The sequence below is a fragment of the Rhinolophus sinicus genome, chromosome 17 (assembly GCF_057876585.1).
Source record: "Rhinolophus sinicus isolate RSI-liver-muscle chromosome 17, RSI-T2T, whole genome shotgun sequence".
NCBI classification, from domain to species: domain Eukaryota; kingdom Metazoa; phylum Chordata; class Mammalia; order Chiroptera; family Rhinolophidae; genus Rhinolophus; species Rhinolophus sinicus.
The window spans coordinates 210,619,879-210,764,057 of NC_142517.1; the positions used below are offsets into that span (position 1 = coordinate 210,619,879).

Sequence of the window (144,179 nt, forward strand, 5' to 3'; positions counted from 1 at the left end):
ATGTTCTTCTCTTTGCCAGAATCACATTAAAAGTCAATCTTGTTTTCAGCATGTAGGAAACTGGACTCTTTCAGAGGTTTAATTGGAAGAGAAGAGGTATTCCATTGAAATATATTTTGAAATACATCGTGTATATTTACACATGCTCACACATGTATGGTCTCAGTATTCCAAGTCAATAAAAAACGTCTGAACTTTTTCAGCTCGTTTCCATGGGAATAAATGTTAAAACAAAACGTATATTCTCAACACGCACCAGGTTTTCTGGCTGATGAAACGTTTTATGAGTTGACTTTGGAGGGTGTTTTATTTCCATCAGTGCCTGCCTGGCTGACTCTCCTTGCTGTCCTCTCCTCTCTCTCCCCCATCGTCCTTGCTCGCTCTGTGCATTCCCTGAGCCACATGTGCTCCTCGCTTGTCTCCCTGTCTGCTGATTTCCCTTCCCTTCCCTTCTCTCCCTCATCTCTTTGTGCCTCTCACTCTGCGGGCCTCTGAGATGGACGTCAAACATCTGGTTTCCATCTCCCCACACTGTTTAACTGAAGCCCAGCCGACCCAGATTTCCTGTTCATAAATCATTACTCATCTGGAACACACTCAGGACCACTTTGGGGAGTGTTTACTCAGCCTATCTCCTTTTTTAGAAGAACTGTTTTCCTTCCATATCACTTCAAGTTGGCTGCCATCTTCTAAGTTGATAATTTTCTCAATTTTTAGTTTTGAAAAGTGGACAAAAAGGAATTTACTTTAATCAGGCATTTAAACAAATTGCATAAAAATTAGAATAGGGTAAAATGTAAGAGTTTAGAATTATAAAAGTAGTGAAAAAATGAGAAGCACATATATTGTACTAAGATATTTTACATTTGATGTAACATTTGATATTTTAAATAAACCTTTCAGAAGTGGAGGTAATAACACAATTATAGCTATGTGCCAGGTCATGCTTGAAATATTTATTCATTTAATTCTCACAATAGCCCTACCAAATAGATACTATTAACCTTATTTTGCAGAAGAGGAAATTGAGGCACCAAAAAGATAAGTAACTTGCCCTTATGGCTACTAAGTGGCAGTCCTGTGAAAAGAAATAGACAGTCTGGCACAAGAGTCCATGAACTTAAGCACCTGATTCAACTGCTTCTTAGTTTCTTCAACTGTAAAACTATCCCCACTTCACAGATGGGGAAATTGAGGCACAGAAAAATGAGTAAATAAAACTGTTATAACCGTATTCAAGTTTTTCCAAACATTGTCTTTTTATTACTACTTCTGATATGTTTCAGCTGTACTGTATTAGTTTGCAGTAAGCTCCCAAGAAGTGTTTCAATTCTGCTCTACAACAGCATTAACGTTTAAAAAACGACTTCCATTTTTACATTTTTCATAGAAACATGTGATATGCCTAGGTTTCGCTTAACTGATTTATCTCATAAGATAAATAAAATAAATACGTCAAAATATTTTCACCTAAAAATTGATCAAAGCAATTCAATGGTTTTCCTATGGTCATAATGTCTGACTTCAGAGGAATTTATTTTTTATTTTTTTGAAATTTATAATTTTGTTTTTATTTCTAACATAAATTTTATCATATTATATACATTTTCCTGCAATTGGCCTTTGTCCCTTATTATGATATTCTTTTTTTTAATTAAAGTTTATTAGGGTGAACATACAATGTGACTTCAGAGGAATTTAAGAAACTGAGAAAATAAATTAACATAAAGGGCACTACACTTTGTCCTTGAGTCATTCATTATTGGGCAATAACCAACATAAGGAACTTTCAATGACCATTCCTGGTGTTTATTAAGTGCTAAACACTGTGCCAGGTACTGGGTGGAAAAGATACATTAGATAATTTCTCTCCCTGCAAAGAGTGACACTGCAGAGGCAGACATAAAGATTGTTGTGAGATTCTTGGGAATTATAGCATTTTGTAGAAATGTAGATTCTTTTAATGTGAGAGGTCATCTAATCTCTATCATTTTTCAAGTGGTGTGTTAGTGGGATAGTGAGGGTGGGAGATGGGGAGGGTTAGTTTAAGTTTCAGTAACTAACAACTCCAAAATCTCAGGCGCTTAGAACAGCAAACATTTATTTTTTACTCACATTGTCTATCCTATATGGTACAGCAGGGGCCCCTGCTCCACATGGTCACTCAAGGACCCAGGCTAATGGAGCCTCCACAATTTTGCAGCTGTCCCTTCAAGAATATGTGGCCTTCATGTTCAACATGGGGACAACGAAGTAAAGGGCATGGCTTTTTACTATCTCAACACTCACCCCTTTTCCTTGGCCAAAACTCATTGTCTGGACCCACTTCCTGCAAGATGGATGGAATAGACTTGGGAGCTGATGAATCCCACCATGTGCTAACAGAAAGGAAATGAAGGCGCAGAAAGAAGAAAATATCAAGCCTGTTCCCTAGCCTCATGATCTCTGCACTCCCTAGAGTTGGGGTAAGAGATAACAGTCTTTAGGAACAGGGACAGGTCAGAGCAGATACCTGTGAGGGATAATTCGATGGAGATATTGATTCAGAGATACATTGCAACGAAATATATTACTTATAAATTTCAAACACGTCCACATGTATTTTATAAGCCTTGTATTTTTTAATCATTATAACAACTCTTTGAAGTTAAATATTTTGCCTAAGGATGCACAGATCGTAAGCGATAAATCTGATGTTGGAACACCCGTCAATCAGACGCCGGAGCCTGTCCTGTTTTCTTACATGCAATGCTGCCAAGAGTCCTCTTGTGCAGAGCAAAGGAAGTGGTGCCCAAGGTGTTGTAAAGTTTTATGTTAATGGCATCAATATTGCCCCCATTTTTCTCTTCTAGGTATGGCTCAAAATTCGATTGTCACCTCTACTCTGACCTTTCTTTCTTTAGTCTCTCTCTTGTTGTGCAAATATCTTTTTCATTGGTTTGGTTTCTTCACTATAATTTGTGCCACTTTTACTGTATCAGGAAGGGTACATGCATCGTGATGAAGGAAGTACATGCAGAATAAGGCAGAAAACTATCATTCACTTATCTGTTTATTATTTATTTATTTATTTATTTATTTATTTATTTATTTATACAGAAAGACAGTATTCAGATGGCATTTAGTCTATGAATCTAGTCTTTTGATTCCAAATAAACCAACTCAACAATCATCCAAAAAAAAAAAAAAAAAATCCCTCTGTTGCCCAGCGGTTTCTGTTATTCATAAGCAAAATATTTATAACTAAGAAAAATAAAAAATTAACTATCAGCAACTGATCCTGACATATGGAATTGTCTGAGCTCGGACGGGGGTGATGTACAACCGTCCTCAAGCTCTCTCCATCCTGCAATGGGAAGCTGCCAATTCTTGTTCTCTCCTGGGGCTCAGCTCACTTGCCTACTGAGGCTGGTGCTTTGCAACACCTGAGCGATAGCAGCAACTATGATTCTAAGATGCTTCAACTCCTTCTTAGTGCCTTTGGTATAATAGCTAAAGGAGAACGCCTGTCTGGCCAAGCAGAAAAACAACAGCAGCGCACGTTTATTTGTGAAGGGAACTTCTTTCTCTGTTCCCAGCACTATAATGATGCCAAGTGACAGATAAACATGGCATTTGCAAAACGGCACTGTTTTTAAAGCTGAAGGTGAAGCACCAGTAAGGAAAACAAGAGACCCTCGTTATTAGGACCAGGATATCTGGGAAGAGGCAGAGGAATTCAAGATGCTAGCTGCTCTGGGTCCCAGACATACACGTACCTAATTCAGAGCCTTTATATTTGTGGTTGCTTCGGCCTGAGATGCCCCTCATCACTACCTATCTTCTCCCCCACCATCAGGTATTTTCAAGGCTGGTTCACATCTTCACTTTTTTCAGGTATATGATCAAATTCCTTCTTTGCAGAAAGACCTTCCCTCAGCACCATTTATAACACACACACACACACACACACACACACACACCACTCACTCTCAATGTCCCTACTCCACCATATTTTTCTGCTTCGCCTTTATCACCACTGAACATGTTAGCGAGTCATTTTCCTATCTCTGCACGTTATTTAGGCAGAAGATCAGAGTCAGACAGCGAGGCATGATAGTGGAAGCAAGGTCAGACAGTGCAATGATGCTGGCTTTGAAGGTGGGGGAGGAGGCTGTGATCCAAGGAAGGCCAGACAGATTCTCTGCTAGAAACTTAGGAAGGAACTCGGCTCTGCCCACATCTTGATTTTTCCCCATGAGACCTGTTTTGAACTTCTGACACCCCAAATTGTGAAATGATAAATTGTGGTGTTTTAAAGCCACTCGCTTGTGGTATTTGTTGTAGCAGCAATAGAAAACTAATACATTTGGGTTCGTTTGACTCCTCTGAGCCAGTTTTTTCATGAGTAAAATGGAGACAGTAATAATACCCACTTCTTAGAATTCTTGCAAGAAAAGTACCTAGGACTCTACTTGACATATTGTATGTGCTCAGCAAAAAGACAGCCACCATCACTATTGTGAAAGACAGGTTTTCCATGCGAGCTTTTCCAGCATCATTTGGCTGTCACAAAACCTATCCTAGTAATCAGTGTACTCCTGCACCTCACGGAATGTGAACTGATGTAATAACAAATAGACTCAAACATATAATGTCTCGACATAACGTAAGTTTCCTTTCTTGCTCCCAGAACAGACCTGAGTTCAGTCTCTTCCATGCATCATGCAGGCGCCCAGTGCCTGCCGTGTGTGGCTCCATAGTCGCCCGAATCCAGAACACAGATTATACAACATGGGACATGTGCATGTGAGGTGTTCATTGTCCAGGCCTGAGATCAGGACATGTCACTTCTGCTCGTTTGACTGGAAAGGACTTGGCCATAGCCATATGGAACTTAAAGGGACATTGGGAAATAGAGTTTTGTGTGTGTCCGGGAAGAGACAACTGGCGTTTTCTGGAGAGCTCTCAGTCTCTGTCTTGTGTTCTTCCATTAAAAGGTGAGCTGCTTGAAAACAGCAGCTTTGTCTGTTTTGTCCGTAGTTGTAGTCACAATGCCTGCAGCATAGTAACTATTCAATAAATTCATACTTAATGACAAAAAAGTGAACATAAGCAAATTTGATTTGAATGCAGCCCGTGAAGGCTGGGAGTGCAGAACAAATTCACCAAGACTCACACCCCTGCTTATTTTCCCCATGCATACCTCCTGCAGATCACTAAATTCAGATCCGAGGAGATTAAAAAGTCCTAAAAGTGTCCAAGTACGGACAGTTTCCTTTAGTGAGCCTAGTAAATAAAAATCATGATTACCCAACATTTCTGACATTGAAAATTCACAATTGCACACCTCATAAATAAACAAGAAAGGAATCTTAGCAGTATTTTAGGTACTGCTTGAGATTTTTCCATTAATCTCCAGAATGCACCCCCATCTTTCTCTGTCTTCCATGAACCCCGGGAACAAATTAGACTAATGTACTCACCCTCCTCACAGGAAATCTCTTTTTGCATCTCTTATTCCTGGCGCAGGAGGACACTAGGGCAGGAAATGGTTCAAAAAAGTGGCCACTAGACGGACTTCAGCCAAGGGCTTCAGCCCATGCCCAGGGCACTGTGTCAACAAAGGGACATGCACGGCTTTTTCTGTCTGGAAGAAAACAATGTGTGCTCTGGACTTTGACCAGTGGATGGTGCTTCTGGGCTTCCATCTTGTTTTGGCTCTACCAGCTCACAGCAGCTGTGACAGCCATTTAGTGCCCATCTTGCAGGCGGTGAGGCCCTACATGGGCATTCTATCAAGACTGCGTGGGGAGGAATGGTTTAGACCAGAGAACCTATTCTTAGAGAGCTCCAGGAGCTCTGGGATACCTCCAGATGCAATGAGTCGTGTGCGCATGTGTGTGCTAGGCAGTCACGCAGTGGACTCTAGACCTGACTAGACAACTTGCTTAGCATCTCTTCTCTAGAAATTGCCTTTTCCTGTTATCCATGTATGTGCTCATATTGGGCGTGAGTAAGTAAGTAGTGACCCAAACTGGGCAGCTGGACCAATTAGTCAGGGAGTCAGGTAGCTATGGGTCTATATCCTAGTGGTGATATTTTCTCATGCAGGTGAAACAAGTGGTGATTAACAGGTTCCATAAAGTGCAGGAGTACACTGATTACTAGGATAGGTTTTGTGACAGCCAAATGGTGCTGGGGAAAAGCTCGCATGGGAAAAGCTCTGAGCTTTGCAGAGCGAGGGGGCTTTGGATGTTGGTATACTGGGAGGGTCTCAAGAAGTCATTCAAGGGGCAGAGAGAGCCGTGTGGTGGTAACCAGCTAAGAGGTTGGAGAATGTGATGGTTTTGAATCTGAGTTTTGTAGTCAGACTTGTATTGGAATTCAAAGCCCTGTCTTTCACAACAGTGATGGTCACTGTCTTTTTGCTGAGCACATACAATATGTCAAGTAGAGTCCTAGGTACTTTACTTGCAAGAATTCTAAGTAGTTATTATTAATATCTCTACTTTACACAATGCAGATGCAATGAGTGAAAAAAACTGGCTCAGAGAAGTCAAACGAACCCAAATGTATTAGTTTTCTATTGCTGCTATAACAAATACCACAAGCGAGTGGCTATAAAACATCACAATTTATCATTTCACAGTTTGGGGAGTCAGAAGTTCAAACCAGATCTCACGGGTAAAAATTAAGGTGTGGGCAGAGCTGAGTTCCTTTCTAAGTCTCCAGCAGAGAACCTGTCTCCTTTCCTGGCCTTCCTTGGATCACAGCCTCCTCCCCCACCCTCCAAGCCAGCGTCATTGCACGGTCTGACCTTGCTTCCACTATCATGCCTCGCTGTCCGACTCTGATCTTCTGCCTCCTTTTCCCACTTTGAAGGACCCTTGTTATTAAATTGGGCCCACTGGGACAATTCCAGGTGTCTCCCTATCTGCTATTTGGCAAACTTCATTCCCATTTGTTATCTGATGTAACATATTCACAGGTCTTCAGGATTAGGACGTGGGCATCTTTGGGAGACCATCATTCTATCTACGACATCAAGGTTGCATAGCTAGCAAGTGGCAGAGTTTGAATTCCAATACAAGTCTGACTACAAAACTCAGATTCAAAACCATCACATTCTCCAACCTCTTAGCTGGTTACCACCACACGGCTCTCTCTGCCCCTTGAGTGACTTCTTGAGACCCTCCCAGTATCCCAACATCCAAAACCCCTTCACTCTGCAAAGCTCAGAGTGACTGTCGTGTGCTGTGAACCATTTCCTGAGTAACCTCCCCAGGGAGCATCACAGCTACGCTGTCAGACCCCATCTGCAGTCCTCCTTTCCCAGTGCTTGTAGACTCTGGAATGAAGAACCGTCCCAGCCATGTGTACCCCACCTCATCTTCTACCATCCACCCATCTGGTTTTAAACCTTAGGGGTAAAGAGAACAAGAAGAATCGTTCTTCTGTAGGAATGCATTCACGTATATGAAGGAAATGGCCAGCGACCTCTTACCCCCACATCTTCTCTTTGCCACATGGAAGAGCTTTGGTTCCTTCAACCATCTTCACAGGCCGGGCTGGCACCAGCTCCTTACTCTGGGCACACTCTCTGGCACACACTAGTTTACCAGTGGGCCCTTTACACGGTGTCAGTTCCTTAGGTGTGGTCTAATCACACCTCCATCTAGAAACCATTTTTCTATAAACTCTTATGAGCTCAAACTAGCTTTTCAGTGGGTATGCCACAGTATTTACTCAGATTTAATTGACACTGACATGGATTAGAATCATTAAGATATTTGCAAAGTGCTACTGTTAAACTACTATATTTGTATCCTATGAGGGCGTTATTTGTGGGATTTTGATAAGTGGACCCAAATCAAAGAGTTTACATTTATGCCTAGTAAAATGTATTCTTACAGATTCAGGCCCTTTCAACCAAGGACTTTTCACTCTCCCTCCCAGTTTCACGCCATCTGTAAATATGGAAATCATGACTTATGTGTTTCCGTCCATGGTACTCATGCAAATGCTCAACAATCTGGATCGGGCGGCAGAGCTCTGCAACACAGAGACCGAAACCCTCTGGGTTACTGAGTCGGCAGTTCCTTCGGACACCACAGTTGGTAATGCACCTCATTATACCAGCCTCCACCCATATTTCTCCAGCGTGTCTGCAAGTACATCATGAAAAGCTTGTCAAACGCCTTGATGGAGAACAGATGACGTCCTGTGTGAACCACATTTCCCAGCTAAATGCCTGTGAAAGAAGGAAATGAGATCTGGGGGTAGTGGCGGCTGTAATTAGAGTAGTTCTTTTCCTCAGACCTTCCACTGAGTGAAATGGTTTCACACTAGTCACCTTACACAAAATGACACTTATGGTCTTTCATACTATGGAAATGCATAGACTGAAAGAGCAGAGTCATGTAACCAGGTCTGCTCTCTATGCCTTCGGACGTGCCCCAGAGAGCTTCCCGTGTCCTCTCAGTGACGAACACAGTGTCTGCTCTGCCTGTGTCTCGGGGTTGTGGTGAATATCGATGTAGCTGAGACGATGAGGGTGTGCTACGAACGCCAAGGCACGCCCTCCAGCACTGTGTATCTGAGGACATCGTGGCATCGTCCAAGCACCCCTTTCGTGGCCTCACCTCGATATCCTCAACCAGCTCAGGAATGCCATACAAACTTCAGGGAAGTTCTAGTTGCAATAACTTCCTTAAAAATGCACTTACTACATGTGGAGAGTTTGGAGGTAAAGAACAATTCATACAGCTGATAACACTAAAAACAGTACTAATTCCATGAGCAAGTTAATCCTGCTTTCTTTTAATAGAAGTTTCCCACTTCCCAACCCACTTTGTATTTATGAAAGTGCGTAAGGCACAGCTCTGGCATCTTTGGGATGGCTTGTCCAAAGAAAGAAGTTCTCCAGTCACATTGAAAAGACACCTCTCAGGCATGTGCAGTCACACCTGCCAGTTAGTGCCACCCAGTAACCAAAGAGATGACCAACATGAAGGATTGAACACACAGAGCAGCTAATTGGAGGTGTGTAAAATGTCGTGAAATGACAATCATAGGCAAAAGACCAGCACTCCTCACTCATCAAATGTGTGACCTTGACCTGGCCACTCTAAGTCTCGGAGCTTAATTTCCTCATCTGTAAAGTGGGTTCTTTGTACCTTCTTTACCGCGGCAACTTCTTCATCGTACCTTCCCCACCATTCTGCCATTTCATCATTGCAGCTTTTCCACAATTGTACCTCTCCACCATTGCACCTTCTTCACGATTGCACCTTCTTTATAGAACTATTGTGAGGATAAAATGAAATAATGTATATGAAATCACCAACTCTAGAGGCAGGCTAGGCCACAGGACTTTCCATGACTAACACAGCAACAAATGTTTTCCTTAAGATGAATCATAGCTAATTCATACAAAACCAGCTTCCGTGGTCGCCTTTGATCTCAAGCTTACCATTTGTCATGGTGTCAGAGTTTTCAGTCATTATGTCACAATCCCCAGCAGACTTACTTTTAGTTAAAAATAGAATCTTATATTATGTATAAGCACTTCAGAATAAACTGAATGTGTCTATATTTACAACATCGAAATTCCCAAATTTAAGAATTTGACCACAACATGAATGGTCCTAAGGGTTATTATGCTAAGTGAAATAAGTCAGACAGAGAAAGACAAATACCATATGATTTCACTTATATGTGGAATCTAAAAAAACAAAATAAATGAACAAAACAGAAACAAACTCATAGATACAGAGAACAAATTGATGGTCTCCAGATGTGTGGGGGATAGGTGACAAAGGGGAAGGGATTAAGAAGTGCAAATTGCCAGTTTTAAAAACAGTCATGGAGATGTAAAGCACAGCATAGGGAATATCGTCAGTAACATAACAACATATGGTGCCAGGTGATTACTCGACTTATTGGGTGATCACTTTGTAAGTTATATAACTTTCTAATCACTATGTTGTACATCTAAAACTAATATAATATTGTATGTTTACTATAGTTAAAATTTCTTTTGCATTTTAAGCAAAAAAAGTCAAGTACAGTGAGATCATTCACTCTTAACCAAGACATGAATTAACAAAAATGCAAAGCAGCTTGCAGCTTTACTGGTAATATTTATAATACCTTTTGATAACGAGGAAAAATAGCATTCTATAATAGCAAAAGCAAATATTCACTAAAAATGTAAAGTAAGAAATTATATTGAACTGTACATTACAAAGAACATTCCACAAACATTAGCTCAACAAATGGCTTTTGCGGATGGGAACACTGAAGCTAGAAAGCTTAGGAAGCTTCCTCGGAGCTCCACACGGCTTCAGTGCCAAGGCTGAAATTCACACCAGCATGTCCTCTGTACCCCGTGCCTTTCCCCTCTAAGCCCAGATTCCTCCCAGTACAACAAGCTGCCTCCAGCCTCTAAACTCACTGCTTGCCACCTTCTTCTCTGTTGCTGAGAATGTCTACCTGAACCCCCACCACTCTTTCCCTTTCTGGTTACTCTCCAGAGGATTCAGACACCAGGCATGCTGGAGATTAGGATATTAGCCACACAGGCTATAGGGTTGAGAGGAACGAGATGTGGCTGGAGGGAGCCAGGGAGACCCAGGCCCTGTGTCCTTATGGGAAAGCGCATTCAGATGTGTCCAATAGATGAGGCCACGCAAGGAAGAGCCACCGGGCTGGTTCCCAAGTGATCGGCCTTCTTCCCGAATGAGAGGAGCTGTGCCCTCATCCCCCTGGCTCAGGCCATCTGCAGGCAGGGACTGGCGCAGTGAACCTGGAGGGAGCGAGAGTCAGGCAAAAATCAGGACCAGGCCTGAGACTGGGGTGGAGGCGGAGCTGCAGACTCAAGGCAAAACCAGGAAGTGAGAGGAAGGTCTTGCCCTCTGGCCACTGTGCAGGGAGGTGGGCGCCGGATTTGCTGTTCCAACAGCAAAGGGAGAGGTGCGCTGCTTGGCAGAGAGAGTGCTGGGCAGGCCCCAGTGACAACTGTCCACTGCAGCCAACCCTTCAGCTACCCAAGGTGCCTCTTTGTGAACCCTTTCTCCAGGTGTTCTCCAAAGAACACACGCCAGTCAATATCTTCCCATTAGAATGTCATGAGGGTTTTCGGTTTGGGTGTCTTTAATTAGTGAGTAGGCTTCATTTTTTTATAGCAGCTTTAGTTTTACGGGAAAATTGAGCAGGAAGTGCAGCTCCCATGTCTCCCCACCCCCACCCCCGACACACAGCTTCCTCTATCACTAACACCTGGCATGAGTGTGGCGCGTTTGTTACGACTGATGGGCTTGGTTGGTTGAGGTTCTTCTTCTCCAAGGAGGAGCCTTCACCTCCGTGACTGAGGGGTCTGAGCACTTGCTGGTCCTGCCTCCGTGGAATTGCAGTCGTTTTCAGTTCAGCTTCATCACTGTGCTTGGTGGTCCAGGGAGGCCCCGCAGGGAGCACCGAGGCCTCCTCTCCACCCAGTTTGTAGCAAAGAGCTCGTTTCCCCTTCAGGGTCAAGGTCAATCATGCAGGCACTACACCCCATTTCTTTTCTGGTTAACCCAGTAGCAGGAGCAACCCCGAATGGCCAAGTAGCTGCACATTTCCCACTCAGTGGACGGAACCACAGTTGTAAGGTTAGAAGAAGCAGCCCTGCTGAGGATACTGAAAGCTCTAGCCCAGAAAATCCCAGCATCGTGGCTACACACAGGACAAAATGCAATCAGGTTATCAGGGATACTTGGAGAAAATAATCACATGTCCCCTCCCACTTCATTGTTCTTAGATGCCTACGGAACGGTTATGGAAGGCACAGCACCACACGTTGGTCTCTGGCTAAGAGCACAGAGAAAGCCTGCAGGACAGCAACGCAAAATCACAAGGTGCTATTCCCCAGCTGGCGCAGAACTGAGGTTGCAGGAAGCCATTATACTAGTCGTTAGGGTGATACATGGAGTCTGGTTCTCTCCTTCCAGCAACCTAGTGGGAAGGTCCTTCTTACGCCCTGGAAGTTACGTTTGGCCTTGTGCCTGGATGTGACCAGTGACATATAAGTGGGAAGTGGTAACTCACAGGATGTAGGTTACCTTATACTTTTTTTTTCCTTACATTGGTAACTGTGGAAGCATTTTTCAAGATGAAGCCTCTGTCAGCCTGAGGCTGACATGGTAACCAGTAAAGGCAAACCCAAATTCAGAATAAGTGTCTGTTCCAAGAAGGACAAATCGCTGTTCCCTCAGGATAGAATGGGTCCAGTGTGATCAACCTGCCATGGGGTTGTTGGTTGGTCCCTCAAGACACCGCACCAGGAGACCAGGATTGGTCACAGCTGTTGGCAAGTTGACTACACACCAGTGGCAATTGCCGGGCCAACCTTGATGGAGTGGAGTCCAGATCACAGATCCCATAGAGAGGCTTTGCCCTAAGCTCCTGGTGATTTCAGCTGTGGGCCATTGGAGGAAAGAAGCTAACAAGATCCCCAGTGAGAGTCACCGTCCCACCTGTAATGGGGACCTTTGGTGGGCTTTCTGACAGAATGTGAATAATCTCAGCTTCTGAGTTCATTGCAAAAGGAGCCTTCTTTTACCCCAAACTGATTTGTCTCTAACCCCCAGTGCTGCTGTTTCGGAGTCCCTGACTCTGATGTCATGGTCCATTAGTCAGCATGACCCTCGTCTCTCGCCGTGTTACCCTGGTTGCCACAAAAGCTGTAAACGTTAGAAGGATGCGGTCCCGTTAGCCATTACTCTCCTCCCAGGTGAGGTTACTTCATGCTAAGTGGACAAGGTGATCGCTTAAAGTTCTACCTTTAGGAGGTTTTCCCTCCCCTGCTGTCCCTCAGGATGTCCCGAGTAAGGACGCAATGCGGCACAGTCCACCTCATGTGGCACTGACACATCTCACAGACAGACTATAAATCATGTTCCGTTTTCCTTCTGAGGAAACCACGTAGATGTGGGCTGCAGAAGGCTGCATTGTGGCAGAAGGAGGGACAGCTACTTGCTCGTGCCACATTCCCATGTCTGCAGACTCTGCTTGCACTAACCCAGGTCTTCCTCTGAATGAAGGAGGGCTGCTGGGCTCCCCTGACTCCGGGCTGGGTGGGCTGGGTAACGTGCGGTTCGTGACTGCCAACCTAGGAGGCATGGCCATGTCTCACTCACTAGAATGACAGGAGCTGTTCCCAAAGGAGAGCCCTTCCACGCTCAAGAACATGTGGATGGGCTCCCAAATCTGCAGGAACGCTGCTGTGACTCCATCCAGGGCAGGCTTGTCACTGGCCGCTCACAGCTCCCTCGCATCCACAGAGAGTTTGTGACAGGCTGTGCAGGATCAAAGAGCCACCCCAGGGCCTCACAGCTGGTCCCCAGATGCGACTTGCATGTGTCTGTCTTATGATAAACTAAAAAGTCTTTAAAGAAAATAAGCTAATGGCAGTACAAATAAATCGAGAAGATACAAGCCCTGAAGTTTACAAAGTTCATTTTCAAAGAAATGAGAAGAATAAGGAAACAACCTGAAATGTTTTTTGTTGTTTTTTTTAATTTAGAAAGGCAAAATGAAGTAGCACAAACTGAGGTTATGAACAACCAAGATGCCATTCAAAAGGTCTAAAAAGTTACCAAAATAAAGCTTTAAAAGTATTCAAGAGAAAGAAAATGAAAATAGTGTAAACACTAATGATTATGGGATAGAGCCGAAAAGAACGGAGAGACAGTAATGAAGTAAGATGGCGACTCTGCTGCCACGTTTTACTTGACAAAGACGAAAAGGAGCTTCCAAATGGAACATGTGACCCTTCCGACCTCCAACTTAGTGGGGAGACCAGGAAATAGCCTCACGTTGGCATCACATCAAATGCTCAGCTCCCTGCCTTCCTCAAAGGGGTTTGGAGGCGGGCAGCCTTGTAGTTGAGACAAGCTTGCCCTCAGCTGGATGTTGGCACCTGGCCCCACATGGCCCTGGGGATGTCCTAATCCTCTTCACCACCTCGCAGCCAACGTACTCATTCACTCGCCATCCTGTGCATGTGCATTGAGCAAAGCATTCTGCGGGTCTGTGAGGGACATACACACACACTTATCCAAATCCTTGCTCCCAAAGACTCAAGGAATAATAAGGAATAAACGTCATATATGAAAATTACTGAAACCCAAATGTCTGTTTTCCCCCCACTGGCCTCCAGCCTTGATCTTCTCCCATTGCCACAGTGTGACTTTGCTTTGGTTCTGCACCAATTTGAACTAATCAGTTTCATAGGGTTTTGTGGGGGGTTTTGTTTTGTTTTTACAGTTTTACTCAAAGTTTATGGGTTCATACGAGGCAGCGCATTACACATAGAGCATTTCCCTGGAGAAGTCCCCGCCTGACACCAGTTACCAGCTCTCTCTCCTGCCACCCAGCCACCGGGGGCTTCCTTACTGCCACAAGGCAGGTTCACAGAACCAGTATCTGAGATGGAGAGTCTCATGCAGAAAGGTTATTGAGCTGTGCTTTGCGGATCAACACTGCCATCCTCAAGGTCACAGTTATTGGGGTGGAGGAATGCAGGGAGTGACAGCGAGAGGAGTGATGAGGGAAGTGATCAAGGTGGGCAGATGACAGCCATCAAATGGAAGGGATCGGTTTTCATGAGGTTGGGGGGCACGAGAACAGCTCTGGGAGGCGGTGAGGGGGAGCCAAGATGGCAAACCCATCCTCGGGGGCCGGTATAGCTGGGGTCCAAAGAAAACCCTTGCTAGGACTGAGGCAGAGGATATTCCCAACAGCAGAAAGCCAGTTTTCCAGGAAGATAAATGGGAGAACAAACATTCTGAAAACCAGCGAAGATACCAAAGGAGTTTGCTGATGAGAGAGGTGACTCAGAAGGCACAGTGGAAAGATTCGGAAGAGGAGTCTCATTAGGAGATGTGGACAGCACAGGAAGAGACGCTAGGCGATGATGAACTAGAAGACCGCCCATTAAGCCAACTATCAGATGCGCCTCACACTACCCAGCCCAGGACCTCGGCAGCACGGCTTCTGGGAGTCTTGTAGGATTTACAAGCTGCCTCATTCTATACTCCTAGCCGCTGTGTGTTTCAACCAAATTAGGCACTCTTCCAGGCCCTAACAAAACGGAAAGAAACCTAGGCCCTGGGGTGTGGGGATCCAGCAACAAAAGATAGGAGAGGCACTAAGGCTACTTCTCCCACACCCACACCAAAGACAGAGAGGGACGTGCTCCTGGTCTGGGCTCCTTCCAGGAGAGGGACGAGGCTGGGGAGAGATGCAATGTTGTGCCATGGCACTGCTGCCCCCATTTCCCATTCCCAGACCCCTATTTTTCTCCACTAGCCAGCCACTTAGAGCTGAGATCAGCCAATTGCCTTTTGGGCCCAAGGATGACCCGAGATGCTGAGAACCCTGAAGCCTCGTTCACAGCACCTGGCGATTCCCTGGCAACGGGACCTTGGTGAGATGCCTCTCAGCTTCAGTTGTGGTAGCCACGGTGTCTGAGTCAGCCGTGCTACGCCCTGACTGCCTAATGTGATCGTCAACACTCACTTTGCCACCGGAATTAACAGCTGACACTTTGGCCATTATGGCCCTTTGCCCAGGACTTCGCCATTTGCTGTGGCTCCTTGAGTAAGACATGGCTTCTGACACTGGTTGGTGGGGCACAGGGCAGCTGTCAGAGGGCCCCAGGGCCTGGGGAGCTCCCAAACAGCATCCACTGCACAATTTTTTAACCTGGAAATAGAGATACATTTGTAAGCATGGCTGCAGAGATGAGGTGTCTAAGGAAAGATAGACATTAGCTCATAAAATTTAAAGCCACATAAAAAAAGGAAAATGGTAAGCGCTTTTATTATTATTTTTTTATTTATTGGGGGTGACAATGGTTAGTAAAATTACATAGGTTTCAAGTGTACAATTCTATAATACATCATCTATATATCACATTGTGTGTTCACCACCCAGAGTCAGTTCTCCTTCCATCACCATGTATTTGACCCCCTTTACCCTCATCTACCACCTCCCTTCCCCCTTACCCTCTGGTAACCACTAAACTATTGTCTGTATCTATGAGTTTTTGGTTTCTTTATTTACTTGTCGTGTTCCTTTGTTGCTTTCAGTTTTATATCCCACATATCAGTGAAATCATATGGTTCTCGACTTTTTCTGTCTGACTTATTTCGCTTAGCATAATAATCTCAAGGTCCATCCATGTTGTCACAAATGGCAGTATTTCATCTTATGGCAGAGTAGTATTCCATTGTGTATCTGTACCACATCTTCTTTATCCAATCATCTATCAAAGGACACTGGTTGTTTCTATGGGTAAGTGCTTTCAAAATGTACAATATTTGTGAAACTCATTCAATAAGTAAAGACATTCTTAACATAGAGCAATAAATATGCCAAAAAAGAAAAAAATAGCACCACTGGCAAGGCAGACTTTCAGACTGTTGCATTCAAAAGCCAGTTTGTCTACTCAGTGCTGTGTGACTCGGGGCAGTTACAAACCTCTCTGGGCCTCGGCTGGCCTGGCTACAGCATGAAGAGCTCACATCAGTGCTGGTGGACGAAGAGATGTGTGCCAGGCTTGGAGCAGTCTCTGGCCTGGAGAAGCCATCGCAGTAGATGCTGCTGTTAGACTTCTCACGACTGTTTAGAATGAATTCAGCGTGTTTAAAATTTTAACTTAACTGGTCATTTAAATAATTAAAGTAATGCAACATAAAGTCTCGCATATCGAATTAGCAAAGAGTTAGTAAAATGAACGTATACTTATCAGGCAAAGGAGACCTTTCCAAGCCCATTTGTAGGAACCTAAGTTGGTGTCACTTCTCTGCGGGGGCCTTTGGCGACACGTGCCAACAGACAGGAATGTGTGTCATCCTCCATCACATGCTCCATTGCTTCTCATTGGTTCGCCAGTGACAAAAGATACTGGTGTTAACATCTATCGCAAGGTTATGTGTCACTGAACTCTTTGCAATCGTGGGAAGGTGGGAACCGTGCAGGTGTGTCCACCAGCCACCAAGTCTTCTCGTTCTGCCCCGACGCCCCTTGGATGCCGCACTCCTTCCCACCCATGGCACAGCCCTGATTGTGCCTGTATCACTTTCAGCTGGACTGTTAAGAGCCTCTGTCATGCAGGGCGGCCTGCAGGGTCTCAGCTCCCGCTCCCCACACAAGAACGCAGGACATGGTGAGGCCAAAAAGGAACACCCACGGAGCCATAGGTAGGGGAGTCATACCACTATATTCTCACTGGCAGCTGGGTTGGAGACACACGAAGCAGGAGCCACAGAATCCACAACCTGCCGTCCACTTCTCTCTGCCAACCCACCTCACTGGCTAGCTGCTATCTGCCTCTCTGCAATCTGCCCACTTTGGGCATCTAGAGTGAGAAAGCTGGGGTCCGGGGCCCAGGGGCCTAAGAAGGCGTGAGCCTCACTGTCAGGGTCATTATAAGACCAGGGGACTGAAGGACACCGTGCTGGTGGAACTCCTGTCTAAAAACCAAACATTAATTTAGGGTAGGGTTTGAGTGACAACTTCGGCCAAACAAGCGAATAAGAGTCCCAGTGAGACCCGGCAGACAGTTAGTATACTTTCGCAGTAGGTGAAAAGGGGCTGCCACAGCAGAGGCTAATGAACTACGCCCAACTATTTTTAGCCCTCCTCCCTGCCACGCTGGCAGCAGCTCTCCAGCTAAATGGCAGGCAATGGGTTCCATGTGTGTGAACTGGAATGCAGCAGCTGAAACGCCTCCAGAGGCCCAGTGTGTTTCCTTAAAAGGCATGAGAAAGTCAGATCGGATGGTTACAGGGACAAGAGCCTGGACCCCAGGTGGACCCCAGGATTTCCACCCGACAGAGGTCTTGGGGGACAGGTGAACCACAGAGAACCTGCCTGTGAGCATCCTTGAAGTGAAAATGGGTTATTTTGAAACTCAGATGAGGACTAGGGAGATTTGAGCCACAGATACGTTGCAGTCCGGTCCTCTGAGGAAAAGCTATCCCTGTGTGATTCATAAAGCCACTGGTAGAAATTCCCTTCAGACATTTACTTTACTGTCAGCCACTTGGTTAGAACCTGAGGCTAAACAGATCCAGTCCTCGGCTTGCGTCTCTCCCAAGGAAAGCTCAGAGAAGGCCGCAGTTTTCTGAATATATTCTAAGATGAGATGAGAGTAGAATAGAATGGAGCAGAATTAGAATGTATTCTAATTGGGGAACTTTATGCCAAACCGTATAAAATGTGCATAAGTATTTTTTGTTTCTGGAGATGGCTCATATTTATTTTTGTTCTCCTGAAATTGTGTCTTATCATGAGTAGCATTAGTTCCCTTGATGAGGTGGGAAATTCGGAAACTGTTGGGTGTAACTAAGGGTCAAGCATTCTTTTCCCACTAGAGTCCAGAAAGACAAAGATAAGAGACGTGTTTGAAGTCTCTTTGCACAGCCCTGAACGCATTCTCAATCATGACGCTGTTTTCCACAGCGTTGTCAGAGGTCACACGCATTGGATCTGGCGCAGGAATCAGGGCAGACCGCCAGGAAGTCACGAAGGTGGGGAGTTAGGTGTTGGCTGGAGTGTGGGGCACAGACCACGCACGTCCAAACTGAGAGGCAGCAAAGCACGTACCTCATTGAAGCGGCTGAGTTGACAGTCACGTCAGGGCCCAGTATTCCTGTCCCAAAGATGGACAACAGACTGGGAGTGTCGGTAACCCCATTAGCTCAAGTGCTTCCCTTTAACAAAAACTATACCACTTTGTTTCTGTTGCTCTGAGTTTTGTTTTTTGTTTTTTTTCCCTTTGGAAATTATCAGGAGAGTGAATTGGGACAGATAAAGCTTATACCATTGGATGAACCACACACAGTTTGTTAAATGGCACAGATTGCTGTGTGTTGTGCAGACACACACACACACACACACACACACACACACACACCTGTGCTCGCGGCCAAGACACAGTCAGCCCACATCCTCCAAACCAGAGCCCCACCGACCTTAGGTTCCCAGCCTCATGGGAGGCGGGTTTGTTTGTTCTTGATTACACCATCCACCTCTGAAAAAAAAAGCACACCAAACATGCCGTTCCTCCCCCATTTTTCCTCCTCTCAGTAAAAGGCATCCTCAACCATGTAACTTCCTTTCCTCACCCACCTGTCCAATCCATAAGCAAGTCCGACTGACTCTACTTCCAAAATGAGCTCAACGCCATCCTCCCTTCTCCATCTCCATGGCCAGCACCTGGCTCCAGCCGGCACCTTCTGGAGGCCAGGGCTGCAGGTCCTACAACTGCCCCTTCACTGGTCCGCCAGCCACACGAGCCATCTTGCTCTCCCTCCAACGCGCCCCACTCCACGTGGCAGACTCAGAAAAGCCTTCGACCCAGCTGTTCTCTCAGCCTGGAATCCTCTTCCCTCAGGTTACCCCACGCCGACTCCCTCTTGCCGGTTGGGTCTTAGCTGTAAATCAACTCCTCTGAAGGGCTTGCCTTAACCTCCAGGCAGCCCGTCAGATCCTCTCAGCCCCCCGATGGGTCCTTGTTCACTGCCCGGTCTGTAAGTTTGCCTCCCCTCCCCGTGCCATGGAAGGCCCAGCAGGGCAGGAACATGCACTAACCTGTGCAGACCAAGGCCTCATCCCACGCCTGGCATGTGTCCGCGCTGAACCTATGTTTGTTGGATAAGTGAGTGCGTGGCTGAATGTGTACCAGTCCAGGTTCAAGGTTGCAAGTGACAAAAACTTACTCTGGTTAACATACACAGAAAATTGTTTTATTGGAAGGATGTTGAGTATCTTATGACAATAACAGGAAGACCAGAAAAGCAGGTTTGATTTCAAAATGGACAGGAACCCGGGAGCTAAGCAGCCAGAGCCATGGTGGAAATTCACTCCACAGACAGGTCACAGCAGAATGACTCTCTCTGGGGCTCCTGGACCACTGGACGTCAGGTGGTCTTTTTCCAAAACACTGACCCCCATCTTGTGGAGCGCTGGGCATGCAGTGGGCTTATGGTAAGAGCTCAGAATATCTGCTCAGTCATTGAATTCCCTCGTTTCTCCCCACTAAAGTAACGAGGAGCGTAGTGTTTGCTATAGATAGATCTCTCTTGAAAACCCACTTTCATTAATTTGATCTTACGTCTCCACTTCAATTGCTATGTGTTCATGTCCACTCGGGCCAGAAGTCAGTGCTGCATATGCTGTACTCCTCAGCCCACTTCTGAGTTCCCCTGCGGCCACAGGGGATAGCTCCAGGTGTGCTGGCAGCTCTCTCCCTCAGGGCCCATGTCTTCCTGCATCTTGACCTAAGGACCTTCTGTAGCAACAATGAGGGCAGGCAACCTGGAAGTACAGGGGACTTAACCTCCCCAGGAAAATCCTAACCAAAGGGATGAAAGGGGACAGATGGGCACACAGTGTCCCCTTCCTCATCACACCACCCCCAGCTTCTCAGCGGGTCCCCAGCAGGTGGGTGGTTCACCAGCATTGCAACCACAGCGCTAACTGGTTGTGATCAATGCACCTTCTGTTGACCTTTCTCTGTCCTGCTTCTCACTTCCCTCATTGATGCACCCCACATACCATCCTAAACAAATGACCTGCAACCAAACCTTGGCCAGAGTCTGCTTTTAGGGGAAACCCAACAAAGACTGGGTCACATATGACCAGGCAACTCCTTGAACCAGAACTCCTATCAAACACAACTGTTCTCATTTGAGTCTTCTAATCTGATATTCATGAGTATTCAGGCTCCACCAATTTTTTTTGTGTTGTGCTGTTTCCGTTTCTAACATCTCCTGGGAAATGTGTGCAAAGACTGGCACTCCAGCATCCCTCTTGAATGCATACACGCTTGGTTCTTCCCTGTACATATGCCCAAGTCCCTTCTACAAGAGGGTTTTCTGCAACAGCGTCGGGAAGGTTTTCACAGACATCTTTGACTTAAGGCAGGAAAACCATATCTATTTTCCAGGTTTCATATTACTTGGAAGGCATTTCCCTTATGCATATGCTCAGGGGCCCTTTCTTCTTTGGTTGTCTCCCATCACCCACTGTCAAATATCTTTGGGCTGTAGCAACTGGATTTTCAAATACTCCTTCTCTGGTGTTTCAATCTGACAAGTTCACACCCACCATGTGGGTCACAGAATGAGGACTAATGTGGAAAGGGATCCTTGAACTGGTTCCACACTGAGCCTCAGGATCTCTGAAGTACAGTCCAGCTCTGGAGCCATGATTCCAAACAAACAGGAAGACCCCCTGGGAAGCCGACAGTGCTAGGAACAGCTCACACCAGCCGTATGGCTCGGAGGGCAGGCGGGAGGCAGAGGCAGCATCAAAGCGGAGACCAGGGAACTAAAGCCGAGGAAGGAGCAGAGCCTTGGGAAGCCCCTGGACTTGGCCCAGTGTCCCAGCACCGACAGCAGCCCCCAGCTTTGCTGGAAGCCGCGCCCAGATGGGTGAACCCGGAGAAGCTGGCTCGTGAAGACTAACAAGATCCAGCTGGACATTTGACAGCAGGGAAATTTGGCAGGGAAATCTGAACTATTCCCCCAAATGAATCACCATCAGGGAAGAAGGTTAAAATTGACCCTGAGGGTTCATGATATTGGCTTCCTACAGAAGTTCTGGCGCCCATTCCCACTCACTGTGACTTTTTTTTAAAATTATGTAGAAAGTTGTAAAGGGCGAGGCGAGTGGTGGGGGGAGGTAAAGGCACTTATAGTCACAAATCCAGCAAAAATGATGATGAAAGCACTGAAATGTGCTGAGGTTGAGTCCAGACAGATGTGCCTGTGACTCAGCCCCAAGCACGTCACCCTCTGCACAGCCCTAAACTTCAGCTGGGGTGTCCAGCTTCTCTGAGTCCTTCAGAGAATAAGCAGAGCAGCCCCAGATAATCAGAGGTGGGAAAACTGGAACAAAAGGAAGGGGAAGAATAAGGACTCTGTCCGCTGAGAGTAACAGAAGCCTTGGGTAGGGTGATGGGACAAGGTGGAGCCCTAGCTCACATCCAGCTTCCGGGGAGAGCATCCAAAGCCCCTGGGGAATGGCAGTGAAGGTCCAGCAGGCACTAATGTGGCCTTGGGAGCTCAGGGAGAGCTTCTGGGTCATGGTGACTTGCTCAAGTACAGCTGGATAAACTGGACCACTCTGACCCTCTGTTTCATCATCTGTAAAACTAGTATAATGGCCGCTACCAGACAGCACTGCCTGAGATGATGAATGTGAAACCCCCCGTACAGTGCCTGGCACACAGCTGCTGCTGGATAGAGGTGACTTGTGTTAACTAAGGTCACGCTAGCTGCTAGGACAGCCCCAGTGCCTCACTCAGCAGAAGCTTAGCTCTTGTTAACAAAATCCAAGACACGTGTTCTTTACTGGCACGCCCCCTTCTACACCAGCCAGGCTGGAAGTTCTCTGAGGGCTGCCCCGGAAAGAGCTGGCTGGGCATCAGGGTCAGGGCATGCCAGGGTTCAAGGAAGGATGCGGAGTCCCTGGCGTGGTCTGGCAAAGCACGGGTCTTGGAGAGACGTCCATGAGTTTCGGGGCAGGAGTCCTGCACCTCAGACCACACTTCGCTGAACACAAAGTCAAGACAGATGACCTAACGGGGTTTTGTTTTTGTGTCTTTGTGGGAATATATGTGGAAAGCTGAACAGAGCACAAAAAATGGAATCAGCTCTTGCCTATTTGGAAACAAAATGTCTCCAGAGCCCACACTTCATTTCTCCTGCGATTGCTCTGGTTGCGGCCACCATCACCTCTCACCTAAATTTCTGCCACAGCCTCATCACGGGTGTCATCACCTCGCTGCTCTGGCATCTCATCCACACACAGCAGCCAGGGGTCCTTTAAAACTCACAAACAATCACGTCAGTCATCTTAAGCAGCCGCTGAACGATGGCTTGCTTACCGCCGAGTCACCAAAGGCCCCTCTGGCCTCTCCCCTCACTCACGCAGCCCAGCCTGGCTTTCCTCGGCGCTGCTCCTGTGCGTGACACACAGTCCTTGCTCTCGGGGCCCCGGCTGCCCAGGACGCTCCCTCAGCTACCTTCTTGGCGGCTTCCCTCACCACCTTCACGTGCTCTTCCAAAGGTGCCTTCGCAATGAGACGCGTGGTTACCTACTGAAATGTGGTGGCCCCCGACCACAGCACGGTCCATCCCCCAGGCTCACCTTCTCTGTCCCACGGCCATTGTCATCTCCCGTAGCTGCCCGTCATTGCCTTCTTCACACAACAAAATTACATGGAAACGGGATCTGCATGTAAAATTGAAAATCTGGGGCAGCTGAATCCATTCATTCTTCTTCCACTCCATTTTATAGTTAACATTGGGGTAAAAAGCAACTTTTTTAGGGTCTGGACGTGTGGGGAGTGACAGCGTCATCGATGGCTAGGGAAAGCCCCCTTAGGAGTGTCCTTGTGGCCCAGTGGGGTTCTCAGACCACGGCTCTCCCTCCCACAGTTGTTGACTCTGCACATCTGAGCATCCTGGCATGGGTGTGAGGGCCAGTGCCGGTGGTAATGTACCCTGGAGCGCTCCTAAGATCCAGGTTTTCTCTCCCCGGGACCACCACATGCTAACAGTGCCAGGTCAGGATAGGAAACCAAGGGAATAGGAAAGACGGCCATTTTACTTTTCTCCTCAGCATCTCCCACCTCCTAAGATTTTCTGGATGTATTTATGCTGTCTGGTCAACCTAGGTCATGTCCAGGAGAACTGCGTGTCCAGTGCCTAGATCTGGATCTAGCACGTGATAAACATTCAATAAACACATGTGAAACAAAGGAATGAATGAGTGAGTGAATGGTTAAGTACATCCATACAACACAGATCATGAAACAAGTTAAATTTACAAATAGTACAACCCATGTATGGAAATACCGTCAAGTTTAAAATAACTATTTGATAAAGGTAGCATGTTTATTTTCATAAAAAAATTAAGTGTAGACGAACATTTCAATTACCACGCTGGAAAGCGCCACTACTTAAATTTTGTTGTATTTACTTTCAGTATTTTTTCTTTGCAAAAGAGACACATATATTTGTGTGTATGCGTGTATACACATACATGCATGGATATGAAACTAAATACACAGATTAAATATACAGATGTGTATCCTTTTTAAACATTCTATCATAAACATTGACTGATTACAGTTGTCCCCCATTAGCTGTGGTTTCACTTTCCACATTTTCAGTTACCCGCAGTCAACTGTGGTCCAAAAATATAAAATGGAAAATTCCAGAAATAAACAATTCATGAAGTTTGGAAATGCATGCCATTCTGAGTACTTCATCTCATCACATAGGCTTTGCATCATCTCACATCATCACAAGAAGAGTGAATACAGTACAAGATGTTTTGAGAGAGAGACCACATTCACATAACTTCTGTTACAGCATATTTTTATAATTGTTCTATGTTGTTATTAAGTATTATTGTAAATCTCTTACTGTACACAATTTATAATTTAAGCTTTATTGTAGGTACATATGTATGTAGAGGAAAACACATTGTAGACGTAGGGTTTGGTACGCCCATGGTGTCAGGCATCCACTGGGGGTCTTGGAATGTAACCCCATGGATAAGGGGCGACAATTGCATGGACCATTCATCAACATTATGACGTATTCAATAGCTACTTATCTTTTTCTTTTGTTGGTGAAGCATGATGGATTTAAGCACCCCCTTCTCGTTGGTCATTTTGATAACCTCTAATTCATTTTTGCCATTGCAAATAACGCCATATGGAATATCCTTGAACATAAATCTCTGTGCATCTCCAGTTGTTTCCTTAGGATAAATTTATTGGGAGAAGAGTTATGAAAACTTTCAAGGCTCTTTACACACCCTGCTGGATGGGATTACAGAGGTGTTCCACGTGGTGAGTGTGGTGAGGATTACATGGGTATATTCATTAGTCAAAACTCATTAAACAGTACACATATATGGATGTACCTCATTGTATGCAAAATTAATTTTTTTAATGTGATGGGGTGAATAGGCCTCATGTAAACAGGGCCGGAAGCAAGACGCCCACCGTTCTACCATCTCTAGGGCTTTTGTTTTCCTACTAGTTGAAGCGCCCACGTCCAGAGGAAGGCCTGACTGCTGGGAGGTGGGAGGGGATTTTAAGCAGCTGGGCGAGGGAAGAGGAGGAGAGATTTGAGGCAGCTGTGGAGGAGAGGCACTCTGGGGCTGAGACGGCTTATTCAAGGGCTTTTGTGTGAAATCAAACCATGGGATATGTGATGAACTTTCCCTCTTGTCCCCTCAAGGAGTCTTCAGTCACTGGTCACTAATGTATGGTGAAGACAGAGTCACACACACTACTGGGGTGCCTTGGGCTTCCAATTTTCTTCTAGGAGAGTTAGGGGCATGGAGGGGGGTGCAATGTTCAGCCCGTCGCTGAGGAGACTGGGGCCCAAAGCCCTCTGCTCATGAGTTTCCTACAAGATGTTGGTGTTGGGTGGATGCTATCTTCCCAGAAGTGGTCACCCAGGGCAGTGAGTACACCAGTCACTGCTGAGGTAGAAGAGAACCAGGGGAGAACGTCACGGTGGCCTTTCAAGGTCAATGCAGCACTTGTGGAGAAGCTACACTCTTTCCTCACGTCCCGTGGGGAAGGGAGGAAACTCACTTCCTGTGGAAGCAGGAAGGGGCATTCAACTGACCCCTTCCTTGAAGACAAAATCCTAAGAGAAATACACAGAGGGGGTAGTTGGCCTGAATTATCCTCACTGCCACTGAGTTAGGGGCTGAAAACCAGCTTTCAAGTGGCCATGAGCCTGACCACTGGACCTGCAGGAGGAGGTTGGGTGGAAATAGGGAGGCCAGTTGATTTGACAAGGTCATGTGAGTTTCCTGTTGATTAAGTGACCCAAGAAGGCAGCTGGACTTGAGCTGACCAGCTTACACTGTACCCCAAGAGGGTGTTGTACTGGATAAAGGCATTTCCAGCACCAAGAGCCTGTGGGGAGGGCTTCCCCCAACAGGGGCTGCGAGACGGGAGGAAGAGGTTCACAGAAGCCCCGTTGCCCAAGCTAGTCTCCACAGATTCTGCCAGAGAACCAATATATGCCCTGAGAGAGCAGCATGGGGGCCTTGCTGCAGAAGGGACCCACGGGCAGGGGAAGAGAGAGCAGCCCCAGCCAACAGAAAGTCAACTCAACCTCTGCCTCAGGGATCCAACGAGGAACTCCAACACAGAACTCCACAGGCCAGGAAGGTAAAGAGGAAGCCCTGGACATCTCCACTCAAACCCCATCCTGTGCCGCAAGTCCAGCCTGCGTGGGGTTCAAGGCATTGGATAGTACCTGCAGTTTAAGTTTTAAAACAAACAGGATTCAGCCTCAAGATCCAGTAGTGATGGTTTTAATACCCAAAAGTGACTAGGAAGTGATTGAATTCAGCTGAAAGGTCTTCGCTAGAGCTGCTACCACGCTGTCAGCAATGGATCAACATAACTGAGTTGGAAGCAGGTATTGGAAATGCTAAAACTGTGTTGTGGTTGAATTGGCTGAATTGCATGCACCCCTAACATCCCCCACAAAAAAATAAAAAACAAAAATAAAAAAGATATGCTGAAGTTCTAATACCCAGGATTTCAGGATATGACCTAATGTGGAAATATGGTCAATACAGATTAACTAGTTAAGATGAGGTCACACTGGGGTAGGGTTAGCGCTCATCCAATATGACCAGTGTCGTTAAAAGGAGATGGCCATATGAAGGCAGAGACATGGGGAGAAGCCACGTGAAGTCAGAGGCAGAGATTGGAGTCATGTGGCTGCACGCCAAGGAATCACCAAAAGGTAGGAAGAGGTAAGGAAAGATTCCGCTAGAGATTTCAGGGTAGCACGGCCCTGCCAACACCTTGATTTTGGACTTCTGGCCCCCAGAACTGGGAGACAATAAACCTCTGTTGTTTTAAGCCACCCAGTTTGTGATATTTGGTTACGGCAGACTGAGTAAACAAATATTTTCCTGGCTTATAAACCATCCACTACGCCACTGACACAACCTTCCTTAGCCCCTCTACAAACATCTCCTGCTCCAATGGGATGAACTTGGCCTGAACACACACAGTCTGAGGGAGGTGCACAGGCCATAGGGAGGTTCCTGTGGGGCTGGGGGACTTTGGGGTGGCTGTCACTGAGAAAGTCACAGACCACATTTCCCACCCAGGCTTCATATCCATTTGAAGGGCATCCATGACCATCACTGAGCCCTTTAGAGATCTACTAGGTTGGTCTTATGCTACAAAGGGGGGGGGGGTCCTCAAAGATGAGGGGGTTGGCGGAGGAAAAGGTAAAAGCCAGCAGGGTCCTCAAGACCAGAAAGACTCCAGGGTCCTGAGCAAGGAACCCCATCCAGCTGACCAGGGAGTGCTGGGTGTGAGTGGGTCAAATCCCTCCACTGGAAACAAGAAGGTGGTAACCAGGGCCATGGGCCTGGATGGGGCCCAATTTCCCTGGCCTAAGGGTCATTCTGACAACAGGTGCTATGAAAACAAGCCAGCCAACAATAACACCAAACCCAAGACACTTTCAATATACTTTATTAAAAAGTTTCTTTGTATAAATTTCCTAAAAATTTTAAAATTAAAATTAAACCCCCCACCCCTGCAAAAAATAAAAACACACACAACATTAGAGGAATGCCAAAAATATTCTCTATTATGATTTTCTTTTCATTCTTTAATGACGGCATTGGTCCCATAACAGTGCACAGAGATTAAGAGATTTTGCTGCCTTCTAATGTGATCGTTTGTTAGAGGCTTTAGAAAAAGAAAATGCTCTCAAACTTTAATCTAGGGTATTGGGAGAAAAACGGAAAAGTTGGGCACTTGTTTATTCACCATACACAGGCTTTCCATCTAAAGTCATGCTTAATTAAGAGGGGAAAAAAACGAACCAAGCGGAAGTATATAGACTAGCTGTGAAGTTGGGATTATTCTCTAGAACTTACATTTGCCCGGAACAGGCATAGCATGAGACTCCAGACGGAATTTGAGTTTATAGGAATGTTCACATACACACCAGCAGTGGATAACTATTACACAACGTTCAAAGTATATGATATTACTGCCTGGAGACAAAGAGCATTGGGTCCAGACACACTTAGCACCACATCGATAGGTCAGGTGATGGAACGGTTCGTCCCGAGTTCGAATGTGAGTCGAAACATGAAATGGTACAGTGCCAGGGGGTCTACACCCAGAGCTTCTAGGAAGACGGCTTGCAAAGGGCTGACTCCTTCTTCTTCAAGAGGTATGTGTCACGGGTCGGCCACCTTTAGGTCCCAATTGCATTGATGACTCCGGGGTTGACAAGCACTGAGCAGTGATGGAGAGGGGCAGGCAGGGAGAGAAGAGGAGGGGGAAAAGCCACGTTACTGACCGAAAAGGGCACTGGATTGCTCATGAAAACGATCCCACAGCCACTGGTTTTCATCGCCCATCTCACTTTTCTGCTGCAAACCTTCATTGGTTTCCCGGGAGCTTTTTGGCTTGGGGTGGGACTCTGTGCCACCTGGGCCCATCCGCTCACCTTGCATCACCTGCCAGACCTTCATGCTGGACTATCCCGTCCTGGCACTGGGCCCAGGCTCTTGGTGCAGCTGTTCTTATTTTATTACGAATCGAACTGCCCAACATAATGGAGATATTGGGTGGCCCCAGTACCAACATTATTATTTAGAGGAAGCAAAATTATTTAAACATGAATAGATGGGGCTATTTATCTTTGGTGGTATCTATAATCATTCATTATATTATTTCCCTTATAATCGTGTTTATTATAATATTTTATGAATAACAGAGACTTTAGTAACATTTCCAAATACTGAGGAGTAGTTGGTCACGTGTTTCTTCACTGGCAAAAAATAAAAAGATACTTGCATGTCTTTAGGAAATTACAATAATTCAGAAAATTAATTTCATTCATGTGCTTTATTTGAATACCTTCCTTATCAGAAGATACAATGTATCTTCTTTTTCACAGCCATCATAATCATTCAAATGTCTTGAACAGCCTCAGTACTGACCTGGGTCTCTTACTTTATTTGAGAACGCCACACACACAAAAGCATAATCACTTACCAGGAGCGCAAACCTTTTCACATTCTTTCTGTGAATTAAATCTATTTTCGTTTCCACCGCAGCCTCCATACCAGAATCTCGCACAGCTATTGGTCTGAGAATCATAGTACCACTTCAAAATAAATTTCCGGCAAGTGCCTTCTTCTTTTGGCAGCTTACATATATCTTTAAAAACAAGATGAGGAAAGAGCAGAAATCAGAATGTGCAAGTTACTGAGCACCCAGCACGAGAGGCTGAGGGTCTAATCACAATAGTGTCGGAGACAGACCAGAGAAGAGAGGGAGGAAAGCTCCCTAAACCTTCCAGAGCCTCAGTTTCCTCACTGTCAAATGGACATAATACTCACCCATAGCAGTAGATACAACTATATTGATGAAAGGATTTGATAACCTGCACTCAGAATTCCGAATGTCAGCTATCGGTGTTGGATAATTTAAGGTGAAATGATTTGTGTTTCCCCTTTCCAACCACTGGGCTATTTACTCTCTGATCCTTTCACGGCTAAATCCCAGAGAAGAAACCGAATTTTAAAACCTTGGCATTTTCTACTCATTGGCAAAATAGCAATTAATTCTGTCAGAATATAGTTCAAAAATAAAGCAGTACATTTCACTGCCAGCCAACGAGATTGAAAATCAAAGTTAAAGTGGAAAAGAAAAATCCTTTGTGTGTGTGTGTAGCCCAGTGCCTTCGTGACCGGCCAAATTAAACAAGGACAAAGAACTAACACTGATGTAGAATTCACCACAGCAAAAACTGTCACATCGCGAAGCTATTTTGAAGGCTGAGAAGCATTCTTTTTCCAGTTAAGGAAGTTTATGTTTGAAATGCATACTTCTGAGGCAGCCCAGCTGCAAAGTAAAAGCTACGCTGGCCCCAGTGCTGGGAAGGAGAAGTTTACAGCTCGCACACAGGAAAACTCCCGTTGACAGAGTTTTCTGGCAAACTCCAGACTGCCGCGAAGGAGGAGCATTCGTGTCAACCATTATCTGAAAGTTTGAAAAACGTAACCCTTCTCGCGAAAACCCCCCTGGAGTGTCCGATGCTGTGTTTACGTGAGTAGCTAAGGCTTGAATCACCCGGCCCTCCCCACACAGGCTGACATCTCCATGGGCCTCTGTCCCCAGCTACATGGTTGCTCACGGCCGCCGCAGAGTTACTGAGCACATGTGGTTCTGATGGGAACCAAGATGGGAAAGGAAAACCTGAGTCTTCTGGGAGAGAACCAAATCATGGGTCTACACGATGGACTGGACTCCAGCACACAGGACTGAGGCTCAGAATTGCTCTAAAACACTCCCCGGCAACGTTTGGGGGAGCTGTCACCCAGGCAAGAAGACTGGAGGCTACACAGCTCGGTGTCCCAGCTACAGAGCCTCTCAGAGACCCCGGAAGCCAGCGGTGCCACCAAGAGCTTTTGAAGACACAACAAAGCCGGAATAAAGTGATGACAAGTCACGTCAACCACTTTCTTCTTCTCAAATGTGCCAACAACTGAAGGGAAATGACTGGTGTTCAAGGAATGTTGTGGAGAGGACTGAGCACGGCAAGCTCACCCAACCACCAAAACTTACCCCTCGTTTACTGGGTCCCCTGCGAGCGTGAGGCCCAGACCAAATGGTTGTCTCATCCCCTCTCCTTTCTTCCTCAGAGCATCGCCCAAATGGCCCATGTTTGTTCCACTTTATTTGTGCCAACTGCGCTCAGCCTGGCCACCTGTGTTTAGCGATTCCCTTCCCACTGCCCTGTTCCCTTCTGAAGCAGACACGCACTGTCCTCCTGGACCCAAGGACACTGGCCCGCAGGCTGTCCTGCAGCTGGACACTCTGCTCCCTGACTGACTGGCTTTTCCAGCTTCCTGACATTTTCTCCTCCGCTCTCCAGCACCAAAGCATCGCCCTTGCATTCTGCACCCTTTGCTCCAGCGAGAGTCTCTGCTGAGACCCTGTGTGGTTTGCTAACAAAGTGTTAGGGCACTGCTACAGTGGACATGCAGATATTTGTGAAACCAAGAGAAATATCTTAATGAGGGCCCCACACTCTTCCAAGACAAAAACCTGCAATTCTCCATTTTTCAGGCATGAAAACGGAGATTCTATGTCCTTCAGAAGCTTTGGAGTTTTAAACTCCCATCACCACGATTTCTGAGACACATGTCTTGGACCTGAGTCACCTGTGCTATGTCTACATATACTAACACAACCATTTTAAAGACAAAAAAAAGTGTCTTGGTGTCCAAAGAGGGATGGATGGTTGGACCTCGTTGAAGCTCTTCCCTAGAACAAGTCTTTGGACTCAGCAGTTGTTCATGCTCCCCCTCCAAACTGAGTTGCCCCTTTGAGCACAGCCCTGGAGGGAGCCTGGAGCCCTCGCTTTGACCTAAGAGAGCGTCTGGCTGCACCCCCACTCATCTTCCCCACCGTATGTTGGGAGCCAAGAAGACAACAGCGTGAAGGTTATCAATAACGTTTCCTGGTTCACTTTTGCCTAGAACAACAACATAAAAAAGCTTCCTTTTAAAGGAAAGACTTGGAGGACCACCTGAGGAAAGCTCCTGGTGAAGTAGCGATGGGTCACTGGGCTTCAGTGAGCATCCAAACACGAAAGGAAATGGACGCAAAAGCAGCGTTTGGATACACCCTGCTCAGGGAGGCCCAGCTATTCACAGAAGACACGGATGCCAGCCTGGGACGTCCTAGAACAACAACCATGCGGTGGAATCACCCCCTAGAAACATGGTCCATTTTGGTAATAACGTGCGTGTGTGTGTGTGCGCGTACCCACATATAGTATTCATGGGGAACAAACAGGAACACTATGCATTGGGTCATTAAAGGTGGTCACCAATGCTGTGACTGTGGAAGTCACAGTTTCTTCTATTTTTCTGCATGTTCTGAATTCTTCACATTGAATATCTACTATTTTATAACTAGAAAAAGATAATACTCTTTGAAACAAAACATGTGTTGAACTGGAAAACATGCCTTTTTATCATTTGAGATTTCTATGGCATCTCAAAGCAGCATTTTTAAAGGCATCAGCTTTGACATTTTCCAAAGCAGCAAGGTGTCAGGATTTCAGTGCTTCTTTGAGCAAAATGGGGAGGGGGGTTGGGTATTTATACTGTAATTGTGACTACATCCATCATAGGTTTAATGGTTTCACAAACAAGGCTTCATCGCCCTCAGCGCCAACATCGCTGCTGTGGTGTAAACGCTTCCAAACCTCAGAAGCAGGTACAACTTGCCTGGATGAAAAAAACGTCCCTGTGTCTACATTTTGAGCATTGATGGGCTCAAAAGGTACCAAAGAAATTGTGGTGTTTCTAACTCAATTTTAAAGGGAGCTGTGGTTAAGTCTTGGCCCCTTTGCTCTTTCAGATCTTGACCAAGAGACTTTCTGGTTTTTAATTCTTATACTTGACAATAAACATGCCAAATGCCCTTTGAGACCCATCATAACCTAAATATTGCCCCGATAGACACACACTCTCACACAGCGAGAAACACACAGCCTTGAAAACGGCGACTTCTCTTTAACTACACAGAGAAAGTGTCTGTAGCTATTTAATTTACCTGAACTTGTGGGGTTAAGTTAGTTATTTATATTATTATTCACAGAAAGTCATGGGTTATCGTTACAGCATCATTTTGTGCTGGCCAACGCCATATATTGCTAGTGCAACATGGCCAACCAAATACTGCATTTCATCAAAATAAGAAATCTTAATTTTTCTACGCACTATTATTTTATATTCCACAAAGTAGACAAAACACTGTCAAGAAACCATGACGTGTCACCCATTATAAGTCACATTTTAATTTCAGAAGTGTTACAATGGGAAAATCATGCATCTCAGAATCAATAAAATAAGTAAAATGTTGGTGAACTTAATTTCCTTCAGAGCTTTGTAATCAACCCAGCTATGCCTGCTCAGACACCATGTGGTCATCTCTACCGATGGCTAATTTCTAGAACAAGTAGAAAAGCATGTTACATATTTTGTTACTTACTTTGGCTCTCTTTTGCATTAAAACTTTCCCTCAGTATGTATGGGTAAGCCAATAATTTAGAATTCATTTTGTAATATTGCAAAAAGTACATTTTCTAAGTAAAATTTTTTTTGGTTGTTTAGATACTTCAGAGAATCTTATCTTTGGTCATAATATGCATAGAAAACATCTACCCAAGGCTTCTTTAGCCAAAAATGAGATGGAGGAGAAGAGAAATGGTGACAACAAAAAAAACAAAACCTAAAACCAAAATTAGCAACTACAGAGCACGTGAAAACCAGCAGTAACCAAGCTGGCTGCAGGTGTCTGGCAGCCAAGGCTTTCCAAGGCTGTGATCATCACTGAAAGATACACTTACTTGTTGTAACTGCCATTTACAGGCAGCAAACAGATCACAGAAAAGTGTCGGTGATTCTTTTCAGTGCTGAGGAACACGAAAAGAGAGATGGGATTTTTTTGGAGGAAAGGGAATTTGTTTTGTTTTGTTTCGTTGAGGAAAATGCAAGTATTATTTAAAACGGAATCGTGTGAAATTGCAAAGCCTGGACTCTGAGTGGTTAGTAATGATGCCATGGGTCTGCTGAGGCAACCAGCCTCCATCTCAAAGCCGAGGCCGCAGCACCACACTTGCTCTCCACACCAGACAGGGCCAGGCCCTACCGGGGGACAAAGACTGTCCCCTCACCAGACCGTCCTGTCATTATGTACCTGTGTCACATAAGAAGGGCCTAATAGAGAAGTATTATTAAATGTGAATTTCAAAATGGGCGAACATGAACATATGTCCGGGAAAACAAAAGTGTGAAAACTGCTCACTCCTCTTCCCCTTCATGTCATAGGGTTTTGCCCACAGGTTCCTGCATAGACTCGGACACTGGTCACCACGTTTCCTAAAGCAAAGTGCCAAACTATGACAAAATATAGTTCCTTAAAATAGAATCAAAATCCAGTGAACTTTTCACTCATGGAAATAAAACAGCAAGGAAAAGTAGCTAACATTTAATACTAAGAAAGCGACACACTCTAAACACACACCGTGTATTTATTTAACTGACTGGTGTTGCAGAAAATAAAAGGAATTAAACTGTATTCATGCTCACATAGAAAAGCTTTTTTTAAACTTGATTTTGCCGGAATTGTCTGAAAACTACATCTTTGGAGAAATAATGCATACTGTAATAATTGATATTTGGATGTAAAACATACATGCAACTAGCGACTAAGCATCCAGTTACCATATTTTTAAAAATACGGTACTTGATAAATACTTAATAAAGTGATAAATTACCATTTCTCTTTCTATCCACAAAAAAATATGATTATCATTAAAATATGTCTGCCCTCAGGGAAAATTTCCAAAGTGACTTAATTATACGGGGGCAGGGGAGAGGCGGAGGTTGGGAGGGAAGCGGGCAAGACAAGCTTTCATCTCCTTATTCTGTTTGCCGGTTTTGAATTTTAAACATTGTCAGGTCAACATCCAATTAATTTAATTCCATTGAGTAACCGTGTATTAAGCACCTTCAGGCAAAACGCACCATTTTGTTACTGTGTAGCTCAATTACGCAGTGGCCTGTTCTTACGAAAATCACGTGAGTCCTATGTTCACGCTGACTTACATCACTAGTGGGAAATACACACGTGTGAAATGGTGAAAGAAGATCCAAGTCCTGGGTCCGAGAGCTACATGCTCATCAGGACGAAGGAGAAAGGTTTAGACAAACTACTTGCAACGTTGAAAGACACACAAGCCCCAATTTCAAAACCTCTTCTCTCTCTATCACACAGAGAAAAGAGACCTAAATGTTAAAGGTCTGAACTGAAAACATCTTTCTATTTCTGAATCTGTGACTCAGTCTTAAAAAAAATAAAAAGGACCAGCCCAGCCAGCTTCTTGTTTAAAGATTGTGTTGTTTATATTAACTAAACGTTGTTTATATATTCTTGTCCCTTCTGGACCACACATAAGAGAACCAAAAACATCCCCAAGGCTCGCTGTGTAGCTCACGCTCAGTCATTTTCTCTCAATGAAGCACTGAATTGGCTAGAAATTTTACATTCCCTACACTCTATGAGAGGTAAAGTCACCAGTGAGTGGGAAACAATACACACAGATCTCAGTGACTTGGAAGTTAGAATTTCATCTGCCCTGACCCATATCTTTGGGAAATCCTACGAGTCTTTTGTGGCTGCTCTCTGAGTTAAAGTACCATGTTGGAGGTGACTCAGAAAGGAGCTGGAGTGGGTTAGGAGCTGCAAGGACCCAGTGCAGGGGACGGGCTTAAGGCTTGTGCACGGCCCCCGCTGCTGCACTCAGAAAACTGCTGATTAGCTGAAATGAACGGGGTCGAGACTGAAGTTTTCTTCTCCATCCAAAACCCTCACCCCACATTCCTACGTCCATTGTCTTTTTCATTTGAGTTGAAAATCTTATTGGAAGTTTTTATAAAATATTTTTATACAATCCTCATGAAGTTAAAGCTTAACTACCCAATCTACCATGAATTCCTGAATAGTTCCCACAAGTTTCTATCAAGAGGAGAGAATTTCTTGGTTTTTTTGTCAACCTTTCCATTAGAAAGGCAGAGGGGTTTGAAGACCACATGACTGCCTTTAATATAGACTAATTCCTAAGCTTGTTTCCAAAAGCAAAGTACTTTGCACATTTTCTAGTCCTATAAGTAGCTCGTTTATGTGCCCTTCTTGTACCTCTATTGCCTAGTAGTTTCACAATTCCTGCACTGACTCAGTTACCTTCTTTCTCGTCAGTATGGGTTGTGGCTGTACTAAGAAATGGTAGATAAATAGATGATAGACAGATAGATGATTGATAGATAGATAGATAGATAGATAGATAGATAGATAGATAGATAGATAAATATAGTGATTGATTGATAGGTGGTGATAGTAGATAGGTAGATAGATATAGATAGATGATAGACAGATAGATAGATAGACAGACAGACAGACAGACAGACAGACAGACAGACAGATAGATAGAGAGACAGATACACACATACCTGGACACAGGGAAACTCCATTGCTGCAATAGTATATTCTAACAACAGAGAAGATTCCCTCTAAAAACAACTAGAATCAGGAGGCTGTACTCCCAAGTGGCCCCAAAGAGACGGGGGTGTGGAGTCAGAAACCATCCAACTTTATTTAAACACAGAGGAGACAGGGTGCAGAGTCTACAGAGAGGATAAGATGGAGAAACAAATCGTTTTAAAAACCTACAGTGGAAAGAGTAAGATGAGAAATCCTGGTCAGCAGCTCAAAAAATAACGTGCTGCTCCTTCTGACTGCACAGTTATGGAAGCAGCACAGATGCTTTTAAATCGAGCAGCACAAAAGCGGCCGGGCCCCCAGCAGATGGCTTTCACCATAATCGATCACAGACAGAAGCACTGTAAAGAAATATGCCTCCCTCCTCCTGACCGAGGCCCACACACCAGGAAATAATGAACTGTCCCCACTTTTAGGAAAGACCTTCTCCTTTGGGGTTTATAAAACAAAACTGTATCTAAATGGCCATGGACTTTGGACTTTGGATATTAGTACCAACATCTTTTGCAAAACACTTAAGCAAACATGTCGACTATTTCAATCATCAGTTCCTCGTGGGTGAACGGCCTAAGCTCACAGTCCGCTGAGCGGGGCGGTTACAGGCCTCGCAGAGTTCTACTGCCCAAGAAAGAACAAGCAAGTAACCGCTGTCAGTTCCAGAAACACGTCTACCTAGACCCTGGTTAAACACACGATGTGCACCAGCGCGGCCCAGGCACAGAGTGTGTGATAGGTAAGCCCAGGTGTGTGCTCAGGGAGGTAGGACCAGCACACCCATCCCTTGGCTCACTTCCAGACCCATGTCGCTCATGAGTTCCCATCTGGGTTGTCTTGTGTCCTTTTAAGCAGGTTTTTATTAGATTGAATCATTGACTGGATGAAACCCTACGCCTTGCAGTGTCACAAACCACAAATCCACTCTAGTTCCAAGACGAGGCCGAGGGAAAATGACGACACATGAATTCCTGGCTGCAGCCCCCAAAGCAACCCCCCATCCAATTTCCTCCAAGTGACAGCCAAGGTAAGTTGCCAATTTAGAGTTCAGAATACGCACAATGAGACCATGCTGGGCCACACAGAGCCGATGGGGAACTTTCCCGTGAAGTCATGCCTGGCCTGAGAATTAGAGCCCCAGCAGACAACCGAGAATCACCACTTCAAAGGCTTTCAAGTGTTTGTAAGAATGTTTCCTCAGTGTGGCTAAAGGGACCCAATGCTTTCACAACTCACCTCTTTCATCACCAGCCAAGGGCTCCGTGCTCACCATTAGATTGATGGTTGAACTAGCAGCTAACTTTGCTGTTTGTGGAGGTGGAGGCTGAGTTTTCTCTAGAAAAGAAAAATATATGCAACGAGTAGGTAACTCAGACACTGACGGGCTTGGGACTCCGTAGGGACTGGGGCTCGTTTGCCTTTCTGGATTAAGTCTTAGATGAGGGTGGGCCACTGAAGCATGGAGACTGAAAAAGGCTCCACACACACTACTGATGTCTGTTGTCTGCAAGTTGGATTCAGCTCAACAAGCAAACAGAAAATCACTGAAGTCTGAACAGAGCCTCTCATTTCCCACATAACCTCTTCTGCGTCCAGCCCAGAAAACAGATATCTGGGCTTGAAGGGTCTGTGGACTCTTATCTTCGTGGATTACAGGGTGACTGGTGGGCATTCCCTTTCCTCGTAGCTCCTCCATCTGAATAGCACCGGCCCAAAGGGAACAGACTGTTCAGCCCCCAGAGAAGCAGGGGTTGAGAAGAATGTGGGCAGGGGGCAGGGGCATAGAGAGAACTTAGAAACTTAGAAAGGGGTGGGGGGGCGTGTGAGTAACTAAGAGACTGGAAAAGCATGCAAGGGCAGGCCTCCGTGCAGCAGAGGAGCAGGGGGACGACAGATGGCAGAGGACAGAGCCCCAGCATGGTGGGACCAGGGGAGGCAAATTCTGACGTCCTTTCTGCAGTGGCCATGGACGTCCCATGGCCCCTGGGGTGGTGTGACTCCTCAGTTACTCCCGAAGGAGCCAGTGACTCTCCGTGCTGTTTTCTGTTCACTGAACGTGGAAACACGCTTCTGAAACATGGACGGGTGGACAGTCGAGCCCCAGCCAGGTTTCAGGGGCACATTTCTTTCTCCCATGGAAGGGGCTGCACTCAGGCCCAATGGGTCTGCTTTCCTCCATGAAGTGGCCCAGGACCCCAAAGGCATGGCCATAGTTCACTAGGAACCCATTTTCCATTTCATCCATTTATGAAGCTGGGTGCAACCAAAACACCCAGGATTTGGTTTTCACCTTGTTGTTATATCAGAACAGATTGGATGAAGAACTGTTCCCTCTGTGACCTGATGACATTCATGTAGAAAGCACTTGTACATGGAATGTCAAGGTACCGACTTTCCTTAAACCGACAATGTACTCACTTGTGCTGAAACTTCCTCGGTAGGTGGCCCTGACCTGAGACCTCAGGTAGCAGACCACCGCCACGTGGTACATGTGCCCAGCACGCAGGCCCCCGATGACACGGTCTGTGACAGTGACGTTCTGCTTCAGGACCAGGGACTGATCGTGGGCCGAGGTGACGGTAAGGTCGTAAAAATAAGGACTGGAGGGTTCTGGCCTGTCCCAGTGGAGTTTGGCGCTGTTCTCTGTGATCTCAGACACCTGGACCTCTCCAGAAGGCTTCCCTGGAAGGGAGATCAAAGCAGAGCGCGGACATCAAAATAAAACCCTCAGTGACCGAGACACACAGCGAGAGATGAAATCCGAGAGGTGTGTACCAGCAGACAGTTGATCGGACACTGCGGTGAAGCAGGGAACTCATTTCTTGTTCAAGTTCCTAAGTGAAATGTGACATTCATAGTAACTCAAAATCGCATGATTCATCAGCACGGTACATAACTCCATTTTCTGTCGAAAATTCCTCTTATTAAAAGATACTTTGAAAACACACGGTTCAGTGTGCTAATAATCTGAATGAAGTGTTCAATACAGAAGGAGCCCCATACTTTAAAATACATTAAGTCATGCAACTTCAGGCATGACATGAAATTCTTTTAAAGGAATCTGGTTTTTTTCTGTTCATAAAGTGAAGACAATTTCCATGAGTTTTTCCCATGAGCATATACATTGTGCCTTCACTTTTCTGTAGTTTGTGGCACTCGACAGTATCTTCTCGCATCTGCTTTGACGGAAAACAATAACATAACACACGCTGGGTCTCGTTAAGCCCACCTCCGCCTCGTACCTAACGCGGCCTGGAACCTGCTTTCCCGTGAGTGGTAGCAGCATGCACTCAGTCTGCTGAAGACGGGATGGTCCGGGCTCCGACTTAGTTTGCTGAACTAAACACCCGATATTGCGGGGTCTCTTTTCTATGGGAACGTGCTGCATCACAGGACAAAGTCTGCGATGCAAAGCTCCTCCCAGACCTTCTGGAATCCTATCCCAAGGGAGGCAGGTCTGGCTCCAGGACCCCAGCATTCCAACTGCCACTTCGCTGCCCATTCTCATTCCCTAAATGGTCTAAGACCCTACTTCTACACCATCCCTTTAGCTTAAGACAACTAGACGTCCAGGAGAGAAGGGTTGTGCCGGCTGCTGACATCCCAGAGAGAATGGGCAGCTCCCATCCTCACCCCAAGGCTGGGTGGGGGGCTCGGGTGGGGAGTGGGAGCCAGTGGGAGACTCACAGGGGGTAGGAGAAAGATCGCTTTGTAATATAGGAACAAAACAATGTTTTGGCAATTCCATCCTCTGATGGGCACCTCTTAGAATACGTCATCTAGATGTACAAATCCCAGACCAGTGATTGTATTTCAATTGCTTTGTAAGCAGGCCTCAGGGGACATGCCCTAGACACAGTAAATGACGACATCACAAGTCAGCAGCCCTACCCACGGCTTTCTTACCCAGGGGCTTAGCCATAGCTGGCTTGGTGGTGGCCTGTCTGGCTGCCTGGAGCTTGGGGGCCTCAGGCTTTACAGCCACTGGTTTGGCAGCAGTGGGAGGTCTTACAGCTGCTTGTTTCGCTGCTGGCTTCACTGCCACAGGCTTCGCTGCCACTGCAGGTCTAACCGTGTCCGACTGCGTGGTCTCAGGCTTGGCAGCCACAGGTCTCATGGTGGCCGGCTTTGCAGGGACTGACTTTGCAGGGGCCGGCAGGTTTACCGTAGTTACTGGTTTGGTTGTGGTGGTCACTGGTTCTGTGGTGGTCACTGGCTTTGTTTTGGTCATTGGTTTGGATGTAGGACTTGAAGTAACATTATTCAGAATGTTTCTGTTAAAACAAATTAAATACTGTTTCAACCCACACATATTATTGCCTGTTGTCTAATATAGACAGATGTAACCCCACGAGTTATGCGAAATGTGCTTGCTGTCTTATCAAAACCTATGCAGGAGTTTTTATGTCTTATACGTAGAATTGCACCTTCATAGGACGTGTGCCACAGAAAACACAGTGAACAGCATATAAAAACAGAATCATTAAAAGTGAAGGCTATATTGTACTATAAATACATCTGACATCTTATTTTCCATTTATGAGCTAAAGCAGGGAGAGAGTAAAGAGACAATAATAAATATTTTAATAATTATTATTATTTGTATTGTTAACAATAATAGTTGACCAATATTCTAATTATAAAAATTGATGTACTCAAACATATACACCAAAAATTAAATAAAATCAGTTAATAGCTACTCTCATTATAAGAGAGCATCCACTCAACAAAATGCTGTGCTTAGCTGGAAAATTATAGCGTCAGAGTACACTTCCACGCCCAGGGCTTACTGTGTATGTTTGTTTGCATTAATTTGTGTGTGTGTCTGTTTAGTTTTCTTCACAATTTTTTGATCTATTACGAATCCCTAAAGAGAATAGCAACACAACTAAACAGATACAATGGCCCAGACCCACCCTTTGTTCCTTTCTTGTCCTGAGATGAACGTTCACTATTGTATAGATAGATCATGCTGTATGTCATATGCAGAGTATTTTCAAGTTAATGTTATACAACTTCAAATACTAGCTTTGTCCATTCTGTTTTCCTAAAGATAAGGTTGAGCCAATTTTACAAAATGCTCGAGAGGAATTATAAAGATGATTAAAACTAGAAAAAGAGAACCTGTGAAGAGAGATCAGGCAGGCACCACAGTGGGGGAAAGGGGCCACGGCTGCCTTAGTAACGATTCTCAACTAATGAGCCCGAGATCTGATGCATCCCCTCTGAGGACAGAGGCAAGAGTTGAAGCATTTGAGAGCTGACAGACAGAGGGTACGCAGGAGGAAGAGGAGGGCTCTCCCTCTCCACCCTGGAGGTCAGCCAGGCGTAAGCCAGATACCCATTTTTCAAGGGTCACTCAAATCCAAATCTCATCTGGGTGCAACAGTCAGAACTCCCACTTGCCCCAAAGCATGGCACACTATGGCATTCTCCTGAGTGGCACAAACTGCTGTCGCATTGCCTGTGCTCAGTTTCTGCTGCCACATCCCCTCGCCTAGCTCTCTGTCACACGACCACACTGCTCTCCCATCTGCTCCTAGAGTTGGCACCAAAGATGGAGCTGGTCTTAAGGTCACTGAGCACGTGGCAGGTGGTCAGCATCACTGTGGGTACCCAAATCCCTCCCACCCCCCAACCGTCTCATTAGTCTTCCTAGTAGAACGTACACCTTGCCTCCTAACACTACCACCGTCACCTGTTATTAAACCATTAATTATTTGAAGAAGATTTGTAGCCCATTTTTTTGCTTAATGTATCCAATCCTTCTGTATCAAATCATTTCACACCAGAGATGGTAGACTGTTTGGACAGAGGCCCCCACTGCCCACCCTCTCTGTATCCACGCCCTTTACAAGGGGATGTGACAGGTTCTCCCACCAAGTCCTCCTCACCCTGAAATCTGGCTAGGCTGGCATTTAGACATGTTTTGGTCAATAGAACGTGTCAGAAGTAACAGTGTGCCTGTTTTAGCCTAGGCCTCAAGAGGCCTTGCACACTTCCACCTTCTCTGATGGAATCTTGCCCAGTCGCCTGTGGACAAACCCAGGCTTGCCACTAGAGAAGGAGAGACCATACGGAACAGAGATGAGCCATCCAGCTGAGACCACTCTAGACCACCGGTCCACAGCTTATGAGCAGCAAACAACAAACATATCAGTGAGCCCACTGGAGGCCAAAAGAACCGCCCAGCTGAGCCCAAGCAAATTTTGCTAACCCACAGAATTGCAAATTAAATAAATAGCTGTTTTAAGCCACTACATTTGGGGTTGTTTGTTACACAGCAAAAGCTAACAGGTACAAGAGATTCTTCAAAAAGAATGTCCCATATGACTTTTAGGAAGTCACATTTTCTGGATTTCAATGTCCTCACCCCATAAAGTTACGCATTGGAGGACATTTGTATTCCCTCTAGCACTGTCATTTGAGAGACAATTGTTATAGTCACTTACACTTGTTTGTGACCAAATTTCAAAAGATTCTTTGCCGGTTGATCCCCTTGGAACCAATCACACTGTTTCCTGATATCTGGGGACAAGTAGAAAGCATTTTCACCTAGAGAGAAACAGAAAAATATATATACTTTAAGTGCATGAAATCACTTGCAAATTAAAATTAATCTGCTAATGAGTTCAATGGATCATATAGTAGGAAGCCCATAAATATTTGTTGTATTAATTCATTCTTTCAGACAAGCCAAGTGCAGTGATTTTAAACATTAAGTATAATGGTACTTGATCTATAAGACATCGTAAGCCAATATCTCCTACTTGGCAATTATTTGGGTGATTCAATTGAAGGTAATATTTACTCAATGTGAGGAGGAAGACAGGAATAGAAGGAAAATCAAGAGCAGAGTTGAACAAGTTCCAAGCTATTGAACATCAAATTATAACCAAGTTACTTTCAATATTTTCTCAGTGCGGTGGTTGCCAAACTTTTGTTTTCAGACTTCTAAAGACAGTGGCCCCCAGGTAAACTTGCTGGCTTACCTTTGCTTCGCATCTTTTTCCCTACAACTTTTGGGGGACAGGCTTCATAAGTGTGAATACTGTTTTCATGGACTTCACTTTTCCCCTGAATAATAAACTCTCCACATACACGTGTTTATCCATACTTTATACATCTCCCTCCTTTGTTAGAGACCTTCCTGTGACAACTCTGGGCCACACACCATGTGAGGCTCTAGGGAACACAGTGGTCAGTGATACACCTTCTCTAGGACCCTGCAGTCCCCAGGACCACAGACCCATAAATGAATGACCAATGGGCCACGTAATAATAGATGGGGTAGGTATAGTGTCCAGATTAAAGATGAACAAGCCTTGGGAGGGGGAGCATCCATGGTGAGTAGGGCGGCTAGAGATAAGTTTTGAAGATGAATGTAGATTTGCTGTTAAAGCAGAGATGGTGAGCCCTGTGGGGAGGGGTAGTCACACTGGCAAAGACCCAGAGGTTTCCAAGCGTGGAGCTGGTGGCTAAGCCCAGATCGATGCAACTCCTTCTGGAAGTTACCCCAATGCCCCATCAGGATACACACACATCTCGGCAACATGCCAGCATATTATGTCATGTATAATAACTGTGCACTTCACCCATTCCCACACCTAGACTATAAACTCTCAGGGACACTGTGTCAAGGGCGGGAGGTGCCTAGTCGAATTTGGTTGAATAAGCACGTGAACAAGGACAGGGTTTCCGTCTGTGTGTTCACTGCCAGTTCTGACTCCTAACGTGTGCCTGGGATGTGGTGGGCATTGACATACCAGGGGTGCCAAAAAAATGTATACACATTTTATGCAATGTTATCTATGTATTACTTTTCAAACTGAATTGAATTATGGTAGCAATGTGTAGTACGACGCTTGCTCAAAAGATGGCATTAATCAAATGAATACTAGTGTCACCACCCGACAGGCAGGACAGTCAAAGAAAATGGCGGAAGCATGGTTGTCATTTGAGGAGCACAAGACCATTTGGCAGTGGCATTTGAAATTTGAGAATGTTGTGGAAGTACGACAATGGAGGCGTGAGTGTGCAACAGCACCTCCAACACGCCTGACAATTGCACGCATCCGTGGTAAGTGTGAGACACATGGTACTGTATGAAGAAATTGAAACGGCATGTGCAGCGATGCAAGTAGACACTTTGGTCAGCGTTGCTCAAGCAGTAGTTCACTGTAATCAGAAGTGTCTGGACGCTGATGGCAACCACTTTGACACCTTTTGTAATTGCAGAAGTCAAACGTGACTTCTATTTATCTTTTGTTATCGGTATATATTATTACAATTTTAATAGTTTTTTCCTTTCCTAAAATGTGTATACACTTTTTGGGCACCCTCTGTATATTGTTGAGTGAAAGAACAAATCCCCGTCAGCACACGAGTTGCCTTTTCCATGCCTGGGCCCACCGCCCCGTCCCTGATAACCCCAGCGGGTGGCCGGACAGAAAGCCCACGACGTCCAGCAGGACTTACTGTTGACAAAGGACGGCAACAGCCGCCCAAAGCGCATCAGAGGCTCCTCATTGAGCTCCGTGGACTTATCCACCAATTTGAAGAAGACGTCGTTTGGCTCGCTGGCGAAGCTGTACACCTCCTTGACGTTGACCTTCCTGCCAATGCCCAGAATCACGAAGAAGTAGCCCCTGCATTTGGCCTGCAAGATGGCTCTCTGGGCTTCCTCCAGCTGCGGCTTCGGCACCTCGCCTGTCAGCATCAGGACCACGATCTTCAGGTCACGCGGGTTGGGTGCACTTTCAAAGACGTTCTCTACAGTGTATTGTATGGCGCTGCCCAGGGCCCTGGTGCCCTGCAGCTGTGTCATCCTGCTGCCAAGGAAGTCCACCAGCTTCTCCTTGGAGCCGTAGTCAGTCAGGGAGAACTCCACCTTCACAGGCGGCACACTGGCGTTCCCCACAGACGCGTAGGGTGCGTGCTGCACAACTGCTATCCTGGCGAAATGCTGAGAGGCCTTGGGGTCGGGGCTCACGTCCAGCTGTCTGACCAGGTACCCGATGTATTTCTTCATCTCGTTGAACTGGAACAGAGTCGTGGTCTCAGCGCTGTCCAAGATGAAAGCCATGTCGATGTCCACATCACTGCCCGCAGCTCGCCGGTCCCTGAAGGCGGGCCTCCAGCTGCCAAATTCGCAGGACGGGTCGATGTTGCAGACGTCTGGAAAGAAACACGGCAGCCCGTTTATACCTTGACTCCTGCAGCAAAGACGTGGCACAGCAATCTGCTGAGAGCCTGGGGTCATGAAAATTGTCACAGAATCCAGAAACCTATTTATATCCTGTTGACGTGACTGTAACCAGATTTCCGTTTTCATCACCTAACACTTACTAAATAAATCAGTAAGCCAAAATTCTTGTTAGTATATTGTGGCATTGGCTTTAGAAAAGGAGGGGGCATGGGACGGAGGGAAAGGAGATGGGAGGGAGGGAGGAGGGAAGGGGGGGGGGAGGGAAGGAAAACCACCTTACTTTTTCACCACTCCTTGAAGAAATGTGTTCCATTAATAGAAAGTCCCAAAGCCAGATAATTAAAATCTGGACTCCAAGATCAAAATGTAAGCAGAGCCCACTTTCTCCCTTATTGCTTATAAAACTTGTCCTTCGCTATCAGACAAAGCTCTGTTTGGGGGGGGGGGGGTCACTTTAAATATGGAAACTACTTATGACGTAGTGTCCTCGCTGGTAAATACCAGCTTTCTGCATCTTAATTTACGGAAGGCCTTTACACAGACGATGATAATTCACTCAAACGTCCCCCGTGATAGTACGTTCTGCAGTTGCAGCTAGACAGATGCCCGCTGGGGAAGCACTTTACCCAAGCAAATGTGACACGTCAGGACATTCTTCAGGAAGTCCGTGAGGTCTCTCGTGGGGGGCAGCACGCGTGCATGCCCCACGGCGGTGTTGTTGATCTGGTGCAACAAAAGGAAACACTCAGTAGCACAGACGATAAGCAACTACTTGAGAATACAGCTGAGGAAGGAGTTGGGGTCACGTCATTAAAACAAGCTTCCCAATAGATCAGTATCTTCTCTTGTTTCTTTAGAGGGAGGGTTAGGAGGAGGCACTGAGTTTAATAGGAAAATACAGGTTTTCTTCGGCTGAAATGAGCGGGAGTTCAAATCCCACCCCTGTACTTTCTGCTGGACCCAAAGCAAAATGATCTAACCTCTCTGGGGTTGTTTCCTCAGCTGTAAAATAGAGATCATGGTATATTGCCAACGGAGTTATGTGAAAGGCTAACTTAGATAACGTATGTCAAGGGCCGGGTACAGCCTCCAGCACATAGTGGGGATTTAAATTAGGTCGTTATGCTCAGCAATAATAATAATAGCAACTAGCAAATGTTACCGCATTCCTTTCCTGCTCTCCCAGGTCTAGAAAGGGATTTGATGACAAAGCAAGTAACGAAATCATTTCTGCAAGATTCAAAAAGTCCTGCCCGTCACGGCACCAGGCACACCATCACTAATTATTCACTCAGTGAATCATTAAATTGACTTAATGAATGAATAATTAACTTTTCAAACTCACTGAAACTATGCTGTTGAGAAACCTGCGTGGTTCGGGGTCACTCGGCCCACATAAGGGGGACGTAGGTAAACGCACCCCTTACAAGAGCATGCAGCTGACGGGCCAGGATGGACTCCCAAGTGCAGTGCTCTGTGCTCTAACTGGCTTTTGGTTTGGCAGAATAAACCCCAAGAGATGGCAGCAATAACCCAACCGTCTCGCTGACATAGGCAGTGCGCAAGCCGTAAAATAGCCGATTTGGAAGGAAAGATACATGCAACCATCTCACCCTCACTTCGTCTTTTGCAGGTGAGGAATCTAAGACACAGAGAGGTTAAGTAACATGACCAAGAGTCCTAAAGCTGGAAAGTGGGTGGCCAGGAACTAGAGCCAAGGCCTCCGCACTCTTTCCCTCTCCATGCCCGTCATCCATCCCTCTTGAACAGTAACCCCAGAATTCGCAGAGTAAATTTCAACGAACGACGTACAGCAAGTAAACAGTTATTTAAGCGAATGACAAGGGGGCACATGGCCGCGTCACAGGCTGCCCCTTGGATGCCAGCCTAACTGAAGAAAGGTTTGAAGAATGTGCACACTGGGGAGCTGGAGTCACCCAGGTTTGGGGACCTCACTAGGAGATGGCAGGCCTCCCAGGTCAGCCCTAGGAGACTGTCTTCCAACACGTGAGGAAGGACCCTCAATCTAGTGCCGAAGCCAGAGGCTGTCTTGGAAATCTCACTACTGAAGGTCTCAGTCAGACCAGCCTCCTCCAGGACCTTCTTAGAAATTCTGGGGCATGGATACATCAGGGAGGGCATGGACGTGCCTAAGACCTTTCTAAGAGCCCAAGAAGAAGAGCAGATGTCACCCAAGCACACGGGGCACAGACCTGCAGAGCGTTGATGAGCTGCCGGTCCTCCTGGTTCGTGAGGAACAAGGGCGTGATCCCGGCATCCGACAGCTTCAGCACAGCCTCCCTGAGCTGTGGGGATGCCCTCGTGGGCTTATTGCTGAAGAAAACGGCCACCTTCCTCATCAGGAATCCATTCCTCACGCGCTTAAACGTGTTTCTGGCCACGAAGGACATGGCGGTTTCCAGACTCTGTTGCTTGGATGTCAGAGACACCTGAAGGTTCCTGATACTCTCCAGGAGGGCGGACTTCTTCTTGGAGTCGGCAAACCGGATCTCCGTGGTCACCTCGTTGTTGTAGGTGACCACGGCCACGCGGGCCCCCCGCGGGCAGTTGCTTTCAGCAATGGTCAGGTCGCCCACGATCTTTAAGAGCACATCCCTCATGCGGCCAAATGTATCTGAGGTGACCCCCTCGGACGTGTCTAAAGCAAAGGCCAGTTCCGTCGGGAAGACGGGGCATTCCTGGGGCCCTGTGGGAAGTGGGGGGTTTTCAAAGACACACTTTACTTACTGGAAAAGGGGTCTTCCTCTTTCCTCAGAAGGAAGTCAAACTACTGGAATTAACTTACCATAGCAGCAAGCTGTCAAGAAAACAAAGAGAGGCGTGAAAGACACGTCTACCAGGCGAGACTTCCAAATGTGAACATAAAAATGCATCACGGGCAGCAGGGAATCGTGTACTTACGACATTTATCCTTGATGCTCTGGACAAGGGCGCATTGCTTCAAAAGGAAAGGAAAGAAGGTGTGAGGAGAGCAGACAAAAAGGCTTACAGGACAATGATTCGTGCTGCCCACAAGCAACTTACATCGATCGAGTCGCCTCTGTTGCCTTTGTGACCCTGGAAAACAAGGGAGCAGAGGCTGGTGTGGGACGTGGGACGCGAGGCACGGTCCTTGGCCCACAGAAACATGTCAGAGGAAGCAGAAGGGGACCTTGGCTGCCCTTGATCATTTCAAGCTCTCCCTATGAATTTGATTTTACCGCTCAAAGAGCAAAAAGAGGAAGACTTTGGGGACAAAATTATTTCACCTGCGAGGTAAATAGCTCCACACCATGAAAACCTGGAAGCTCATTACAAAGCCACGTGAACCACACATCTGCATGTGAGTCCGAACCCACTTCTTCAGAGAAAAGGAAGAATGCCCTTTCACCTGCTACCGGGGACATCCTGTTCCCAGGACAGTGGGGTCACTTAGCTTCCCGTCAGCTCCAGGTCTACAGCGTCCTATCCTGGCTGAATGCTCCAGGGGAGACCCTCCACCGCCCTCGGCATCTCACCCCAATATGTGTCCACCCTGCTGGGCAGGCAGTCTCCTGTGGGCCCCGTGGGTGTCTCCATAAGGCTGCTTCTGCCCGCTCGCCTCCCATAATACCTGGCGAATCGATCTCCCACTAAAGGCTTCACTCATTTGAACCCCTGACTCGGCCTTCTTCTCCTGGGTCCAACCCATGTAATCCCTTAACCTTTCCTTCTAGCAGTGATCTTCCATGTCCTGAGTTACCTTGTCCATTCTTCTTTGAACCTCATTAATTTCAACATTGGAAGACAGTAAAGGGAGAAATTCAAATAAGGAAACAAAGCTGTGAGTAACGAAGAGATTTTATGGAGGGCTACAGAGAGGCATCCTCGGTGGCAGGACGGACGACTAGCAGGTTCTAAACCGTGAAGCAGTGGCTCCCCTGGGGGTTTTATAGCCCAAAGAAAGCATTCCCCAAACTGAGGTCTGACATAGTCACACGCCTTCCACGAGATGCAATCAAGAGGTATTAAAACATGTTCTCTTTTGTTTGCTTGTGTCTCCCCTACACAAGCCTCAAACAAGGAAATCACACCAGGAAATTGCAATATGCCCTAGACTACAGAGTTCCACATGAAACTTGTCTTAAAACTTTCTTGTTACTCTAAAACTCAAAAGCTCTTTGCTCCATTGTAGTATCAGAAGGGAAGTGGTTTAGAAAACAAAAATAAAAACAGTAACAACAAAAATGGAGCACACCTTTTTTGTGAGGAAAGGAGACAGTGGCAAGTTTTCAGGGACCATGTGAAGACTGTCACCCCACCCCCAGGCGCTTAATCGGAACTGGGTAGGTACTTACAGATGGTCCTGGGTATCCAGGGTCTCCCTTCTGCCCAATTGTGCCTGGAGGTCCTGAATTTCCCTAGAAGGGGCAGAACAAGCACTGGTCAATCGCGGCAGAAGAAGGAAAATCGTCAACTCCTGCAGTTGGAAAGGGGCTGAAGGTGATCTAATCCGACAGCCCCCATCACCACCAGGAATCTCGCACTGTCAGGGAACTTGTGTGTCCAAAATTCAAGTTTAGGGACAAGTGGCCTTAACGAAACTAACGAGCAACTCCCCACGGCTATGTTCTCTGGCAGGTTAAGGTAAGACAGAGCTTACCTAAGGACCGTTAATAAGACTATCCACGGACACAAAGAAACCAGTAGCTGACACGTAATTAGATCACTGTTTGGTCTGGATAACCAAAGTTTTAAAACCCTATCTTGAGTAGTAAACAATCTAGTTTGACTGTCTTCGTGAAGCAAATTAACAGGATCACTACTATGATTTTAACTACACTTTAAGCTAAAAATGACTTTTGGGAACTTTTACCCATATCTAGACCACGATTTGCTAACTCAAGACTCAGTGCACTCTTCAAAAGACAAGTAAATATCCACCACTGAAGAGAGTCATCCAGAGCCAAAAGTGGCTTGAGGAAGAAGATGAGTCTTTTCACGGTGGGAGGAGAGGAGCACATGGTCTCAGCCTGGCTCGCCTCTGAGCCGGGGAACCTTGTAAGCACATCCTGCACCTCATGAAATCCTGTCGCCTCACCGTCTGGTGGGGAAGACCAAATATGACCACAGAGACATCACCATCACTCCTTCTGAGACCTGAGTGCCCATGGCGACACTCTGGGCGTGGACCACGGACTAGTGACTCTTGAGAGGTGTTAGAGAAAGGGGCTCCTGGGCCCTCCCCATCAGGGGGACATGGCAGAAAAAGGACAACACAGACGCAACCACAGGGAGTCCTAAGGAGACTGCCCTCCGGCTTAGGATTCCTTTTCTCGCACCCTATACTGTCATCGCCAGGTTGCAGGCAAAGAATAGTGTGCAAAGAAGCAATGGAGGGGTCAGTGTTCAATCACACTATCACACACATTCCCATTCCCACCAACAGCCATGGTGAAGGCAGACTTACCCTTCGGCCTCTGATGCCTTTGGGGCCTGGAGCTCCCCCTGTTCCTGGCTCACCAGAGGTTCCCTGGGAAGAGAGCCAGGAAGTGGCACATGAAAGGTCTCGCTGAGGTCCCTGGGGCATCTGACCGCACTTCCCAGGGCAGCCAAATGGCCGACTTTGATTTCCTTTTCCACTGGGTAACTAGTGCATTTGTGTCTTTTGCAGATTCAGCCTTAGCTTATTGAACCCGTAATGATGATATGTAGATGATAGCATTTTAAGGTTTACAGAGTATTTCATTGCAGGTTGTTTCATTTCATCTTCACAAGCACCATGACAAGTGCATACTCTCATTTCCATTTGACAGATGTGGGAGCATCACGGAGAGGGTGGGGCTTTTCCCAGGGTCACTGGGTTCACAAGCGGCTGACCTAATACTAGAACCAAGATATTCTGACTCACAGCCCATGGGCACATTGTTTTCTCCTAAAACATGGTGATCTTTTTACCACTAGGGGAATATTTACCTTTGGACCAGGGTATCCAGGAAATCCTCTTTCTCCCTATGAAAGATACACAAATGACTCAATTTTGGTCTCAATTTAAATTCATCTAAAATAAATGATTCTTGAGCAGAAAAAATATATATCCAGAGTCCTCAAGAAGAAAAATTCACTATATTCCAAGAAACTTTTCAGAAATGATTCTTTAAAAAGTACATGTCTGAAGTACATACTTTTTTGCCCTTGCGTCCGTCACTGCCAACTCCATCTCGCCCGTCATCTCCCTAATTGTAGAGAGAGAGCGTTACTGCAGGCCACCGTGCTGGGCACGCCTCAACCACCTCTGTCTAGAGCCGTGAGCAGAGGGTGCTTAAGTCCCTGAAATGTTCCCAGATTGAGGTACAGATCAAGGAATTGTTCCTAGTCTTACCCCATCCTCCAGGTGTAAACAAGACTGTGTCTGTAACAGGGGATTAAAGGACTCCTTTGGCAAAACAGTGCTGGTGGACTACCAACGGAAAGACGTTCTTATAGCTATTGGCGAAGGTACTGCTTGGATGTGGAATCAGAGACTCATCGAACCTGGGAATCTTAGAGTTGCAAGGACTATTGAAGGTCACCTTGACTCTATGCATCTATGAGTCTTTGATTCTACTTCAAAGCAAGAACACAGGACTGCACTTCTCCTACCTCCTGAGTCTTCTGTGCTCAGGCCTCCTCGCCTCTCCGCCCCTTCCCTTCCTTCCCGGTCACGCCAGGAGACTGCCTTCTTTCCAAACACCCCCTCCCGGGATGCTAAGATCCGTCCCTATCACGCTCTCATGGGTGGCTTTCAGAAACGGACACAATTAATTATTTCAAAAGAATCACAAGAATTTAGGTAAAATAGACATTAATATCTCTAAAACATACATGGAACATGCTACTTAGTTAATGTACAGTTTTAAATGGACACCAACAGCTAAACAGTTATTGCTCCCAAATTTATGGAAACAGAACCAGGAAGATTGTTCCCGTAATGGTGTGAATAGATTTTAAATTCTGGTTTTTTTCCCTCTGCTTCTAAGACTGAGAGTAACAGACATGGAGTTTCTTAAAACTTCAAGTAGCTGTAGAGATGATAAATACAGAAGATAAATATTTTAAAGCTTTGGGATTATAAGTCAGATCAACAAGGTCCATTTATAGAGTTTTTAGGTATACTGACTCATTTTAGAAAAATTCTCAATGTTCTGTAGATTTCCTTTTCTGGTATAGAAATGTATCCTAGACAATTATTGTTGGTGAGCAGTTAGATATTTTAAATAACAGTTTTTAAAATGTGTTATCAAGGTCATAATTTCAATTCCTAGAATGTCTCATTCAAAGGAAACTGCTCTAATCTGGATTGAGACGTTATCAAACCCAATCCTATTTTAACCCAAGGATATTTATGTATTTATTTTGCAGTGAAGCTCCAACTAATCGTGCTCACAAAGCATTTGCAAGACCGGAAATAAAGGTGGTTCAACCTTCACATACTCGGAAAATAATGTCTTGACCCACTCCTCCCACCCCAATGAAATAAAACTTATTTTGAAGTGTATTTGCTTATCATAAGCAACAGTTGTCACTATTTTCAATCACACCCCCAACGACCCAAAAAGCAAGCATCACGTCATCTCTCCTTGGAACAAACCCAATTTGCAAAGACACAGACTAGACCAGCACATGGCCACACCTCCCCGCTTACTGAGTCTTTCAGAAGAGAGTCAGCGACAATATATTTTGATCTTACCGTCTCCCCACGGGGCCCCCGGCTCCCGAGTCCTCCCTTTGGTCCTGGATCTCCAGGTTCACCCTACACACAAGAAACAAGGCTGAGATCCCTGAGGGTCTGGGATGGATTTGAAATGCGATTCCAAGCCCTGCTTCATTCTAGGTGGTGCCACCGGTAGGGCTGCTGCCAGCTGCTAACTTCACCTTTTAGATTTTGATACAAATGGTTTTTTAAATTGCTACGTTCCTGGGTGGACTCCTCCTAAAGAATCCAAGAAGGTTGGTGTTTGGTTTTTTTCATTAACGTGGCATCGGGACATGCTGACGGGGAAAAGAGAGAAAGAGAAACAGGAAAAGGAAACGCCACGAGAGTCGGTGGGCTGAATTCAGCAGAAAATACAACCCCACCGATAGGAGGGGACTCACATGAACACATTTCTTGAATGGAGGAAATGCTGCCCTTTCAGATGGGTTATGAGAAGTTGTGGGTTTTCTCAAGGCTTATAGGTGGCAGGTTCTCAGACAGCCATCACAGCCACCTGGGGTTCTTGGACTAGTAAACGTGGTGGGCACAGCTGCTGGCTGTGCTGCCAGCATTTAGGGGCTTGTGCTCAGCCCAATACGGGTGCTCTAAGTGCCACAGATCTGCTCTGATGGCTCGAGGACGCTGCGCTATGTTCACATGCTGTGGCATGAACAGATCAGATCATCCACGGCTGCCAGCGGGTTTGTTCTGGCGACAAGAAAGTCACCCCAGTGGCACAAGTTGTGGTAGGGGCAGGGACCCTAATGCCAAGCCAGCTGCCAACAGGGCGGGCGGGGCTGGGAAAGGCCGGAGGTGAGGAGAAAGGTGTGTGAACTCAGCAGGTGGGCGGGCTGACAAGTGAGGGGGAGGCCACTTAAGGCCTGGCCAGTCCTGACCTCAGGAAATGAGCTCGACCGTCATCAAGACAAACCTTTCTTCCCAGAGGCCCGGTCCTGCCACGTTCTCCAGGAGCACCTGGGGTCCCTCCACTTCCCTGGAGCAGGAGGAGAGGGGGGTCAGTGCAACGCTCACCCTCCAAGCCTGTGTCTGCGTCCCACCCCTCCCCCACACCCCCAGAGGTCACAGCCACACTCAGCACCACGCACGGTGTTGCAGACCCACGTGCAAACACGCGTGGACATGGCTTGTGCAAACCCAAAATATGAGTGTGACCGTTCTGGCCAGTTTTCACACATTGTGGGTTTCACGTACACGGCTTTGTTCCTTCTCGCGCCCCACACCTCCACGGTGACATGTGACGGGACAGGTGTGGAAACCTGTGTGCACTTTTCCTGCGTGAGTGCTGAATCAGCGTCCCGCCATGCGAGACAGCACCCAGAGCCCGGAAACGGCCCTAATGAATGGCAAAACCAGACGAGACCGGCTTTCTGTGATTGGTAACTACTAAGAGCTTTGGCTCACCCCTACTCTGTCTTAAATTGACTAATCAGAGCTGAAATAAATGTTGACCCAAAAAAAAAAAAAAAAAAAAAAGCTTTAAAATAGATATTTAGGGCTGGCCCCGTGGCTCAGGAGGTTAGAGCTCCATGCTCCTAACTCCGAAGGCTGCCGGTTCGATTCCCACATGGGCCAGCGGGCTCTCAACCACAAGGTTGCCAGTTCGATTCCTTGAGTCCCACAAGGGATGGTGGGCAGTGCCCCCTGCAACTAAGATTGAACATGGCACCTTGAACTGAGCTGCCACTGAGCTCCCGGATGGCTCAGTTGGTTGGAGTGCGTCCTCTCAACCACAAGGTCGCCGGTTCGACTCCCGCAAGGGATGGTGGGCTGTGCCCCCTGCAACTAGCAACAGCAACTGGACCTGGAGCTGAGCTGCGCCCTCCACAACTAAGGTTGAAAGGACAACAACCTGACTTGGGAAAAAAAGTCCTGGAAGTACACACTGTTCCCCAAAAAGTCTTCTTCCCCTTCCTCAATAAAATCTTTTTAAAAAATAGATATTTATCAGATTTCAAACTTGGAAAGGACTTTCTAAGCAAACAACTCTCACCAAGCTCCTGCCTGCACGACGAAATATGTTCGTGCTGTTAGGTAGTTCATTATCAGGTCTTAGTCATCGCTATTTTCTGTAACAAGTGACAGGATGGCTCCCTGAACGTGTGTCATGCAAAAGGGACAGCAGGTACAGGATGCCGGGCACCGATCCCACCTCGGCTGGAACAGCACGTCTGGTAGTCATTGCTGACAGCCAGGACAGACGTGGAAGTTTGCAGTCACACCAGGTTTAAGGGACTTCTGTGTCACACTTGAGGATGGGGACCTCGTACACAAAAATGCCAAGCCACAGCGCCAATCTCCAGGGGCCAAATATGAAACAGTTTGGCATAATCTGAGCATTTCTGTAGATTTGGTTCGATTGTAGGCAGTTCCATCCCATGACCTGTGAGATGAGGCACCGCCTGCTTTCACCAACCACCCAGCTGGTCCACGTACAGAAGGGGCACCACTGGCCCTAGAAGTCCCCGGGGCACCAAGAGAAAGGGCTCTTCCTTCCGCAGGTAAACTAACCCGTCTCTGCAAGGACTGACCCAGGGTCGGTGCTGCCAAAGACTCGGCTACGGGGACGGTCTGTCTTCAGCCTGCTGGGCACCATGCCACCCACTGAGCTAAACAGGGTGGGACCCACAGCAACTCACCCGAGGCCCCGGGATGCCTTGCTCACCGATCAGGCCTGGAGGGCCGGTGGGACCAGGAGGGCCCTGCAGAAGTAAAAGGCCAGTGTAAGTGCTGTGTGCAGGCAGCACTCGTGGAAGCTCAGTGGCATCTGCATTTCCACAGAGCCCAGAGCCTCGCTTCTGCTGGCCACGCTGCTATCTCAGTGGTACGAGCAGCAGCCCAGCCCAGAACGCGAGTGGGGAAGTTAGTTTAGAAAAACACAAGGGATAAGTGTTCAAACAAAAGCTTTACAGAAAGTTCACAGCAGTGCTAGTCCCAGTCTATGAAAGGGGCAAAAGCCCAAGTGTCCATCAACCGATGAATCGATAAATAAACCATGGTCCATCCATCGAGTGGGACATGACTCAGCCACAGAAAGGAACAAAGCACTGACACACCTTTCAACATGGTGAACCTCAAAAATATGATGTGAGTGAAAGAAGCCAGACACAAAAGGCCACCTAGTAAATGACTCCATTTATATGAAATGTCCAAAGAGGCAAATCCACAAAGGCCAAAAGGAAATTCGTGTTGCCAGGAGCTGGGGAGAGGGAAGATGAGGCCTGACTACTTGATGGGCACATGGTCTCCTTCGGGTGACGAAATGTTTTGAAACTAGATAGAGGCCATGGTCGTACAACCTTGTAAATGTGCTCATGTTCATTTTACGATGGTTCATTTTGTGTTCAGTTTTGTGAAATTGACTGTCACCTCAATTTAAGGAAAACACTAGGGCGTCTGAGGAAACATCACAAGGCATGCAGTCACACGGGGTGGGGGGGATACTGACCTGCGCACCTCGCGTCCCCTGCTCTCCCACAGAGCCCGGCTGGCCAACACCACCCTTGTTGCCCTTTGAAAGGAGAGAGAAGATGCAGGGAGGAGTCAGGATGGTTTATACCAACGTCAGCTCTCTGTTCCACAATCGTGTGTGGACGAGGGGACATTGCAACAATCCCTGCTCTACGAGGGGTTGGAAGCCATCGACCCGATAACTCCAGGGTAAGACATTTAAGAAGTGGAGCCAGAATTGCATTCTTACCACCAGTTCTCACTCTTGCCCCATCTTTTCTTCAAGATGGCTTTGTGAAATAGGATTTTTTTTTTAGACCAAAACCTGTCTTGCCCAGGTGAGAAGACTGACACACCTAGATGTTGTCACGTTCTAATGACCAGGTAAGTGAACACATTATAGAGGAGAGACGCCCGGGGCACTGCCTCCTCCACCTGTTTCCCTTATTTGCACCCCCAGCTCCCGTTTATCATTTTCACAAGTCTTTTAGAAGAGGCTAACTTTCAGGAAATGGGACAAAAGGTGCCGTAAGCCTCACTCGCAAAGGAGAGACTGTTTTAACTATGGGCGGGTGGCATCTGTGCCCCTTAAGGACAGTCCCCTGAGAGCACACGGTCACTTACATTACGATGACAGAAAAAAGGTGCCAGCTCAGAGGCTCACCTTAGCTCCCGCTGGTCCTCTTCGTCCAAAGCCACCCTGTGGAAGAAGTCACGCAAATGGTGAGGGGACACGGGGGACGGAGCCTGGGGGCTTTGTGTGACAGCCCACACGTTCCTCTGGCACCCGCTGTGTGCCAGACCCTGTGCCTAGTCAGCCCCGAGGAAACACATAAAAAGACACCCTGCTTCCTGCCCTCATCTCAGGAAAGTTTTGCTTCCACGCTACCCTGTTAGTCACCCAAACGGAAGTTTTGAGAATTACTGCAAACCTGCCAAGCAAAATAATGACTCCTTCTGGCTGCACACTCTCAGCCAATTTCAAATACGGAATGTGAAATGGGAATGTCAAGCTGTCTGCTTTTCTACCATTTTCCTAACAGTAGGGAGAGGTAATGAAATACGTTCATTATAATTGAAGGGAGTCCCAACCTCTCCAAGTCCTCCTGGCCAACTATAACACATCCTCAGTGAACAGAATCCAAGTGCACACACGTGAACCTGACAAGCCCAGGAGTGCTTAGTTTGGGCTCGTGACTTGGCCACGCTTTCCTCCAGGCTCCAGAGGTAGCCCTTAGTCCAAATAAATGAGGGCTCACTCCATCAGCGACCCAGTCATTCCCACGCTGTGATCGCTTCCTCTTGAGTGGGAAGGTTTGGGATGGGAGCACGGGAACACCCTGGGTATGTCTCTGCAAGGTTAGGAACTGGCATTCTGGAGAGTGTAACAACCAGCTGGTTCCAGGGCTCGGCCCACTGCTGCATAAACCCAAGAACCACATCCTCCACTCCCAGTGGACCAGCCCAGTGGCAATCATTTGCCATTACTCACGGTAGTGGCAGCTTCTTGAATGGAAGCCTTTGGCTTCCTTCCATGGGCAAGTGAGGGAGGGGTGGGGCCGGGTGGCTCCTCCACAGAGTAGCAAGCTGGCTGGCCCCTTCCAAATGGGACAGACTCGAGTATGACAAGAGGCCATCAGCTCAATGACTCATCGCTCAGGCCAGCGGCAGCCTGACGTGAGGAGTGGGTTAGCCCAGTGGAAGGACACGTCTCATCTGGGCACAAGCCTGTCACAGCAAGGTCCTAGGGAAGGGGTAGAGGCCATACCGCCAGGCCTCACCCTGCTGCGAAGGGAACAACTGAGTCTACGAGGGCCTTCAAGGGACTGCATCAAATTCAAACCCAAATTTCCACCTTGTGCATAGAATTAAAATGAATTGTATGCACAACTACATTGTAAGTCATTTCCGGAAAACGAGTTTTGCCTCTGCTCACAAACTGAGTGGCAGAGTACGTTATAACAATTGAGTCCTTCCTCACTGTGTTGTCATTACATAGCTCGGCAGCATTATTCAAAAATAATACTCAAGACTTGAAAGATAGCCTTTTCAAATATTAAGTCTTCTTCCGAATTTTAAAGGTAAAATTATGCCCACAGCATCCCCTGATTAAGGATGAGAGTCGTTTCTTTTAAAAGCCCTCATGCCTGCACACCCCCTCCCACCATCCAGCTGCTGGTCCCTTGACAAGTCTGTCACTGTCCCTGGGGAAATGCCTGAGGGTGCCCTGTTCTTGGCTGCACAGCCCCAGCCAGTTTCTGAGCCGAGACCTGCCATGGGCACCCACCAGCTTCCGGAACTGCCCCTGAGGATTTACAAATTCCAGACCACTTCTCCCCATGCAGGGACCATCTACCAGCTTCAGGTCTCAGCTCTGAGTGCCTCTGGGCCCTGGAGGCTTTCAAACAACTTCCTAAGAGATCATTTCTGTTGCTTTGGCTTTACAACTCTTCATCAAGACTCCAACATTAGGCATCCTAGACTCAAAAAATGAGCTATTCTGCAATTGACATTCCCTGAAATGGCAGTGGCAAGATGCAATTCCCCGGAAAATGGAAACCTGATTTCATTACATGCGTTACAGCAGCACAAAAAAAAAAAAAAAAAAAAAAAAAAAAAATTATAAAACCAGCAATGAATATCCAACCCCACCAGCCTTGCTGCCCCTCGTTCCCTCACCCCACCCCTCAACTCGGGTTCATGGTTTTGTTTGGATTTTTTAAATATTTAGTGGCCCAAATATTTGAAAGCAGCAAAGATATTACATCACTATGTTTTTTGGGAGGGCAAGGAAGCAGGCCTGGAGGAAGGAAAAAAGAAGCACAGAGCAAATGGTACAAAAGCGGTTTCTCTAAGCAGCAGATTTGGGTGACAGCGGTTTCAGAAATTCCCTCATAAAAAGTTGCTGTGTAACTTTGCCCTAGGCAGCATTTGGCAATTCAGGTGGCACTTACTAACATGACAGCAGAGCCCCCCAAAGCCCTAAGAGTCACTCACATCCTTCCCGGGTTCTCCAGGACTTCCAGACACCCCATCTCTCCCGGGGAGACCCTGGTGTGGGAAAGAAAATTGACATGAGAGTCTCATCTGCAGAGAAGACCGTCCAACATGGCAATATTGCACAAGACACTACAGGAAGAGGGATGGATCCACATGGGGAGGCCGGACACTTGTGGGGTGCATCAGACGAGGTGCATTCCCACCTCCACAGTCTTGGGCTTGACAAGCACTGCCCGTGAATAGCTAAGGGGCACCAGTTCTGCAGAGAAGAAACCCCTCCTGGAAGGGTTGCTTCCGCTCCCCAGCGGGGCCCTCCTTCATGGGGACACACCATCGGCTTCAGAGGGGTGGGGCCCTCTGCGCCTGACCTCTTATGTCCACCACCCTGACGGTCACCGCATCTACGGCCTCTGTGGCAGGAAACGAGCCAGCGTGAGCTTGGTCTCTGGCCCTCAGCACAGCGTGTGTCGGAACGGGGAGTGTCATACCATGGGCCCAATGTCTCCCGTTTCTCCTTTGGGTCCTCTCTGCTGGCTGTCCCGTCCCGACTCACCCTGAAAACAACACAAGTCAGGAATGTGAGCCACATGTGCAAGAAAAGGACACTTGAAATTGGCTTTAGCAAAAGAGAAGCATTTGCAGCTTTTCTTATCGATAGCTCTATAAAACCTGTAAGCAAATGACCGTCCCTGGGCCAGCCTCCTGTCCTCCAGGCCAGGACAAGGCAAGAGGGAGCCTGGGGCACCGTCCTCCCTGGGGAGGAAGAACCATCGCCCCCCTGTTTGGGGCTAAGAATGTTTGGCCAACCCCATGGTCCAGTCCAGTCAGAGTGGGATGGGATTTGGCTGGAGAGCCCTGCATTCATACCATCACTGATATTTTTCTGACCACCCAGTCCATCTGGATTAAAGTTCCTGGGACCACATTTTTGGGAAATCTCTCTGATCTTTGTATGACAGGCTTGGCAAACACTTACGATCTTTGCAGTGTATCTTTGCGGCTAGAGAGCACACTTATCTCCACCAACCCCAAAATTGTCAGAAATGAACAAACCACATTTTATCAACATGTTCTAAAGCAATTTCAAAGGTAAAGGCTTCCTTTCCACCCTCTTCTCCCACAATCCTCTTCCCCAGGTCTCAAGTTGTCAGTGAGGAATCTTCCTTACCGGGTCACCTCGAATTCCAACATCTCCTCTTTCCCCTTTGACTCCTTTAGGTCCTTTGTCACCCTAAATAAAAAAACACAAGCAGAGACCAAAAATGAAATAGGATTTCAAATTTTTATCTCACCCTTAAAATCATTCTTTAGTTCATAAATCTTATATAGACCAGTGGTAACCAGTTATTTACTCATTTGCCATGAAGCTAAAATTACTTCCAAATATTTCTGATTTGGTCAGGTAATCCACAAACCCTTACTGGAGACTCACTCTGTGCAGACACTGGGATTTCTTTATCACAAAACAAACTCAGTTCCCGCCCTACGAGACATAGTCTCCAATCAAGACAATATAATGAAATGTGTCACAGCTGCCAGGGGACACAGGGGACGAGGTCAGGGAAGGCTGCTTGGAGGAAGTGGTCTTAAAATACACGAGTAAAAGAAACAGTCCCCGAATGAAATGTTTACAGTGTTTTCACAACAGCAACACTATGGAAATACACCTACCCTTCTCCCGGGACTCCCTTTCTCTCCAGAAGAACCAGGCAATCCTTTGTCTCCCTGCCAAAGACAATGATAAAATGTCATTCCTGGCACAACTTCTACCACAGACTGAGGTACTAGTCACTGGAATCTTCGGGACCAAAGAGCAGTTTGAGAGCATGAAATCACTTACATCTTCACCGTCGAGGCCATCCAGCCCAATCTCCCCTAATTCACCCTGTCAGGGGACAAGACAGACAGGTGAGTGTGGAAACCATCCTGGCCAAGGAGAAATGACAGCTACTGGGCAAGTTCTCAATGTAAGAACAAAAACAAGTTTGAGTACCTTCTCTCCTGGGAACCCGCGAGAACCCTAGAAGGTGAGAGAAAGAGGAGACGTTACCTCCTTCCTGGAGGCTAGTCCCTCAGCCACAGAACAGGGCTCGCCCCCCCGCACCCCCACAACCCCACCCCACTCGAAGGCACAGCGTCTGACCAGCCAGCATTAGAGGTTTATCTGTTTGCGTTGCCCTCTCACTAACACGTGGGAGATGATACCGCTCATTTGCCTGGACCTCAGCACTTGGGTGGCCTTGGCTCCCTGGGCAGGAGGGGTGGGCCCTGGAAGCCAGGGACAGGGGCTGCAGTCCCCGTCCCTTTGTAACTCCGCAGTGTAATGGCCCTTCCTTTCAGCACCTGTTTTCAAACTTTAGCAAATTCAGGAGAAAGTTCACCAGCCCTCGAATCCAAGTATCTCACACAAAGAACCTTCCAGCACGTTCAGTCCTCTCTCTTGCCTTCCCCCTCCACCCCCACCCCCACCCCTTTCCCTGGTTCCTCTCGGGGTCCAGGGGCTGAAGCCATGGGCACCGGCCTTCTCTCTGCCCTGGCTCACACCCTGTCTGTCCTCGTGAATGTTTCCTGGCAGCTTCGTGTTTCCATAGGAAACTATTTCTCCATTCTCAGGCTCCCTTCCCAGCGCGCCCTGTGCTCCGGAAGCTGCCAGCCTGCGAGCTGCCCTCCCACCAGAGGCCACGGGCTACCTGACCCTGAGAGCAGAGAAGCCCGGCCTAGGAGGCACTTGGAGAAGGTGCCCCACTTCTGCTCGTGCCACTGACCACCTGTCCCCACCAGGTGGGATGCTGTGGTCCCCCCTCCATACTGTACCTTTACTCCTCTCTGGCCGGGGCAGCCCTGGAAACCTTGAGTGCCATTCACGCCAGGCGGACCCCGTTCACCCTGTCAGGAGAGACAAAAGTAAGTTGGAGCCACTTGTCACTGGGGCTCCACTGAGTCTGCATCCCTGGAAGACGTGTGTGAGAAAGCACATTTTACTAGCGGGAATGCTGACTGAGATGGGGAGCCCCTCCAGCATTCCTGCCCCCCAGACCCAGTCCACAGCACCCTGAAGGGAGTGGGGTCTGAGGGTCTGCAGCGCAGAGGGGCATCCTGGGGGATGAGGTGAGTGGGTCTCTGGGCACCGGGTCTGGGTGAGAGCTGGGCCCCCATGGAGAATCCACGGGCCAACTGCTCCGCTGCATGGTCCCTGGTTCCCGGCTCTGATGTAGCCCCTGACCAGCCCTGACATGCAGACCTACCAGCTGGGACCTTGCAACCTCACCTGCTCCCTATGGGGCCCTATAATCCCATCCCAGGGCTGGGCCTCCTTCTAATGTCTCAAAGCCTCTCGGACCACCTCTGCCCCAAGTACAGCTTCCTGAAGGCTCTATCCAACCCCAAATGGGCCCCGGGTTTACTGACCACCCAAACCAGCAAGCCTTCCCTGGGAGACGCCCTCCCCTTAAAGGGCATAACCCTGATTGCAGCCTGATTCGGTCCCCCGCACCACGCTCCGGCTCGCTGCCATCTCTGCTTGGGTTCTGGTCTTACAGGACACTGAATATGCCATCAGTGTCAGAAGCCACTTCCTCCCTCCTTCTGACACAGATGAGAGCCCCGCACTCTGTAACCGCACTAGCCGTGCTCGGGTCCCCAGACTATTTCCCATTAAGCACAAACACGAATAAAGGCATTAAGGAAGTTAAAAATGATTTTTTTCCCAGTGGGAAAGTCATTGGACTGTTCACTGGACTGGAAACTGAACAGATTTTGAACTCCACAATTCAATCCTAGCACGTGAGGAACAAGGAGAAAATAAAAATGTAAGGAATAAAACAATGCCACTTACAGGTCCACCCTCGTCACCAGGATAACCTCGGTAGCCATCTTCTCCAGAGATACCCTGTAACAAAGTAAATCCATTCCGGGGTTAAATCCGTAGGTTTGGGGTGGGGTGTTCTATATTTAAGCATCTTCCCGACCCCCCTCCATGCCTCCGTGTGGTAGAGTGGTGCTAAGATTTAGCAAGGAGCTGGGTGTCCCTTTGAACTTAACGGTTCTCCACTCACGAGTTCAGTGCCTTTACCCTTTCTTTCAGGACCTGTAGGGCTCCTGGTCTACAGGAAACCCTGCAACTCAGAGGCAGTGCTAAGAGTCCCTGCTAACCATGCGCAGGAAGGCTGCCGGCCAGTGAGCCCCGCTGGTGTTAACGTTCTTTCATAAAGTGAAGAACCAGTGTGTTCAGGAAGAGTCCCTTAGTATTTGCTCCTCAGATCTGCAACCTGAGAGCACCCCTTCTCCGCCTCCTCCATCCCCATGCAGTGACAGTACAGACACCACCCAGCCAAGGTAACAATGGACTCCTGAAACCTGGTCTCGGTGTGAGAAAAGGGCAAAGCCACCATACCTTCGGCCCAATGCTGCCGATGGGCCCCCGGTCGCCCCTTTCTCCGGAGCATTTGCAGGGCACCCCACAGCAAGTTTTCTCGGCAATGTTGTCCTGTGAACATGAAAAAACAAGTTCAAGTCTCAGTAAATGCCTAGGAAAAAAAGGCATAAATATGCTGTAAAGGTTAAAATCCGAAGTGTGTGGATTCCACAGTGAGAGACCAAAGTCACTAGATGTCATGTGGCATTCACTCACAGACTGGCTTGGTGGGCGTGGGAAGTCACAAATGGGACACTGAAGGGCAACCAAAGTAAGATCGATCGTATTCGCAATGCCACCTCAAGCTGGGCCTTACTTCTAGAAGCTTCCAACCCAGATATTCAAATTTCAAATGTTACGCATAACTTATGTAGTTTTAAGCTCCAAAGAGCAAAACCTAACAAGCAAATTGCAGAAGGGTCAGGGCAGAGGTGGTTCCAAAATGGAGGTCCATGTGCCCTTTCTCAGAACCATGTCAGGGTCACGGGCTACGGCACCAGCCTGCAAGAGGCCTGGGGAGCAGCTGCGGTGTGGGGTGCCTCTCAGCCGCAATCGCCACAACTCCGGTCACCAGGGCATCTCAGAGCCGTCACACCCCTGACTTTCCCTTCCCATCTCAGCCCTGACCTTACATGGGAAAGCACACACCCAAGATAGACTTCCTTCTGCTAAACTCATGGGGCCAAATGTGTTCTCTTGCCACGAACTTCCTAGAGTTTCCACTCTCTCCCACATCCCAGTCATCAACTAAGTTGACATCTTTTCAGCCATTTTTCAAAAGGCCTACTTCCAGCAGTGCTGGGAAGCAGCGAAAGGGAAGGAAGGGTCAAAGCCAGTTCACCCCACTGTCCACTGTCACCACCACCAGAGGGTCTCTGAGTTGACAACGCAGCCCCACATGTCCCCAAAGCCCCGCCCACTCCCAAACCTGCTGAGGCTGAACTTGTAGGGCTTAGGGAGCCCAGAGGGCACTTTCATTTGCTGCAAAGGAAACTAGACAAGAAGGCATTAGAAGCGCTTCTCTACCCAGAAATGGTCTTTCTTCCCTGGCATAGGCTTGTTTTCGCCCTGTGAGCTTTCTGAGGCTATTGACACTTCCTGAATGGGAATGGCCAATCTCAGTGTTTTGTCTTCTCAGCAATCTTAGGAATGAAAAGGTCCTCATTAAAGGGGGCAGAGGAAATGCCAAAGCGACAGCATCAGTGCGCCTGGGGCCCCAGTCTCCACCGTGCTGTCTTTCCAGCTCTTGAATATCTCCGTTTCTAGGCCTTACACGTGTTATGGCAGCAAGACAGGTCCCAAGTGCATTAAATGGGTTACATTACCCACCAGAGGCCCCTCTCCCATCGCCTGGCGATAACTGACTCCATTATATTGAGATGCCCAAAACTGTGGCATCTGAACTGGTTTGTGGGTGCAGACATCAAACCTCACCAGCTGCTCTACGAGTTCGTAATCCAGGTCCAGCAAGTTCAGTCCCAGCGGCCTGTTGTACGCAAATCCTCGCCCAAACTCCAACTGCGTGAGCTGCTCCATGTTGGCTACGCGTTCGAGGCCCACCAAGATCAGAGCTCGGACTCCTACAAGGAGAAGCACATTTCGTGACTCACCGAGGCCCTGGAGACACTCAACATCTTTTTCTGCTCTGACTTTTTAAAAAAAAAGAAAACTTCAGTACAAAACTTGGCCTTTAGCTGAAACATGTTCAATCAAACTTGTCAGCCACTCTGAAGGGTTGAAAGACTGGAACTTTGGACCCTCTGAGCAATTGTCTCAGATATGTCAGTAACTAAACTCGTTCCTATAAATACAGGAAGTGACACCATGAAGCATATTCATACATAAATTCTCAAACTCTGGTCCTATCAACATAACTCAGGTATGCTGCGGGAAGAACTGAAATATCCCTCCAAAATCAGGTAATAGCAATGTCATCTCCACTGCTCATGAAAAACAGGCGAATAAATCGCATGTTCTCATCACCAGTGAAGCTTCTGTAAATTCTTCTCAAACCTCTAGTGTTGGCATCCACTTTTTGGCAGTCATTGCTACCAAATTCCAAAGCAATGGACAACCAAATATTATAGCTGACAAAGGGCATTGGGGCATAGCCAGTCACCTTGAACTTGGAAGTGTGCTGCTGTTATTTACTTGATATTAAAGTGTATTTTTACTTAGCATTGTGGTATTTCTGAGCTGTGATAACCGTAAACTACAATACAGCAATATTTTTGCTTCAAAATTAACTCTTACTTTATGCGATGTAACTAGACGAATCAAACCTTCACGATCGTCTCCAAAAGCATCACGGGTACTAGGTGTCCTACCACCTGGTCAGTCTTTCTGACCTGGCAGGGCCTGTGGCAGGACATGGCCTACGTGAAACCCTGGATAGCCCCAAACCCCATAGCCCCAGAGGGGCAGCAGAGGGCAGGATGCTGGGTGGCCAGTGCAGACCCCAGAGGTGCTGGGTGACCAGTGCAGACCCCAGAGGTGCTGGGTGACCAGTGCAGACCCCAGAGGACCCCACCAGCAGAGTCTCTTCTCTCCAGCAGAGCAGTGTGCCTGCCTCCCCCAGGTCTACTTCTCATGCTTAGAAAGCCTCAGAACCTACCTTCCTCTCGGAGTGCCTCCGACGCCCTTTGTAGATCAGCCAAATCTCCATCTGCTCCATCAGTGAAATGAATGACCACCTGAAAGTAGACGATGAGTCAAACACCAGCCGAAACTAAAAAGAAACATCACAGGCTCTTGGAAGGGAGATGAGCCCATTTGAGCCCCTCATCTTGCAATTGAGGAAACTGAGGACCAGGCTGAGAAATAAACACCCCATGTCCACAGCTGCTCGATATTGTGCAACAAATGAGGCAGAAAATGAATGGGTTGGAGTCTGACATCAAAAGACACAGCAGCAAGGAAAGTAAAAGCAGTTTATCTCACGCTCCTATTTATGTGACATAGTTTCTGGAAGGTGTGTGTGTGTGTGTGTGTGTGAGAGAGGGTGAGTGTGTATGGTGTGTATGTGTGAGGGTGTGTGTGGTGTGTATGTATGAGGCGTGTGGTGTGTGAGTGCGTCTGTGCTATGTGCATGTGTGAGTGTGAGTGTGTGTCTGTGTCTGTGTGTTATGTGTATGTGTGAGGGTGACTGTGTATGGTGTGTGTATGTGTGAATGTGAATAAGTGTGAGGGTGTGTGTGGTGTGTGTGAGTGTTGAGTATGAGTGTGTGCTATGTGCATGTGTGAGTGTGAGTGTGTGTGTCTGTGTGTGTGTTATGGACTGAACTGTACCCCTCCAAAACTCATTTGTTGAACTCCTGCCCCCCAGAACCTCAGAATGTGACTGTAGTTGGTTGGCAATAGGGATTTTAAAGAGGTGATAATGGTTAAATGGGGTCATTTGGGGGGAGCCCTAATTCCACATGACTGGTGTCCTCATAAGAAGAGATCAGGACACAGACACACAGAGGGAAAAGTACATGGGGACAGAGGGAGAAGCACCGTCTACAAGCCAAGTTCAGAGGCTCCGAAGACGCCAACCCTGCTGACATTCTGACCTGGGAGCGCCAGCCTCCAGGACTGAGAACACACACTTCTGTGGTTTAAAGCAGCTCAGTCTGTATGGCAGCTCTAGTGAACTGCTGTGTGTGTGTGTGTGTGTGTGTGTGTGTGTGTGTGTGTGTGCGTGCGCTCACGTACGTGTGTGAGCATGGGTATGCACACACAATAAGCACGTATGGATGTACATACAGAGAGGAAGGGAGAAATGTGTAGCGAGAACAGAACTCTTTAACAGGCAGGACTATAAACATGAATTAATCACAAATTCCACTCATTCAAGCTGATTTCCAGGATTTTTTCGAGCTTAAGTAAAACAAGGACGATACGACATTTCAGGCTATTATGATGGGTTGAATAAAAGACGCTTACGCACGGCACTCCCAACCCCAGGAACAGGAGCAGCGTTTCCCAAGCCCCGAGCCGGTCCTCCCGACCAGCCCAAGCCCGGAAACTGCACCTGCAGCGGAGCTCGGGAGCCGCGCTCACCTTCACGCTGTCGGGAGAGGCCTGTCTGAACTTGTTCTGATAGACCTTCAGCGTGTCCGCCGTGAGCACGTAGGGGTGCTGGCTGCGCATGTTCCGGAACTTCTCCAACAGCTCGGGCTGGTACTCGGCGAAGTCAAAGGCCTCCACGGGGCCCGAGGGCGTGCTGGCCACCACGGACACCCGCACCGTGGGAGTCTGGCCACCCCCGCAGCTGAGTCGTTGCATCTGGCTGAGTCGATTCAAGATGGCATCCACCTTGGACTCGAGGCCCTTCTGAGCCACAAACACATTCTGAGTTCTTGAACCATCAAACCCCAGAATCACATCCAGGTTACAAGCTGGAAAGGGGGAAAGCAGGCAATGAGCTGTACATCAGGCAATGAGCCGAGATGAACGCAACGCACGAGCACGGCCCTGGGACCTGGACCCAGACGTCACCTCACAGGCAAAATGACGTTTTGTATGGATGAGCTCTGAGAAGCAGCTGGGTCTGCCTCTTTCACAGGGAACACGGGTGCTGACCATTAGGCCATTTTACTATGTTGTTTTATTTTTATTTTTCTCATAATATTAACCAATTTTGGCACGCTGCACAGTTGTTGAAGTGCTTCCCAAGTGTGTGCTTTAAATGCACTTGAGGACTCAAATACTCCGATCACATACAATTAATCTAATAAGCCTATGAACAGAAGCAGGGATCACTACTTCTGAATTATTTGGGAGATTAACGACTTGGGAGAAAAGGTAAGTCTTACAAAGGCACAAAAAAAAAGACAAGCTTCCACTCTTATCCTGGAAGGATATCCGAAAGCAGTGGCTAGGTGACCACCAAGGTCAGACCCACATGGACATAAGTAAATGCCTGAAGTTACCAAACACGGAAGGAATGCATAGGCTCATGCACATCAACAAGACAGGACTGGCAATATGCCCATGACGGGGACTTACCTCTGGAAACATCAGTCACACCCGGACATAAGGTTTCATGCATTGCACCATCCAGAGTTTCCAAAACTTGCTCTTTCAATTCCGACAGCTTCTGGACGTTCCCCACTCGGAACCCCGTCGCACTGTTGGACGCTATCTTCCCAACCTCCACGGAGTCCGTGTTCCCCAAGCCCACGGCGAACACTTTGACACCACTCTGGGTGAGTGCCAGGCTCGCCTCCTGGGCGTCTTCCATTGACTTTCCCCCCATGATCACAAACGCAATCTGAGGGACCCTCTGATCCAGGCGGCTGCCAGCCTCTGGCACAAAGTGATGCTGCTGCAGGTGCTCGAGCCCAACCTTGGTGTTTGCGTGTCTCCCCCCTTTGTAGACCACTTTGTTGATTGCGCTGATAATCTGCTGCTTGGTGGAAAACTCCTTCAGGAAGAATTCGTCAGTGGGGTCCGAGTTGTACTGGACCAGCCCGACTTGGATGGAAGCATCCTCTCCGTAAACTGTATCCACAATTTCGGACACAAAATGGAGCACTTCCTGGAAACTGTCCTTCTGGAAATTGATGGAACCATCCAACAGGAACACAATATCTGCTTTCCTTGTATCTGAAAATGACCAAAATGAAAATGAGGAGAAATTTGTTTTCCATGTCCAGAACGTTCATACACAAAATGTAAATTAAATCATTAAAATAAGACATTCCTGTAACTTATTCACAGTGAACACCTTAGCTCTATTCTGTGCCTCTATAGTTCTCAAATTCACAGCCCTCAAAACATTATGGTAAAAACAAAACGAGACATGATAAATCATTTAGACAAAAAGAAAAGGAAACATGAGAACTCAGGGAAAGTGGGTCCCCGTCGTCCCATGCAAAATGGCATTACACCACAGAGTCAACGCTCCAGGACCTCAGGTGTTTTAGAAAACACCTCTAAACACTTTCCTCTGGTCAAAAATAAAGGATGGTGTCTGCCAGGAGTCAGGGCAGATGTGCTGGAGGCAAAGCAAGGAAGGTCTGGGAAAAACAGATTGGAAAATGGGAAGTGGATCCCACATGCTTTTGGAGGGGTGCCTGCCAGCATGCTGAGAGCTTTTGCGGGACCCTCCTGAAAATGAATGGCATTTGGGGGTAATTTCCCAGTTATATCAAGAGGTCAAGACTGGCGTAGAGAAGGGTATGGATTGTACACCTCCAAAAATGCCGTCCTAGACTGAGAGCCATCGAGTTTGCTGTTATCCCTCAGTGGACCTTTATAAAAACTTTCAATGGGGCTAAAATTAACCTCATGGAAGCGCATGGATGCCTCATGGAAGAATCAATGACCACATGTTTCCTGGGATATTGTATCGATAAGTACTATCGATTGCTGTGCACAGACTTAATTTCAAGGCCCGATATGCAAGACACACCACCACAAGCCAGGATGGAGGAGTTAAAGAGCTTTGTTACAAAGCGAAAGTAAATAAGACAAGATAGAGATGAGGGGAATAGATCATCATAGCACTAACAAGCAAGGAGGCAATTCATCATGCCACCAGGGCCCAGTCTATTAGAGTCGCAGAAGCAGCACTGGCCCTTCATCAGTATGAGCGAAATACCTTGCAGCAGCAGAGGCGGCCCAGGGAACAACCGTACCTGCCTTTTTTCTTCTGGGTTTTAAGGACTTTACTAACAACAGCGGCAAGGAGCCAATAAGCATACGTGTCAGCAACACAAGGAACTGGTCCCGGATCTGGCTAGGAGCCGGGGCCAGTCCTGGGTACGAGATTAGATGTGCCGGAGCCTGCGAAGGCCATCCTGTACTTTCTTGGTCCTTGGAGGGCAGCCAGTCCCCCCAAGGCCAAGCACGTATCCAAGTCACTGTGAAAGTTTACACCCCAGATGTCCCCAGGCAGACTTTCATATGTTCTATCCCTTACAGATATGTTTCCTTCTACAATGTCAACTGAACTTTTTTTCTAATATTTATTTTTCTAATATTATCTGTAGTAACAACCAAGAGGAGAAAATTATTCAAATTAATGCTAATTACATTTTTCAATTGAAAAAAAATTGATATCACTCTCTTCAGTCATGGGTCCCAAGTTCATACCTGTCCGAGGTGGCAAAGGTGTGACCATTCCTGGAGGGGCAGGAGTGACCCTAGAGGGTCCAAATGCGTTCAAGATCCTGTCTTCTAGGTTGGGGATATCTCTGAACTCTCGCACCATGAAGACCAGTCTGGGGTCATTGGTGATGGTCTGCAACTCTGTTCTGTCGATGTTTCGGGTTCCAACCCCTAAACTCACAATCCCCGAGGAGCGTATCACCTGTGAAAACCTGGAAACGTCATCCTGGGATTTTCCACCCAGAAACAGAACCAGGTGTTGGGGCACACCATCTTCTATCCGGCTCCCAGCAGACTTGACAAAGAGATTTCTTGCCACAAATTCCAGAGCTTTGCCAGTGTTCAGCGGAGACCCTCCTCTGAACCTCAGGCGATGGATGGCGTCGAGCACGGAGGCCTGGGATTTATGGGTCTTCAGGTAGAATTCAGGAAAGGCATCGTTGCTGAACTGCACAACCCCAATTCTCACTTTATTGGGGCCAACACTGAGTCTTCGAACAATCTTCATGATAAAATCTCGAATATGTGCGATGTTATTAGCCCCCACGGCATCAGAGCTATCAATGAGGAAGACGATGTCTGCGGCATCACTCTCAACAGCTAGATACAAGGAAAACAGGAGAAAAACGCAGTACATGACTGGTGCTCAACTGGTTTTGTCTCTGCATTTGCTCCTGAACTTTGCATTGTGTTGCACCATAATATGAGTGTTAAAATTACAACCGGATGCACATGTGTTTATCTCTTGGGCTTTTTAAAATTGATTTTCAAAACTTGGGCCTTTTTCACCCAAACACCATCCACTTCTTGAATTATCTTAAGTTCTCCAAAACTTTCTGAGTCTACTTGATTTTAATTTTGGCTTTGTGGCCTGGGTTACAATTAATGTTAAAAATGAAAGCAGCATTTAGAAACTAATCCTGGAGACCGTAATCTACAGAACTGTGAACTGTTACTACCAGAAGGGACTGAGCTCATCCAAACTAGCATCTCTGTTGTACAGAAAGAGAGAGACAGCTGAGGCCAAAGGTCCTCTCCTTGCCCACAGCCACCGCTCAGCTACCAACCACCCAGAGAATGCCAACTGTCGCCCAAAGGGCCACTACATCTCCCCAGGTGTTTGACTCATAGTGTTTCTTTTTGCTCACATATCTCTAGCACTTATACAAAGTTTTTATTTTCACTATTACTTCTCCTATTTTCTTTACGTGGGTCCATTTTTTAACTATAAAATTAATCAAAAAGTCCTGAGAAAGATGAGCCATGTTTTCCTCTTAGTTAGAATTCTGGGTACTTCTTGGATGTCCTTTTTTTTTTTTTTAAATTAAATTTATTGAGGTGATGATGTAATACAGAATTGTACACCTGGATGTCCTTTTATGAAACTACTCAGAATATGTTGTCACCCAACAAATTCAGCCTGTCTTTTGCCTCATAAATCCCTGGGCTACTCAGAGTGATTTTGCTGTGCTGTGCTGATTATTCTGAACTTTGTATTGCATTGCAGGAAAAAAAAAAAAAGAAAACTAGCACAGCAAAAACTGAGCAAGTCAGGGAATTGAACCCTTTACACTGAGAAAGAAAAGTTTTCTCAGCCAAGCCTTGGGTTCTCCTATAGGACACAAAAGATTTCAGAGAATTTCAGCATCAGAGAAAACCACCCTGTGACCACGATGGATCAAGAAAAAAACGAGGTCATGCTGTAATCATGTGAACACTGACAAAAAAGAAGACAAAAATAACCAAACACTCCCTATCTTGGCTAATGGGAGTGACAACTGCTTTTTTTTACCAATTTTAGCTTTAGCCATAAGATTTAGTAAGACCCAATTATAGAATTGCTTCCATTTCCTGACAACACCTGATCCTGGGTGAAGTCCCATTTCCTTAAGCCTTCTCAGAATCACCTACCACAAGTCCAAATCCTATCAGAAGTCCTTTCTAACACCCTCTTACTGAGCTACCCCATGATTCACCCTCCTGTGCACCCTCCCTCATGCAACAAGCAATAGACGCAACTGGTTCAACCGTAGGTGTCCCCTGATTTCCATGTAACTCATCAAAAGTACCATGGATCTTTGAGCCTGTTATTTTTTTATATCAAAAATACTCATAGAACAACAGCAACAAAACACACTCCATCTTACGTGGAAGAGGATACTGGATGCTGGACAGGATCCGCTGTATCTGCTCTGAGGTCAGGGTCGTGATGGGGGTCAGCAGTTGCTGCTCCAGGTTAGGCAGCTCCCGGAAGGTGCTCACTGAGAACACGTACTCAGGGCTCAGGGAGATCTGAACCAGCTCCTCCTGGTCTGTGTGCCTTGCGATAGCCAATGGTGCCACGCCAGACTGCTTGAGCTCTACTGCCGAGTCGCCCACCTCGTCCCCAGATTTCCCAGACGAAATGAGGACCAGAAACTGAGGGACGCCCTCTTCGATCCGGCTCCCCTGTGGCCTCTTGAAGATGTTCCTCACCACGTACTCCAGGGCACGCCCAACGTTGATCTCCCTCCCACCCTTGGGCCGCAGACGCCTCACCGCATTCTGCACCTCATCCTTGCTGGAGTGAGCATTCAGCAGGAATTCCACAGTGGGGTCCTCACTGAACTGGACGACGGCCACCCGGGTCGTGTCAAAGTCCACGTCCAGGGAGTCCACCAGTCTCTCAATGAGGAGGCGGATGTACTGAAACTCAGGGCCAGCACTTTGGGACCCATCGATGAGAAAGACCACGTCCTTCTTGTTGCCGACACCTGCGAATCATACAGTATCATGGGTTTCACCTTCATGGGCACCCAGTTCTTAGCACCAACAAACCACCTCCTGGTTTGTCCTGAAATCGCCACCTGACAGACAAAGCATCCTTTCTTTTGACCATTAAAAATGCTCGTCCCAGGAGCGAATCCTGGCCTTTCAGTGATTATAAATCAGGGGGAAAGGAAGGAACCAGCAAAGTATAAGGAATAGTGACTCTGAGGGAGGCAGAGACTAGACACACAAGAGCCATGTCCAGACAAATTGGTGATAGTGTTTTGAAAGCAAAATGGCGACTGAGAATTGGCCACTGGAGGGGCCTTAACAAGAGCACTTTGTGTAGCATTGTGACAGTGACTGATAGATTGGGGTGGTTTGGAGCAGAGTTGTGGGGAGCACATATAACTTTTAAAGGAAGCTGAGGCGCTCCTAGATGGGGAAGATGGGCATCGACAGAGTGTTTGAGAGAGAAAGCAATGCATTTGTGTCATGAAGGGAATCATGCTTCCTATGCTCAGAGAAGAACTGATAGTGCAGGAGAGAGAAGAACTGCAGATGACACCTTTGAGTAGGGGACAAGGGATGATGCCCCAGGGGACAGAGATAGTTCACCTCCATCACAGGAGGGAAGCTGAGTATTGACACCAATGCCGGAGATACCGTGTGCTGCTACTTCTGGAAGTTCTTTTCCAACTTACTCCTGTTTCCTCAGTGACATGGGAATCCAGATTGCTATCTCAGAGCAAGCTGAAGGAGCAGAGCGGGTAAGAAGTGGGACAGGGAGAAGGGGGAGCTAGGGAATCATCACTCTGAAGAGTGGGACCGTGAATGGACTAGGAACCGTATTGTTGTAGAAACATACGCTTGTACTTAAAGAAGCTGCACATTCATTATGACAGTAGTTCCAAAGTGTGTTCCCCAGGACACTGGTAGTTCCAAACGTATCATGAAAAGGCCGTTACAGTCAAAGAAGCTTTGGAAATGTTGCATTCCCTTACTGTATTGGACATACACAAAACACATCAATGACGGGGCGGGGGAGAACCTCTCACTTAGTTTATCTCACTGTTTCCCAAGTTTATTTGATGATGAGCATTTAGACCATTCCCGGGACACCTGTGAGACATGCTGCATGCTGTCCGGGACACCAGCCAGAAGCTGACACCCCTCAGCTGTGCCACGTCAGTCACCCTGGCCCTCCTCACCCACCCACTAGCACCGCATCCTGCAGCTGACTTTTCGCTCACTTGCTTTTGCTCCTCTCTTCCTCTTTCCCCCTCTCTGTGCCCTGAGGCTGCACATGATATTTTGTAGGATGTGAGCTACAAAGAACAAGACGCAGCTGCTTCGTTACCACTGCAACCCTCCCCACCTGGGTGCCCAGGGAGGGCAGGCTCCTGGTGCGTATTTTTGGAAGGGATGAATATACCTCAGCCCCCTTCCTTCTCAGAAGCCAGCCTCCCACCACTTTCCAGTTCACTGTGACCAGGCCTGGAAAAGGGGAACAGGAAAGAGGATATAGACTGAAATATGCTCATAGAGCCACAGGGCCTCCCTGACACTTAAGACCAAGCAAACTCAGAAGCAATCTTCACACTTTGGCTCTGGAAATACCAATATTTTGGAGACTATGCTCCAGCTTGACAGAGCACCTGTGGTCAAACTCCCTCCCTGCTCATGGAAGGTTGCGGCAGCTTAGAACCAACGGTACTGAACTGGTGGTCTCCATCAGGTGGCCCACCCTTCAGAGAGCTATATGGAAGGCTTAATTCAGAGTTAAGGGGTCTACACTATAAGCCACACATAGTTCCCTCTTTCAGACTTTAATTTGGCCAAAAACATGAATCTTAGCATCTCCCCAAGCCTCTGTCATTTCTGGCACCCAAACCAAACACACATGGTTCCTAATTCTTCGTGTAATTCTGGTTTTCACTCTATATGGCAGAGGAAACAAAACTGAGAACACTTTGTAGCCCACAGTCCAAACAAGGAGCCCCAGATGTTCCAAGAAACAATGACCCAAAGAGTCCCCTCCTTACCTGGGCTCAGTAGAGTGTGCAGGACTGACCGCAACCTGCTCACCTCGTCCCGGCTGAGCTGGGTCACTCTCTGGGAGATGTCCTGTTGGATGTCCCCCAGCTGCCTGAAGGTGGGGACGGCCACCGCAAAGTCTGGCATAAAGGAGATGGTCTGCATCTCCGTGGCGTCGGCGCTGCCAATGCCGATGCCAATGGGCACCGCCCCGCCCTGCTTCAGGTTCACCGCGGGGCCCCTCACATCATCCCCAGACCTGGCGGCCGTGAGGACAATCAGGAGCTGGGGGACGCCGTCGTCTATCCTGCTTCCGGCAGTCTTAGTCAGGACATTCCTCAGGACAAAGTCCAGGGCGGCCCCGGTGTTGGGGGTCGGCCCCTTCAGCAGGGTCAGCCTGTGGATGGCAGTGATCACGCTCTGCTGGTCCATGTACGAATTCAGGTAGAACTCGGGCCTGGTCCGGTCACTGTACTGTACCAGGGCCACACGGACCCGGTCTGGGCCCACGTCCAGGCTCTCCACCACTCTCTGGACAAACTCTTTCAACAGAGGGAAGCCGTTCTTGACACCATCAGAGCCATCCAGCAGAAAAACCACGTCCTTTTCACCTGAAACTGGGAGGAAGACAGCCTGGATGACTCACATGGCCGGAAGAGGGACAATTTCCTACCGACGCGGGGAGCTGAACAAAGACCCCACAAAGACATCCAGTTCAGAATCCCCAGAACCTGACTCTAGCAGTGTCCTTATAAGAAGGAGACAAGAGGATCAGAGTTAGAGGAAGAAGATATGAGATACGAGGATGGAAACAGAGGTCAGGGAAGAGAGAAGATACAATATGGAGGAAGGGGCCACGAGCCAAGGAATGCAGGCAGCACCTAGAAGCTGAAAAAGGCGAGGACACATGTAATCCACTAGAACCTCCGGAAGGAATGCAATCTTACCGACACCTTGAGTTTAGCCCAGTGAAAATGGTTTTGGATTTCTGACCTCTAACAACGTAAGAATTCATGGTGTTTTGAGCCACTCAGCTTGTGGTACTTTGTTACAGCAGCCATAGGAAACGAATACACCAATATATAGAGAATACACCCTTTTATTGTAGAAGTTTTCAATGCTGGAACAGTATTATTAACTTTCAAAGGTGCACTCAAGAAACAACATTGAGGACCAGAGACAGAAGGATGGCAGAGCCTTCATAATTCTTAGCATTTCATTGATGGGAGGTTTCAAATGATTTTCTACAAGTCACAGTGGATCAATGGGGAAAAATGTAACCCAGATGTCCAGGTTACCAACAGTGTAGGGGCCCAAGAGTCAATAAAGAAACTCTAGATTCTCAGTTTTTTAATCAAAGGGATTATACATGAAACCGATGACTCTTTTCACCGCATTTTTATCAGCAAATGGAAAGTGGTTAAACACAGAGTCATGGTAATGCAAATGGGCAGCTGGAAATTTCCATGCAGTGTTTACAGTGGGAATGTGTCTGCCTCTCATCACGCTTTCTTCTTGGTGAATGCAGTGAAGGATACACAGTGTTACCCCCTTAAAACAAGACACTGGGGGGCTATGAAGAGGAAACTGTTTTAGCTACAATGTAACCAAGTCATATGGCTTTTCTTATGCATAAAGCAAAACTCATGTTTCTTAAAAGGATTTTTAACCACTAACGAGTCTACATCTTTATAATGTATCTGATTATAAAATACTCTAATGTCCTTAAGAATAATCGCCCTGGTTCTCCTGTTTTGCCCTACAGAGCAGTTAGAGAGTCAGAGTCGTGAAACAAAAATCATGCATAGATCCTTGATCCTACAGAAACCACCTATTAATTTTCCATCTCCTCTGGAAACCCAAGGAAGGCTTCAATCTGAGGACCTGGGCCCAGCAGCCTACCACCAACTCATGCACTGGAGAACTGGATTGTGGGAGCAACCGGAATTTCTATGCCATACCTGGTGCCGACACCCCATTTTTCACCAGGTTTACGAACTTCACAGTCTCTGGTTGGAGGTCTCCAATCTTAGGAAGTGACTCCGCAGTGAGGATAAAGGCAGGGGACGGCACGATCTGCTCTAACTCGGCACGGTCTGCGTTCCTGGCCTGTAAGACTAAAGGCACTACAGATGTCTCTTTCAGGTGGAGTGCTGGCACGTCCACACGATCGGAAGACTTCCCCGCCACCAGCAGCACCAGCAACTGAGGCACCCCTTCCGCAATCCGGCTTCCGGCAGACTCCACAAAAATGTGTCTCTGTGCGTAGTCCAGGGCGTAGCCCAGTTTGAGGACTTTGCCAGTTTTGAGTTTCATCTTCTTCACGATGCTCAGGAGTTCAGGCTTATTCTGGTGCTGATCAAAACTGGACTCCACCCTCACATCATTGCTGTACTGAGCCACGGCGACTCGGGTCCCGTCTGGCTTCACATCAAGCTCGTCAATAACCTTGTGGAGAAAGTCACGGACAGCAGTGAACTGGCCCAGGAGGTTGGCTGAGCCGTCAAAGAGGAAGAGAATGTCTCGCTTGCTTTCTACAAAAAAAAAAAAAAAAAAAACACGTTAGGACGCAATGGGGGCAAGAATAGAACAGGCACCAAACTGCCGCCAGCCCAGCACCACCAGCATTCGGTAAAGGGAGTTCATGCAATTCATCTGATGATCACTGTACCAGCAAGGGAAGACAAACCCACGCGGATTGTCATTCAAATGTCCGTTTCAAAGCAGTGCTTATTTGCGAAGCACTAGAACAGCTAGAGGGGCCCACCCATCACGCCTCTTCAACAAAGCAAGAGTGAAAAGCCCAGAGGGTTCCATTCTTGCACCAGGTGGCAATCACTCTAGGAAAACAGACAGTGTTTTCAAATTATCATAAACTAAACTACTGAACATGTGGTCTTTGTTGTCCTTTTGCTTAAAAATTGACCTGTCTCGAGTGACAAAGGCTAATATGGGTTAATCACCCACAGATAACTGAGTTGACGTATATCTGCTCTAACTGGATTCTCTTTTCATTATGTTTGAGGTGATGGATTAGGCCCCAGAAGAGTACCCATCACCACTTGCAGGTCAGGCTCTCGTTCGGTGCCTTCTAATCTGCTGTAGTTAGACAACAGAAAAAGGATGACAGCCATGGAGGACTACCACGTGTCACGTGAACATGATTTTCAGGTCAAACACTTCTTAGGATTACTTTGCTTAGCTTTCAGTTGTGTCAGTCTTGCCTCCCATCTGTGATGACAGCAAGCTGGTAGATTGAATGCGTGCACATCTAACCACCATATTAATCTGCAGTAATCATTCTAATCCAGACTTCCTCTGGAAATCATTTTACCATCACATAAAGATACAGTCTTTGTTGGGTATGTAACAAATAATTTTGTAGATACAGCAGATTTTGAACATAAAAAATATCATATGATGGAAATAACGGCAATTTTTAAATGATCCTAATACATACTCATGCATGAAAGGGAACCCATCTCCCTCTCACTCTCTCACTTCCACCTGGGGTTGCACACCAGAATCTTCACAGGCATTGGGGCAAAAAAAAAAAAAAAAAGAGAGAGAGAGAGAGAGAAAAGCATTTTCTGAATAAAGGGAGGGACAGGACGCAAGCAACGTAAGCTGGATTTTCTCCACTTGCTTTCTTTTACAAACACTCTTTAGAGAAGGAATCTGAACTTGCTGGTACAGTGACTCAAACCCCCTTCAAAATACGTCAACCACAGGGAGCCAATCGTCTGTCTATGGTCCACCACGCCCTGGAGCTCAGATCCGGCCACCTGCCGGCCAGCGAGGAGCCAGTGGAAAGAGCCCCGCGCGGGCGCAGGCGCAGGCAGGTGGGGGAGCGTTACCTGGCTGGGCGAGCGGCACTTCCTCCACACCTCCACTAACATATGTGGTTAAGGGCTGAATCAGCTGCTGAGGCAAAGCCGACAGGGAGCTGAAATCATCCATGAGGTACACCAGGCTCGGGTTAAAAGCAATGTGCTCGAGCTCGGCCTTATCCGCCTGGTTGGTGCCTACACAAAAAGTCAGGACGCCCTCGCGGGCCAGGGCGTTGGCCGCCTCCAAATAGGAGTCCTCAGACTGCCCGGCCGTGAGCAGGAGCAGCAGCTGCGGGACGCGGTCACGGGTCCTGCTGCCGCCAGCTTCGGTGAAGTGGTGCGCGTGCACATAGCTTAGGGCAGAGCCAGTGTTCAGGCCTGACCCCCCCTGCAGCCGCAGCTGCCTCAGGTGCGCAAGCACGTCTGACTTGGTGTGGTATGTGTTTAGGGAGAACTCCGTCACCGGAGTGTCACTAAATTGCACTACACCAACACGGATACTGTCACTTCCAACATCAAGGCTGTTAACTACGTTCATTACAAAGTCCCGCACATAAGGGAAATTGGTCTTTCCAACGTTGAACGATCCATCCAAAAGAAAGATGATGTCCCTTTTGTTTACGTGAACTGCAGTGAAGCACAGAAAACAAGGTGAGACATACACACCCGCTGAGGGTGTCGTCATGTGTGCCTGTAACACGTGCACACATGCCAACACGCAGGACACAGAGCAGGACATCAGTGAGCAAAGCGCGTCCATCTCGCAAAATATGGCAGAAGGCTGCATATTTCCCTCCAGTGGTGGCTGGTGCTTGCGAGGCACACCGATAGCTCACACAGACACAGTGCCAAAGCTACAATGTTTGCAACCAGCAAAAATGATAGGAATCCTTGCAGCAGAAGGTCCTTTCCTGGAAATTACTTCTACAAGAGTGCCATGCCCTCTGCCTCGCTTGTGTCTATGACCTCGGTCACAGCCGGCTTTATATGCATGATCCTGTGTCCTCTGGAGTTCACCTCTACACGTTTACAGAGAGAGTTTCACTTACAGACACATTAGAAGTGTTAGTCCAAGTTAACCTGAGAACATGACTTCCTTACGGCTAAAACAAATTAACAAAATTCGGCTGTTCTCATCTTGAGGTATTCCTAGAACCACCCATTTGTCATTCTCTGCTGTCCCCTGTCCTGAGGGGGCAACTCAGCATTGCCCGGCAATGATCCAACAGGGTACCCATGGGAATTGCTCAAGAATGAGATCACGGGATCATGGAAACACAGTACAACACCAAGAGTCGACTTGCTATGGTTGGCTGAGGTCGTGCACATGAAGAATCAAAAGTATCATTCTCAGATTAGAGCATTTTCCTCAACACATTTAGTATGTGCCTTTAGAAACAATTATCCCCCATTTCTTCCCAGGTGCCCACTAAAATGTAAAACCTAACAAGGAATTGTATCCTGTGTTCAATCACATTGAACTTTGGCGATCCAAGTGTGGATTAGAAGCTTTAAGGAAACAAGAGAGGGGGTGGGGGGGAGCATGCGTTCATGCAACATGGGTCATGCACCAAACAGTCTTCCACTGGTAACGTTTGTGAGGCAGAAAAGCCTGCTTCCTTCATATTCATCTTCATTAAGGATAGCAAGCTGTGCCCGTTCAAGTCATAAGCTCATAGACCGTTGCAATATTTTTAAAAATAACTTTCCACTGATAATCATATTACATGAGAGATCTGAAGAACCACTGTTTTTCTCTTCACACCCATCTATTCGCTATGCTTTCCCACTGAAGGACACCCTTAGAGAGGACAGGGGTTAACGTTCTATGCTGGTCAGGCTTGGACCATTTGGAAGGGATGGCCAGCGCGGGAGAGGAAGAGCCGGGCTACATCTAGGTGGGGGTGGGAAGGCTGGGCAGCCGTCGTCAGTGGAAACAGAACACAGGGACCTGAAGAGGGGGAAGAACTGCGAAGTGAGTAACCTCCTCAGCCAGAAGCTTCCAAGACAGGTGGCTCCTGGTCCCATAGTTTAACGCATACAGTTCTTAATGTATGACATTTGAAGTCGTACAATTCTTGTATGACCTTAAGACATACAGCTGTACCAAATGGCATTTGAAGTCATACAATTCCCAGCTCGGGCGAAATGGAAAGCTGAAATAAATCCCATTTGTTGCTGTCGCTTCCATCATTTAAGAGCTGTCCCCTCACTGAACACAAAGAAAACTTCCTTTTGTTTCTTTCTTTTTTTTCTCAAAGGCTCTGCCTAGAGACCACCCTACTGCGTGCCTGACGCCCTTCCCACCTTACCTTCAGTGGTTCCAGAGAGGGTCTTGAGAGGCCCCAGCAAGCTGGGCAGCATACCCTGCAAAGGGAGGGCTAGGAACTCGGCTGGGGTGAACACCAGGGACGAGTCAAACGCCATCTCTTCCAGCTCAGCCTGGTCGGCAGCCTTGCTCCCAACGGCAAAGCACACGATGCCACTTTTCTTCAGCTCCTGCGCTGGCTGGCTGATGTCGTCCAGGGACTTACCGCCTGTAATCAGCACCAAGAGCTTGGGAACCCCCTCAGCGGCCCGGTAGCCGGCCGCACTGGTGAACAGGTTGTTCTGAACATAGTCCAAAGCGGAGCCCGTGTACAGGGCTGAGCCCCCCATGGCCTTCATTTTCCGCACGGCGGAAATGACTTCCTTCTTGCTGGGATGGCTGTTGAAATTAAACTCTGGCCTCACAGTGTCTGCATACTGAGCCACTGACACTTGGATAAGATCCGGGCCGATTTCCAGCTTCTGGACGACTTTGATAATGAAGTCACGGATGGCAGAGAAGTTGGGCGTTCCCAGTGCCGATGAGCCATCCACCAGGAAAACTATGTCCCTCTTGTTGACTTCAATGACTGTAGGTAGCAACATGGTGAGGTGAGAACAACAGTCTTACCAGTCACATGCAACTACGACTCTACACAGCTAACTCCTCTCAAAGAATGTTCTCATCTGCTGGGACTAAAGGGAAGTCAGGGGAGCCCCTGGGGAGTTTGTCATAACACACACACGCACGGGATACAGCTGCATCCTTCCCTACGGGACGGCAGGCTGGGCTCCCATTCACCACCACCCACCTCCCGCCTTCAGTACTTTTTACAAAAATTGTTGCACAAAAACAAATTTACTTTTAGTAGCCTGCAGTTTAGCATGCTGTCACTTAAAAAATCAGGAAGCTCTTTTCTGCCATAAATCTATAGCTCGGGTTTCAGAGCCCAGAATGACGCCATCGCTCAGATGATGAAAGAAGCAATCCGTGTCTGCTCAGTGGCCCGCTTGTGTCACAAACTTGACTTCATAAACACCTACTGCCAAGTGCAAAGGCTGAAAGATCATAAACATCCCGATTGCTTCCGTTCTATTCTCCATGCCTTGATTGTTCAGGCAGCAAAAAACATTACTTGGCATCATGAAACGTATAGAGCCCTGTGTTGTGAAGGTTCTAAGCTGTGTGGTAAGACTGTGATAAAGACAAATGAGGAAGCAAAAACACCTCGACAAAATCTCTGCCTGGAGGTGACTGAACTTATCCCCCTGCTGTGTCCACGCCTCGGCAGGCCGCCTGGGTCAGGGGAATGAAACAGGTCAGCCCACAACACCCAATCCAGAAACCTGGCAGGGCTTCCAAGACTCACAAGACCATACATGGGGCAGGAGGGTTTGCAGTTTATTAGGTAATGGTCTGGACGTGAGGGGCCGCCATCCTTCCACATGGTCAGTGGATTATATGCAACACTTTAATTCACTTGATATTTAACTATATTGACGCCGATTGGTCCAAACCTTCCTCTGTAGAAGGAATCACGTAAATGCACACATAGACACAGAGCACCCAGGGACAGGCACGTGGGGATCGTCGCTTTGGCATTAAGCTGTGGTGTAGACAATGCATGTCAAGTTCTCAACTCTTGTGGAGACCTACAGACAGGCCTACATCACCCCACACAGGGATCTCAGCTCCCAGCTCACTGAGGTACTGGAAGCCACTGAGGAGGGGCGCTGGCTCCCACAGCCTCCCTGCGTCGGCCATGTCCACGCCCCCGTCTCTCCACACCGGGACCCTGATGACCTCCACGTGGACACAGCAGTGGGTGCTCTTTGTCTTCATCCTACGCAGCTTATCAGCAGTTCAGGGCCCTGGGGACCTCTCCCCCCATCACTGACTGCCCCTCCCAGCTCCTTTCCAGGCCTTTCCTTTCCTCACCCAGCTCCACAAGCACAGCTCCTGGAGCCCGGTCCCCGGGGCCTGTCTCTCCCATCCACACCCCAGGTCTCCTCTCTCGTCCATGTCACTACCCACTGCTCATGCTCACCTAAACTTGACGTGCCCACAATAAAGCTGCAGACACTCGCTCCCGAAATGAGCTGCCTCTCCAGTCTTCCATGTGCCAAGCGAGCCCCAGCCCCCTGCCTCCGACAGTTCTGAGGGAGCCAGGCTCCTCCGTGCTGCAAGCCACGCACCTGGAACGCTGCCCCTCTGCTCTCCGTCTGCTCACCTCCTCTCTGTCCTGCAGCCTCTCAGACTGGCCTTCCCTAGCCACCTGCCACCCCATCAAACACGCTCTGCCCTTGTCCTTTCCATGACAGCCCCTTACCTGTCCTCATCTAACTTACCGCCCTCGGGGAATGTTTTGTGTGGCCATTGGTTTACATTTCTGTTACGTGTCTATCTCCCCATTATAGTGTAAGGGGCCAGTGTCCCTGCTGGTCTCGGCCACCAGCACTGTGGACACAGACTGGCACACACCAGAGAGCCAAGAACAGTTTTTCAATATACAGAAACAAACACAAAGATTAAAAATGATGTTTGTAAATGCAGCTCACACACTAGTGAGCTACGGAAAACTGAAATGAGGGACACGTGCTGCCACAAACAGGAAAGAATTTGAATCTTCTCCGGGAACAGAACTAGATCTTCCTCTAGTGTAACTCCTTTGTCATAGATTCAAGAAACTGGAGCCCAGAGAGGTTGTGTGGCCTGCCCAGGGTCACACAGCTGGTTAACACAAGATCCGGGACCAAAGGCCATCTTTTCTGACTACAGCTGTGGCGTTTCATCAGGGTTGACAAAACCCGTGGATATTTTTGGTTTGCAAAAGTGAGCAAGCCCAGAGACACCTGTGTAGGTTGCGTTCCAATCAGATGGATGTCTACAAATACCAGGAGAATCTTCAGAATGGGATCTGGTGTCCACTCTAATTTACCCCGCCCAGCAATATGCCTAACGCCATTGGTAATAAGATCTCTGACGGACAGTTGGGCTCTCCAGTCAATGGAACCTCGTACAACCAGGTCTGCCTGATGTTTAACTGCCACAGCACCAAGCACATCTGTATTCTTGTTTGGATTTTGCAATACACTTCCCAAATCCCACAGTTGCTACATGTATATTTGTTATGTGAATTGATGAGTTTTATGTTTTTAAAATGACTCCAACTGGGTGTTTTTGCAAAAGGCCCTCCTTTGAGTGTATGTCCTCGTGTCTCCACTCAGAACTACCCTAAACTTGACAGGCACAGGGAAAAGCTTCCCTAAATATTGTACCACGCTGAGTGCTTTGCTATGTCTCCCATTCAGAAGTGCATCTCCCAATAGCCAGCACAAAAACAAGGATTTTCGGCAGACAGTGCTCACATATCTATGAGCACACTTCTAACATGCAGACTTTTCAAGGTCAATGGCGTTATCCTGGAGTAATTTTCTCAGAATCGTAACGAACGCTTGAGGTCCATTTTTAGGATAACTGCATCATAAGTCGATGATACAAGGATGTTTGACATCTCAAAGTAACAGGTTCGTTGAATGACAACTTTCTTGACCACTCATGAGCTTTTCCACTCACTCATAGCTCTTTAGAAACCTCAACCGTCACAGACATCACATCCGAGCACTGGCTCACCTCAAAAGGACTTGGCTGTGTGTGGTACTTACAGGTTCTCCTGAGGCGAATCGTTCTGTAAGGTGCCTGCCTGACATCTACAAAAACCAACATACAAAACACCCCACTCCCACACGGAGGGTGAGAAGAGCATACGTACCTTGTGTGACAATGGTTGGCGGTTGCAAGACAATGCGCCTTTGGGCCACACCAACAATGTACGACAGTAATTGCTCCTGGAGATCCCCAAAGCTATGGAATTCCGGGACAGTAAACACCAAGTTCTCATTGGTAGCTATGTACTGAAGCTCTGCCCTGGGGGCGGCCTGGGTTCCAAGGCCGAAAGAAAACACGCTAGCCTGCTTCAGTGCTACCACCCCGTCGTGGATCTCGTCACTAGAAGGCCCGGCACTTACGAGGACCAGCACCTGGGGAATCCCTTCTTCCACTCGGCTGCCTCCTGCCCGGGTGAAGTGATTCTCCACCACGAAGTCAAGGGCAAGGCCGACATTGGCCAACTCCCCACCAATGAACCCAAGGGCTTTGACTGCATCCAGAACCTCAGCCTTGGTGGAGTAGGTATCCAAGGAGAACACGGTTCTGGGCTCATCACTATACTGGACCACCCCCACTCGGATTTGCTGAGTTCCAATTGAGAGTCTCTCAAGGAGATTTACAAGGAAGTCGCGAATGACTGTGAAATTGACACTTCCGGTGTTGTTTGATCCATCAATAAGGAAAATAATGTCAGCAGAGTCTTGTGCTTTAAAAGAAAGAAACGCAAAAAATGTGAAAGCGTTAGAACAAGTGACCACATGCATTGTTCAGTGTTCTGACATGTTTCTTTGGAAACCAATAAGAAACAGGAAATATGGACAAACGCAACACATGTTGATTAAGGAACGTGAAATTCTTTCTTAGTTCTGCATTCTGAATGGATAAGAGGCAACGTCTTAGAAATGATGGTGTAAAATAGGGACATTTAAATCAAATTTTTGTTTGTGCCATTTTTGTAGAGCTCTGAGTCACTATTCTGGGTACATACTCTAGATATTTCTAATAAATTTGGAGGGAAATGTAGTTGCATGGAATTATGCATTACCACACCTATAGAAGAAAATAAAGGACTACATTAACAAAGGTCCAAAGACAATTTCTAATTTTTAACCATCTCTCTTATTATCCTCACGGAATTGTAAGAATTTTCCTTGTCCAAATCCACAGCTACAAAGCAGAATCTCAGATTCAGGGTTTGGTGACTCATCCCCAATATGTTAAACACTTGGTTCCTTGATCAACTATTGTGTCTTCTTTTTTTCTTTAAAAACCAAAATGGCCACATACATGCAACTTTGTGAATTTGAAAGGAAGAATTCAAACTACACTTAAAATTTCGATTTTATAAATACTCTGATAAATTTTTGGTTTGATTTTCTTTTTCTCACATGATGTTAAGTTGCGTGACACTCGAATGAAGGTCTGGGATTAGGCTAGATGTTTTGTTAATGTCTTTTTGCTGTTGCCTCTGTATTCAATCACGTAATGCAGAACAATGTTAAACAGAGTGATATGAAACCAGTCATGACATAATTATCCAACTTTGTTTTTATGACATCCTAAACTGATTCCCTAGCGGGACCATGAGCCTCTAAGAAACCCTTAATCAGAATTAGCTTCCGGGTTATGCAAATGAGCATAAAAAAGGCTGACCAAGACCTCTTTTCTCCCCACAATGGTAAACATGAAACTTCCATTCCGTTACTGAGAATTGGGGTTTCACAGAAGCACTGAGCGAGGAATGGCAATCAAAAAAATCTATAAACCGGGGTAGGATATTTCAAAGGCTCAGCTAGAACATTTAAGTCAGACTGAGTTAAACTACCGAAAAAGCAAACATATTCTGGTAAATGTTATTTTAATAACTTAAGTGTGTGTTAGAACAGGAAGAGATTTAATGGGATCATATACAATATTTATATTCTGAGATTTGGGGAAGCTATATTTGGGGTATAATTATTATACGTAAGGCTATTCATTCTGAGTTTCTTCATGACAGTGAACATTTTATATTTAAAATTATTTTTTCTTTGTGCCAGCAAAATTGCTTTGATGTTCACTATGGAAACAGGATACAAATTTTGTCTCAAACAGTTGAAGAATTTTGCTACAGTGAAATTATGTTCTCACCCTACAATCCCTCTCATTGTGTAAGCTGAGCCAGAAATTGCTAGAATCAGAACTGCTCTTTCTTTCTTTACATATATCCCTGGCATCCTGGCACAGGAAAAGATATTAACTTGGAAATATAAGGTCTAGTGAGGATAATTTTCCACTAGAGTAATTAAGACCTTGTGTTTTTAATAATTGTCACAGAAAAGAATTAAATAAGGCTGGGCCTTTGCTAAGAATTCCAAAGCATTTGCCACTCTTTAGCCAAAACATTAGATTCCTGAGGGATGTGTGGGCGGGTGTGGTACCCGCAGTGTGAGCTATGTAGCAGGCCATATAAATGCTCACGTCTTCACGTGACTAAGGGCTCTGCAAATCACACCACAGAATCCCTCAACATGGCCCAGGCCTACACCAATGACCCCGAGGGACAAAGGAAGATTTGCCACACACTCTACAGAGCCAGACAACTCATAGAAAGATTAACGATGATCCCAGGGTCCATAATAGAAAATATCACCGGATGACACGTTCCCTTTTAATTACATACTTCTTGATTGCAATTTACAAGAGTCTAAATAAGACAAATGAACCCTGAGGGAAAACCCTTGAACGCTTCCCTTCTAAAAGGCTGAAGAGCTGCAGGTCATAGAAAAATGTTGGATAATTCGTCATCACTGAAAAAAACAACCTTGTCCTCTTAGGCACACAATGATGGGACACACAAGGGCATGCTGTGTTATCCAAGAGAGCCGAAGCCTCAAGAAGATGCAAGAGCCACAGGCTGCTGTGTACAGCAGGGCACACCAATCACCAATAAGAACTCTAAGTGTGATCCGGTCTATGGAAAATGAACACCGTGAACTGGTCCTTAGCTCATGGGGCACTTTTTTTTTTTTAAACATAAATTAAGAAGATCACATTTGTATTTCTTATGCAAGTACAAAATTATTGATGGGTTTCATGCATTCTTGAAATCTTCGTGTTTTGCAGAGAGAAGAAAACCCCTCCTGGAATCCTCACTGGTTATAGCACATCTTCAGTTTCCATTTTAGGTCAAAGCTTTTGTGTCTAATATCCATTTATAAAAGGGACTTTAAAAACCAGGATTTTTGGAGACTGATTGCAGCATTTATTTAGAGCAGTGGCAATCATGAACATTGCATACATAAATGTATTTACGGGGGAAGGTACCTGGTGGGCAGGTGATGGGAACGAGGTGCCCTGACTCGTTAGCAGTCTCTGTAATGCCTTCCTGACTCCCTTTCCCCAGGACGAGAAGCAGAGAGTTATTAATGTGATTTTATTTTGTCTGTGGAACATGCAATGGGACATGATACTGGAGGAATTGCGGAGTGAAGTTAATTAGAAAAGACGACATAAATGGGTTAATGGTCCGCCCTGGTGCCGCTAGTGGCTTGGACACTAGAAGACAGAGATGCTTTCCTGGTGTAAAAACAAAGGTTTTATCATCTGTATGGAAACATATTGTGTTGAGAGGCTCAATCAGAATTCGTATGGCAATCTAAGAGTCTGCTCACTGACACAATGGCAGACCCATCCACGCTTTGTCCTGAGTTGGACAGCCCGTCAATAAGAAAAGACGTCCCATTTCTCTACGGATCCCCCCCTCACTGCTTTTGACATGGAGTAGTTCCTATCAATGTATTCAGAAATAGAGTGATCAGTGAATTACTGATCCTGAGACTAGCGTAGCAAATGGAATGGGTCCTCATAGATACCCCCTTGTCATTTCCTTGTAACCTGGAGTGTTTGGGTTGGGGCTCTCGAGGGTCCCACCTGTGTTTCCTGAAATCTGGCAGGATCAACACTGGTGCCATCATACAGAGGTGAAGCATGTCATTTGAAGGAGGGGACACGTTTTAGTGTTAAATATAAATGACCCGGACTGTCACTCACCCCTTCCTATTGGAAGCAGACCCACTGGTGGGGGCATTCGCTCTCCCACCCCGTCAAAGCTGAAACCGTGCGTAACCATCGGGGAAACCATTTTATGAACAACCAAATGAAACACCTTGAGGTTGGTCAGTTCTGAAACCCTTCTCTTAACTAAGCTCTCTGCCTGCCCGAGACAGCGGCTTCCTTGCTCCTGACGTCTGGTCAGCTCACTCATCCCTTGTTTTCGGAATCTCTGTGATGAAGGCCTGATGTCTAGCACTGTTTCCCTACAATTCCTCCCTTACCCTGATCCCCACCCCCAAAGCTCTGCCTTTCTCTACACTCCTCTGCCCCTCTGGCCTCCCTAGGCCCCGCCCATGCGGCCTTTCGATTGGTTGATTTTATGCCTCAAATCTTCAGCCCTTCCTTCTTCCTGCTCCATCCAATGTCTTGAATTAACCAGAGACCGACTTTGCAACCTGTCACCTCGCCTCCACCCCGCTGTCTCTGCGACCCTCTTGGCGGGAACCACTTTAAAAAGCCCGGGACAAAAGCAGTCCATAAGTCTTGCCCCAGAGATCTTCCTGCTCCATCCACTGCATGCCTCCTTAGGCCCATTTGCCCAGTCACTCCCTTCTTTTTCATTCACAGAGTTATCCGCATCCTTGTTGCAGCTAAGTACCCTGGAGGGATTTTCCAGGCTTCCTAAATGATTTCAGTTACGCCGGCTCAGCCTGCGTCCACACCGCACACCCTGTGGTGACTTTATGTCTAGACTGATGAGGTCCCTGAGCACCAGCCTCTCGGGTCTCCTGCTTCCTCATGCCTGTGGTCCTCCGATGACTGCACCCTAAGCCCGTGAGGGCCATTGTGCGTTCACTTGAAACTCTTCCACCCCCACCATCTGCCCCCCACGCATGCTGGCAGTGTCCCCGTGTTGAGCCCGCAGCTGCCTCTGGGGCTGTCCCCTCAGTCTGGCCTCTCGTCACCTGGCTTTCCGACATCTCCCAGCCCATTCCGGCTTTCATCCGCTTCCCGGCCCAGCCAGGACCCCAGGGTCGGCTAGGTCAGGAATCTACTTGCTACCACTCTGGATTTCCTTGCCAAGATCTTGCCTGTCTATCATTCTCTTTTTGCAAACTCTAAACCTGGGAACTCCTTTTCTTCTAAGAGGGCCTGAGACCTCAGCAGAAAGTCAGGGTGGCCCACTAACCGGAAGACCCAGGATCTCTGCTGACAACCGGCCATCTCTGAGAGTCAGCGGTGGTGTCCTGGACATTTTGTGGCCCCCCCATCACAGCCTCCAAGCTCCCAAGCGCCACTGCCCCTCTCTCTCTCCGTCATCTTCTCTTACTGAGATGATTGACGCCAACTCAACTGGAACTCGCTCAGCTTCCCCCATCCACCTCAAAATCCTAAAAACACAGCCCCTTTCTCTTTCCTTCCCTCCATCTCAGAGGATGTGCCTTTCTCTTTTCCGGAGCTCGCCTCTCCCCTGAGGCCCTTTGCTTCCACCTTAACCCCCTACCCACTCTCCTAGAATTCTCTGTTATCAATTGTCAACCGGCTACATGGACTAGTTTCCAGACAAAGTCAGTCCTTCGAACCTGCCCGGCCACGATGAGTGAGCCTAGTCCTGGCATCAGTCAAAAGTGCTGCGGCACAGAATATTTGGCATTTTACTTGCCAAAGTCTTTCCTTGTCAGTCTTTTAGGCACTCAGCACTAGAGAGAGAGAGAGAGCTAATGGGTTTGACTGTTTAAATGACTTGCCAGTCAATCACTTCTGCACTTACCGCTGTGCAATAACACATCAGCGCCATGTCCGTGCACTGTCAGTTCTCGCAGAGTGGCAGTGACAAAGGCCATTCGAACAGAAGAGTGTCTGTGGGCACAGCCATGGTTGCAGCATAGAGATGAGGGAAGACCAGACCCAGAACCCACACGTAAGGGCCTCCAGCTCTGGCTCTTTCTAACTCCATGTCACTTACCCTCCAGGACTCAACTTCTCCTAAATCGATCTGGACTGGATCGTATCTAAGGTTTCTTACGAGTCTAATTCCATCAATTCTCTGAAATAAATTCCACAGAACAGAAGAGAAGAGCTCTCTACGTTACTCCACTAGACACAGAGTGGATGCTGCTTTCTCCCTCCACGCGTGCCCTTTCAGACGTGGAGCTTTCTTTAAAGGACACAGGCCTTGTGTTCCCATGACAAATGGAGGGGTTTCTGTTAGAAGCCTGTTTCGCCTCACTGAGGCTTTCTTTTCTATGGATCATAATGTCTGCCAGGTGTGGTTTTTCGAGTTAAAATTTGTTTCAAAAACCATCCTCTTGGGTGTAGGTGAATGCTCTATTTTAGAAGGAGACTACAGAGAGTATCCAAACCTTTGTTTTTAAACCTGTGAACGGTCATCTCTTCCCTAATCCACCCACCATCCTTTAGCCATAATGTTGCTTTAATGCCAGCAGTTGCCAAGCTTATCTCCAAAGAACAGCAAGGCGGGCAGCAGCGTGACAGCGTTGCCATTACCTGTGATGTCTTTAAGGGTCTCTGTCTCTCCAGCCCTTTCTAGAGCCACGGATGAGTGCACATAGGACACTAAGTTTCCTACTATGTCAGGAAGTGAGGTAACATTCTCTAGGTTGAAAACATGCATATCGAACGGTTCACTTGCTATTTCTTTTAACGCTCCTTCATCTGCATCCTCAACTCCAATTGCAAAGACGTTAACATCAGCAGACTTAAGTTCCGCTGAGGGCAGAGCAAGGCCGTCGTCCGAGTGTCCATCAGTTAACACTACAATAACCTGAGGGACTCCGTCACTGGCCCGGCTTCCAGCAGCCTTAGTGAGGTGGTTTTGCATTACGTATTCTAATCCTTTTCCAGTCTGATTGCTTTCCCCAATATAAGACATGTTGGAAATATGGGAGAGGACTTCTTGTTTAGTACGATACGTATTTAACAGGAACTCGGTATGTGGGTTGCTGTTGAACTGGACCAGAGCAAAACGGAAATCATTTTCTCCCACAGCTAAAGATTCTATAACATCATATAGAAACTCTCGAACAAGTTGGAAATGTTCCTTCCCAATGCTCCAAGAGGAATCCACTAGAAATATTATATCGGCAGCGGCACCATTTTTGACATCTTTAAAAAAAGACATTGGTTTAGATTTTTCTCCTGTTCAAGCAAAGCCTTCCTAAACTAATTCAGTTTGTGCTATGCTGTTACTAAATAATTCACACCTCACTTGCAATACAGGCAGGTAGGCTGACTTACCTGAGAAGCAGGGACCTGGACATATGGATTCAACAGCCGCTGGCACCCAGTCCTGGCCCATGCTCTGTATGCAATGAGTGAGCACACACCACCCCTGGGCGCGCCCCAGAACAGGAAGCAATGCTCTCGGGCTGTCTGTTAACTCAAGCATGATTCTTTGTGGCACTGTGAGCCCCAAAACCCACCTGCTCAGACCGGAAGGACAGCCTATCACAGGTGACCAACCATCATTGCATAAACTTATTCTTCAGTTTGGGGCCTGAAACTGGGCCTTGAAGAGAATCAATAGTGAAAACTACTACTTTTTACATTACCTAACCTCCAATGCTTTGGGGAATGTCAAGAAAAATAAATGCAATAAATAAGTCTTCCTTCAGTGAAGAAGACTTGTCTAACTGTAGAGAACGGCAAGTCTCATTTTTCTCAGACTTTTCAGCATAAAGAAAGGTCCCGTAATGAGTTCCTACACACTTTTCAGGGCCAGAAAAGCCTTCCTCACTGTTGCGCTTAGGTTATGTCTTTCAAAGATGAATCCCGTTCTCCCTCAGAAGTGGGAGCAGGACATTTAGGGTGCCGGGCGGTTGGGATGGGCCCGGCTGGCTCCTGGGCTCTACTTACCTCGGGCTGACCCCGTGCCCCAACCAATGCGCCCCTTCCATTGAGGTGGCACTCGCCTCCCCACCATCTAAGAATTAGCAGGTCTGACGGGAGGATCCCTAGCAGAGGCCCAGCTCGTCCAGCACCGGAGAGGAAGACCCCAATCAATCCTTTTGAGCTCATAATGCGGGAAGCATTTCTCAGTTTTCTAAAACTCTGCAAACCAATTCTTAACAAGGTTATCTAGGATTGATTTTTTTAAAACAGTTTCGGGAAACTGGTTTTGAAAAGATCGGATGACTCTTGATGGGAAATGTTTCTGTGTCCAGAATTATAGAGAGAGGGTGCTCTTTGCACTTGATTTCAAGAAAAAATCATGTTTACTCTCAATAGTTGTCTTCCCCGGTTTGATGGGCTCAGAGACCAGCCAGGGCCAGAAATGTGGAAAAGCTGTCCAGATGGTAAAGTCTTTGTGACACAAACTTTCTGTTCACACCCAATGTAAAAACAAACGACTTGCAAACCAACTCCAGAATATCAAACCCAAGTTCTCGTAAAACTAAGCCATCCCCACTGGATAAAGAGTATCTGAGAACGTCTGTAAATTAGACGAACATTCCATAATGAACAGCTTAGCTACCCCCTAAAAGCTTCTCTAAGCTCTACATCAGCTCATGACCTCATGACCTCAAATCAGAAAACACTATTCATTTTAATAACATTCAGAGACATTTCTGGATCTTACCTGCTTGTTGCTGGGCACGAGTTAACGAAAAGCCTGAGAGAAAGAGGCCAAAGATGGCCACTAAGGGCAAATGTCGGTGTTTCCTCATTTTGAATTTGTCTGAGCACCAAATGTGAACCTAAAGGAGAAAACAGAACAGTGGACAATGACCAGTGTTTGACTCTCAGATTGCTAACGAGTGCATTAAGGATTTATCCCGTTTATGAAAAATAGCTTTGACTGAACACATAAATGAGAATCTTTGAATCTCACGATTGTATTATTTTGACCATAGCCAAAAACTGTGCAATGAAACCTTTTTCCTCTCAAATTGGGGCAGGCAGCAATGGCGTATCACTAAGCAAACGGCAAAATAGAAATGAGCAGGAGTAAAGGCAGGTTCGGGCACAAAAGCGGCAGGTGTGTGACACCCAGCTTAACTTCGTGAATCACGTGTAAAGGGATCCCACAGGAAAGCCTCAGTTCATGGAGAACGGACTTTGCCCAAATCACAGCACGTGCAAACACAACCACAGCAGCTGGGACCATTTTGAATCGTCCTCTTACTCCCCATTCGCATTTAGCACTTTTCCTCCAACAAAAACCACCTTGTGTCCACCTCCAGTCTCAGAATGGAACAAGCTCAGAGCTATCGAATTAGCAACACTGTGAAACCAGACCTGAGGACTGACTGCTGCGTTGCATGGTCCCCATACCCACCCACCAGCTGGCGGCTGCAAACATGACTTCTGGCCAGCTGAGCTCATGGTCAGATGGCCTCAGTAGCCAGTGTCACCGAACCTTTTCCCCGCAAGCAAACAACACCCACTTCCCACGCCAAACCAGAAAGCATCCCTCCCACACCAAACCTTGAGGTCCCCCCTTCACCTTCCAAGCCCCAATCCAATGACATCAGCTTGAAAGCCTGGGCTTTTCCTTACAACCCTCCAGAGAGCTGGCCAGGTCTTCTCTGTCCAGGCTTATGTCCCCTTGCCAGGACAGCACCTCTTTTCTCTTCCCCTTGGTCCAAGGCTCTGATTGCCCCCAACTTTTTCTTGGGTCATGGCTATGTAACCCTTGCAATCCCATAAGACCCCATGCGTGGTTTAATGCTGTCTTGAAATTCCTAATAACTTTTGGACAAGGGCCCCTCATGTTCACTTTGCACTGGGCCCACAAATGATGGAGCTGATCCTGGGTGCAGCTGTGCATGTATATCAAGACTGTCCTTACTCTTACTCAGACCAGGAGAGGTTTTCTGGTCAGGGGCTCGGGTAACAACATTGGAGAGAAAGGGCGCTGGAAACATGAATAGGATATGACGTTATCAAACCACTGTTTTTGACGTCATGTTATCAAAAGTTACTAAGCACCTACTATGTGCCAAGCACTGCTTTTCACCATTTATCTCATTTATTTTCACTCTTCTTTCTAGGTAGATGTTCATCCTCATGCCTGTAAAGAAGGAATTAGGGCTCAGAGAGTAACTGGCCCAAGTCACACAACTATTAAGGGACACCTTGATATTCAAATGGCACCCACCACTCTCAAGGTCAATAAGAAGAAAAGCATTTATTATACTCTACAACAACTTGTCAATCAAGTTCAACAGCTTGAATTTGGAGCTTTTTAGAAATCAAATGAGGAGACAGTGACAGTGCCCGGGTGACTATCAAGGTACTTGGAGTCGGATAAACCTGGATCTTAGTTCCACCACATCCCACCTTGGGCAGGTCATTGGACTGCCCTAAGCCCCAGTTTCCTCTTCTACAACGTGGGAGAAATACTAATAACACCTCTCTTGCCAGCTTCCTTGGGACTGTGTAACAGCTGCTCGTTAAATGCCTGACACAGACTGGATAGTAGGTGAATTCTAACTACCACTCTCTTCCAAGGTAAGTTTTGCCAGCATTTCACAAAGTGTATTCCATGGAACGTTCATTCTATGAAATGTTCTAGAAAAAAAAGGAGGGGTTCCATGAGCAACAGAGTTTGGGAAGCACTAAATAGCCAGCCACCTTCTGGAATAGTTACAATATACACTAACAACAAAAGAGTATCTTTTGTTGTTAACAGCTCTGAGAAGGAAAGAAACCTGTTCCACCTTATTTAACCCAGAACTTCCTTAACATGTTTCATAAAATCTTTCTTCAATAATAGCGGTCCACATCCAACGAAACAAGGGGCACACATTAGGAGCAGGGGGTACTCATCCCCAGGTCTGGTCTCGCTAAGTCCTTGCTGCTCTAAAGCACTAAGCTAGAGGCATCCCCACCTGCCCAGATCTCCTGACCCAGGTCAGGGGTTTGCAGATGTCTGCTCCCTGGGACTCCATTAACTGCAAGAGAGGATCCATGTCCCTTGATGGAAGAGCTCGCCGCCTCCTAGTGACCAAGTGAGAGGATGGAATGTGTAGATGACCAAAGGATCTCCAAAGAAGCTCTGCGGAGGGGCAGGACCAATCTCATCCTCAGCATGAACTGCCAGGGTGCTAGTTCATATTATTGGTTATTTTTTCTTGTACTTAGTTTCAGAAAGTACTGTTTGATATTGGAAATTATATGGTACAGACTACAGTTAAGTGGCAAATCCCACTTGATTTAAGAAACTTAAATATTTAATCTAGAGAGATTGGGTTACCATCAAAATTTATATTTCATTGTTAGGGTTTGAAGGTTAAAAAGAAGGTCTTGTGAATTACAACACAAAAAGGCATTCGGCTTCAGTGTGAATGAAAATCAAAAACACCTCTCTTGATTTTCAAGTATATGTCAGATCTTCAAATGTAGTTTTTTTCATTTTATAATCCTAAAAGTCCAAATGCTTCTAAATTGCTTTTATATCCCCTGCGTTAGGAATGGCTTGACTCTTCCCTGAGAGAGGCAAGGGGAGACAAGAGCAAATCAGGAATGCAAAATGGCTTGTGAAATATCATTACTGCTGAGAAGCTGAGACACTTGCAAGACTCCATGAAACCCAGAAGAAGTGAGGACAGAAATGTACCAACAAATTGGATAACCTAGAAAAAGTGGATAAATTTCTAGAAACATATAACCTATCAAGACTGAATCATACAGAAATAAAAAATCTGAATAAACCCAGAACTAGTTAGGAGATTATTTCAATAATTTCAATAATCAAAAATCTCCTAACAAAGAAAAGTCTAGGACCAGATGGCTCCACTGGAGAATTTTGCAAACATTTAAAAAAGAATTAGCACCAACCCTTCTCAAACTTTTCCAAAGAACTGAAGAGGAGAGAACACTTCAAAAATCAAACTATAAGGCCAGCATTACCCCAATACCAAAATCAAAACAAGATACTACAAGAAATGTAAGCTAAAGACCAATATCCCTGATGAATATTGATGCAAAAATTCTCCACAAAACACTAGCAAATCAAATTCAACAACACATAGAAAGGATTATACATGACCAAGCAGCAGTCATTCCTGGAAAGCAATGATGGTTCAACATACAAAATTCAATCAATGTAATATATCACAATAATAGAACGAAGGAAAAAAAAAAAGATCTTCTCAACTGATGCAGAAATAGCACATTGCAAAATCCAACACCCTTTCATGATAAAAACACTTAACAAACTAGCAATAGAAGGAAATTACCTTAACATAATAAAAGCCTTATATGGAAAGCCCACAGCTAACATCATACTCAATGGTGAAAAAAATGAAAGCTTTCCTTCTAAGATCAGGAATAAAGCAAGTATAACCTCTCTCACCACATCTATTCAACACAGTATTGAATTATGCAAGAAATGTAAATGGCATCCAAATGAGGAAGGGAGAAGTTAAAATTGTCTCTGTTTGAAGATGACATGATCTTATATGTAGAAAACTCTAAAGATGAAAGAGAGAGAGAGAGAGAGAGAGAGAGAGAGAGAGAGAGAGAGAGAGAATAACTGTTAGAACTAATAAACAAATTTAGCAAAGTTTCAGGGTATAAAATCAACATACAAAAATCAGTTGCAATTCTATACTAACTGAACAATCTGAAAAGAAAATCAAGAAAACAGTCTCATTTATAATAGCATTAAAAAAACAACAAAATACTTAGGAATAAACTTAACCAAGGAGGTGACTTGTACACTGAAAACTACTAAACTGAAAGAAACTAAAAGACACAAATAAATGGAAAGAAATCCTGTGTACATGAATTGGGAGACTTAATATTGGTTAAATGTCCACACTACCCAAAGTAATCTACAGATTCAATGCAATCCCTATCAAAATCCCAATGGCATGTTTTTGTAGAAATTTTTGAAGACAAAATTTTGAAAAAGAAGAGCACGGGCAACAAAAGCAAGAATAGACAAATGGGACTGCATCGAACTTAAAAACTTCTGTGCAGCGGAAGGAAACAATACAGTGAAACCCACTGCTTGGCTGGCTGGTGTGCTTTCTCCGTTGAGGATGACCTGCCATGCCACAGCCCAGCACTGCCCCATTCATTCTCTAGAAATCCCTCAAGCCCACGCTCTACATTGAGAATCTTCCAGACCTTTCCATCCACCCATACCTTCCTTCCCCACACCCTGTTAGACCTATTCCTACATTTTTCTTTATAAAAAATAAAAGCAATTGCAGTGTCTGTGATTTGTGTGTGTGTTCTCAACTAATTGCGGGTATACACTTTAGAACAAGGTAAAACTAAATCGTACACATGCTAGTCTTAGTTATTTCTATTAAAAGTAAACATTGGAATTTTTATTAGTGATAATCATTCTACTAGAAGCCATTTTATGGGGAAATTACCTGTCCACATTATTTAAATTTTATTGGGTCCTTTCCAGAAATATAACCTATCCTTTCCAAAACAACCTGCAACGTTATAATTGGGCAAGAACATTTTTAATATGGAATCCACGGTTTTAAAGGATCTGACAACTTTTCACAAATGTGTGCAAATTGTGTACGTGGGGTTTCCTGGGGATAGGATCCATGTCCGAATGTGACTCGAAAGCATCTGTTCTAACTCCCCACTGAAGTTTAACTACCACTGCTTCAATGAAAAGATTTAATGGAAGTCTTGGGGGGGGGGGCAGTTCAATTGTTTTAAATATGCAGGACGTTAGGCAGTACTCCACAATAATGCTCTCATCTTTCACAGCGCTTAATAAAGTCTAAATTGTATTAGGCTGAAATCTGTCAAGTCTCTCTGAGACATTACTTACTTCAACTATTTTTTTAGGAAAATGAATTTTAAATTAGTTGAAAATCATATGTAAATATTTTTATTTCCAAGATATTAATCTTTAAAAGAGTAACCCCCTAAATGAAGTGCTTCCCATTGGGACACAAAGTAATGAAATAAATATACAGTGCACAGGAACTGTCTTTTCCAAAATCTATACAGATACTGAGGAGAGGGGAAGGAGGGAAGGAGGAGAAGCCCTTCCAACTCTGAAAACGAAGAACGGGAGCGATATTTGTAAGCTAATGAGGTATGCAGACTCCACTGATGACTAAGGAACTCACATGATTTGGTTGAGCTGAATTCCCAGGTGGGAAAACCGCCTTCGGCTCCACACACTTTTCCTGCTGTCATACTTAGGAGCCAGCCATGTGGCTTGAGCGTTCCTAGTCCAGATGTTAAATATTTGTTAATGCTTTTGTTTGCAGTTAAATGTATTCTATTGCTTATCATGTCATGGAGTCCCAATTTTTAAAACTGAAGTTCCTGGCAATAAACTTAGAGAATCGTTTCATTCAGCTTATTAAGTGATGTCAAACCTCATCTGTCCAAGTGACCACCTGGCTTGCCCATTTTAATAAGGCAGCCAGCCCGCTCATGACCCTCCCCCGCCCCCAGGAAATAGAGACAAGAGAGCAAAAGGAATACTTACTGGGTGCCCATCTCATAGGTGGGATTTTGTGCCTTCCTCCCAATAACTCAATGGCTATTTTCCCCCCATTTTATAGCTGGGAACCTAAACCAGGTGAGGCAAAGTGATTTGCCCGAGGGCACACAGGTAAAACAAAGTAGAACCAGCATCCTCATGAAAAGTCTGCATTTCCAAAGCCCACGGGAAGAACCCCAAGAAACCCTAAGAGGCTGTGCCAGATTTGGCCCAGATCAAGGAAATTCCCCATGTCTTTGGGGGAAAAAATAGACTTCTTTGGTGGTGACAAACCACAGATTCTATGTCAACAGAATCCATTTGTCTGTGCTGTTCCTTCAAGTATGAAAAAAAATTGGCTGCTTGAGACCCTTGGGTTGGGTGGGGCGACATGCTGCTTTTGTGTCATAGATTCAATGTCCCAAAGGCAACAGATTCAATAATAGAACTTCAATACATTTTTACTCTTTCTATTTAGCATTGGTAATTCCTTCTTTCTACTCTGCCTCTTTCTAAAAAGGATTGGAGATGCCTTTTTCCTTTTAGTAGCGGTTCATATTATAAAGGTTGCTTTACACGGCCCTTCGATTTGAACTTGTATTTAGTCATAGTCCAAAGACTTTCCCAAGCTATTTTGCAATTCTGTGACTTTACTTTTCATTAAGTCTACTCAAAAGCTTTTTCATTTTCCACGTCTGGAAATCTTTTTAAAGAAGGAGACACACACATGCACACAAGGAAAGAATTTTAAAACAAAGGCTTAAATACATCCAGAGCTCCTATTTTGAAGTCATTTCTTTGGTCTTCTCCAAGCACTGCCTCTGAAAGTCAGGCTGGCTCTCCTATGAAGTCCTAGGACTTCTGTTAACTCCTAACGGTCCCATTTAAAATGGGAGCCGCAGGAATAAAAGACCGTGGTGAGAGAACCCTGCCATCCGCTGTGAAATGAGAAGTCACTTTTCAGTAAACCCTAGGGGCCCTGAGCTTGCAAGCTGCCTCGTTCTCTCTTTTCCTTGCTCTTCTTCCCTTTCTTGCCTGAATCTTGGGAAAGGAGTTCCCCATTCTTATCCCCAGAGAGGAAGTTAAGAGGAGATTTATTGGGTCCTTCGAACAGGGAAGGAGGAGCATGGGCTTTGATGTATTATTTCCGCTTGAAAGAGCTTGAGGGGAATCCTCAAAAGCAAAAATGATTTGGAACAAGCCTAAGAAAACCCCTTCAAAGAAATACATCAGAAGATTTTTTTTTTACTGTTTATTTCACAACTTGAATCTCTCATTTCCATTCTATGAAACCTCACTAGATAAGAAATATCAGCTACACATACATATCTGTAAGCAGTAGTCTATTTGACCCACGCTCTGAGCGCTGTTTCTGGGGAAGCAAAATTTTAACTCTTCTGACCCTGTGTTTGCTGCCTCAGCTTCACTGCCACTTACTGGTGTCCTTGTAAGCGGCTGACTGAGTGGCTGACTCGAGATCCGCAGTTCTTCCTGGTAAAATCAAGTGACACAATACCTGTACGGCAGCTCACGTGTTACAAGAGAGCAATACAAAAAGGGGGGTGGACGTCCCTGGCGAGTAGCCTCCTCCCACGTGAGGTCCCAAGCAAGGACGTGCAGAGCACGTCGGGGTTAGTTTCTTTCCCCCCATGAAGGCAACTTGAAGAACCTCCAGGTTAACTGCCCACATATTTGGAAATTTATTTAAAGACATATTCCTAGAGTCCAAGATAATGACCATGAGGCAGAAAGTTCCATCTCTGCTGTAGTTGGAAAAGCCAGCTACCACCATGCAAATGTACAACACATTTTCCCCTCTTAAATCTAAGGCAGCCAGACAAGGCTCTTCCTCCATTTCTACTGCTAATTATAAACATGGGGCAGAGACGCATTCGGATTTAACATTAAGGAAGAGGGTGCCTTAGAAATGCTTCAAAAGAAATGGCACGAACACCCACTCCATCCCAGCCCCAGGACACGTGGGGCTGTTGGCTGCAGATCAGCGCTCGGCGTTCACCCTCCTCCCTTCCTTTCCTTGGCCTCGGACTTCCAGGCTCCTGGCCTCTCCAAAACCATGATGTTCCTTTGTAGAATTATTCAAGGTGACTAAAATGTCCTCATATTACGAGGAACAATTAAACATTTGGGTTTGTTTTCCAGTCTGATTCATGATCAAGTAAAAGAGAAAATTATGCAAAGTGAAGACTTTTAAAAATTAAGTCAAAACATCTGATAAAATATCAACTCTGGATGTAGCGTAACAGCCTGGAAAATTCTACTTCCTCACTGTCTCTATCAGTAATAGCCGGTTAATTCCTCCCAGCCTCGCTCAGGGGTAAAATGAGGCGAATTGTCTGGTGCTCCGACAGGCAGTGCTCCGACAGGCAGTGCTCTGACAGGCAGTGCTCCTGCGACCACTTTCTTCCATCTGTTACCCTAGGCTCTGACCGGTGATGGGGTTCCCGCTGCCCCCTTGGGCAAATCACAGAGAGCCCCCCAATGCATGTCGGGGCAATCCGTGGGCTCAGCTGAGCTGGCTCTAGCTCTGGGTGCCAGCACTGGGCCACTGAATCAACTGATGAAGATTCCAGAAGAGAAAAGCCGGTTTCCTGGAATGGCTTCCCTTGAGACCTGAGTCATCTCCAGCTGCTGTTCAATTTTTAATTTTGAAATTAAATCAACCCATGAGCTCTTCCTTCTAGTAGCCAATTCTCCATGCTCAGGACCCATGAAAATTGCATGTATAGCACGAAACGGGGGGATGGGGGAACAGAAGTATTTCCCATTGTGCTTTCCCTGGGCTCTGCTATCTGGATAATGTTTCTGTGTGTTTCCTGAGCCTTAGCGTTCCAGAGAGCAGCAGGATTACACGGTGCTAAATCCAGCCAGACCCCTACAAAAGACTAATAACTTGCCTTTGGGAGAGGGTTTGGCAGAACTTTCCATATTTGTCTTAATTTTCTTCTATCCAGATTTTTTTTTTTTTGAACAACAATTACCTCTCTGCTAAATAAACTTAAAATACGCTACTCCTTAAAAGACTGGTCAATGGAAGGAAGTGCCTTTCTTCACATGATGCTCTACAATACACTCTTAGAGACATGTGCTTCCGGGATTCCTGGTCCTAGGGGTTTGCCCGTGGGAATATGCTAACATGTGCAGGAGCCCCCAGGAAAGGATGATTTGGCTTCACTGCCTGCTCTGTGACCTCAGGCCAGAAATTCACCTTTCTGTGCTACAATTCTTCATTCGAAATGTCAAAGGTGTGGAGAAAGCATCTACCAAGGTAGGAATTTTTTGACAATTCAAATAGTCAAATGGAAATCATATTTGCCAGCCAGAGAGAAGGGCTTACGTCTTAGTCATTTTTGTCCCCTCCCTCAACCCCAAAGCTGTCCGCCATGGCGCACAGTGGGATATATTAACCACAGAGACCAAGTAGGAGGTGAAGTTTGTTCGCTCGGAGTTGGAATTCTGTAACTCAGCATCCTAACAGCGGACATCTCAGAGTAACAATCACAGGTCAGAGAGTCGGTGATATATTTGTAATTAACAAATATTTTAAATGGGACATTTATAATTATAGTTTGTGTGAATTTTTAAAAATACATTCAAACAAGTGGCCTATTAGAAGAAAATAGCGAAGGCAGGTAATTAAAAAGTGTGAGTTCCTGGATCAACTCATCTTAACTTCCCTTCCATTTCTAAATTTCAAGACTTCTACGTGATACAGCACAGCATGAATATGCAAACTGGCTTTGTTAATTTAAACTTTTCATAGGAGCTATTGGTACAACATTTCTTTTAAAAGTTGATTGCTTAATGCCCTTGTAACGAAATGATTTTAGAGTACAGAATGCTTCATTTCAAGGAATAATTTCACCTCAATAGACTCCTACCTGAGCATAGAAAAAAATAAAATTCTAAATTTACATCTATTTCAGATATTACAGTCATGATTTTTTTAAATATGTATTGAAACCATCTCTAGATAGGTCCTGAAGTTACCCACGAGCTCTGTTGCAGTGCCTCCCAACCCACTCCCTGCAGCCCGGAAGCCCCACCCTGAGAGATTCTAGCACCACTTGGAGAATTTTCCAGAGCTCGGAGTGATACACCACCCTCTAGAGGACAGAAAGCCAGACTACATTTTCAGGAACAGTGTTCTAATTCAAAATTTCATCTCCTTCCCAAAGTAGACCTATGAGACCAGTAGGTATTAAAAGAGAGAACCAATATAATGAATTTCTGAAGAGAACCCCTCGTTGTAAATCAGGACACTGAGTGTGAGACAGCCATTACCCATGGTTTAGAGGGAACAAGCTGCGTCTTTTCAGTAAAGGGAAGGATTATCTCCCAGAATTTTTACACTGGAAAGAGAGAAACCATATCTAGATATGGGGGGATGGAGATAGCGGTCCTTGACTAGTTCAAAGCTGTCTGAATCAGCAGGGACTTTTTAAGCTTCCCTGCTTTAAAATTTGAAGCATTTGGGGCTTTCGTTTCCTTAGCCAGAGCTACTAATAAAAATTTTTTAAATGTCCGGTTGCTCTCACATCATCCAATATTTCTGAGGCAGTGGTGTGTTTTCACTGCCTGCTTTCCACAGCTAAGACACAGTGAAAAGTTTGCTCCTGTAGGTCACTGAGAAAGCTGCCTGGTACACAATGTCCCATTCAGAACGGGACGTGTCATTCAAGGTCCGATTCTTCTCCAAGATAACAAATCCTCAGGTTCTTCCAAAAAGAACAAATTTTCAAATAAAGCTTTTGGCTAAAGTTATTTACATTATGCCTGTAAGACAGTCACATGCTACAAAATTCAGGACTTGCCGGTGAATTTTAAATGGAATTTCACATACAAGTGGGTGGTGACACAGACTCCTGGTAAGGACCACACGTTATTTGGTTGTCTAAACACTGAGCAAAGAGACATAAGAAGCCTCAATGGCAAAAACTCTCTACAAACTTTCAAAGGGAAAGGAGGGCTGATTTCAAGCTGGCTTTAAGCAGTGTTGTCTGCGGCCTCCTAACTCAAAACTAAGGTCAGATGGGGCTCCTCATTTGAGCCACAAATAGTTCCCAGACCATTGATTGAGTAGAGGGGTTTCTTCCTGCTTTATCATCAGTGATGTATTAGGTTCTAAGCTACGAAATTACAAAAGGCACCATGATGACAGAACGAGGTACAGTGAATCCTAAACCCGTTAGAAATCAAAGGAAGTACAGAAAAAAAGACAGTTCCTATTCAGAAAGATGCTTATCGTCTATCAAATATGTCCTTAAGACCCAAGTTTGAACACTCACCACAAACCCCATCACCTGAGGACCACAAGCAGGGTGAGGTGGGGCACACACCCTCACAAGTGCTGGAAGAGCCGGGGCCAAGGGCTAACATTCTAGAGGCTTCCCCAGCCACCTCCCAGGACGCTGGGGTGGCCACACCCTCCAATTCCCCAGTTGGAAAAAGGCAGGACAGCCACACTTCACCACCTGCCATGATATCCTTTCCCAAGTCCTCCGCTCCACCCAGTGTCCTCTGAATGGTTTTCTCACTGCCATGAGCAGGAAAAAGTAAACCCATGGGAATGAAAAACCCTTGACTCAGCAAACAAAAGAGCAAGACGACATCACCATTCTTATATTTTGAATTCCTACAAAAGCCCCTTACTTCCCCAGCCCCACACCTTCACTCTCAGCAACGAGCCCACACAAGAATGAAGCAAAATGCCAGTCCCATCTTTCTGGGCCCCCAACCCTAGGGGTGGCCTGAACAAAGGAAACCTGCTCAGGTGACCTGCTCATAGAGCCGATGTCCGTGCCTGCGGGTCAGCTGACCTGTCCAGCACTTCTTTCTCCATTCATTGGTAGAGACTTAGGGAGCATAAACCATTTCTCCAATTACTTTTAGTAGAATGTCACAGGAGGATGTTATCTTCTGGGGGGACAAATCAAATAGCACATTCCAAACCCAGAAGTAACTTAGTTTGAGATCCCCCGTCGCTAGGCCACCTGCTTTCCTGAAATGGTAAATATTTCACTGCCATCTCAGCCACCTGCTGATCCAGTGGCCTCAGCAAGTAATTTAGCACCTCAGAACCCCAACTCTGCACCTTTAAAAGCAGGGAACCACATCTCAGTGGTTTCTGAACAAGAACCTCATCCATCATTGTTGGCCCAACACAAAACTCAGAGGTTCTGATCTTGTCCAACAGCCAGCCAGCTCTCCATTTACTTAGAAACAAAGAATACTTGATTTTAAAGCCATTTCCGCTCAGGTGTTTGAAGGATTAAGAAAGGGTTCCCTGGGACGCAGGGGGGATCCCAGGCTAAGAATAATCTATCCACATGAGCTCTGTGCACGCTGGCAATTCACAGGCAGACGTAGCTGTATGCGGGCCAGGAAGCTGGCTGGCATGGTCAACACCCTGCATCCCCTCGGGGTGCAGGACACTCCCCTACACTCAGAGCAGTTTGTTCTTGGGGTCCAGACCAGGCTCTAAATTTGTACCTTGAGCTGATTTATTTTACACTACACGATACTCCCCTGGGTCCTCCCCAGTACCCCACCCCTACTACTTCAACCCCAGTTGATTTCCTAACACAGTAAGCCCTTGAAACAGGTCCCCAAAGCAGGCTGGCAACTATTAGGAAGCACTTTCCATCCTGGGCCAGAGGCCTGAGCCCCACCCTCCCTGCCAGGGAACAGGCCTTGGGCCTCCGAGCTTGGCATCCACGCCACATCTGGGCAACACAGGCCGGCCTGTGGCCCCAGGAGCCCTGTCTTATCCACTGGGCTGCAGCCCAAACCCCAATCGCCTCCTCCTCCTCTGACCCCTGCAGCTGCTTTAAGCAACCTCAGAGGACAAAGGCTTCAACAGTGACTTCAGGTTCCTGAAAAGATGAAGCCCGCTGGTAATGGCTGGGGACCTCGACTTGGCCCAGAGCCGGGCACCAAAGTCCCCCGGTCCCCGGAAGGCACAGATGTGCTCCGCCAGCCCGGGCCCAGGCCAGGTCCTCCGGCAGGGGCAGAAAACCCGCCTGACACACCTGGAAGATCCCAGGTGGAGTGTCCCCAAGGTGCTGCCCAACAGGTAGCTCCCTTGAATCCCCCCAAAGACACTTCTGCTAACAAAGCAGATGCCAGCTGGGCTTTAGAAGGAGGAGACAGCGTCCAAGAAACAATGAGTCTAAGTAGCGAAGTCTGCACTGGAGCGCACGGGCGAGCATGGGAAGCCCCGGAGCCCCACAGCTGCAGCCGGGTCCACAGGGCCTCCACCCGGCTACGCAAACCCCGTCGCCACACCTGGGAGAGAAAAACCAGCGGAACCTCCCAGAGGCCAGCAACCGGTACAGAAAACTGACTGTCACCGCGGGAACCCGAGAGCCATCTAGAAGCGGTCACCGGGTGAAAGCCCTCACAGACTTGGGAAAAGAGAGGGGAACTGGCACTCACCCTGAGCAAACCTGAAGAGGTGTGTGTCCCTGGGCGTCGATATTCAGTTATGCTCGACCTGACGCATGTTTTTCCCACTCACAGCGTCTCCTCTTTCCGCAGCGGAGGGGACCAGAGCGGAGGAGGCAACTAACCCTCCTTGGGGTCCCTGCAGGAGTCTGGAGCGCAGGAGGATGGAGCAGCCCAGGGTGGAATAGTGAGCTCCAAACTGGACGGCGTCCAGAGTACAGTCAGGGCTTCCTCCGGCTCCTCCTCCGCGCCCCTCCCCCTAGCCCCTCCTCTCCCCCTCCCCACCACTGGCCTGCCCCAAACTGTAAATGAAAACCAGACTCTCTGTGCTCTGTTGCTCCAGCCCCAGCCGCGGGCTGATGTCACCCTCTGAATGCTGTCTTCACCCTACAGACGTTTCGCTGGTCTCCTGCAAACCCCACCTCTTGACACATACACACACACAAAAAATTCACTTCTACTCGTCACCTTTTTGGGCTGGGCCCCGGTGGCAAAGAGAATGAATTTTGGAATTTTTTCGTGGGTATCCATGGTTTTCCTGCAATGTTTTCCAACACCATCAGAAAGGGAAACAGGAAATGCAGTCGCCCCCTCCACCCTCACCACGCCCTCCCGTTTCTTCTTGAAGTTTCTGAATTGGGACTTCTCCTAATAACCTCCCCTTTCAAATATTAAAAAACAGCCATTAAAGTCGCCTGGGCTCTCTGCTAACCAAAGCTCTATTTGCCAGTGAAAAGGGAAGAACAGGAGACCGACCACGTGGTCTTTCCTGCAGTTCTATATGTAATGACGCTGATTGTGAGGCGAAGGACGCCACGCCAGGACACCTATGAGGGGAAAGAAAATGATTCTCCCGCTCAGGTTCCAAGAAAATTCTTGAGAAAGAACTTGTGTTTCTAACAAGGCGTCGCCTGGTCCCCAACACTGGGATATATGTCATCTCTTTGATCACGAACGTCGCCACCCCAAGCTCTCACAGAGATATATGCCATTTTTTTTGGTTAGGTGAGATTATGGTCCCATCTTACAGATGAGACAAACCTGGGTTCATAGCAGAGCACAGATCTGAACCCTGGCCTTGGACACCCCCACACTTTTCACTGCTCTCCTGTCACGTGGCCCCTGTGAAAAGTGAGCGACTGCGAAATATCCAGAGACATCTGAAACACCATTAATTCCTTTCCAAGTTTAGGGGAGAAGGGGAGACCGTGCACACGAGGCCGTGCCTGCTTCCTCCTGCAGCCCCAGGACCTCCAGACTCGCCCTTCTCTGCACCCTAGGGTTCAGCTCGCAGAATGTCAGGCTAGAGGACAAGACCTGTACTGAGACACGTCCCTGCGCCTCACCGGTAGGTGAAGAAGAAGTGAGCAGAGGCTGTGAGTAGGAATCACATCGACCGTGTGACATGTGGAAAGGCCACGTTCAAAATAGCTAACAATGTACATTCCTTGAATTAGGAGAACAAGATATAAAGAAATAGAAAAAAGCCCACTCAGTCAAGAACTGTACTCCATAATATTTAACTGTCACTAATCATGGATGACCTAGACCTTGTCCAACACTGCCTGCGGCTCCAGAAACCTCAGGAGGCTGGTGGCAGTGGGTGGCAAGCCTCCAGAGTCTTCCTTTGTGTATATTAGTGAGAGTATTTTGGCTCCTACGGTTTCCTCATATAATCACTAAGATTGGGGATTCTCACCGAAATGTCCAGTTCCTCTGTGCTGCCTGGTCCCAAGAAGAAACCAGGGCAAATGTCAGCACTGACCTAAATATCGAGGGTCCTGGGTCAGGGCCTGGCCACCTCAGGGGCCTCAGAAGCCACAGAATCGCTCGAGTCAGTTTCCTGTTCGCTGTTGGTTTGAATTGGCCCTGGCTCCGCCTCCATTTCCTTCTGCACAGACCGTTACACGTCCATATCCCAGGCTCCTTGCAGTGGGGACTCTGAGGGCAGGTTAGCTTTCCCTCAGATGCACAGCTGTCATGTGGGGAAGATGGACACGCGCTCTGGCAGCTTTCCTACTACTTTGGCTGGGCTTTTTGCTTCTGGCAATCACTCTGGGACAGGGAAGCCTGTCCCAGACCCTTCCCAGGTTGGGGCACCCACCCCAGCCACCGTGCACCTTGTGGGAGGACTTCCCTGGCTGCTGGGAGCGGCCTCTTCCGGAGACATCATGATGTGTTTGGTAGGCAGAATTCTTAGGGAGACTCCAGCTTCCAGGGAGCTAAGCGGCAGTGGCGGGGGGAAGCTGAGCTCAGCATCCCATCTCTGGCTCCAGGAGCTGAAGGTATGTCCTGAAGGGAGTAGCAGCAGCCAGACTCCACATTCAGCTGGGGATCCACCCCTTCCCCATCTGTGTTCCCTAACCCTGGATTGTAGCGTGCTGTATGTGTCAGTGCAGCCCCCCATCGCCCCACCTCCCAGGATGGGCCAGACAATGGTGCGGGATACCCTGGGTGTCTTGCTGGAGTCCCCGCCCCCAGCCCACTCCTCTGGCCCTCCCCAACAATTCCTGGCCACAACCCCCTTTCTGCCCACAACAGCTAGGATGTTTCTCTTCCCTGCATGGAACCCTGACTGGTGCAGGTGTATTACATCAGCTGTAAAGTTTCGTTCGGCTCTAAAAGCCTGTGCTCATATATTTCATATGGCAGACAAAAAAAAAAGAAAGAATACTAGGCCCAAATGGGATTGTAGAGGCAATTTGTATTTGATGAGTATTGTATTTGCTCAGTCCTACATGGGTTTTTCTGTGCCTGGCAGCCTCTGTGCCTCTGAGTCTCTTCTCTTGGAATGACACAGCTGCAGACCGTGACAATGAGCGGCAACGTTTCATGTGTCCCATGTGTCACGAAATGTGGGAGCAGACACTTAAGTGGAAATTGGTTGGTTTTTAGAAGAAATGTGAAACACTTTCTTCTCAAATGCCATCTCTTCATTTTAAGTCAACATGGGAAGTCAATGCTGACGGAGAAGAGATAACACAACTCACGTGACCCTGACTTTGTAAATGGCCTCTCGGTGGAGATGGAAACCATCAAGTTTGCATGAACCTTCAGAAATGCTACTGGCAGACACCCTGGGAATAGGAAATCAGATGGTTCACAACCAGCTTCCAGAACTGAGCTTCCAGAAGTCCACAGGAGCAAAACCCTTTTCGATTTTATGTCTTTAACAATCCTCCCCCAGATCACTTCCCTACCACCATCCCCACCCCTGTCACCGTCCCATAATAAGCACAGGTAACAGAGTGGACGGGCCCCGGGAGCCCACCATTGTGACCTCTGTCCCCATTTGGGAGATATGTGACCTGAGGTCCAGCCCACTGAGCTCATGATCCCTAGGCGAGCCAAGAGGTGCCCCACCACCTTCCATAATCAAAAGGCCTTTTCTGGGTCACAGCCCACACCCCCACCTTCTCAGCCCCAAGGAAGCTGCTTAAGACCACAAGGATCTTCCCAACAGGCATCAAAGAATTCGGCAAATAACAAGCAGACATGAAGACTATAGCATTATGAGTAAAGGAAAATCCCAGCTCTGCATAATTGTGCCCCAAGCTAGAAAGATGGGGAGTATCCCTCTATCGGTCCATCGAGTGTGGGGTTCCTGAGCTCCTACAGACAATCCTGTGCATGAAATCCTGCACGTGTTGGTGCCTAGAAAACACTGAGCAAAGAAGAAAAGGAAAGTCAACAGGCCTTTCTACCTCTAAGATAAAAACCAAATTCCTGGAAGAGACAGAGCCTGGGGAATGGAGGGGAGAATCTCAAGGGTTCCCTGTGGCCCGGCACTGTCCCCGCATTCAGAGCTCACAGCAAGCGTCTGCCTCTGCCGTCACGTTCATGGACGTGCTGACTGTTGGAAGGCTGGAGGGTCGTCTTCCTGGAGACCGGGTACGTGAGATTCCAAAGCCCACGAACAGTGAAATGCTCCAAAGAGGCAACTCTACTATTTCAAGAGAAGAAGGAATGTGAGCCCAACCAAGAAGGAGGAGTTGAGGTTTCCACTGACCCCACAGCTGGAGGGCAGCTGGGAGTCCTCATTCCATCCCTGGACCCGTTGTCTGCTTCCTGAAGCAGCATAGTGGAAAGTGGGAACGAGGCCTTCATGCCTTCTTGCCACTAATGAACTGCAGGACTCGGGCGAATCAGCTAAGCTTGATAGGCTCAGTTTCCTCATCTGCAGAAGGAGTGACGGCTGTCACGACAATGTCAGGACAAGTCCGGCACTGACCCCCTGGAAGTCGGGGCTGTATCAACCATATTTGCCTCTGCCTGATCTCCAGCCTCTGCTCGTCCCCTGCCCCAGGCTGCAGACTTCTGACTATCCACCTCTAGATTCAGCCCCACCCAACCCAGTCAAGATGGAAGATGTGTGGGGGGGCTCATTACCCCCTTTCCCCTGCACTTGGTACACGCATAGGGTTGCACTCCTCCTGCTGGTCTAGTCTACCATTCAAATAATGCTGTTGCAGCAATTTCTGAGAGCCTAAAAGTAAGTGACATTTCTCCTCCAATTACCAAAGCAGAGCAGGCTGTAAAAGAAAATACAGTACTGGTAGGGGACAGACACCGGTTATGTCATTTGTCTAGACCGCACTTCCCTTACTTTGGGAAAAGCCCTTCCCCTACTTTCATCATGTGTTTCAAACGGGAGCTGCCATCTTCCTGCAGAAGCTTCCAGCACCATCTCCACTGCGTGATCCAGAGATGGGCATATGACACACATGGTCCCAACTAAGCCCTTCCCCAGGGTTTCCAGTTCATGCCTCCAGCCAGACAGTCTCAGGACCTCTGTGATGTGATCCCAGGAGCTGCCATATTTGCAGCCATGTGAAGGAAGGCAGCCAGAGGGAAGGAAACAGAAAGGAGAGAAGGGGAGAACACCATCACTTTCCTGCTTCCACACATCCTAAGGCCAAGCCCAGCCCGTAGTTTGGTCCCACACCACCCGTCTCAACTCTCCCTTTGATTACATGACCCAAAACTATTCTTTTTATATGCTAATTCGAGCTAGGTTTCTGAAATTTGCACCCCAAAGAGTCCTGCCTGATGCCTTAATAAAAATAGTTCCAGGGCAATTTTCTAATCTAAGTCCTAGGCTAGCAGGTCAGTCAGGCTTTTGCAATAAATACCACTGCAATTCCATGATTACTTCTGTTATTGTAACAAGGTACCTCATCTTGATTTTCCTTAAAACCATTTTTCTAATCACACGTACAGGAAGTGAAGTCTTTGTCACTGAGTGGCACGTGGACTCAAAGCCTGAAATGCAAACTAGATATTCAATGTGTTCACTACAGCATCCAACTGACAAGATATGGCGGGAGCAGGGTGGGGAGGGGGCGGGCTTGGGGAAGGGTCCCAAAGCCAGCCTTTGATTTTAAGGCTTGGAAAACACCTTGTAACAATACATGTTCTTGCAAAGACGTGCCAAACAAGTGGAATTTTATGTTTTCTTGAATCAGAATCAGTAACTTTTGGGGAACATGTGAGCCCCTCCATTTCAGGAAATGAGAAGATTGCTTTGAGTAGAAGTAATATGCCAGCATTGAACTGCCTCTGGGAAAATGTGTGTAAAATTGCCCAGTTAAAAATACAGCATTTTTCCCAGAATTTTGTGAGCTATAACCCATGTCAGCTGATTACTTTTAAGGATGGCAAACCCAAATGTGAGAGGGGCTAAGAAACTGTTTGCAGTTAATTGCAATTCAGAAATTTTAGCAAGAAAATGTTTGGTTTTTATCATTATTAAACTACACTAAAGGTCCAATTTGATTCATTCTTTTTTTTTTTAACTTTGAAATATAAATTCCATTTGTAAAGTATGGGTGGGTTGGTTCTTTCTTAAACAATCTTAGCCTCCGAATTGATTTACCCTTAGGCTTAAAGTCAAACATACACTCATTTTAACTTCACTGTCATCTCAGTTATTCAGCCATCTGTGTACTGAGGGGCTATTGTGTGCAAAAGCTGTGCCGGGAAGTGGAGGTGATGCCCGGAGGAATCAGACACAGAGACTTCCCTCTAGAATCTTCTATTGCAGGTAAGACCTAGGATAAAGGAAGAGGCCTGGGGGAGCACCGAGTAAATGCTTGAAGAGGCCAGAAGAGGGCACCCTCATTTCCATCTGGGAGACTGCAGGGGTTCTGGAAGCTGGGACCTTTAGCTGAGGGGCTTGAAAACTAGACATTTGCTATGCAGAGGCAGGTCACTCAGGAGCAGGAAGTTCCAGTTAATTTTAAGTGTGAGCTGCGGCTGCAAGCACGAGGATTAGTGGGGAGGGCACAGGCCCCCAGGTCCTGCCTCATGCGGAGCATGCCTTCCTCACCCAAACAGGAATCAGGAGGTTAATTTCAAAAGCAAAGAAGCTCCAGGGGTGGAAACATGGGGCACAGAATAAGACAAGGGTGAGACCCTACACTGACAATGGGGTGTTAAGTAAAGTCTCTATATGGAAAAAGACCATCCCCTGCAATCTGCTTGACCCCTCAGCCCCCATAGCAAGCAGCATTCATCACACAGTCTCTGGAACAGTGTCCTAGAAGCTCTGAAACAAAGTGCCATAGACAGGAGGCTGAAAACAACAGAAAGTTAGTCTCTCTCATTCTAGAGGCTAAAAGTCCAAAATCAAGGTGTCAACAGGGAGATTTCTAGTCAAGATGGCGAAGTAGGTGCTCACCCCCTCTCAGGACCACATCAATTACAACTAAACCACAGAACAACCATTACTGAGAATCACCTGAAGTCTAGCTGAACTGAAACCCTGCAACTATGCACTTACAGAAGAAGCCACCTCAAGACTGAGGAGAGGGACAGAGACGTGGAACAGGCTGGTCCCACACCCTCGTGTGACCACTGAAAATCAGGAGGGATAGCTCAGCTGCAGAGATTCCCCCCACCCCAGGAGCAAGGGGTCCCTTGCCCATACTGGGCTCCCCAGCCCAGGGTTTCAGTGCCAGGAGAGAAGTCCCCATAACTTCTCGCTGTAAAAACCAGCAGAGACTGTGGCTGAGGGGGACAGAGGGCAGCTGCAGTCCCAGGTGCTCCTCTAAAGGACCCGCGCATGGACTTACTCACTGATGGACTCACTCGCTGAGCTCCAGTGCTGGGGCAGCAGCTCCAAAGGCACCAGGGACATATGGGGAGGAACCGAGTGGTCTGGCCTCAGGACAAAGGCTGGAGGGGCAGCTTTCTCCCAGAGGGAGGAGCTGGCAGAAGCCATTATTTCCTTGTTGAGCTTCCCCCTTCCTGGCATGCAGACTCAGGCAGCCACCATAGCTGAGTCTTCATTAAACTGGCTATTACCTTTCATCTGCCTTGCCCTAGTGATTCCCTGAGAGCACGACCCACCCAACTTTCAGGTACACCCAAGTCACTTCTAGTGACTTTTCCCTGCAAATGACCTGTCTTAGCTCATGCTGCAAAGTTTCCTAAAATCTCTCACAGGTCCACAAAACCCAAATAAGCAGCATCTGGCTTTGGCATGTCCCGTACCCCTGGCTGAGCAACCCTAAGCCCAGCACTAGTGACAGCTGACCTCAGTTTGCAGATTGTCCTCTCGAGGCACCTCCAAGCCCAGTGTAGGTGGCAGCCATATGCAGATTGCTTTGTGGTTCATACCAGGTGGCCCCGAGTAAAGCACAGGCTGCAACTAAACTTGGCCTGCAGCGGGTCCCCTCCCAGATGGCACCAGGGCTGGCATAACTAATGGCCAGCTTCTGACCAAGTCAGAGCATCACCTGGCCTGCCTCCAAGGATGACACACCCAAAGGGCAGACAGAGCAGGCACCAGAGCCATGCTAAAGTGAACCCTGCTCTGTAGGGTCAGCTTCTGCACAACAGCTTCTCCACTGTAATCATGGCCAATCCTCACAACCAATCAGCCTGAGGGTCAATCCCTCCCATTGATGTGCAAACAGCAACCAAGGCTCAACTACAACCAGAGGGCACACACAACACACACAAGGGACACACCTGGAGCAACCATCTCTGTTGACTGGGAGACTGCACCACTGGGTCCCACAGGACACCTACTACATAAGGCCAGGAGACATAGCAGCTCTACCTGATAGATAAAAACAAACATAGGGAGGCAGCCAAAATGGTGAGACAAAGAAACATGTCCCAAATGACAGAACAGAACAAAGTCTTAGAAAAAGAACTAAGCAAAACAGAGATGAGCAATCTACTAGATGCAGAGTTCAAAACATTGGTTATATGGATGCTCAGTGATCTCAGTAAGAAATTCAACAAAGAGATAGGACACAAAAATGGAGATAGAAAACATAAAAAAAAAACCAGTCAAAAATGAAGAATATAGTAACTGAAATGAACAATACATTAGAGAGAATTAACAGTAGATTAGATGAAGCAGAGGATTGAATCAGCACTTTGGAAGAGAAAGTAGCAGAAAACACCCAATCAGACAGCAAAAAGGAGAATAGTTTAAGGGGCCTCTGGGACAACATCAAACATACCAACATTCGCATCATAGTGGTACCAGAAGGAGAAAAGAAAGAGCAAGGAAATGAAAACCTGTTTGAAACACTAATGACAGAAAACTTCCCTAACCTGACAAAGGAAATAGACATACCGGGGGTGCAAAAAAAAAAGTATACAAGTGGACACATTGGTCAACGTTGTTCAAGTAGTAGTTTACCATAATCAGAAGTGTCTGGACACTAACGGTAACCACTTTGAGCACCTCTTGTAATTGCAGAAGTTAAACATGACTTGTGTTCACCTTTTGTTATCGATATATATTGAGTATTACAGTTTTCCTTTCTTAAAATGTATATACAATTTTTTGGCACTATCTCTACAAGTCTGGAAAGTGCAGAGAGTCCCAAACAAGTTGAACCCAGAGGCCCACACCAAGAAACATCATAATTAAATTTTTAGGTTAAATACAAAAAGAAAATCTTAAAAGCAGCAAGATAAAAGCAGTTAGTTACCTATAAGAGAGCAGTTAGTTACCTATAAGACTGTCAGCTGATTTCTCAACAGAAAATTCGCAGGCCAGAAGAGATTGGCAGGAAATATTCAAAGTGATGAAAAGCAGGGACCTACAACCAAGGTCATTCTACCCAGCACAGCTATCATTTAGAATTGAAGGAGAGCTAAAGAGCCTCCCAGACAAGAAAAAGCTAAGGGAGTTCATCACCACCAAAACAGCATTACAAGGAATATTAGAGGGACTTCTTTAAGATGAAAAAAAAATCAAAAATATGAATAAAATGGCAATAGCTACATACCTATCAACAACTACTTTCAATGTAAATGGATTAAATGCTCCAATCAAAACATAGTGTGGCTAAATGTATTAAAAAATAAGACCTTTACATATGCTGCCTACAAGAGACTCACTTCCTATCAAAAGACACACACAGTTGGAAAGTAAAGGGATGGAAAAAGATATTTCGTGAAAATCAAAATGGAAAAAAAAAAGAAAAATCTGGGGTAACAATACTTATACCAAACAAAATAGACTGTCTAGCAAAGGCAACAACAAGAGACAAAGAAGGACACAGTAATCCCACTTCTGAGTAATTATCTGAAGAAACCCAAATGCTACTTCAAGGGAATGAGTGCATCCATATCTGTTCATTGCAGCATTGTTTACAATGCACAAGATGTGGAGACATCCTGGGTGTCCATCAATGGATGAATGGATAAAGAGTAAGATGTGTGTGTGTGTGTGTGTATAATGAACTATTGCTCAGCCATGGAAGGGAATGGGTTCCTGCCATCTGCAGTGGCACAGATGGACCTGCTGGGTCTTATACTTAGTAGAGTATGTCAGACAGAGAAACACAAATGCAATGTGATTTCACTTATAAGTGGAATCTAAAGAACAAAATTAACAAACAAACAAAACAGAAACAATTTTATAGATACAGAGAACATTTTGACGGTTGCCAGATTGGAGGGGGTTGGGGGTGAGTGAAAAAGAGGAAGGGATTTGGAAGTACAAATTGGTTGTTACACAGTAGTCATGGGGATGTAGGGCACAGCATAAGGAATATAGTCAGTAATATTGTAATAACTATGTATGGTGTCAGATGGGTACTAGATTTGTTGGGGTGAAAAGTGGGAGGGATTCAGGGGCAGTGTGAAAAAGGTGAAGGCATTAAGAAGTACAAATTGGCAGTTACAAAAATGTAGAGGAAAGCATAGAGAATACAGTCAGTGATATGGTAATAACTATGTATAGTGCCAGGTGGGTACAAGACTACTCAGGGGGATCATTTCTTAAATTATATAAATGTCTAACCACTATGCTGTCCACCTGAAATTAATATAAAATAATATTGAAGGTCAAAATAAATAAATGGTTAAAAAAAAAAAAAAAAAGAGAGAGAGAGAGAGAGAGATTAAAAAAAAAAGGTGTCCATGGGGCCACACTCCCTCGGAAGCTTCCAGGGGAGGATCTTTCCTTCTTTCAGCTTCTTGTGGTTCCAGGGGTCCTTTGGTTTCTGGCAGCATTACTCCAATCCTGTCATCACACAGCATTCTCCTTGTGTCTATCTTCTTATAAAAACACCAGTCATATTAGGTTAGGGGCCCACCCTATTCCTTTGTGACATCATCTTAACTACATCTGCAACAACCCTATTTCCAGATAAGGTCACATAAGGTACTGGGGGTTAGGAGTTGGACATACCAGTTTTAGGAATCACAACTGAACTCATAATACTTGCCTCGCAGAAAATTGGAAAGTTCCTCCATGGAGAAACTCACTCGTCCAAAAGAAAAAATACCCATATGCTGACATATAGGGGCCCATTGAAAAATAGGTAGGTTCTCACCCTATTGTGAAGTCCATTATTCAACAGTCCCCATCATTGAATATTGAGCTTCCAACTAGATTTTGAAGCCCTATTCTTTAATATAAATAATAAGATAAGCCCTCTAGGAAAACCTCTAAATAAGAAACAGAAAATTAAACAAACAAACATTAATTAAGAAACTTAGAGGAGACAGACAATGCAAGAAGCTGAGAAAATTTTTCTACAGGTTAATACTGAATATTCACAGAAATCAAAGAAAAAATATTGTATGCATGAAACAAGAAAAGAATGCTGGATTTTTTAATGAGAATATTTACTGAACAAGAAATCTATTTAGAAGTTAAAAATACCGGAGGATATCTCACTTACATGTGGATTCTAAAAAGGTAGAATTTACAGAAGCAGAGAAAAGAATGGTGGTTGCCAGGGGCAGGGGATGGGGGGAGGATGAGGAGATGATGGTCAAAGATATTGGAGAGACGTCAGCACAAACTCAAGTTATAAGCTGAATAAGTTATGGGGATCTAACATACAGCACAGTGATGAGAGTTAATAAAACTATATTGTATTCCTTGAAATTTGATGAAAGAGTAGATCTTAAGTGTTCTCATCACCAAAAAAAAAAACAAAAAACAAAAAACCAGTAATTATGTGAGGTTATGGATGTGTTAATTATTGTGATAACCATTTTGCAATGCATATGTCTAACAGAACATCATGCTGTACACCGTAAATATATACAAATTGTATTTGTCAATTATACCTCAATAAATTTAGAAAAATACCATAACAAAACTAAAAAATTCAATGGAAGTTTTTGGAAGACTACCTTGAACAAATCTCTCAGAAATGAAAAAACGTCAAAGTGAGAGAAAAATTTTTTAAAAATTGCAGGCCCATTCAAGAGATCCAATATCTGAGGAATGAAAGTAACACAATGAAAGAACAGAAGACAATAGGGAGAAATTTATTAGATAAATAATATGGTGAAAACAGAATTGGAGAGTATGTCTTTCCAGATTGAACAATGAAACAATGAATGAAGAAAGAGGCTTGCCAAGGGACATCATTGTGACGTTTCACAAAACTTTGATAATAAAGAAAAGATTCTAAAAACTTACAGAAAGTCAAAAAGAAAAAAGATTAGGGGATTTATGCAAAGGATTAGGAATCAGAAGACCTATCAGACATTCTCAAAAACAATGGTAGAAACAAGGCGATCATAGAGAAATGCATTAAAAAGTCTGGGGAAAAAATAAATATTACCATTCTAGAATTCTACACCCAACCGCTATTATTCAAATATAAGCGTAGGAGAAAGACACCATTAGGCAAAATCCCAAAAGTTATTTCCCAGTACCTTTTCTCCAAAGTCCATTAAAGGACGTGCTCCACCAAATTAAGAAAGGAAAGCAAGAAAGAGGAAAATGAGGGTCCTGGTGGACAGAGATCCAACAGAAGAGGCAGGAAAGGGGCGTTTCCAAGGAGATCACAGTAGATAAGTAGCAGCTGCTTGTGCCGCCGGCCAGGAAATCAACGGTCTGGAACCAGAACAAGAGGATGGGGGTTCCAAATGGGAGGCCTCAGAAACTTAGAAAACAGATAGGGTAGTGTTGTGCTTGCTGATTATTGAAAGGAGTTTGGAGAAGAAATATCAATAGGTACATAGACAAGTGTTGTGCAGGGAGGCCTGCGGGGTCTCTGCTCCCGCTCCCCACACAAGAACGCAGGATATGGTGAGGCCAAAAAGGAACACCCACGGAGCCATAGGTAGGGGAGTCATACCACTATATTCTCGCTGGCGGCATCCGCCTCTCTGCAATCCGCGCTTGCTAGCTGAGCCACCATCTTCTTGCTAGCCCCATTTTCTCCTTTTGCTAGCGTAGCCACAGCAGTTATATTAGTGGCCAATGGCTCACTGGTTACAGCTGACGGCCAACTAGCCACAGCTGATGGCCATCCAATCACAGTTGATGGCCATTTTCTACCTGAGTCAGCACCTGTCTATGTGAGGCCGAGAGCCTGGAAACTACTTTCTGGGGCTCTGTCCCCACAGTATAGAGCCGCCAGCGAGAATATAGTGGTATGACTCCCCTACCTATGGCTCCGTGGGTGTTCCTTTTTGGCCTCACCATATCCTGCGTTCTTGTGTGGGGAGCGGGAGCAGAGACCCCGCAGGCCTCCCCGCACGACAAATGGCGCAGCGAGCAGGGTCTCCCGCACGACAACAAGGAAACAAAGAAGTCTTGGTAACTCTCATAACCACTCTTGTGACATAATTATCAATAGGGAGAAGGGAATTGTGGACGTAAGAAAGCTAAGCACTCATTTCCACAGAAGAAAGTCAGAAGACATTTGTAACTGAGAAAGCTGAGAACAGTACAAGCATTTCAGATAGATGATAGATAGATAGATAGATAGATAGATAGATAGATAGATAGATAGATAGATAGATGATAGATAGATAGATGATAGATAGATAGATAATAGATGATAGATAGATAGATAGATAGATGATAGATAGATAGATAGATGATAGATAGATAGATGATAGATAGATAGATAATAGATGATAGATAGATAGATAGATAGATAGATAGATAGATGATAGATAGATAGATAGATAGATAGATGATAGATAGATAGATAGATAGATAGATGATAGATAGATAGATAGATAGATGATAGATAGATAGATAGATAGATAATAGATGATAGATAGATAGATGATAGATAGATAGATAGATAGATAGATAGATAGATAGATAGATAGATAGATAGATGATAGATAGATAGATAGATAGATAGATAATAGATGATAGATAGATGATAGATAGATAGATAGACAGATAGATAGATGATAGATAGATAGATGATAGATAGATAGATAGACAGACAGACAGACAGACAGACAGACAGACAGATAGATAGACAGACAGATAGATAAAGATAGATGGAAGCAAAACAGATGAATGAAAAGAGTTAAAAGGATTTCAGTAATGGTGGGATAGAGGGTTGCTGGGTTTCAGTTTATTTTAAAAAATTAACATTTTTTAAATATAAAGAAACAATCTGGAAGAAAATCAAATAACTTAACTGTGGGTTTAATACTTAGTTTCGAAATTTCTGAGGATGATTAAAGGGTGGAAAATTGGGAGAGGGTCCCCAACAACAGCATCAAGTTTATACAAACTAAAGCCACTACTTTTCAATTTGGAGAAATGGGCTTTGAAAAGGTGCCAGGCATAAATTCATATACACATTTCCATCATTTAAAAAAAAAGTGTGGTCACATTTTCTTAAAATGCATAATTCCCTTTGAAATACCTTGGAAGATAATTGTAATAATCTGAACAGAACCCGGGGATGTTTTCCTACGTCTTGATGTCCCCAGTCAAGGGATTTTCCCTACAAGAAGCTGAAGCAAGGAAAGCCTTCATTAAAAATGCTGATTTCTCATCTGTGTTTCTACAACCGAGTCTCTGTCATGATTAGAACAGACTGTTTTTGTGAAACACATTCCAGCCTCATCACAAACTGATAAGTAAACCGCACCCTTGGTGAAGCGTGTGTGGAGTGGCCTGGGACACTGCAAATGGCAGAGAGCCATGCTGTTTGCAAGCCACCCCTGATATTGACATGTGCTGAGAGGTTTGAGCTGTGCCATGCCACTAAGCCTTCAAAGAGCATTTTTAGTCATTCTTCTAAGACAAAGGGCTTATTTCGGGAAGGGTTCCAAACACTTCTAAACATTCCTATAAATATCTGGTTTTCATTAATTCTAAACGGACTGCTATTCCTGTGTTCCGAAGGATTTTTCCTGCTTAAAAAAGGTCAAGAGATCGTTTTGAGAGCTGCTCCCCAAATACACCTTATTTTGTCAATGAAATTCACTGCAGCTTTTGTGTTTTAAAATAGTTGACGCAACACACGTAACCCAGCTAAACAACATCACACATGTGACTCTCAACTGCATCTATAATTTCTCGTTCTTTAACTCTTTCGACGCACACTTTTTAAGCCGTGGGCAGTGCATTAAATGCAGGGGTTCCATCTAGTGAACAGCCCATTCCATCATGCAAAGGTCACGTGAAATGTGCAGTGTTCTCTGCTGTTCCCTTGTTTACAAAGAAGAGAGGAAAACATGCTGGGTGTGGCAGAGTGTATTATTGCCCCACTAATATTCACTCTCTTCCCTGGTAGAAGAGGATACCTTCCCTCCGTCTGCCACTGATTTGCAGCACCTACTTTCCCGCAGATTGTAAGTCCCGCCCCACTGTCAAGCCAGATGTGTGAGTAGCTTCAGCCAATGGGACGTGAGAAGACGGCGTAATGTAAGAAATGCATCCCAGATTTCTGCTGCTCTCTAACTCTCTCTCCGTCTGCTACAAAAACAGTGTGACCCGAAGGGGAGCTTGTTCTCCAACCCAGGCTTGTCTAGACTGAAGGGTTCATGGAATAGATGCTTCAGCCAACCCACAGCCACTCTGACGCAACATGATGAAGACATAAACGTTCAGCATTGAAAGCCACTAAGATTTGGTGTTTGTTATCACAGCAGAGCTGACTGATGGACTAAGTTACTAGAATGATTGCAACAGTTACATACTGCAAAGATGGGGGATAGTTCCCTAAGACATGTGTCTTTTCTCTCTGTACCCTCTCTTTTCCTTAAATATGTCCAGCTTTGTGCTCCTCAGGGTCAAATGCTACTCATAACTTCTGATCTACGTCCCTCCCACCCCCAGGTTCTAGAAGAATGCCTTGAAAATTTCTAGAAAAAAGCACTTATTTGCTGAAAAAAATGGTTCTCCCTGGGGTCTGATATATTACTTGCCACTCTGTTGTAATAACTTCGCAGAGAATCAATATATCACAATACACCTCTGGTCTGCTTTCAATTTGATTTGCCATTTTTTTTAACAAATACAATTTAAAAAATAAAAAAAAGTTATAATTAACAAATTTTTTGCCCCTGATAAATTTAATCAAATTCAATACAGAAATTGGATAAAATATATGAAAATCACAATCATCCTTGGGGAAGGGGAGGGAAGCAAATGCCCTGGCCCACCCTACAAGATGTGAGTCAGGGTCACATCTCACTGAACTGCACTCCCCCTGAAGATGGGCATTTCAGATGAGTTTTAAGAGTCCTGAATGGTGGGCAGGCCAAGGAATCATTGCCATCAATACCACCACCACTCCTCAGACGTGACACTGCTCATCTCCAAGGGAGTCAGGACAGAGCAGTTGAAAACCACCAGCTCACGTTTCATCCATTTTCAATGTCAGTCCCCACAGCTGAGCATCCAGATGTCAGAGAGGTTCTGCCAACCAGGCCTGCCACCTACCCTCCCACTTGATTCTATGATGTCTGTGTTTGGCTGTAAAGGGTTCTGTAGCTTATCATCACAGTGGTCCTTCCGGGCCATTCAAGCGTGGTTTGGGTCCACGCCTTTGACTGGAAGCCCCTTCCTTGCCTCCTCTGAAAGTGGCCATGCCTCCCAATCCCAGAAGCTTCTGCTTGGCCCTCCGTGTGGCCAGGCATTTCTGGCATAGAATCAGTCCTGGCTGCCCTGCTCTATTAATGGCAGGACCCGAGGCAGGCTGGGCTTCAGCTCTGGACTCTGGTGTGATGTCTGATTTTGATCTTGGTATTCTTCACGACCCAATAACGCCACTCTTTCTCTGCCATCAGGTGCCTCTCTCCCTGAGTCGTTATCACATTCTCAGCTCTTTTAGTCTCTGGGGGGAGTTCCAGTCTCTGGAAGGTGGGGCCCAAGGTCAGGAACCATCATCTGCCATCAGCTCTGAGCACTCTGTGGGGACTTCTGCCACCCCCGTCAAGTGACAATGACCAGCATCAACTTCACAGCTACACATGCTGGGCCTCATCTCACTTCATGACAAACCAATGAGATAACAGTGTCCTCACTGGAATCTACAGATAAGAAAACTGAGGCTTGGAGCAGCTGATACATTGGCCCAAGTTCACCTTTCTAATAAATGTAGGGCAGAGATTTGAACCCAGACAGTTGAACCCTGCATGTCCTCCCAAGGGGAGAAAATGAAGAAAGACATCACCTGGGCCCAGAGTTCAGCCCTAAAGGTGACTGGGGGTCAGACGGGCTCAGACAGAGCGTCCCACCACCCCAGGCCATTGTTTCATTTTCTTCCTTCATTTGTAACTCTTTCTCAACACTCCTTATTTATCCTTCCTCTTAAAATATCATGGCGTCTGCCAAGATTAATTCTGTAAGAGAGCTGGAAGAAAATCAAGCTTCCTCAATTCTTAGCATGCGAACAAAGACATTGCCAACCAAAACCACTGCTCACGATTTAATTGGATGTTGTCAGTTGGTGAAGGAGACAAGCACAATCTCCCAAATTGCTCTTCAGTCTCATAAATGCCTCATTTCCCATGAGTCTTTTCAAACCACTGGTTCAACAGAAAAAGGAGAACTTCCTATCATGTCAAAATGCGTCACTCTCTAGAATTAGAGAATCTGAGAACTGAAGGTCTCCTGAGAGACGTATAGTACAAATTCTTCATTTTACAGATAAGGAAACCAAGGCAGGAAAAGATGATGACCCATCAGGCCACAGGAAGATCTAGCTGCAGAGCCAGCCCTGGAAATCAGCCTTCCGGTTCCCCACCCTGGGACCCAGAGGGTCCCTCTCTATGACCTTCTCATGTGTCTGTGGTTCTCCCTGAGGGCTGCTACATTCTCTCACACTTAGCCATAAACTTCATAGAAGGAACACTGATTTTTTTCTCTATTCTGCCTATTTTCAGCCTCAAAATGGGGACAGCTTTTCACTATTTAGATTGTGTGTGTGTGTGTGTGTGTGTGTGTGTGTGTAACATAGACTATAATGAGATTTTTCTTCCACATAATAAGTCAACCTTGGTTTTTCCCTCATGTCGTCCATATCATCTAAATGGCTCTGAGTCACATCCTTACAACCCTCTTAGGGAAAGAAACAATTTTCCTTTGCCCTTCTTTGCTAGCTTTCCAGCCCCAGGTTCATCTCTAAGATTAGAACATTTGAAGTTTGGATACAGCTTTTAAGAATGTTGTTTGGGGTCACAAGTCTCCAAGATAATGAACATATTTGCAACCCAAGTTTGACGTAAAGGATTAGATACACGATCAGTACAGGCCGGGAGTGAAGTTCTCTTCTCTCATTAGCCCCCAAATAAACAGGAGTTTGTCCCAGATGTGGTGAGAACTTTTAGCAAAGGATACTGAACAGCCCCATTGGACTCTGGGGGATTTCAGTGCCTTTAATCCACCCAGGTCCCCGAGGGAGGCACCCAACCAAAGCAAGATTAACCTCATGGCCCCGTTGGAGTCCATCACCTTGGACTGTCCTGCTTCTCACCTCTCACCCTTGCTCCCCATTCCTGTCTCCATAGCATCTGCTTTTCTTATTGTTCATCCAGCACCAAACTGAGCTTGTCCTTTGGGTTAAAGAAGGCCAGGATATCAGAAACTTGGATCTTCATAAACAAAGGAAGAGCATCCGGAAAGGAATAAATGAAGACGAAACAAAGTATTTCGGTTGTCTTATTCTTGATGGATACAATAGGTAACTACTCAAAGCAATAACAGCAACAATGTATTAGGTGGTGCCAGCGTATGGACACGAAATAAATGCCAGGAAGTTGCAAGGGACTGGAGGGAGGGATTGGAAAGACTCTTTTACAAAATAGCTGCGCTGTCTGTGAAACACTACAGTGTTACTTGAAAGAAGGCTGAGATTATTTGCAAATGTGTACAGCAAACTCTAGAACAACCACTATGTTTCTTTTTACAGATGCATAATCAACATCCTAAGGGAAGAGAGAAAATAAAATCATATAAAATGCTCAGTTAAAACCAGAGAAGGCATAAAAAGAACAGGGAAGAAAGAAACAAAGAACAAGTGTGATAAATAGGAAATAGTTAAAAAGATGGTAGATATTAATCCAACTCTATCAAAAATCATTTAAAATGGGAATAGTCTAACTGTGCCAAATAAAGATAGAGATTGGCAAAGTGGATTTTAAAAAAAAAAGACCCAACTATATGTTTTCTACAAGAACCCCAATGTAAATATAAAGACTAGGATAAATGGACAGTGAAAAGATAAAGATATGCCATGTTAACATTTATCAAAAGAAAGTTGGATTAACTATATTAATGTCAGACAAGCAGACTTTCGAACAAGGAAAAGTACCAGGATAAAGAGGGGCATTACATGAAATAAAGGAGTCAGTTCTCCAACAAGAGATAACAATTTTTAACATGTATGCACCTACCAACAGAGCATCAAAATACATTAGGCAAAAGCTGATGAAGAGAAATCAACAAATCCCTACTATGGTTGGAGACTTCAGTCTCCCTCTCAGTAATTGACAAGTCAGTCAATCAGATAATCAATAAAGATATAGGTCATCTGAACATCACTATCAATAAAGTTGATCCAATTAACATTTATAAAATATCCCACCAAACAATAGAAGAATAAACATTTTTCTCAAAGTCACTTAAATCATTCACAAAGAGAGACCACACTTTGAACCATAAAAATCACCTGAGCAAATTTAAAAGAATAGAAATCATATAAAGTATGGAATTAAACTTTAAATTGGTAACAGAAAAATAGCTAGAAAATCCAAATATTTAGAGATTAAACACATTTCTAAATGATACATGGGTCAAAGAAGTATCAAGAGAAATTAAAGATATATCGAACTAAATAACAATGAAAATATAATTTATAAAAATTTGTGCAATGCAGTGAAAACAGTGCTTAGAAATTTGTACCATTAATTGCATTTATTAGAAAGGAAGAAAGATCTAAAATTAATCGTCCAATTTTCCACCTTGCACAAAGTGTTCACAGCAGCATGATTCATAATATCCAAAACGTAGAAACAATCCAATTGTCCAACAACTGATGAATAGAGGAATAAAATGTGGTTTATCCACACAACGGAATATTATTCAGCATTAAAAAGGAATGAAGTTCTGATACATGCTACAGCATGGCTGAACTTTGAAAACATTACATTAAATAAAAGAAGCCAATCACAAAAGACTACATATTGTAAGATTCCATTTATGTGCACTGTTCGAATAGGCAAATCTATAGAAACAAAAAAATTACTAGTTGCTTAGAGCTAGAAGGAGGAGAATAGACTAAAACAGAATGGGGTGGGATGGGATGGGATAAATTAGGAGAGGAGGGGAAGGGAGGGGAGGGGAGGGGAGGGGAGGGGAGGGGAGGGGAGGGGAGGGGAGGGGAGGGGAGGGGAGGGGAGGGGAGGGGAGGGGAGGACAGGATCATACAGATTCTGTGCATCAATCAAGCCGTCAAGAAGTAAGGGACAGACGAGAACAAGAGGCCTTGGACTGTAGACACAGCTCTCCACTCTGGCTGTGAGACTTTGAGCTGGTCACTCTAGCTGAGCTCCAGTTTTCTCTGTGGTGAAATGAGAACAATTCTCCCATCATTCTGGTCTCACGGGTTGTCATGGAGGTCCGTTGAGAGGCGTAAGTGAAAGCATTTTGAAGACACAGGAGGTTCTAGCAGATACAGCAGGTGAAAAGCCTTGGCATTTCATAGCCTCCTCTACTGCTCTCTCTGCTTGGAAAGCCCTCTCCCTTCTCTGCCCAGAACGTCTTTGACCATCACTTCCTCTATACAGCATCCTTGGCACCTGACAGAGTGGCCCCTCCCGCCATGGGGCAGCCCATGGTTGTGCTTGACTCGCTGTGTCATCCTATCTGTTCATCCAGCACCCACTGACACACGGGACTGGGAGGGGAGCATGAGAAGCTGAGGGAAGGAGGGCTAGGTACCCTTGGGGCGTGGGTGGACAGAGGTGGGAGACAGCAGGGAGGAAGGTGGGCTGCCCCGCAGGTGGGTAGGTACACACCCAGAAGATGACATGGCAGTGAGTAAGGGTGGAAGCAGCAAAGGAAGGCCAGCTCACCTCCTACCCACCCACCACAGCCACAGACTGGGAGGGGCTGAGCACTGAGTTGGGGTCAATGATGCAATTGAGAGGAACAGACAGACTGCCGGGCAGCCATTCATAGGAACTGGCACAGGCACACCCATGTCAGCTGCCACCTCAGCCCTCCCTCCAGGGGCAAAGTGAATGGGATACTCACAGAGGAAGCTGTTAGCAAGGGCGGCTACTGATTCACGGTTTATAAGCAGCGGTGAAGTCCTTTTTCCACTGGCTTCCACGGCCTAGATGCTGTAAACAGTAACTGTGACCATGCCAGTAGGTCTCCACCTTGCCTTCTCCTCGTCTCACCTCTCCAGCTCTGAGTGGGGACTGGGGACACTAAAAATGTCCCATTACTTCTCACCCACACAGCAGCAGCTTTATACTGAGGAAACACACATTGACACTTGAAAAGACAGACAAGACTTATGCCGAATCTTCCAGCCGAATTCTGCGAGAGGTGGGGGTGCACTGTCATCCTGTTTCTTAGAGAGACTGAGAAGGGGCAGGTACAGAGACTTCAATCTTCCCCAGCAGGATTTTCAGCAGCAGCATTTGCCCAGAACCTGGTGGCAACAAGGCTGGAGGCACCATTGCTTCATTCATTCATTCATTCATTCATTCATTCATTCATTCATTCATTCATTCATTCATACAACCAAGCTGTCCTTGAGGGCTTTCACATGGCAGGAACTGCCAGTAGCTAGAGACAAATGTATGTGGTTCGCAGCACAGAGGAAGGGCTGGCACGTTCTCAGGACATCTTTTTGTCACCTTCAAATCCCCACGAAAAGGGTCCCACTAGGTACCACAGCAGACAGGTGCCTGGTGATAAGACCTAGTATTGACAACTGCCTCTGTCAAGATTCTGGAGCCCAGGAAAAGCTCCAGAAGCACCCCCCTTTCAAGGATTGCCCTGGCCAGACTTACACCTGCTGAGGTGGGTTACGTGGTACTAAGGGACCAGGGCTCTTACAGCTATACTGGTGGGTGGGCTGCCCCCACCCAACCCCTGGGATCCCTTTTCAGCCCAGGAATGCCCACTGCCCAGCTGCCACAGGTATGGCGAGTCAAGGCTCACACCTGCAGCCTTCTCTGCAAGATTGTCCTGGAGCAACTACCGGAAGTGGCTTACACCGGCCATGCTGGTCAGCCTGCTGCCCCCGACACACACACAGTTTCTCTCAGCCCCTGTGGATGCTTCTGAGCCTGCTGTCCTCATGCCTCTGTCCCCACGTCACCCCAGGAGATGACAGATGAAACCTTGAAGACCAGGCCTCCAGGGCCCTGTCTGTCTGGCCACTGGACCCTAACAATGACCCAAAAGGCCTCAGTGTGCCTTCTAGAAGCTTCCCTTCTTGCCCATCCTCACCCCATTAGGACCCTCAGGGCTACCTTTGCTGGGTGGGAAGCAGCTGGAGAAAGGCAGCCGGGCTGCTTTCCTCCCAAGACCACAGGACTCAGATGCCAGGTGGGCGTATCCACTGGCCTGCCAGGCAGTGTGTAGTGCCTTCTGCAGCCAAGTGACAGTGCTGTTGTCCTTGTCTGGGGCCACCAGGGCTGGCTGAGATCATTCACAAAAGATCCTTGACAGGAGGGGCTCTGCAGGAGCGTCAGGACCACATATCATTAATACTTGGGTATTTACGACTAGGCATTTCCCATCTGCCAGCACAGGCTCGGAGCAGAGACAGACCAGAACAAGCAGACAGTTCCCGGCCCTGATAAAACTTAAAATATAAAAAAATCACAGGAGTAGACAAAAAAAGCAAGGGCCCATAATTTGGATTATTTTTATAGTCATACAGCTCCGTTTAAGTTAGTAATGTCTAAAATGATTGGTGTGCTTTACAGTATTGATCTACATAACAGCATGCTATGGGCGCATAATGGTGTTATTTAAATAAAAATCCTACAGCAGCCCGATGGGGAGGGAGGAGGGGAGTGCGAGCAGCCTTCATTGGGGCCTGCAGACCAGGGCGGCCCCTGGCTGTGGTCAGAGAGGAGGTGCGCGGAACAAAGAGCTCTCAACTTCACAAATCACTTTGACGTGGTCGTTGGCTGTTCTGCTCTCCTCCCACTCACAGTCTCCGTGACACAGAGAATGATTTCCTCCTAAGAAGCTCCCAGCCCTTCCTGTCTGGTGCAATCCATGCCCCGACCATCCTATTAGGTGCAAGGGTGAAATTCGGTAAATCAATAACGCAGTTAGACATGGCTAGTTGGCAGTTGACTCACAGCATAGCTCTCTATCTAGCCACCTGGAATCAGACTTGGTTAGTTCGCAGTTTGATCCTTCCTGATAGTCAGCTGCTTCTGCTTTGTTTCTCCCCTCACTGATTAACTGAAGAATTCTGTTCTGATCCATTTCTCCAGGCTACTCGTACCTTGTGAAGCCATTTAACTAACAGAATCCCGACCTGAAAAGAGCAATTTCTTAATCCTCAGGCGCCCGGACACCGGAATCCAATCTACAGCTCCTTTGCCATATTCCTGGTGATGCATAAAAGTCCCAGGCCTCGATGGCCGTGTCCCAGTCGGGGTCCGAGATAACGTTATCTTCAAACAGACCAGACCCAGGAAGCGATGTCAGCCCTCAGACCTGCCTGACCGACTCCCCCTTTCCCATATGAGGAAAACCTAACCTGAAGTTCGGTGCAGCTGTCCATTCTGAGATGCTATGGGGTTAAGAATGAGGGTTTCTGTTCTTCTCATCGCAAGGGGATCCATGTGTGTAAGCCCAAGTTCCAGGGGCAGCTGCAGTTAGATCAGTTATACAGATAGAAAGATAGATAGATAGGCAGATAAGAGATAGCTAATACATGATAGATTAGATAGACAGATAGATAGATGATACACAGCTAGATGATACACAGATAGATGATTGATTGATAGATAGATAGATAGATAGATAGATAGATGAGAGAACAGATACACACATATGATAGTGTGTGTGTGTTTGTATGTATGTATATATGCATGTATATGCCTTCCAAAGACAGATTTGGGGTTCCTGGATGCTGGCCTCCCTCTCTCCGGCCCCACCGCTCTCTGGAACCCTCTCGCACACCTGTTTCTACAGTTCCATGTGGTTAAGGTGAGGGTGGGACCGTGGCACCTAACGAGAACATCCGCACTGCCCTGCAAAGATGCCAGCCCAGGGTGCTCAGAGCTTCTGCATTTCAAGACAAGCTTCAGATCTCACTTTTCGTGTGAAATTGAATTTTAAAATGTTGGAGCAAATTTTCTTTGAAACCAAACATGTCCTGCAGGCTTCCAGTCAGGACCTCCGTCACAAAAGAGGGACAACTGGAGTGGGAGACCTGAGGACAGATCTCAGTTCAGACAGGGGCTCACAGCACTGAGCCCTCAAAAAAAAAAAAGACAATAAAAGTCCTGACTTAAATTTTCTAACTGCCTCTGGTGTAGTTTATTAAAGCATTAACTACATTATAAATGTGTCTATTGAAACACGGCCTGGCCAGTGAGAGCTTAACCAACTACCAGGTTTCCAACTGTTTTCCATTGACCCTTCTATTAAAATAGTAGAAGCCGTTGGTCTCCTGAGGTTTCTGGACAACCCTGGATCGAGCAGGAATGACGCGCCAGTTGTGGAATTTCACTAGGCAACAGACCCCAAACAGAAAATGTCAGCACTTCTGCGGGATAATGCAGTGTTTCTGGTACACTCTCCCTCTAACCCCTTTCTTTATCCTGTTTCTGCTGTTTTATTTTTACCATTCCTTTTAAGTGTTCATCTGTGCTTTTATTGCTGTAATTTAAGGACTACTTCACTCCCTAATATGACCCTTTCTGACTCACCACATCGCCTGCAATTACCATGGTGACCCCACCCCCACCCCAATCCCTGGAATAAGGCTCTGCTCTGTTGATGTGCTCACCTTGGAAGGGCAATGAATTTGTGCCTCGTCACCAGGGTCTGGGTATCCAAGGAGATAGCAAGGCATTGCTCACTGGCCAGACAACTAGTCAACCAGAGAAAGGCCAGCCCAGGAGGGATGGAGGCCACTGTCCAGGTCCAGCCAAGGGTCTATGAGCCTGGAGATGGATTCAGGCACCAACATCATCCAAAGGAAACCAGAGATATACACCCAGGATAAGCTGATCTGCCACTGTACACCTACCCCAGAGCCACACAGAATATAACCATCTGCTAAACAAATAAAAATCAAGAGATGTTCCTCATTTATATGGTGTATACTCCCTCCTTTAGGAGTCATGGAGCAGAATGGCCCCCTGGAGATCCAACAAGTTGACTTTACCCTTATTTTCATCTGTCAGACTCTGCAGAGAGCTCACTCCACAGGGAATTAGTCTGAAAAAGGGGACGTGTAAGAGTTCAGGGAGGGTACTGGTTTGAGTGGTGGCCTTTCAAACTATACATCCACATCCTGACCCCCTAGAAACTCAGAATGTGGCCTTATTTGGAAATAGGTCTTTGCAGATGTGATTAAGTTAAGGATTTTGAGACGAGATTTCCCTGGATTACCTGGGGGGGGGGGGGGGGGGCCTAAATTAGGCAATGAATAGTGTCCTTACAAGAGACAAGAAAGAACACAGGGAGAAGAAGGAGAAAGTGGAGGCAGAGGCTGGAGTGAGGTGGCCACAAACCAAGGAATGTTGGCGCCACCAGAAACTTCAAGAGGCAAGGAATGATCCTTCCCTAGACCTTCTGGAAGGAGCCCAGTTCTGCTAATACCTTCATTTCAGACTTCTGGCCTCCAGAACCGTGAGAAAATAAATTTCTGATGCTTTAAGCCACCAAACTTGTGGTAATTTGTTACAGCAGCCACAGCAAACTAGTAGAGGGAGATGCCCTTAGAAGGGGTCTCATGGGCCCCTTGCCCAGTGATGATGTAATCTCATTTGGGAGTGGGAAGGTCAGCTGTGGAGAACGACAGCGGGGGGTGGAGGGACCCTAACCAACAAGACTCCAGGTTGCCCTGTAGTGGGGCCCACAGTCACCCATACACAAGACTCTTCCATCAGCATCCTGAGGCCCCAAATTCAAATATGTGCCTGATGTAAAAGTCATAGACCAAGAAAGATCAACAAATGTAGAAGAAGAAAAAAAGGAACTCTGAGTTAAAGCAAACAATAAAGAGAGCAGAATAAACCTTCAGAAAAAAACTATATTTGAAACCTCAGAGAAATAGGACAAAATAATGTATTCTTAGAACAAGGATATTATTTTTAATTTTTTAATAGAATAATGACCACTTGATAGTTTAAAATATGAGGATGAGGACAGAAAAAAAGTGATAGAAAACAAAGTTGAAGAAAGCTCCAAAAAGGCAGGACAAAAATAAAAGGAATTTACAATGAAGGAACAAAGATACAACCACTAAGGAATCAATCAGGGAGATTCAAGATGGTGGAGTAGATAAACACTCTGCCTGCTTCCTTCCATGAACACATTAAAATTACAACTAAATTATAGAAAAATCAACCTGGAGAACCATCTGAAGTCTAGCTGAACAGAAGTTTTATAACTAAGGACATAAAGAGGAAGTCAGGTTGAGACTGGTAGGAGGGGTGGAGACCAGAAACAGGCCAGCCCCAAACCTATGTGTGTGGTGGTTGAAAATCAGGAGGGGTATCTCAGCCATAGCGGTTCCCAGTCAAAGGTGTGAGGGACCCCAGTCCCACACCAGCCTCCCCAGCCCAGAGTACTGGTGCCGGGAAGAGGAACCCCCACAACATTTGGCTGTGAAAAACAGTGCGAATTTCAACTACCCAGGTAGGACGGAAGGCTGTGGGAAACCCAGACGTCATCTTAAATGGCCCAAGCACAGATTCTCTCACTCTCAGGCACTTACCTTGGATTCCAGTGGAGGGACTTTGACTCAGGGAGCGTCAGAGCGAGGGCTGGAGGACAGTAGCCAATTTTGCTGTGTGCCGTCCTCCTCCTGTGCAGCCAGCAGGCAGGTGCCATCTTTCCTGTATTGAGCCCGTCCCCACACACCAAATCTGAATTTGATTGGTCTGGTGACCTCTGCTGCTCTACCCTCCTGACTCCCTGAAACACCACCCCACCCAACTCGTCCAACACCAGAGGCACTTCCTCTGAGAGCAGACAACCCTGCCTGCATTGCACCCTTTCTTGAAAAACTATCAGTCTTCAGGACTCAGGTGGGCTGCAGCTGGCCTCAGTGTGCTCTGAGACTTTTGCTGAGTAGCTCCAGGTTCAGCACTGGAACAAAACCAAAGTCTCCATTAACCTGTTAACCACAACTCTTCCCACTCTAGTGACTTCCTCAGACCCTGCTTCACCCAACTCCTGTACCTCATGAGGCTTTATCAGGGGCTGAACTTGAAGGGAGCCACCAGGTAGCAGCAGGCCTCGGGGTGTCCTGGCTTTTTATGGAACTACCCCAGGCCCACTACTGGTGGCAGCCATCTCAGTTTGCAGCATGGCCTCTCCCACATGCCACCAGGGTTAGCACAGGGAGTGAACAACCACAGATCACTTTGTAGCTCCTACCAGGTAGTCCCAGGCAGTGGGTGACCTGCACCTGCACAGGAGCCCCTCCCAAGAGACCCCAGAATAAACATACTTGGAGGTTGGCTTCAGACCACAGCAGAGCACCACTCAATTATCCCCACAAGTGGCAAACCCAAAGGGCATTCTCAACAGACACCAAATCCTACTCAGTGGGGTAAGCCCCCTGTACAGTAGCATGTAAGCTGTTGGTGTAGCCAAACCCCACAGCCAATCAGCTTGAGAGTCAATCCCATCCACTGATATGCCAATAGCAATCAAGGTTCAACTATAACAGGAGGGCATGCACAACCCACATAAGAGACACTCCTGGAGCACCCAAAGCAGGTGATCAGGGAGACTGTGCCAGGGCCCCACAGGGCACCTACTACATAAGGCCACCTGGCCAAGACTGGGAGACATAGTTGATCCACCTAATACATAAAAACAAACAGAAAGGCAGCCAAAATAAGGAAACAGTGAAATAAATCCCAAATGAAAGATCAGGAGAAAACTCCAAAAATGGAGCTAAACAAAATGGAGGTAAGCAACCTACAAGAAACAGAGTTCAAAACAATGGTTATAAGGATGCTCAAGGAACTTAGTGAGAACTTCAACAAAGAGATAGCAAGCATAAAAAAAAAAAAAAAAAAAAGACATAGAAACCACAAAAAAGAACCAGTCAGAAGTGAAAAATACAAAAACTGAAATAAAGAATTCAGTAGAAGGAATCACCAGCAGACTACATGAAGCAGAGGATCGAATTAGCAATTTGGAAGAGAAGGTAAAAGAAAACACCCAATCGTAACAGAAAAAGAACCCCCCAAAATGAGGACATTTTAAGAGAACTCTGGACAACATCAAACATAATAACATTTGCATCATAGGGACAGCAAAAGGAGAAGAGAGAAAGCAAGGGATTGAGAACCTATTTGAAGAAATAATAACCAAAAATTTTCCTAACCTGGTGAAGGAAATAGACATACAAGTCCAGGGAGCACAAAGAGCCCCAAACAAGATGAACCCAAACAGGCCCACACCAAGACACATCATAATTAGAATGGCAAAGGTTAAAGACAAAGAGAGAAGCCTAAAAGCAGCAAAAGAAAGGCAACTAGTAACTTATAAGGGAGCTCCCATAAGATTGTTGGCAGATTTCTCAACAGAAGCTTTGCAGACCAGAAAGGATTGGCAGGAAACACTCAAAGTGATTAAAGCAAGGACCTGCAACCAAAATTAATCTACCCAGCAAAGCCAGCATTTAGAACTGAAAGATAGATAGAGCTTCCCAGACAAGAAAAAGCAAAAGGAGTTCACGACCACCAAAACAGTATTACAAGGAATGCTAGAGGACTTCCTTAAAATGGAAAAAAAAAATCAAAATTATGAATAATGAAATGCTAATAGCTACATATCTATCAACAATTACTTTCAATGTAAATGGATTGAATGCTCCACTCAAAAGACATAGGGTGGCTGAATGGATAAGGAAACAAAACCCTTACATATGCTGCCTACAAGAGAATCACATCAGATTGAAAGACACACACAGATGGAAAGTAAACTGATGGAAAAAGATGTTTCACGAAAATAGAACTGAAAACACTGTGGTAGCAATACTTATACCAGACACAATAAACTTTAAAACAAAGGCTATAACAAGAGACAAAGAAGGGCCTAGTAATCCCACTTCAGGAAGAAGTGGGATTTATCGGAAGAAACCCAAATGCTACTTCAAAGGGACATGTGCATCCATATGTTCATTACAGTATTGTTTGTAGTGGCCAAGATGTGGAGGCAGCCTGTGTGTCCATTGATGGAAGAATGGATAAAGAGAAGGTAGTACACATATACAATGGAATATTGCTCAGCCATGGAAGGAAATGGGTCCTTGCCATCTGCGGTAGCATGGATGGACCTTGTGGGTACTGTGTTGAATGGAGTGTTAGACAGAGAAAGACAGATGCAGTGTGATTTCACTTATATGTGGAATCTAAAGAACAAAATAAACAAACAGAACAGAAACAAACTCATAGATACAAAGAACATATTGAGGGTTGCCAGATGGGAGGGGTGTTGGGAGTGAGTGAAAAGGGAAAGGCATTAAGAAGTACAAATTGGTTCTTACACAGTAATCATGGTGATGAAGGATATAGCATAAGGACTATAGTCAATAATATTGTAATAACTATGTATGGTGTCAGATGGGTACTAGATTTGTTGGGGTGAAAAGTGGGAGGTGTTGGGGCAGGATGAAAAAGGTGAAGGGATTAAGAAGTACAAACTGCTAGTTAAAAAATAGTCATGGGGATATGGTAACAACTATGTATAGAGCCAGGGGGTTACTAGACTAGTCAGGGGGATCATTTCTTAAATTATACAACTGTTTAACCACTAGGCTGTCTACCTGAAATTAATACAAAATAATATTGAATGTCAACTGTAATTGAAAATTTTTAAAAGAGAGGAAGAGGCAAAGGGGAATAAGAGGTCCAAATTTCATCATATAAAACAAATACATCATGGGGATGTAATGTACAGCATAGGGAATATAGTTAATAATGTTGTCATAGCATAGTACAGTGTCAGATGGTTGCTGGACTTACAGTGATCACTTCTTTAGGCATATAAATATTGAGTAACTACAGTGTATACCTGAAACTTATATGATATTGTATGTTAGCTATATTTTAATAAAAATCTTTTTAAAAATTAAAAAAAAAGAATCAATCAATTTCAAAAGTCTCAAATGGAGAAAGGAAATTATGAAAGAAATAATAAAAGAAAACATCCCAGAACTGAAAGACTTGAGTTAGCAGATTGAGAGGTCTGACAGCAACCATGAACCCCGGGAGTGACTCTTGAACCCCATGTTGTGAGAGGACGTTGATGTCTGTCTTCCCTCTGCCACTTCCCTTCACCTCCCACTGCCCCACCCTGTGTGAGGAATCCTGGCACTTATTATTTTTTTTAAAAAAATTGGAAACATTTACTTTCAATGATGTTTCTGCATTGAGTACATTATCTAAAAATTGAATCTAAAAGTTAAACACACACCCACCCATGGTGTAAATATTTTTCACTGCACAAGTGAATAATGTGCTAAGATTACGTTTCTTCCTCTAGAAGGCAAACAATCCCATTGTAACAAACAAAACTCTCTAGACATATTTCCACCAATTGATCTGCCATCTCCTTGAGACTCTCCAGAATCTCAGCTGTTCCCTCCTCTACCATCTCCTCCTTTGCCAGAGTTTTTCCTCTGCCCTGCACTCAGGACTACCCACCACCATCATTCTCAGAGGGGACAGCATGCCATGGCGATGAAATGCACTGTCTCCTAGAATCCAGATCTGTCTCTTCCTTTCATCTCTCCTTCTTTGGGGGTTTGTCCTCTACAACTTCCCAGGGAAAGGTGCACAGGAGGTAAACGTCCTGAGTTCTTAGATGTGTGAAAATGCCTTTGTTATTCCCTGTGCTTCAGTAGTAATTGAATGGGGTGTAGAATACTGAGATGAAAATCATTTCCTCTACGAACTTGGAAGACTTTGCCCCATGGTCTTCCAGCACCTCTGCTGCTGGTGAGAAGCCTGAGGCCAGTCTACTACTGATTTCTTTGTAGGGTATCTTTTCCCCGCTTTTTCTCTCTGAGAATGCCTTCCCCTCTTTTTCCCCCATTTGCACTTGTTAGCTTTGGAGGTAGGGGAGAACAAACTGGGAAATGAGACGCAGGAGCGCCAGACAGGAGGTCAGCAATATCAGTCATGTTGCTGGTGGAGGCCATGTGGAAACACGTGCCTCAGAGTGAAAAGCAAATGAGACAGCTGCAGAACTCGGCCGACGTGCTTACACAGTTGCAGTGACATGGGACCATGGCAGATCTCCCAACAGTGGGACAGAGCAGAAACTGGGTGCCCTGCAGAAACAGTCCCCTCCCAGAGGAAGAAAGATGGGGCTGTGTGGCCCAGCAACCTTCCCAAATTTACGAGTCCGGAAAGTCAGTGCGGCGAGGAGAGGAGCGGTGGGAAGCAGGGAGTCACCCCAGTGGAGTCCATCAGAGCAGGAGGGGCTGTCCCCAATAATTATTAACACTACTAGTCTGACATTGGAGCTCCTAGATTGACCTCATTTTCTCTCATGCTCTCTGTACCTTTGTCTTTTGTACTATTTTCCAGGAGATTTCTTCTACTTGTACTGAATTCTTTTCTATATTTTTAACGTCCCAGCACTTTCTTGTTGTAACTATTCTATTCTCACAGCCCTGTGTTCACGTTTCATGGCTGCATTATCTTTAAAAAAAACCAAAAAAATTCACTGAAGACACTAACGAGTCTAGGTTTCATGTTGAGTTTTTGTCTTATTTCTTTTCCCTGTTTGTTGTTGTTCTTATTTTGTTTTGTTTGTTTTTTCCTGTATCAGATCATCTGCAAAGTGAATGAGACTTGGCAGTAAAGCCTGTGATGACTGAAATCAAAGGGGGCAGGAGAGTATCCCTCTGGCCACCGGGTTCCCAGCTCGCCCATCTGCAAAGCTTGAACTTCTCCCTCCTCCTCAGCAGACCCAGCCCCAGCGCCGGAGATGCCAGTTGGGGGAGGCACTGGTCCAACTGCGGTGGGCGAGGTGGGGGTCTGGGCCATGCAGCTTCCGTATACCCCCTGCTCCTGCTCAGCATCCGTCTCCGGAGCAGCTCCATGTTAGAATAGACTGCCCTGGACACACCCCGCTTCATGACTCGTGGGTCATAAACAGAGACATGAGAGGTACCACCACCCCACACTCATAAAATCTGCAAGGGCATCGCTGACTATGCCAACCCACCCGCCTTCCAGAAGGTGACACTGTTTTAGATGCCCTACCTTGGCAGAAGGGCTATCCCACTGCCAGTTGTGTGGGTCCAATGACACAGGTGGGTACTGCAGTGCTGAGCGCACCCCATTTCTGTTGTCCCCATATGCACCATTGCCTCCCCATTTTCAGTAGACTGGGTCGTCACACCAGTCAGGGCATCCTTCACTGGGACCCTCTCTCAAGTCACTACAATTAAACTTGTTGGCATCCGGGCCACTACCTTGTGCCAGGGACTGTCCACAGCCCACATACCATTGGGGATGGGGGACCCCTTGCCAGCCAGGTTGTGAGCGCACTAGTCCCTAAATCTAATTCTTGGGTCTTCTGCAAAGCAGAGCAAAGACAGACATACAAGAGATTTATTGGGCATCACACCTGTGAAAAATAAAGGGAAAAGGCCAGGAGGAGGTGGGAAGGGCCTTCAGATGGTGGTGCAGGTCCAGCCCCTACCACAGGAGACGGGGGAAGGCAGGAGGACTGGGCAGGGGAGGCCAAGTCTGCCATGCAGTCTGAGGACGTCCTGCCAGCCCGTCGGACAGTGCTGTGCAGCCCACCCTGAGAGGACGCCCACACTGGCCACAAGTGCTGAGCCTTGTCACTGCTGTCACTGGCAGGGGCTGCTGGCGGAGCACACGGCCTCAGCACAAGACAGGGCACAGCCTGAAGGCCCCGGGGCAGGCTGTCAGCGAGCTGCTGTCTTCCCGGGAGCGAGAGCAGAGTGCACACCTCCATGGCTGCCACGTGCATCTCTGAAGGCGCTTTTCTTCTGCGTTTTTTTTCCTGAGGGCGTTTTCTTTGCTGCTCTCCTTCACGTTGCCAGCTTGCCTTAAATGTCTGGCAGTCACGGGCTGTGTTCACTAATGGGAGCAGGGCATAGCAGCCGCTTGGAGAAGGGGCTGGCCGCTGGCAGACCTCACACTGGGTGACCAGCTGGGGCACACAGTACCTCGGGACCTCGGGAACAAGGTCTGGGGAGGTGTCAGTAAGTGTCAGACTGCCAGGGCTTGGCTCTGGGGTACCCAGCAGAGGTGATGCCAACTTCAGTCCTCCCAAAATAACTCACTGAATTTCTTTAGAGCAGAAACTTCGGTCGGTTGCTTGCTTACTTGGTTCGTTGGTTGGTTGGTTTGTTGGTTGCTGGGTGGGTGGGTGGGTTGGTTAGTGGGTGGGTTACATTTTCAATGGGAGGTAAGATGCTCTGGGAGGGGGAGCAATATTTAAATGCTAGGGGTTCCGGAGAGGGGAAAATCAGGTGTTGTGCTTCCTCTTAACCCCTCCCATTTCAGAGCCATAACCTTCTCCACACTGGGCACCCTGAGTCCCGGGCGTCCCAGGCTCTGTGGGGCTGACACCCCCTCCTCGGCTCTGCATCTCTGCAAGTATCCACAGGCGACCCCTCCACCTCATCCCCAAATGTGTTGAATCTCCCATCCTCCAAACAATCCCCTCCCAGTCTCTATTTTTGTGAGTTTATAACTTTCGGCAATCCCTTTACTATCCTTTAATGGGGCTGCAGGCTGGAGAGACAACAAAGGCATATGGTCCACCCACCATCTTGGCTTGGAAGCCGTGCACTAGCATGCTTTAAGCATGGTCATCATAAGTCTTCTCAATCCTGTTTTGGAAATCAACAGTCGTATAATTTATATTTCTAACACTGCGCTGATGAAGCTTACAAGTTGTTCTCTCTCTGGTCACTTCCTACCGTCTTCCTCTTGACCCTGCTCTTAGCATCTCCCTGAGATCCTGTCCTTGCAGTCAATTGTCTCCCTTCTGGCTGAAATGGGATAGGGAGCCTCGTGCACTCCATTCCACACACAGGCCCATCCAAAGAAAGGCTCCACCCAGCTGCCAAGATGTTACTGGAAGCAGCAGACCTGTTCAGGGCTGTGTCTCTCAGAATTGCTCAGAACACTCATAATTCCCAGGAAAGTCCCTGAAAAGTCGCTCAGCCTGGCTCCCTCTGCAGTTCCATCCTGCAGACCTCCTGCCCACATTCTCTCCGTGGAGGTCCCGGAGTGCTGCTCCCTCCTTCCGCTGAACCCCTCCCCGGGGCTCACTTCCTGTGACCCTCCACGGCTGACCAGCCAGCCATTTATTAACAAGCGCAGAGCACAGGCGCCACTGGTCCCAGAGGCAGTTTGGCTGGGGCCCCTCAGGGATGCCAGAGAAGACCATTCTGACCCCTACTGGTCTCCAGCCAGAGGCGACAGTGAGGTCAAAAGTAACCAGTACTCGCAGGAGAGGACTGTGTCAGAGGCGAGGGGCCAGGTCCACTGGAGGCCTCAGTACCCACCTGGAGGCGGGACCTGGGAGACCAAAGGGGCCGGGACCCTGACCCTGGCACTCTCTCTGTCCCCACACATCCCTCACGTGACGAGCCCATGGCCAGTCCAGACAGAGATTAGATTCACACACATAAAAAGTTAAATGCATTAGGCTTTTCAAAATGCCGGTGTTGAAAGAGGTTGCATCCCAATTTGCGTATAATTATACAGCATACAATTTATTCCATCACTCGATATGTGACTTAAGTGTACATTTGAGCGGTGTCATCAGACCCATAACGAACATATTCTAGATGAAACTGACTCATAAACCCATCTCTGGCGTGCTCCTGGACCATCAATTTCTAAACCTTCCTCCCTTTCTCTTGGTTCACATCCTAGCACCATCAATCCTTTTTCTGCCGAGAAAAATCTGTGCTGTTGTGTGGACATGACTGTGGATGGACCCCCACAGGGGGGAGTGTTTCTCAGCCAGGATCAGGAGGGAATGGCTAGGAGGGAACTAGGTAAGGTTCGCCCTGGGCACCCCCACCTCCCCGGCTGCTGCCACCACTGCCTGGCAGCTGCCCAAGCCCCACACCTCTTACTGACTGTGACCCTGCCCCGGCCCTCCTGTCCGGCACTGGACCACTGCCCCCACACCCTGCCTTCATGGCAAAATGGGGGAGGCTCACACAAGTGAAGGCTTGGAAGCAGGGGTGTGTGATGCCTTTGTGGGGTAACCCACATCTAGGAAGCGTTCAGGAGGCATGGTGGGCAGAGCCTGGTGGCACGGCCCAGCACCTGCCCTGCCAGGCCCTCATTGCTGCTGGTGCACTGACCACCATGTGGATCGTGTTCTTTGCAGAAGGAAACACTGCATTTTTTCCACATATTAAGCAACACCCAGTCCTGATTTTTCCAGCTAAGATTTCCACAGATAATTCCTTTGGGCTTGGTTGTTATAATGTTGCAAAGGCAGCTGAAATAGAGCAAAGGTATTCCTGAGCATGGGTGGAGAGCCTGGGGACCCTGCAGAGAAAATACCTGGGCGGAACCAAAATATGAATCACAGCAAGAGGAGCTTAGCCAGGAGAGGTTGAGAGGGCAAGAGGGAGAGAGAAGGGGAGGAGGGGGGAAGGGGAAGGAAGAAGGGGAGGGAGACGTAAGGGTGTCCTCTTAACAATAAGATGCAACATGGAAGCAGCATTGAGCAACCTCCACCAGTGAACTTTGGAAATGGAGATGGGCCAGGTCGTTCCCCAGCCAAGGGTCATTTTCATGTCCCTGCCACAAGACACGTTTTAAATATTCCTATTTTATTCCAACAGGCTCTGTTGGTTCAGTCCGTTCCGGAAGCTGAGGCCAAGACGAGATTAGGGGTGTGGGAGAGTCCGTCACTGGGGACACCCAGGAGGGACCAAGGGAGGAGAAGGGGGAGGCGGCGAGCCTGCAGGCGGGTACGGGGCTGACGCCCAGGGAAGAAGGAAAAGGAGGCACCTTGGACTCCAATGCAGCTCCAGCAAAGTTGCAGCTGGGCTGGCGGGAAGCCCTGGAGCCAAAGCCCGCCCTTGGAGGGGGTCCCTCAGCTCCCAGGAGCAGGCCTGCATCAGGACCCCACGTCCTGAACTGGTAGCGGCCCTTAGGAACTGTGACCTGAGAGAGGAGACCCCCGAGGAAGGAGCCCAACCCCAGTTGCTAGCAAACTCTCTCGAGCACGTATCACGATCAGAAATTATCTCTTGATGTCATTTGCTTCCTTGTTCGTCAGCTTCTTCCTCCACCAGAATATCAGCTCCCTGAGGACGGGGACTTTATCTCTTGTGTCAACCTCGGACCCCTAACACACAGCCAGACACTTAGTAGGGCTCAGCTACTTGTGGAACGAAGCACCGCACGGAGGGGGATTTCGCCTTGACAAATCATTATCCTGAAACAGAGAGTTGGACGCCACAGAAGCTCAGCTCATCAAGTTAGGACAGCAAATATTCAGATTTTTTACTGCTATCACAAAAAATCATGTATTTGTGTTAAAAAATAAAACCTCCTGTACACTCATGAAGAGTGGAGCCATCACAACTCACAGTGCTGGGGACGCTTGAAACTATTCTTTTCAGCAGAAGGTTTACGATACGC

At 46.6% G+C, this 144,179-nt stretch overlaps 1 protein-coding gene across 5 annotated transcripts; it reads right to left on the reverse strand.

Moving 5' to 3' along the window:
* Positions 1-27,560: 27,560 nt before the first annotated feature.
* On the reverse strand, positions 27,561-107,836 carry COL6A3 (collagen type VI alpha 3 chain). 5 transcript variants are annotated; one of them, XM_019740939.3, is made up of 44 exons: positions 107,619-107,836; positions 94,326-94,443; positions 92,234-92,851; positions 85,794-86,396; positions 82,026-82,610; positions 79,741-80,340; positions 77,845-78,417; positions 75,892-76,500; positions 73,246-73,851; positions 71,084-71,698; positions 68,993-69,592; positions 68,045-68,382; positions 66,615-66,693; positions 65,435-65,580; positions 63,980-64,072; positions 63,422-63,475; positions 62,401-62,472; positions 61,580-61,606; positions 61,427-61,471; positions 61,258-61,311; positions 60,755-60,817; positions 60,075-60,140; positions 59,584-59,637; positions 57,251-57,286; positions 56,585-56,647; positions 55,776-55,838; positions 54,050-54,112; positions 53,113-53,175; positions 51,569-51,619; positions 51,360-51,395; positions 50,854-50,916; positions 49,742-49,804; positions 48,450-48,482; positions 48,327-48,363; positions 48,211-48,222; positions 47,618-48,111; positions 46,031-46,127; positions 44,675-45,373; positions 42,649-42,751; positions 40,103-40,470; positions 38,615-38,878; positions 37,433-37,531; positions 29,120-29,284; positions 27,561-28,354 (listed from the first exon to the last, which is right to left on the reverse strand). In XM_019740939.3, the coding sequence occupies exons 2-44, from the start codon at positions 94,411-94,413 to the stop codon at positions 28,314-28,316; spliced, it is 9,501 nt and encodes a 3,166-aa protein (XP_019596498.3). In that variant the 5' UTR covers positions 94,414-94,443; positions 107,619-107,836; the 3' UTR covers positions 27,561-28,313. The 5 variants fall into 5 exon arrangements, with proteins under 5 accessions (XP_019596498.3, XP_074171702.2, XP_074171705.2 ...); XM_074315601.2 differs by lacking the exon at positions 79,741-80,340; XM_074315604.2 differs by lacking the exon at positions 92,234-92,851 and having other exon boundaries at positions 107,619-107,834.
* Positions 107,837-144,179: the final 36,343 nt, after the last annotated feature.

What these genes read in the sequence shown, in the direction of transcription:
- COL6A3 (XM_019740939.3), bottom strand. Translation starts at nt 94,413, where the DNA reads ATGAGGAAACACCGACATTTGCCCTTAGTGGCCATCTTTGGCCTCTTT. An exon ending in CTGGTGACGAGGGTGGACCT is followed by an intron (nt 62,473 to 63,421) that starts GTAAGTGGCATT and finishes CTCTCCTGACAG; the next exon opens with GGTGAACGGGGTCCGCCTGG. An exon ending in TGAAAAGGTTTGCGCTCCTG is followed by an intron (nt 28,355 to 29,119) that starts GTAAGTGATTAT and finishes ATCACTGCTCAG; the next exon opens with TGCTTGTCAACCCCGGAGTC.